At 32.5% G+C, this 144,179-nt stretch overlaps 8 protein-coding genes and 2 pseudogenes across 10 annotated transcripts; 6 read left to right on the top strand and 4 right to left on the bottom strand.

Moving 5' to 3' along the window:
* Positions 1–63,978: 63,978 nt before the first annotated feature.
* Positions 63,979–65,614, top strand: LOC146906904 (elongation factor 1-gamma 3-like). The gene is made up of 2 exons (XM_085727492.1): positions 63,979–65,048; positions 65,207–65,614. Exons 1-2 carry the CDS (start codon positions 64,535–64,537, stop codon positions 65,584–65,586), a joined length of 894 nt encoding a protein of 297 aa, XP_085583618.1. The 5' UTR covers positions 63,979–64,534; the 3' UTR covers positions 65,587–65,614.
* A 3,213-nt stretch (positions 65,615–68,827) lies between these two features.
* On the bottom strand, positions 68,828–69,550 carry LOC146906903 (UV-B-induced protein At3g17800, chloroplastic-like). The gene has a single exon (XM_085722431.1). It carries the CDS (start codon positions 69,488–69,490, stop codon positions 68,906–68,908), a length of 585 nt encoding a protein of 194 aa, XP_085578557.1. The 5' UTR covers positions 69,491–69,550; the 3' UTR covers positions 68,828–68,905.
* Positions 69,551–75,162: 5,612 nt separating this feature from the next.
* On the bottom strand, positions 75,163–75,504 carry LOC146906902 (uncharacterized). Its single transcript, XM_085728995.1, has one exon. The coding sequence runs from the start codon at positions 75,502–75,504 to the stop codon at positions 75,163–75,165; it is 342 nt and encodes a 113-aa protein (XP_085585121.1).
* Positions 75,505–76,482: 978 nt separating this feature from the next.
* Positions 76,483–77,478, bottom strand: LOC146906901 (uncharacterized; annotated as a pseudogene).
* A 12,705-nt stretch (positions 77,479–90,183) lies between these two features.
* Positions 90,184–92,606, top strand: LOC146906900 (ribosomal protein L7/L12 domain-containing protein). Of its 2 annotated transcripts, none has more exons than XM_085726119.1 (2): positions 90,184–90,402; positions 91,601–92,606. In XM_085726119.1, the coding sequence occupies exon 2, from the start codon at positions 91,703–91,705 to the stop codon at positions 92,351–92,353; it is 651 nt and encodes a 216-aa protein (XP_085582245.1). In that variant the 5' UTR covers positions 90,184–90,402; positions 91,601–91,702; the 3' UTR covers positions 92,354–92,606. The 2 variants fall into 2 exon arrangements, with proteins under 2 accessions (XP_085582245.1, XP_085582246.1); XM_085726120.1 differs by lacking the exon at positions 90,184–90,402 and adding an exon at positions 90,434–90,550.
* Positions 92,607–96,402: 3,796 nt separating this feature from the next.
* LOC146906899 (putative glucan endo-1,3-beta-glucosidase A6) lies at positions 96,403–98,916 on the bottom strand. Its single transcript, XM_085723953.1, has 3 exons — positions 98,633–98,916; positions 97,198–98,499; positions 96,403–96,717 (listed from the first exon to the last, which is right to left on the bottom strand). Exons 1-3 carry the CDS (start codon positions 98,682–98,684, stop codon positions 96,680–96,682), a joined length of 1,392 nt encoding a protein of 463 aa, XP_085580079.1. The 5' UTR covers positions 98,685–98,916; the 3' UTR covers positions 96,403–96,679.
* A 7,431-nt stretch (positions 98,917–106,347) lies between these two features.
* On the top strand, positions 106,348–112,753 carry LOC146906898 (peptidyl-prolyl cis-trans isomerase FKBP62-like). Its single transcript, XM_085723949.1, has 13 exons — positions 106,348–106,575; positions 106,657–106,743; positions 108,322–108,582; positions 108,676–108,750; positions 108,873–108,953; positions 109,108–109,302; positions 109,403–109,495; positions 109,598–109,773; positions 111,521–111,643; positions 111,728–111,874; positions 111,957–112,084; positions 112,213–112,351; positions 112,458–112,753. Exons 1-12 carry the CDS (start codon positions 106,407–106,409, stop codon positions 112,313–112,315), a joined length of 1,638 nt encoding a protein of 545 aa, XP_085580075.1. The 5' UTR covers positions 106,348–106,406; the 3' UTR covers positions 112,316–112,351; positions 112,458–112,753.
* Positions 112,754–113,710: 957 nt separating this feature from the next.
* LOC146906897 (metallothionein-like protein 4A) lies at positions 113,711–114,167 on the top strand. Its single transcript, XM_085723952.1, has 2 exons — positions 113,711–113,871; positions 113,980–114,167. The coding sequence occupies exons 1-2, from the start codon at positions 113,777–113,779 to the stop codon at positions 114,134–114,136; spliced, it is 252 nt and encodes an 83-aa protein (XP_085580078.1). The 5' UTR covers positions 113,711–113,776; the 3' UTR covers positions 114,137–114,167.
* A 1,629-nt stretch (positions 114,168–115,796) lies between these two features.
* On the top strand, positions 115,797–116,951 carry LOC146906896 (uncharacterized; annotated as a pseudogene). Its single transcript, XR_015017882.1, has 3 exons — positions 115,797–115,952; positions 116,093–116,214; positions 116,662–116,951. The product of XR_015017882.1 is annotated as an uncharacterized LOC146906896 (transcript).
* A 3,349-nt stretch (positions 116,952–120,300) lies between these two features.
* On the top strand, positions 120,301–123,232 carry LOC146906895 (small ribosomal subunit protein eS8). The gene is made up of 5 exons (XM_085723950.1): positions 120,301–120,376; positions 120,478–120,550; positions 121,682–122,012; positions 122,644–122,813; positions 122,908–123,232. The coding sequence occupies exons 1-5, from the start codon at positions 120,373–120,375 to the stop codon at positions 122,981–122,983; spliced, it is 654 nt and encodes a 217-aa protein (XP_085580076.1). The 5' UTR covers positions 120,301–120,372; the 3' UTR covers positions 122,984–123,232.
* Positions 123,233–144,179: the final 20,947 nt, after the last annotated feature.

Raw genomic sequence — 144,179 nt, 5'->3', positions numbered from 1 at the left:
GTACCCTTAACTTTGTTATTGTTCCATGCTCAAAGTTGTATGTCATAATATATGCCCTGAAATAAAGATTATCTTTTCTCAAGTAAGGAAAACAATTTGAGATGAGATGAACAAATTCGTTATGAAACGCTGACATGTTAAAATATATACCACGAAAAAAATTCATAACTTTTTTCATCAAGTCACCTTCATTTGGTACATAAACTTTACATCCAAATATGAAGACTTAAACACATGAGTTATCCTAAAAGAAAACACACTTTTATTATTGTTGTCATCCCAAGAACAACTTTAAGATCTACATCAAGTCATCAACATTCATATGTAGTCACTCTAGGATTGGAACTAACAACCATGTTTGTGTTGTTGATATGCTAACAAACATTTATTTAATTTATTGTAATTTAGTTGTGGAATGATAAAGAATCAAACTATAGGCTGGTGACAAATAAAATCTTAGTTGATTTAATCAAGAAAAAAACTAGTATTTTGGGGGAAAATCTCGTTAAAGAAAAAAACAAGAATCACCCTTTAACAATGTATTTTGAGCCTATTTTAATGAAAAATATTTCTCACTTGAACTTACCAAGATGATATCTCAAATAATATATTATGGGGGGTGGAAGCCATTACGTTGTCTTTGGAACACACAGAGAAAATATGGAGTAGATAAAAAAATCAAATAGAGTAAAGAAGGAGAATGAATTATGAATATGGTAATAAGCGCGTGTAAAGTATAATAAGATGTTTGAATTAGCAAATTTTATGTTGCTTTCACAAGGAGGTTAGCAAATTATGTGTGTTTAATTGTATGTCGTTTGAGAACTCTAAGCTTTAATATTTTTCATTGTTCCCAGTTGTGAATAAACTTTAACTTCCTTTCAATATCAGGCCATTACTCAAGCCTTCCATTGTATAGGCATTTTGAAATACTTGGAACCAAAGAGACACCAGATACATACAGTTAACTTCAATATAATCAGCAGATACATTACATCTGATATAGTTATTCTACATTCCTCCATTTTATTTCAATTCTGAAATCGTCCTAATATTAAGAAAAATTAAGTCAATGAACATATTCAAAGCATATGCAGTATGATGCACTTTTAGACATGATTATCTATGCATGTGCAAAGTGTTAAACAATGACATAAAGTTCAATCGTGAGTCATGTTAGGACGGTTGTATCACATAAACTGTCCTAAGGCCAAAAATGGGAGGTCATGTTGGGTAATCATTAATCAATGTAAAACGTTGTCGAATGTTGTTGACTAGTGGCGTGCCAAATCATCACTTTCATCCAAAAAATATTAGTATAAAAAAGGAATCCAATTTTTTCATGTTTTTATAGTTTAGGCACTACTGACTATTAAGGATCAAGTCAAAGATTTGTTTTTCTTTTGTTATATTCACTATCATTGTCATATAACAGTTTAGAAGAAAATTTAACACAAATATGTGTAGCTTCAAATATGTGCAGCTTCAACACAAAATGAAATTTGTTCATTTTCAATCATATTGGACTTGCATAATCACATATCCAATGAAATTCAAATTGCCACCCCTACTCCTAAGTGACAGGGCCAGGCTGGAGAAATTCTGATTCGATGATGGGTTACCTCGTCGAAACGACTTGATCAACATGATAAATTATTATAGGGTTTTTCTATCATGTGCAATTTGTGTGTGCAAATGGCCGGAAAATGATTAACCTGCAAAACAATAAAATGTGAAGTAAAATCTGAGGCGTGACTATGTCACTGGACTAAGGATTTATCCCGAGATTGCGCATCTCCCCCAGAATACAACACGTTCTTCTCGGCGATAATCATACCGAGGCTATCAGGACACGAGAATTAAACAGACACTAGGTAACTCAGGCACTTCGTAAACGTTGAAAGAAAAAATGTAAACAAGATTTTTCTTGTGAATATGAGTTGTTACTAGCTTTGTAGAAGGTTTTCAAGGTAAATATCTCAAAACTTAAACTGCTATTATATAAGCTGAGTAAGGTGTCACATAACCGTTTTTCCAAAATTATGCAACCTATATTTTATATTAATACTAATATTAATGTGGGAGAATTATAATGAATAAAGATGCTCTTAAAAAGGAACACGTTCAAATAGTATAAAACAATATTTGCTAGAATCATGAGCATATGAAAAATGAGTTAGCAACCTGTATACCAAGTCAAATTTCATTTAGCAACTTTTCATTAAGGCATTAAAATAAAAGATTTTACCAAAATTAAATAAAATCTTCCAATTAAAAGGGCCAATGAAAAGATACTTTATTTTACAATAACAAGTACTTTTGAAATATCCAAAAAATACAATTTACACATGTTAAGAAATTTAAAATGATAATTTTGTCTTGAAACTTGTGTATTTTACATTAAATATACAACTTTTTAATGAATGATTGATGTTTTTTAATAAAAAGTTACTACTTTTAGTTACATTGTATTAACATGTGCAATATTGCACATGTTAGACAAACTCATTGTTATAAGGGGTGAACTTATAACTAATACTCCCTCCATTTTAAAATGAGTGTCGTTTTAGCCAATTGCACACAGATTAAGGAATTGAATGAGATAATCATTATACATAACATTTTTACTAAACTGCCCTTACTTTATAAGAAAAAGACAAACTTAAAGTTGCATTGAAAATTGTGCGAGAGAAAAGTTGGAGAGGGTAAAGTTGGAAGAAAAAAATAAAATTGTATTGGAAATGTAAAGTGACATTCATTTTGAAACAAATAATTTTGGCTAAAGTGACACTCATTTTAAAACGGATGGAGTATAAGTTAGTTTATAACAGGTGAACTGACTGCACGCTACTACAAAGAATGCAATGGCGAACCTGAATTTTTTGGTTAAACTGAAAAATATCTCTTATCATCTCATCGTATTCTCTTTTGACTTCTTAAAAAAATTATCATTCTGCAAAAAAAAAAAAAAAATCTCATCCAACTATTATTGGATTTTTTTTTATCTTAAAAAATTGAGATTTGCTTTTTGAAAAACATAAATTAAGGGTAAACTACTATAACACTATACCTCGTTTATAGCTCTTCAAATCACTTTTAAAATATTATTTTAATTCACATATTTTTATGGAGCTCATGAAATTCAACTAATAAAAGGTAACTTCCCTTAAACAACAAAATCTAATAAAAGATAACTCTAGTTCTAATGTTTTTTTAATGTTAAATGTTAGTGTATACAATTTTTTGGCAAAAAATGTTAGTATATAAATTGTTATGTTACTTTTTTTTATATCGTCAATACTTGAATCATGACCTCCAACTTCTCAACTTTTAACTCAAATCAGTTGTGTTACCCAATCTCCATTGGTGTTTTAGTATTCTAACGAGTAAACTTGGTTCGTTATAGTTCTAGTCTAGCTATTCTTTCTTTTTTTTACAAATAGTCTAGCTATTCTTAGTTGTAGCTACTCATGAATTTTAAAAATTGCTCAACTTGAAAAACCATTCTCCGTACTTTTTTATATAAATTATTTTTGAAAAATCTCATTTTAAAAATTTATGTGATTTTTTTCCTAATAAAATGTTTAGGTTAATTGGGTCTTAGGGACTCATGAGAATCACGACCGTCTTCAAAGCTCAAAATGCAAAATGTGAATTCACGCCATTAAGATATGAACCAAATTCCTTACTAAGTGAACCAACATTATTTATTGGAAAAATATGTGTTTTGTATATGTTAAAATATATCTAACAATTTGCTCAAAAAAAAAAATCTAACAATGAATATCTAAGTTATTAAATTTTCAACAATATATATTTAAGTTATTAAATATCAAAGTTACTCTATTTAATTTATGACAAATGATTTTGAAACAACATACTATTTTTTAGTAAATTATCATAAAATTTATTTCAAAAAATATAAGGTTAAAATCACTTATTTTTAATAAATCATGAACAGTCTCATAAATGTTTACTAAGAGCGGCCAATTGCTAACTTTAATTTGTTAATTGTTTTTCAATGACAAATGTTAATATGTTAATTATTATATTGGTATTTTCTCATTTGTTAGAATTTGAACTATGAATCCAGCTTTACTATTTAACTCTTTTAATCCTTTAACAATCAAGTGAGTCACCCATTCTCAAAGTTGTTAAAATGAATTGTAGTTCACAAAGTATACACACATAAAAAACACATTTCACTGCGATGGAATGATATGATCCACCTCATCAGGGAAACTTTATGACTTATATAATTCATTGTTAATTTTTTTTTAAGGATTGTCATGTGTTTTGTTTCGTTGAAAAACGTGTTCCTTTTAATCAAGACCTGTATGAGATGGAAAATCTAATTAAGAGAATCTAGTGACGTTGTGATAGAAAGTAGATAATACAATTGCAAAACGATAAATGAGCAAGAATTGTATAATCGTATGATTTTGAGATCACACAATGTACAATTATATAGCACCACTGGTGCTACAATTTGGGAGCTGATTAAGACTATTGAAAAACAATGAACACAAGATGGTGCAAGGAAAGAAACAATATTTTGTATTAATGAGAAATTTTTTGTTTTGAAAGATGACTGATTTGGGTTTGGTTTATTTGACCAAACTTAGATTTGATTTCGGATTTGACCAAACTTAGATTTGATTTCGGTTAATGTGTGCGTTTTTTTTAGCAACTGCATTTAATTTATTTGACCTATACTTTGGTTTGAAATTAAATGGTATGTTACATGTATCAAAAAACATGGTATGTTACACAAACAATTGTTTTTTGGGTCTTGCTGACTTGTACCCGAAGGGTACAAGATAAGAAACTAAATGTACAAATTTAATCTTAAAAATTATGCAATCATAATCTTAAAAGTTTAAAAATTTATCTTTTCAATGCAACATTTATTTTTTAATTCCATTTCTAGATTGTTATCTTGTGCCCTTCTTTTTTCCTTGTTAGCATTGAAAAGATAATTTTTTAAAATGCTAACATTTCTAGATCTAGAAATGCTAACAAGGAAAATGCTAAAAATTTATCTTTTCAATGCAACAATTATTTTTTAAGGCATAAGTTAGCATTTTTCTTATTTTTTTACGTTGTGAAAGTCAAGACTTGAACCATACCCATAACAAAGTCAAAATAATCAGTGAAGTGCCATGCGTAATAATTAATTGTATAAAACGCATTATCATGCCATGTGTACTTTTCAACAGGGGGGTAGATTTGTTTATATTGTAAATGGCCAAATTTTTTGCTATTTGTATTTCTTATAAAAAAGGACTGTATGAAGTGTATAACTAGAATTGTTTCATGTCAGCACAGTGGCAAAACTTGAAGGTCTAAAGTGAAGATGAAAAATTTAAGATGAAAATTTAATAAAAAAAAAAAAAGGTAAATTCATTAACAATTAATGTATAATAGCACTAGTGGGACTACACATACAATCATTCAAAATAAAGAAATACCTATACCTTCAATACATAGCACACAAATAAATATAAGAAATATCAAGACAAACCCCAAAATAACACCACCAACTTTTTTTTTCTCAAAACTAAACAAATAACTGTCTTGATAAAAATCTAAATCCATTCTTCTTTTTTTGTATGAAATGACCTAAAAAGTAATCAACTTAAATTCTAATAAGAAACTAGACAATAGTCTTTACAACATTTAATGTTGTTTTGAATTAATTCATAACTTGCTTGAATTAATTAATAAAGAGAAACATTTTAAAAACTTACCAAACTCCCGTGATGCATGTTTTGTTAATTATAGAAAAGATAAAAACAAAATTAATACAACATTTAAACTAAAAAAAAAATTAATTTTGAATATTAGACATATCACACACATTTGATTTTCTCTCATTTTCATGAGTTGAATATTGCACACATTAGAGTCATGCATTTCAATCATAAAAAACACCACCAACTACATAAACGAACCATAAATATATCTTTCAAAGAGTACGCATCTATATCATCCTTCATGTATTAAATATGACTCTTTGAGTCATGCATGCAATGTGAGAATGAATATTATATATATTACAAATACAAAGTGATTGTAATTTTTAACCGTTATTATATTTATGTAATGTAAATCTATATTCGATCAAAATATGTATATAGTTTGTAACATTATATTTTTTATGACAAATTATAAATTGAATCAGTTATCACTTTAAAATTAGAAGAGAAACACCAGTAATGTTACATATTTATTTGTTCACTCATTTTTATTCATCTATTCTTTACATTTTTCCTTCTTCTTTTTAAACTCGTATGTAAAATAAAAGCCAATTTTGTAAATAAACAGGTACACAAATTGTTACTCTCTAACTATTAGTGTATATTATATTATTATAAACAAAATTAGTATTCCTTTAAATATTTATATATTTTTCATCTACGTTCCTTATCCTTAATAAAATATTTATTATTTTTAGATTATTCCATTTTCTTCTTAATATGTCTTATTAAGTTTTTTTTGATTATGAACCCACTTAAGTTGGCTTGGTGGTATTGACTTCGGACCTTGAAGTTTGCTTCTCCTTAAGGTCTCGAGTTCGATTCGCCCTGGACCTTTGTAAAATGGTTTTTTTGTAAGAAGCTAAATTTATACCTTTGTAAAATGACCAATTGTGCTACCTTAATTGTTATTTTTAAGAAGCTAAAAGTTGTCACACAAATGGTTGTTCAAATAACAAACCTCTTTTTTAAAATCATTTTAAAAACACAAATTCTTCATTTATTTATATGTACTAAACCTTTCGGTTGTATACATCCCACAATCTAAATCACATCACCACAACATAGATGATACAAAACAAGTTGCATACACACCACCAAACACCACAATATAGAAGCAAAAAACTGCTTAGATGTTGTCATACACTAGTATCGACAATCATATTATATCTTTCTATTGCATAACGCAACATAGAAGCTAAAGAACACATTCACATTCACATACATTGGTATCAACAATCATATTATACATTTTTGTTGCATATAGTTGTCAAACAACAAGTTGCATAACACCACAACTTAAAAGATAAAGAACACGATTCAATGTTTCATGTTGCATAGACACCACAACATAGAAGCTTGTAGAACAGACATAAATGCATATGGACATACACTTGTATCAACAATCATATTATACTTTCTACTGTCCTGGAGCAAGTTTTAGAATGTTATTATTTACTATATACCTTTCTATTGTCACCATGTCTAATTTTTTTTGTCAAATGTCAAAGTGGAAAATCTGTGCACATTTTTATCTATTTGATACAATTCTTCTTAGCAGCAATTTCGTTCTCTTTGAGTATTTTATGCTTCTTTAAAGAAGCTTATGCATTATCACAACTTTTGTGACAACTTTATATCTTATACACACACTGTGACAACTTTCGTAACTTTACCAAGATTGTTCTCGATAGGAAATAGTTGTTGGAAACATAACTCTCTATTTTGAAAAAGTTCATTACTAAGGAAAATAGAAGAAAGTGGAGCTATCTTTTTTTCTTTGGGGCTACTCTTCAACTCCACAACAATTATATGATTCTAGATCAGAAGAAGCGCATCAACGATCGCCTTAACCTTCTTTTTTATGTTTTTCTTCTTAGAAAAACCCTCCATGATGTCAAGAAACTCCTTAGTTAATTCCTCTTGCATTTCCTCATTCCCCAGAAACTCCTCCAAAACCCACAATATTCAAAATCGGTGTTTAAATTCAGAACACATGTATCAACAATCAACCACAATGTCGGATTTTTTTATTCTCTTCAATAACTATGAATGGATATGTTCCTCCTACTATCCATTCATATCGCAAATGCTCAGCCTTAGTGCCTACAGTGTATTGTTTAAAGAAATTGTGGAGAAACATGGTTATTTCTTTTAAGCCGTTTACAAATACACATGTATCAACTAAGCTAGAGTATTTTCCAATCTCCTCAAGGAGGAGGAGCCACTCCACTGTGGATGACTTGGTGGAGTACATATAATCCCCTTGTTTCCATGCAGCAGCCAACAAAGGAACTATATCAATAAGATACATAACACAACAAGGTGTCAGGTAATTGTTAGTGAATTTCGAATGTGAACTCCAGCTAGTCTACAAAGTTTGAAACGAATCATTGTTCCTAGGTCTAGAATCATTGTTTTGATAGATGAATATTCTAAACCTAGATTCAAAAGTATTTCTCAATAACAATTAAATCAAACATTAGAATGAAATGCAAGAATAAACTCAATATCATGTAAATTGCTAGAATCATATATTTGAAAGATCAAAAGATTACCTCTAAGCTTGATCAAGTACCTCTAATCCCAACAAAGGAGATTTAGTTAATCATTGTCATGATAATCATACAAAAGTGATATACAAGATGAAGATCCATGTTAAGAACTTGATTTCTCAAAGAATCTTGATGAATCCACACTCAATCACTCTTATCCTATGAAGAACAATATTTTTTTTCCCTATTCTCTCTCTAAAAGTATGATAAGATGTGTCTGAAATGAAGGAAAATGGCTTTTATACATCTGCCTGTTCTGCTAAACTCGCCTCGTGAGATATGCTCGCCATGGCGAGTTGATGTTTCTTCATCAGTGGGTTTCTGCCACGTCAGCTCTAAGAGGATTAAGCCGCCTTAACTCGCCTCGCGAGATTTTCCTTTGCCATGGCAAAATTTGATCTTTGCTCCAGCTCGCCATTTACTCGCCTTTCACTGGACATGGCGAGATTTCTCGCCTTTCGCTCGTCGTTGTGTGTTGGGGGTGAGTTGTTCTGATGTTCTCGACTTTGGCTCGCCGTGGCGAGTTGACCTTTGCACAATTTATTTGTTTTTCTTTCTTGATTAGTGTCTTGACATTCAATTCCTGCAAAAATGGGTAGAGTAAGGTATAAAAAGCGTAATAGGGCAATTATTCACTTTTTCTCAACCTTTCCCTAAATAACTTGTAAAACAAGTAACAATTGTGCCTCAAATATATTATGTATTTAACTACTTCCTAACACTTATCAGATACTTAGATAGAATAACAACAATCTTGAGGGTATGAAGAAACAAATAAAGATTTTCTTAATATTTGGCATATCATAAGAAAATTTAAATAGAATAATTCACTATTTTAAGTCAAACATACTTGTGAGCAAGATTGAGGAAGTGCGTCATTATTATATGAATTTGTCCAACTATAGATAAAACATATGGAAAATGTTATAAAAGCAAAGGGTGAAACCTTTTCCACAAATCTAATCTATAGTTGGTAAAAATTCATACAATATTGATGTTCTAACTCGATGTCACACCCAAACAAATACTTTGAGTTGAATTAGTGAAATTTTCTTTTTAAAATTTTTCATGTTGCAATTGATATTATGAATATCCCTTCTTGTTTCTTTAGTCAATCTCAACATTGTTGTTTTTTCATCCTCACAGTTGTATGTCATGATGGACGTTATAAAATAAAGATTATCTTTTCTCAAGTAAGGAAAACGATTTGAGATGAGATGAACAAATTCATTATGAAACACATACATGTCAAATTTTAAACTCTTATTACCAAGCAAAAGTTAATTCATTTTTCATCAAATCATCTTCTTTTGGTACAAAAACTTTACATCCAAATTTGAAAATCAAAATTTATTTGAGTAATCCTAAAAAGTTAAACACAATGCTATTATTATTTTCATCGCATTCAAGAAGAACTGTGAGAGCTACATAATCACGCATATGTAGTTGCTCTAGGATTGGAATGGCAACTAAGTATGTGTTGTTGAGTTGCTATTAAACATTGTAATTTAGTTAGAATAATAAAGAATCAAACTATTGATTGATTACAAAGTAAAATCTTAGTTGATTTAGTCAAGAATTTGAGAACACCTATGTAAACGTCCAAATGGTCGTAATGTGTAACTCATAAATGTTACTATTGAATCTTTGGGGGGAAATCTAGTTGAAGGAAAAAACAAGAATCTCCCTTTAATAATGTATTTTGAGCTTATTTCAATGCAAAATATTTCTCACTTGAATTAGAGATGATATCTCAAAATGAAGTGATTGTGTTTGTATAAATTTGACACTAATTGAAATCTCTCTTAACTAACCAACTAAGCATAAAAACGGTACACTAATTAAGAGTAAACTCATTTTGTTTGAATCTATTTTGCAACATATTCCTTCACTTTGCTTCAAGATCTTCAAGCTTATATGTCAACGAAATCTTCGGCCATCCACGGGAAAGTTCCAAAAGCAAGACCTTCTCAGAGTAGTCTCTTTATTCTAGTAAATGAAGCTTCAATAAACTTATCATCAACATGCAGCTCAATCAAGTGCATGTTTGGTATTAGGTTGGATTTGTCAAAATCACGATGAGTTACCGTGATTTTGCAAAATCTAAAAATGGTAACTTTTATGAAATCTGTTGGCACACCGTGATTTAGGTAACTCACTCTGGTACCAAACATGCACCAAACCTTATTCACAACCAACCATCCAACCGGAACACTAACTTTGGTCGTAAATCCCTTTACATAATCTTTCAAATCTCCAATTTAATTTTCTTGCTTACAAAGAACACGCCTTTCGTTCCGCGAAGTGCCAAAAGGCTAATTCCATAGCCAATATGAAGATCATGGTGAATCAAAGATTGGCATTTTTCTAGTTAATATCTCAAATGAAACTGATTTTAAGAAGTATATATCCATATAATATGCAGGCAACATACATTTTTGCAAACCAAACTTTTGTAATGTCTATCGATTGTGAACCCTCAGCTTCAATAATTTCCATTGTCCTCTTCAAAAATAAAATGAAAAATTTCCATTGTCACACAAGTTAGCATTGTTAGAGGTTTCATTATGGCATCCCAAGTTCCCAGCTGTCAATGTATACTTTAGCTTCGTTTCAATATCAGGCAATAACTCAAGAGCTCAAGCCTTCCATTGCGTATGCATTTTGAAATTCTTGGAACCAAAGAGACACTAGACACATCAAGAAACAGACCATAGTAATAAAATTATTCACTACTATTGGCCTATAACAGTTTTGAAGAAAATTCAGCACAATCTTTGTCTCACTCAAATATGTGTAGTTTCAAATGGTTTTAAATACAGGAACGATACCGCGATATCGGCCGTTACAAAACGGTATAGGCAGCCACCGATTTCGTTATTTGCCGTTTTAACGTTGAGAGGAAAATTCACACTGAAACACCATTACGTATCGCCGTTACAGCCGCAAAACACCGTTACGGCTGCGAAACCCACCGTTACGGCCGTGAAACCCTCCGTTACGGCCGCGAAACATTGTTAATTACGCAAGAACTTCATATATGTTTCTTCTTTTCAGCTTCATTGATCAATCTACATTGATTCCTCTTCAATCTTCATTGCCTCCTCTAAGTAATTTCACTCTCACTCTTAATTTGGGTGTTGTTTTGTACATTTGTAACAGGGAAGAGATGAGATGATATTTTAGAGGGGAAAGATTGAGACTTTAAATTTAGTTGATTGTGTCTTTGTGTAAATCTGTGTCTCAGTTTGGAATTTAGGGATAAGATTTTCGGTTTGTGAATCCATGGTTGCTTGCTTCTGTTTTGTTAGAAAGAACAGAGAAGAAGAACTTAGAAAGAACAAGGTGAGGTGAGTGAGAGGAAGTGGGTGTAGTTGGGTTAGGTGGTGGAATCCATTAATACTAGTATGCATATTTTTTAATAAGATTTGTGCCTTTGTGTAACGTCGTGATTAATTCACACCGCGACGACCGCGTCAGTAACGCAACATTCGTAACAGTCCGAAACCGTGTAAACCTTAACGCGACCGCGATCGCGACCGTTACCGTTTTTTAAAACCTTTCAATATAAAGTGAAATTGGTTCGGTTTTCAGTGATATTGGACTAGCATAGTCTCTAGTGAAATTCGAATTAATCCAACATAAAATTTTGCTGAGTATTTATTGGCTTAGTTCATATTATAATTAACGTATTTCATTATTAGGTTTTGTTCATATGTGATTGCTTCTGTTATTACTGGATTGGACTATGACCAATTTGAATTGTATTGGTTTCTAGATCTTTTCACTAATAGATGAACTCATATTGTGATCACAAAGAGAAATCCCTGTTGTGGTTACTCATTGGAAAAAAAAGGTTTTGTTATTACATAAATGGTATCAAAGGAGTCAAAGCCCCGACACTGACAATGCACTCAATTGAAGTGTGGGCGCTACATAAATCACAAACAACTCAACCTTAAAAAATAAACATATCACAATAAGTACTCTAGCAGACTAAACATAAAATCAACTAAGTGTATAATGGTTCCCTTGAAAGTAACAAAAGATTACTTAGACAACTTAGTTTCCACATGGTTAGGTGATATTAGAAAGAGAGCTAAATAAGTCAGAATAATCTATAAATTTGAGATCAAATAAAGTTTGTTTTGAACTTTCCGTCTGGGGTATGGCGTATGTAACCAAGCATTAGTTCCAACCTTTTCTTTTTTCCATTTTTGTGCAAATAATAAAGTTGGGCATCGATCACTAAAAACAAAAAATCTTCCTCCTCTAAAACTCTTTCCCATTTCCTTTAATCTTCACTCACAATGCAAAGTAGTCACTGTTTGCCACACCAATATAAATAGCCATTACCCACACCTATCTATTTTGCAACTATCGTTCAACCCACAAACCAAAAAAATTTAACACTCGGTTTTTGGGAGTTCTTCATCCATCATCCTTAAATCCCACACCACACTCTTGTTCACTTTCAAGCACCGTTTAAACTTATGGTCTTTATCACCATTTGAAACCACCTCCTCACCAAAGTATTCAACCCTTTTTGAATCAAGTTTGAGGATATAATAACAATAATGTTGAGGGAATAAATTAAGGAGTAAAGAAGGGTTTTCATGATATTGGGAATATAGTAAGAAAATTTCAATAGAAAATTCACCGGTTCAACTCAATGTATTTCTTTGGTGAAATTGAAGAAATGCATGTTTGCCATATGAATTTTACTCTCAACTATAAATCAAATTTGTGGAAAAAGCTACGAAAATAAGAGCAAAACCTTCTCCACAAACTTATGAATAGTTATTCAAAATTCATATAGTAAAAATTGCACTTACTTAACTTCACCGGAACAAATACATTAAGTTAACGGTTTTTTTTTTCTATTTTAAAATGTTCATGTTGCAATTGATATCATGAGAACCCCTTTTACTTTCTTTAGGCACCCTCACCCTTAACTTTGTTATTATTCCATCCTCAAAGTTGTATGTCGTAATATATGCCCTAAAGTAAAGATCATTTTTTCTCAAATAAGGAAAACAATTTGAGATGAGATGAACAAATTCATATGAAATGCTATGTTAAAATTTAATCTCTTATTAGCAAGAAAAAAATTCATTCCTTTTTTCACCAAGTCATCTTCATTTGGTACATAAACTTTACATCCAAATATGAAGACTTAAACACATGAGTTATCTTAACAAACCACATTTTTATTATTGTTGTCATCACAAGAACAACTCTAAGATCTACGTCAAGTCATCAACATTCATATGTAGTCAGTCTAGGATTAGAACTAACAACCAGGTTTGTGTTGTTGGTATGCTAATAAACATTTATTTAATTTATTGTAATTTAGTTGTGGAATGATAAAGAATCAAACTATAGGCTAGTGACAAATAAAATTTTAGTTGATTTAATCAAGAATTTGAGATTACCTATGTAAACATCCAATGAATGGTCCTTTCCAGGTGAATGGTGTGTAGCTCATAAATGTTGCTTGCTAATCAATCTTTGGGGAAAATCTAGTTAAAGAAAAAAACAAGAATCGCCCTTTAACGATGTATTTTGAGCTTATTTTAATGAAAAATATTTCTCACTTAAACTAACCAAGATGATATCTCAAACAATATATTGTGGGGGGGTTGACGCCAATACGTTGTCTTTGGATGCAAAGAAATATTCACCCAAAAAAAAGGAGTAGATAAAAAAATCTAATAGAGCAAAGAAGGAGAATGAATATGGTAATAAGCGTGTAAAGTATAATAAGATGTTTGAATTAGCAAATTTTATGTTGCTTTCACTAGGAGGTTAACAAATTATGTGTTTAATTGTACGACGTTTGCTAACTCTAAGCTTTATTCCATTGTTCCCAGTTGTGAATAAACTTAAACTTCATTTCAATATCATGCAATTACTCAAGTCTTCCATTGTATAGGCATAGTCACATTATATTTGTTGGATTTTCAATCCTATTGAACTTGCATAGTCACATGATATCCAATGAAATTTGATTTAATCAAACAAAATATTTGTTGCTACATAAAAGTAGTCAAAGCACCGACCTTAACAACATGTTGGTGTGTGACACAAACAGCTACTGAACACCAAAAACGTGTTCAATCTGAAGTGTTGGTGTTACATATAACACAAACAACTCCAAACAACTCACCCTTGAGAACTAAACATATCACAATAATCCAATCTATGAAAAACAGATTTTATAAATATAATAAAGAAAAGGGCATTTGAAATTGGTGACAAACTAGTTCAACATTTGGAACATTGGTTTTAAGGCATGGCTTCAAGTTCAACATCATCAAAGGAGTCGGTTTTAACAACTATTGGAACATTGGTGTGAAGATGGAAGGAAATCGGAAGATTAAAGACCAAGTAATAAGATTTTGAGCTAGTGTGATGTGAATTGAAAAAATAAAGAGGGGGTCCCACCTAAAAAAGAACACACACATTGTGGTATTTAATTTTAAATACTTGATAATGATAAAAATAATAGTAATTTTTTTTATTGAGAATCCAACTGAATTTCCTATATTTCCTTCATTAGTTTGTTGTATCTAATTTTGTGGTTTTTTTTTTCTTTTTGAACTTATCCGATTAGTTTGTTACTTTAGCTGATATGTGAGTTGCTTAATTTTTGAGTTTACTTAATTTTTAAGTTTCTCTAAATTAATTGCAAACTCTCCCTATAAAAGGAGAGCTCACCTAGTTCAAAAATTACACCAAACATTTTTATTGAGTTGTCGAGAACTCTTTCCCTCTTCTCCCTTCAGTTTGTGTTAACGAACTATTCTTCTCCTCATCCCATCTTTATGCCCTTCGGATTTGAGAGTGTTGTTAAGATCATAGTTCCTTTAGGTAAAAAGTCTCTTCGAAATTAAGAATGATTTTAAGAGCATAGTCTCTTCGATAATTTATGTCCCTTATATATAATATTTTAAGATCATAGTTCCTTTTTCGATATAATAAGAATAATCTTAAATAATATATTCTTCTTCATTTTTTAAGAAGTTAAATGTTAGAATGGTGGTAGCACCATATTTGAGTTGAAATATCATATTTACATTTGGAGATACTAAAAGTTAGAATGGTGAAAACACCATATTTGAATGGTCACAATACCATAGTAGAGTGATCATAGTACCATAATTGATTGGTTTCAGTATTAAAGAGTGGACTTAGTACAATATTGAAAGTCTAAATCTCGAACAGTTTTCTGCAGTGCAGTAGTTAACCACACAGTTGTAGTTGTACTTGTTTTATCCTAGAGGCGGCGTGGTTGATTGTCTGTCTTGCACAATTTTAGGCAATGCCATGAAACGTCTTAAAGAGAACGATCTGATCGTGACTCAACCTAATATCAACTTCGATAGATATTCTTTTACAAAATAGAATTTGAAAATCCAAATAAACAGTTTGAAAATCCAAAAACAACAACTAACAGAATCTCTATGATACAATGAGAAAGAAGATAAAACTTATTGCTTAAAATATGTACAACTTAGTAAGAAAAAAATAGTATCCAGTTATGAAGTACTCTTGCATACTAAACATAAAGCGAAGTCTCCCTAGTTATTGTGTCAAGGAACCCTATCAACTTAAGTACTCGTTCCTTTTCACAGTAAAAATGTTCCAAATGCACGAATACTCAAAATGTTCCCTTGAAAGTAACAAAAGATTACTTAGACAGTTTAGTTTCCAGATGGTTAGGTGATAGAGCATTCACAAAATGATTATAAGCCAACTTTTTCAATATTGGAAAGATAGCTAAATAGGTCAGAGTAATCTAAATCTGAGATCAAACAAGCAGCACCTATCTGAGAGATTTGGATATGAAAAAAAATGTTTCTGCAACCTTGACTCCATGAGATCTGCCTAAAGTACTAATCGACCCATATATGACATTGTTAGAGTGAGATCAAATTTCTTTCAATAGCCAACGAACCTTCCCAGAGACATCACTTCTTAAATTCCTATTCTCCAGCATAAAAGTTGTAAATAAAAACAAGAAGTCTAGCTAACATGCATGCTTTGAAAACTAATATTAGATTCTATAAAATATTGCCATGGCAGTGCTCCTAAGACTTTGTTTGGGAGTTTAGAGGGGAGGGGGGGAAGGGAAGACTTTGGAGAGTTGGAAATATAGAGGAAAATGGTAAAATCTTTCACATGTTTTTAGAAGAGTAATTTTTTAAAGAATGATAAATTAATGTTTATGATTAATGTATTTTGAATTTTAAGAATATTATAACTAGTTAGATTAAATTTGAAGAATTTATGTAAACCCTCCAAAATCCAGAAAAACCCTCCTCCAATACAATTTTTTATTTTCCCAAATAAGGAGGGTGTTATATTACGAAGAAAAATGAAACCCGAAAGTCTTATCCTCTCAGTGTCATCTATTTCTTCCATTTACTCCTTCCATTTTTTTCAAACCCTACCCTCCCTTCCCTTCCAAACTTGTAAACAAAGCCTAAGTGACAGGGCCATGACAGAGATATTCTAGTTCGAGGATGGGTTACCTCGTCGAAACGTCATAATCAACATCATAAATTATTATAAGGATGAGCTTAAAACTAATATAAACCAGTAGTTTATAGCATATAGGTTCATTTATAACAGGTTAACTGACTGTACGCAACTAAAGATTCATTTTTAAGAACGCAATGGCGAACCTAAAATTTCTGGTTAAATTGAAAAAATATATATTATCATCTCATTATATTCTTTTTTGGATTCTTAAAAAAATTTCATCCAAGTATTCTTGAATATATATATATATATATATATATATATATATATATATATATATATATATATATATATATATATATATATATATATATATATATATATATATTATCTTAAAACAATAGAAATTTGCTTTTTGAAAAACCTATATACCTCGTTTATAGCTTTTCAGATCACTTTTAAAAATGTTATTTTCATTCACATATTTTTGTGGAACTCATGAACTTCAACTAATAAAAGATAACTTTCTTAAACAAAAAAATCTAATAATTAAAAGATGACTCTAGTTTTATTTTATTTTTTTAATAGCAAATGTTAATATATTAATCGTTATGTTAGTTTTTTTATTGTCTTCACTTGAATCCTGACCTCCAACTACTCGACTCTTAACTCAAATCAATTGTGTTACCCAACTCCATGTTTTAGTATTATAATGTGAAAGTTGAACTCGCGTCATTAAAGGAAATGGACCCAATTCCTTACTAACTGAACCAATAATATTTATTTGCAAAATATATGTGTTTTGAAACTGTTAAAAAATCTAACGATAAAAGTTCTTGTCAAAAAAAATATATATATCTAACAATGAATAACTAATTTAAAATATATATTTAAAAATGAATAACTAATTTTTTTTTTTGACAAAATCTAAGTTATTAAATATCAAAAAAATTTCTATTTAATTTATGACAAATTAGTTTAAAATAACGTACTATTTTTGAGTAAATTATCAAAAAATTGATTTTTTAAAAATATAAGGTTAAAATCACATTTTTTAATAAATTAGGAATGAGTTCATAAATGTTTACTAACAACGAATGCAATTATTAACATTTAATTTGCTAATTGTTTTTTAATAACAAATGTTAGTATTTTAATTTTTATGTTAGTATCTTTTTCATTTGTCAGAACTTTCACATTGTTATTTTTTTGACATTTTTTTAAATATGTTAGTTTTTTCATATATATGTTAGTATTTTTTTTTAAAGATCAATAATTTCCACCTAGAAGTAGTTAAAATATATAAAATAACCCAATTGGGTCGTAAGATCTCCCATTCAAGGGTGGCCCTGAGGGTGGACGGGAGGGGCGGCAGCTCAGAGCACCATTATTTTAGGGTCACTAAAATGATTATTTTTACTTAGTAGTTAGTACTAAATAAATATATATCTTTTTTATTCGGTTTGATTAATTATATTGAGAATATATTTTTAGAAAACTTTGATTATAAATGAATCTTTTGCAACAAAAATGTAAGAATAAAACTATTGGAATAATTAAAAGGATACAATTTTATTATTTCGTTCAGGGTACAAAAAGTCTTAGGACTGGCCCTGCTCCGATTAAGATAACAACAACCAAATCTTTTTTTACTAAATGGGATAGGCTACATGCATCAATCTCACAAAGATAAAATAAATTAAAATATTAATACTTAATAGAAAAAAGTAATTTTAATTTAAAACTTTAGATGAATTAATTTTAAATTTTCAAACAAATTTATATCTTTATAAGTTTTTTTATAGTGGTATAGCGGTTAGAATTTCACCTTTTTTCATATGACCGGGATTCGAACCTAATATCTCTATCAATTGAGCTATGTTCACAGAAACCAAATCTTTGTAAGTTATTATCGAACAAAATATGAATCAGAGAAGAAATGACGCAACAATAGAGATTGGAAGAAGTAGGTATTGGAGAATGAACATGGTTGAAGTTGTGTTGGCTCTAGGAACGGTTTTGGTGACATTGATCCATTTTTGGTATGTTTTAGTTTTAAGACGAAGATCAAAACTTCATAGGCAGGGTACTATAATGGCCCTTCTCCCCACTTCTTCTTTGGTAATATTCCAGACATGAAGACCATTTTACACCAACAAAAATGAACACAAGCCAAACAAAACAAAAAAGAAGATGTTTGTGTTTCTATATCTCATAGATAGACTTCAAGTTTGTTCCCTTATTATATTCATAAGTGGAGAAACCAATATGGTCAATTAGTCTCTCCTTTCTCCCCATCACTATTTTTTATGTAAATGATTTCTTGGTATTCCTTCCTTGATAGAATAGAGAAAGGAAGAAGTAAGTGTTGGAGAATGAGCATGGTTGTTGAAGTTGTGGTGTTCCTTCCAACCCATATTTTCGTCAAACATCAAATTTTATTTTAGGGTTAAATAAATTTTTCGTCCATATAAATATATCAAATTTTGATTTTAGTCTTTAAAAAATAAAATGAGATGTTTTCATTCTCACAATTTTTTGTTTTACTTTTGGTCCCTAATGAATATAATTTTGACATGTTTTTAACATTTTTTTTAACATAATATGAATATATAAAGGTTGAACATAATAAACAAACATAAAATGGATACAATTTGAACATAAAAGAGTTCTAATCGTATGGATTTTGAGATCGTACAATTTACAATTATATAGCACCATTGATGCTACAATTTGGAAGTTGATTAAGACTATTAAACGATAACACATGATGGTGCAATAAAAGAAACAATATTTTGTATAAATGAGCAATTTTTTGTTTAAAAATACGATTGATTTGGGTTTGGTTTATTTGACCAAACTTTGATTTGATTTTGGTTTAATGCGTGTATTTTTTAACTGTATTTAATTTATTTGACCATACTTTATTCTCTACAAGGTAAAACACATATACTTTTGTTTGAAATTAAATGGTCTCTTACACACTCAATTGTATAATACGCAATATCATGTCACGTGTACTTTTGAATAAAGGGGAATTCATTTGTTTGTATTGCAGATGACAAATTTTTTTGATGTTTTTGTTTCTTATAAAAAGGATTGTATGAAGTGTTAACTAGAATTACAGTGGCAAAACTTGACGGAAAAAAAAACTTGTGTCTAAAGTGAAGATGAAAAATTTAAGTTGAAAATTTAATATAAAAAAGATAAATTCATTAATGATTAATATATAATAGCACTAGTTCGACTACACATACAACCATTCGGTGGGCCGGTTCATTTGGCTTCGAGATCGGGAATCGGGGTCTAGCTGCAATTTTTGTTTGACTTGATATGGTTTTCTCTGGTGCACCGAGGGCGAGGGGTGCCCTGCTAATTTGGTACTATAGTCTGGTGGGCCGATCACTTTTGATTCGAGATCGGGAGTCATGACTCAAGTTGGTTTTTGGGCTTTGTGTTGTGCTCTTTTGGTGGGTCGGAGGTCGCGAGGTTTGTGATAGCTGCATGATCCTTCGGTTAGGTGCTCTTCGAAATGTGGCTCAACTCGGGTGTTGGAGTTATTTAAAAGGGTGTTCTTTGTGGGTGAGTAGTGACGACGGACGGTGGTGGATACCGTGTTTACGGTGCTTGTTTTTTTTAGGAGGTTTTTTAGGTGGTGACGTGTTTTGGTGGGTTTACTTTCAGTGATGTTTTTTAGGTGGTTATGGTGTACCGTATATATGTGGCACCACTTGTATCTTGTTTTGTCCATACCTTGCGTCTTGCGAGGATGACGTTTAATAATATTTGGCGATTCAAAAAAAATAAAGAATTACCCTTCAATACATAACACACAAATAAATATAAGAAATATCATGACAAACACCACAAAATAACACCACCAACTTTTTTTTCTCAAAACTAAACAAAGAAAAGTCTCGATAAAAATCTAAATTCATTCTTTTTTAGTATAGAATGATCTAAAAAGTAAACAACTTAAATCCTAATAAGAAACTGGACAATAGTCACTACAACATATAATATAATGTTGTTTTGAATTAATTCATAACTTGCTTGAATTAATTAATAAAGTGATACATTTTAGAAACCTACCAAACTCTCGTGAATGCATGTTTTGCTAATTATAGAAAAGATAAAAAAAAAAAATCAATATAGCATTTAATTTAAACTAAAAAAATTAGTTCTGAATATTAGTTCTGAATACACCAAATGGTGGGACCCCTTCCCGGACCCTGCATATGCGGGAGCTCTAGTGCACCGGGTTGCCCTTTTTTTGTTTTCATGCAGCATCCATCTAAGAAACCATATCAATAAGATACATAACACAATAAGACGTCTTGTAATTGTTAGTGAATTTCCAATGTGAACTTCAGCTAGTCTTCAAAGCTTAAAACAAAGGTTTAAATGTGTAATTGGTCCCTGCACTTTCAACAGATTTTGGCATTGGTCCCTGCACTTTTTTTTGTTTGGCATTGGTCCCTGCACTTTGTAAAAATATTGGCATTGATCCCTGTACTTTTTTTTGTTTGGCATTGGTCCCTGCACTTTGTAAAAATATTGGTATTGGTCCCTGCACTTTGGAAAAATATTGGTATTGGTCCCAATCATTTCATGCCACGTGGCACCAATACCAATATTTTTTCAAAGTGCAGGGACCAATACCAATATTTTTACAAAGTGCAGGGACCAATGCCAAACAAAAAAAAGTGCAGGGACCAATGCCAATATTTTTACAAAGTGCAGGGACCAATGCCAAACAAAAAAAAGTGCAGGGACCAATGTCAAAATCTGTTAAAAGTGCAGGGACCAATTACACATTTAAACCTAAAACAAATTACATAAACAGCTCACCTCATTAGTTATATATCCAATTGAATATGTTCCCATCATACTTCCAACAAATCTCACCCACTTTGATTGTTTGTCCAACTTGGCTAAGATGGACTTAAAAGTAAAAATATGAAAATCATTTACATTTTTTCAAAGCACTTGAGCGATAGCTCTTTCAAGTTATTGATTTGAGAGATCTCTCGTCTTTCTTAACATCCATTGATATGATATTCAATAGATCTATGTCAACCACATTATTTATATGAAATAATAGGTAAATAAACCACCAACACAAAAACAAATGACATGACTATGAATATTTGTAGAATGTTTTATGGTATGATGATTGATTTTGACATTGGTGATGTAATGCATTGATGCACGATATAACAAATTCATTCAATAAGTAATGGTAAAATTAAAATCTATCAACATCCATTAATGTGAGAATATTCTATTGAAAAAGAAGAACTTTTGTACTTTTTAATAGCATTGTTTTTTTTAAACAACAAATAATTCAACAAGCATTTCTATAATTATCATGACTATGATTCATAACAAATGACATAACTAGGAATCTCTGTAGAAAGGTTCTATGGTATGATGACTAATTTTGACAATGTTGATGCAATGTATTGAAGCATTATATAACAAAATCATTTAAGACACTGCCTATAAATCACACTACCAATGATGTTCATTTCCTCCGAATTTCTTAATCATTAATCAAATGTTTCAAAGTCCAATTATGTCCTACATTATTACTATTTTTTTCTAAATCATTTTAACAACATAAATTCTTCTTTTATATATATATAGACACACATACACACACACACACACACACACATTTTGGTTACATACACATCACAACATTGATTCTAAAGAACAAATAAACATTTATGTTGTATACATACCACAACATAGAATCTAAAGAACACATAAACATTCACAAACACTAAGTACCAACAATTATATTATACCTTTTTGGTTTATGTTGCTAAAGAACAAGTTGTATACACACCACAACATATTCTATGCACAACAACATAAATGCTAAAGATCAAATTTCATACACTTAACAACTTAGAATCAAAGAATACACTTTAACGTTTTCTACACACCACAACATAGAAGTTAAAGAACACACTTAAATGCATACAGACATATACTTGTATCAACAATCATACTATACCCTTCTACTGTCATTGAGCATGTTTTAAAATATTATTGTTTACTAGATACATTTACATTACCACCATGTCTAATCTTCTCTTAAACGTTCAAATCACAAATCTGAATTTAATCACCGAAAAAAAAATACTTCAAAGTCGAATTATGTCTCACTTTTCATTCCATTATTTATGTTTCTTTTACATTACTACTATTTCTTTATAAATCATTTTACAACACATATTCTTATATATATATTTGTGTGTGTACTATACCTTTCGATTATATACACACCACAACATTGATGCCAAAGAACGACAAACATTTATGTTGCATACATACCATAACATAGAAGTTAAAGAACACATAGACATTCACAAACATTAAGTATTAACAATCGTATTATACATTTTTCTTTAATATTGCTAAAAACAAGTTGCATACACACCACAAAATATTATACACACAATAACATATACACACCACATTTTTCTCCTAGTACTATTTTTTTACGTTTGTCGTCGTCGTCAAATTTCAATGCAAAAATGTTGCCTTTCTTAAGTTCGTGTGGTTTCAGAGCGATGTCGACCTATGTCAAGAAGAAAGATGGTGATACTAATTATGAGGATAGGTATCCCGGTGTTGCTGATGTGGAACCTAAAAGATGCTTGAGTATACCCTTCTCCTTTGAGCTAACTTTTGGGATGAGATCAAAGCTTATTTAACAAACTCCACAACAATTAGAAGATTCTGGATCAGAAAAAGTGCATCAACGATCACCTTAACCTTCATTTTGATATTTTCCTTTTAATAAAAACCCTCCACGATGTCAATAAACTCTTCAGGTAATTCCTCTTGTATTTCCTCATTCTTCAGCAACTCCTTCAGAAACCCAAAATATTCAAAAATCAGTGTTTAAAATCATAACACATGTAGCTACAATCAACTACAATGTCTGATTTTTGTATTCTTTTCAACAACTATGAATGGATATACTCCTCCTACTATCCATTCATGTCGCAAATACTTAACCTTAGTTCCCACGATGTTTTGTTCAAAGAAATTGTAAAGAAAAATGTATATTTCTTTTAAGCCATTTGTCAATACACTTGTGTCAACTAAGTTGAAGTATATTTCAATCTCCTCCTAATGGAGGAATCACTCCATTGTGGATGACTTGGTAGAGTACATATAAACCACTTGTTATCATGCAGGAACCATCTAATCGACCGCAACCGACCGATGTCCTCCCCGACAAACAACCATCAAATCTTGTTCCTTCTTTTACTTGTTTATAAGTTAATAATTTAATTATTGTAAGAAAATACTTCAAAGTTCAATTGTGTGTCACTTTTCATTCCATTATTCATGTTTCTTCTACATTACTTTTATTTTTTTTTCTAAATCATTTTAATAAATATATATATTTGTGTGTGTGGGTGCACACCATACTTTTCGATTATATACACACCACAACACTGATGCTAAAAAACAAATATACATTTATGTTGCAAACATACAACAACATAGAAGTCAAAGAACACATAGATATTCACAAACACAGACTATCAATAATCATATTATACATTTTTATTTTATGTTGCTAAGTAAAAGTTGCATACACACCACAACATATTATACGCACAATAACATATATGCTAAAGAGCAAATTGCATACACATAACAACTTAGTAGTAAAGAACACACTTCAATGTTTTCTACACACCACAACATAGAAGTTAAAGAACACACTTAAATGTATACAAACATATACTTGTGTCAACAATCATACTATTCCTTTCTACTGCAATTGAGGAAGTTTTAGAATATTATTGTTTATTATATACCTTTCCATTACCACCATGTTTAATCTTCCCATAAATGTTGAAGTCACAAATCTGAATTTCATCATTGAAAGGAAATACTTTAAATCGAATTATGTGTCACTTTTCATTCCATTATTTGTTTCTTTTACATTACAACATTTTTTTTCTAAATCATTTTACAACACATATTCTTATATATATTTGTGTGTATGTACTATACCTTTCGGTTATATACACACCACAACATCGATGCTAAAAAACAGCAATACCTCCTTTATGTTGCATACATACCACAACATAGATGTTAAAGAACACATAGACATTCACAAAAACTAAGTATCAACAAGCATAATATATCTTTTTGTTTTATGTTGCTAAATAACAAGTTGCATACACACCACAACATATTCTACGCACAACAACATATATGCTAAAGAGCAAATCTCATACACATAACAACTTAGCAGCTAAAGAACAAATTTCAATATTTTCTACACACCATTATATAGAAACTAAAGAAAACACTGAAATGAATATAGACATATAATTGTATCAACAATCATATTTTACCTTTCTGCTTCCATTAAATAAGTTTTACAATATTATTATTTACTATATACCTTTCAATTACCACCATGTCTAATCTTCTCTTAAACATTCAAGTCAAAAATCTGAATTTAATCATCGAAACAAAATACTTCAAAGTTGAATTATATCCCACTTTTCATGCCATTATTTATATTTCTTCTACATTACTATTAATTTTTTCTAAATCATTTTAACAACACAAATTCTTATATATATTTGTGTCTGTACTATACATTTCGGTTACATACACACCACAACATTGATGTTAAAAAACAACTACACTTTTATGTTGCATACATACCATAACATAGAAGTTACAAAACAGATAGACATTCACAAACACTAAGTATAAACAAGAGGAATGCTAGCTGCACTTGCTTTTACACTCTCTCTCAAGCACTCCCTCAACTATTGGTCTACATCATCAATTTTTTAAAACAAATTACCTGCTGACCGGCTATGCTGGTATACTCACATTTACCATTTTTTTTATTCAACTTCAAAAACAACAAAAAAAACGCATAACTCCATGTCTGTTCCCTTCCCCTCAAAAAAAAATTCTCCATGATTGTTATGAACTACATCTAACTTCTGAGTTCCGAGGCCAAACCAACATCAAGCTCAAACACAACAATCGTATTCAACAAAACAAACACATACTATATGTTTAAAAAAAGGGTTCTTTGTTTACTGGGTTCTTTGATTTTTTAATTCTTTCTTTCTCTCCATCTCATCTGCAAATTAAAACCCACACCCATATAAAATTTGCTTTTAATTTTCAGCAAGTTTCAAAGTCCAGTTTGATGCATGTGTAAAAAATGGGTTCTTTGTTTACCGGGTAATCTTTGTGCTCTATTTATTTGATTTGGTCAATTCCGCATGAATCCAAATTGATGCAGGTTTTTCAAAGGTGAACCACCCTTTTGACAAGCTTGTGATGTCTATTCCCACTATAGATGCTTTATTTCTTGCTCTGTTAATAGTAGAAAGATCAATTGTAACATTGTTTTTTAATTGAGACTCAAAATGGATTTAATGGGAGTTTTGAAGAAAGAGTGAGTTGGGACTGAAAATGGGTTGGTAGTTATTGTATAGGACTGTGGTGGTTGCAACATCTTCATCTTCTTCTTGCTCTCTATCCTTTCTCGTTGGTTGTTTATGTTCTGTTATTGATTTTTGGTCTCTACTAAATGGCAAATGAGAAAGGTGTTAAATTATGTAACATGTTTTTGGAGGAATACGCATCTGGAATCGATTGATTGAGATATGAAACACAATAATTAGAAAAGTTGTTGTTAGATAATTTAATGGCTGTGGGTTGCTGGATGAAAGCAGAAAAATGAAATTAACAGTAAAAGAAAAAGAAAATAAAATAAAAAATATATTAATGGACAGGTTTAGAACCGGTAGCCAAAAAAACATTTATGACATGGCCCAATCATAGAGAGGGTGGCAAAGGGAGAGTGTTGGAACGCCTGACCATAGCATTGCTCGTATAAACAATCATATTATACCTATTTGTTTTAGATTGCTAAAAACAAGCTGCGTACACACCACAACATATTCTACGCACAGTAACATATATGCTAAAGAACAAACCGCGTACACATAATAACAACTTAGAAGCTAAAGAACATGCTTCAATATTTTCTACACACCACAATATATAAGCTAAAGAACACACTTATATGCATATAGACATATACTTGTATCAATAGGTCTTTCTATTATTATCATGTCTAAAATTTATTTATAACAGTTTCTGTAGAATGTTTTATGGTATGTTGACTCATTTGGACATTACTGATGCAATGGATTTATGTACTATATAACAAATTCATTCAAGATACTGTCTACAAATCACATAATAAAATGTTTCTATTATCTAATGTTGATTATGTTTTTTTATTAAAACTTTATTTTCAAAGATTATCCATCATATCAAATGTTGATTTCCTCCGAATTTCCTAATTATTAATTAATCTCAGCATTATATCAACAATCTAGGCAACAAAATAAATACTTAATTTCAACAATTTAGCCAAAAGAATCAGCATATAAAGTTTTGATTATATTATCAAATAAAACATAATCTTAATGTAATCAATTTTGAAGGTATTGCAATTAGATTTTACAAAAAGATATTAGTTATGTAACTTCTGATTATATATATAGGGCCGTTTCTATAGAATTGGAGGTCCGACTCTAACATTAAAAATAGGTCCCTAATAAAATAACAACATAATTTTTTAAAAGAGAAATCCTTTATTCAAAATGAAAATAAGATCCTTAAATATAAAATGTGGCCATCATTGTAAATAACACAGAAACGAACAATATTGTAATCAATAAAATTAACAAACAATTTCAAACAAATATTTTTATCAACTTTCTACATTTTTATTTTCTTTAGTTTCTACTTGCGAGAAAAAAATAAAGCTAATAATGTTATTTCTAAAGAATGATTGTAATGTTCGTTTTTAAAACATTGTTATTTTATACGACAAATATGACCAAAAAACTATAAGAAGTGTTGTAACAAAACTAAGAAGAACAAAAGTTATATTGTGTTTTTATTTGTAAATATATAATCCAATATGTTAATGAGTTAGGCTAAATTGGAGGAAAAAGAGAGAGTATTATAATGTTCTTTATTATAAGTTCATGGAAAATTATGCTTAAATCAATGTTCTCTTTACTAAAAAAATTAAATTAATTTAAGAAGCAAAAAGGAGATTTTAAGTGTTGAGCCATTGCGCTATATCTGCGGAATTGTTATTATTGACGCATTAGTTGCATATATTTAGAAGTTTCATAACCTAACTTCCTTTAGTAAAACCTAATCTCAATACCGAATTTCCATTTGGAAAATTTAATCTATGTGTAATCAATTCAGAATTTGAAAAACTTAATTTTAAAAAGATTTATATAAGTGTTGATTATTTCATATATCATAGCCTAATTTGTTTTTGTAAAATTTAATCTATCTATCTATCTATTATTTATAATGCCCCTTAAGTTTTGCATAACCCTAATCCCCTCTTAATTAAAGAATTTTTGCCTATAATCTCATCATTATTTGCACCACATCGTCAAATCCCCAAAATATTGCATTTAACACGTTAGTTAATCAGTTGTTGGAAGTTTTAAATCTTTTTTGTGAACCTTTTAATTTACAATATACATTCAACCGTTGGTTAACCAATTGTTGGAAATTTTAAATATTTTTTAGCAACCTTTTAATTTACAATAAACATTCAATTCTCTATTTATGCTCCTACATTCCTTATATTTTGTTGCAACACTTTTTATTCTCACTTTACAACAAGAATCAGTCTCTACCACCTTTTCATCATCTCATGTATTTATTTTGTTTTCCTTCATTGTCATTTCACCGTTTCGGTTAATGATGAATGATTATGTCTTGTATCTCATATTCTTTTTCTTCACACCAATTTAGGTTTCCTTCATCCCGCATATTTTTCATTTGTTTTCCTTTATCGCTATTTCGCTGTTAGTGTCTTTGTTCATGTCTACCATTGTAATTATTTGCAATTGAGTTAAATGACCATAAAATTGTTTTTCTTTGCATTAAAAACATATTTTTTTTCAGTTTGACTCATTTATCATCATTTTGGCATAAGTGGGGAAGTGATGTCTCAATTGTAAATGGATGATTGAATTGTTCAAACAACTATTTCTACCAAAATCAATTACGCGGTTTCACGTTGAATGTAATGTTAACCAAATTTTTGTGTAGTATTTGTGTTGCTGTTGAACTTATTTGTTCTAAAAATTTTACTTTGTTGCTTTCTTTGTAGGTCCTGGATGATAATTTACTTTTATGCTGGATTTATGTGACTACCAGCAAACATCATGGAAATGTAGTCTTTTATCTTAAGTTAAGCTTTCATTTGTATCTCTAATTGATTAAGTTTCTTTCTATGCCTTTATTCTTAATGGATTGTATTATTTTGTGCAGGTATAATATTGAATTTTATGGTGTTGATGTTACTATCAAATTATGTTTTGTGGAAACACTTATTACAAGCAATATCAATTTTTATCTTAATATCACTTTATAAATTTATATCATTACACTTTTGCATGTTTTTTTGTTGATAGCTATGTAACATTTAAAAATAGGGAAACATGTTGTTTTTACATAAATCTTTGATTGATTGCATGACTTATTATGCTACATTGTTTGCAGCAGTAGCAAAAATGACACCCTCAGCACCTCAATGAGGGATTAACCTGTGTGGAGGATTAAGTCAACGAATTCAACACATGTCTTAATATTTATTAGAAAAAATAATTTTAGTTAAAAGACTTCCACCGTAAAAAGTGATTTATTTTAGATTATAATGTAAAAGATATCATCAATTAAAATATTTGGGTGTGATTGTTTATAATTCAATATAAATTATGATAGATATCTACGCTTAATTTATATGTTTGTATTATTATAAGTAACAATTCTCATAAAAAGATATATTTTAATACAACATTTTTTTATCTCAATCTATTTTGAATATATTTAAATATCACCATACTTTTTGAAAATCATTACTCCAAAAACATAATTTCCCTATGTGTCCCACGAGGTAAATCTATTCAATATAATCCGTTGGTGATGAACTGCTAACTGATCCTTCTCAAGTCTCAAACCATATTGTCAATCATTTTAAAAATCTATTCAATAGTACTGATACTACTTAGGATAATGGGATGGTGGAAGATGTTATTCCTAATTTAACCACAGAAAGAATAAATAATCTTCTTACAATGCTTCCAACTGATGAAGAAATTCATCAAGTTGTTTTTTCTCTAAACAAGGAAAGTGCCCCATGCCCTGATTGCTTTGGAGCACTTTTCTATCAAACATTTTGGGACATCATCAAACACGATGTATCAAAAACTGTTTTAGAATTTTTTTTAACAAAACTGGTTATATTCTTCCAAATTTTAATTCAAACAATATTGTGCTTATTCCAAAGACTAATCATGCAGGTACAATTTCTGATTATAGGCCCATTGCCATTGCAAACTTCAAGTTCAAAATTCTCTCAAAAATTTTAGTTGATAGATTATCCACTTTCATGCCTGCTATTATTTCAACACAACGGAGAGGCTTCATCAAAGGCAGAAACAAAAAGGATTGCATTTGTCTCACTTCAGAGGCAATTAATGTGCTTCACAAAAAGGTTTATGGTGGCAACCTTGCTTTTGTAACACCCATACTAGACGTATCTAGAAAGTCTAGCACATGCGTTAAGTTTAGTACAGGATACATTAAAATATACAACAATAAAACTTCGAATGAATATTATTTACAACAACATGCGTTCGTACAAAGATAATACTACTCATCTTTTCTAAAGTATAATAAATACATCCTTGAAATCCATAACATCCTACTGCGAGTACGAACGATCACTTGTTGAAACATCCATTCGGCTACTAGCTTTCCATCCAACCTATTTATCTGAAACAAATAAGGATTGGGATGAGACATAATGTCTCAGTGAGTTCCCCTAAATCCTAGGCTATAGGTAACCTCAGGGGAAACCTACGGTCATCACGTGTCTACATTACAACTTGACGGTTGATTATACGTGTGTGGTCATGTTTTCCTAGACGGTAGTGCATGCTAGACCCGTCATAGGTTCATCTTACTTGTTATAGGCTTCACTTCCTATACGTGTCATGGCGGCCAAGGGGAATCTAGGACGTCATTGCCAAGAATACGCTCTTCGTATCGAGGCCTAAACATAACATATCATGACACGAGTCTAAATCGGACGATTAGGAGAAACCTAATATCGTCATCGATATCATAATCTTTACTTGCTCTATTCCATGTCTTATACTTGTCTTATAGCATCTAGTGCTCTTGTTCTTGAACATAATCGTGCATGGAATCATTCTTACATAATCATGAACATAATCATAAACATAACATGCATGATCGTATATAAGTTCATTCATTAGGTTAGCGTTGAACAAACAGTTATGATCTTGATTCATTTTACGGATAGTCCCGGGTGGAGTAACCCTGAGAACAATCCCTTACATGACCGATGTATGTACATCGGACTCCCTCGGTGTTGTGCGGGTCCCTTACGGCTTGAACCATTCCCCTTGAGTCGAGAACCTCCCGTATCCCCCTGACATGGATAACAAGAGACACGAACACCTACGTCTTGCTTACTCGGTGACATGCGGGTCCCTTACGGCTTGAATCGTTCTCATAATGAGAACCCCTTGTATCCCCTTGGCATGGATAGCAAGAGACATGCCACCTACATCATATTAATCATGGTTTTGTCGTTCATGTAGGTTAAACCTAATCATGCTTACATGTTTACCTCGGAACCTTGATCGATCCGATTAGCGGTAAACTCATACTTGTTCATACTTGTACATTCTTAAACATGGTGGAGAGATTAACTAATCAAACCAAAACTTAACATGCTTACTATCTTATTCTAGTTCATGTGCGAAGAGGATATACTTCACGTCTTAACATTCTAGGAATTCTTAATAACATGCTAGTTCTCGACAACTATGTCGAGACTCTAGTTTTCCCTTGCTTAATGAGTAACTTGCTACCCGATTCATGACATGATTCTCTCGTATGCCATGCCTTACTAACATGCCTAATACTTGCCTCATTATCATAAGAGTCTTGCTTTCTTTGATTATCATTTAGGACCTTAGTTTGAGGGGTTTACTTTTATGAAAGATTGCACAAGAAAATCCGGTACGAAAAACACCGAATCTGCCCAAAACGAGCAAGCAGCACCTGAAGGCAATACTTGCTCGCCTAGGCGAGTAAAAATCATGTGGGAGGCGAGCAGGACCCTCTATTCTGCCTTCTAGCTCGCCTAGCGAGCTATTTACTCGCCGTGGCGAGTTGTGACAGTCCAGCACCTACAAAATTGGTATTTTTGACCCAAAAACCTCAAACCAAGTGTCTCTAAATATATTAGAACATGTGGGATCATAAAATACTTGTAAAACACTCATATGGCAAGTATCAACACATTTAGTAAGCATGGCAAGAAAAGGGCAACTATTATCTTACATAAACCCTAGAATTTCCATGTTATTCTACATGACATAAACACAATCCCAAAGGAAAGGAATTCTATCTATGGAACTCACCTAAACAAGTTCTTGAAGCATCACTAAGTTCCAAGCCCAATCAAGCCAAAACCCTAGCTTTGTTTCACTTGCTTCCTTTGCTCAAACCATTCAAACTTGTCATTCTTTCTTGCAAACTAAGACACCTTGACCATGAAGAAACCATACTTGAATCATCTTCCAACTTACCATGAATCAAACCCTAACTCTTGACTTCAAGATGAACTCAACCTCAAAGCTTCACTTTAAATCCATAGTAGTTCCTTGCTTACAAAATTGCTAGCATCCAAGCTTGATTCATCACTTAAACAACTTGGAAGAATTGTTCTTATAGAGAGGAAAAGATGAAAGGAGTTTCTAGAGAGGAGAAGGAGAGATTCAAACAAAATCCAAGCTTGCATACTTCTCTATGATCTTGGAGAAACATAGGTTTAAGCCTTACCACTTGAGGAAGAAGATTTGCAAAGGATTGATGGAGAGAAAGAGAGGAAGAGGGCGATGGGTTAGAGAGAAGGGAGAGCAAACTCTTTCTCTCAACCTTAGAGAGAGAAAACAAATAGAAAATGAATAATTTTGGGACCCAATCCAAATAAATATCCTTTCCATGTGAATTTACCATTTTGCCCTTGCCTTGAACGTGTTTAAAACGACTCTGATAATTTTCCCGTAAAAAGCTGACATCTCATGAAATATTAACCATTAACTTACTTTCCATGAATTATTTCCTCTGGCACGATTAGCGGGTAATATACCGATACCGACAGGCGGGATATTACATCCTACCCCCTTAAAGAAATTTCGTCCTCGAAATTTAGAGATCACCTACCAATCATCATGACATAGATTCTCAAGAAGTTCATCATTGCTTGTGTTTCGTCTTGTTTCTTGATTCACATACATAAGCATATAGCTTTCTTGATCTTAATATAACTTAAACTTTGAAGTTATCTTAGTACATCATGATTTGGAACTTTCCTTGCTACCATAGACTTATTGCCTCGGACTTGTATCTTCCCCACTTAACATAAACCATTCATAAAGGTATCTTATCATAAACATGAACACTCAGGATTTTCCTTTTAACTGGGATCCTACGGAAACCAAGTTTGCCCTGCAGTGCTTACTTGTAACTTTAAAACATCTTTTCATGCATACACAATCTTTCTTACCGCACTTTGCGACTTATGCCTCTTACATACCTTACTCATATAGATGATTCCACGAATCACTTATCTCTTTTCAGAGCCTTAAGAAATCTTTCGACTTCATGCGATCTCTTTGCACCTGAATTAATGGATACTCCCATAGCTTGACATGAAAATGTGAAATCAACTTGCCACTTCATCTGACAATCTAATAACCAACGTTGTGGTTCACATGCTCTTGAAACTTTCCACTATGTCCATTTGCACTTGCATCGAACACTCTTAATATAAATCCATGTATCCCGTATAATATTGGTGTCATATGGACATTATTGTTTCCACAACGTGTACATACTTTCAGGTGCCACTTCTTGTTAAATGATAACGATACATGTTCCATTATCTTGTTTTAAAGAAATTTCTTAAACTTTGGTATACGGGTTCTTGGAACGAATATATACATGACTAACAAGATTTTATCATTTCCAAAACTGAATTTTGTAATGGTACCACAGAACCACCGGACGAGTTTCTATATTTTGAAAAAGATTTTACAACTCGCCCCAAACTTGTCCACGACAAGTTGGTCCTAAAGTTTGTACGTCTTAAGTGAGTTTACTTACGACGTATCTCATCAGTTTCCAAAATGTATAATTCCGAGAGTTTTTTTTTTTTTAAAAAAAACATCGTTCCCAAGTTCCATAATACCAATCTTAGCTTTAAAAGTTATAAAATCATGGCTTGACATGTCTTAACAAGTATCGTTTTCACTCAACAAGTATCGCATACAAGGGTGTGAATTTCATTACTCATCACTCAAAAGTTGCTTCTCTCTCATGATAACATGCTTAACTTCGAAGATGGGTCCTTCCCTTTTTAACCGATATACATACTCGCAATACCGCTTACATACCCGTAGGAAATCCTTGGACCTCTTGACATTAACTTGTTCCTCTTTTTCGGAACACAAAACTTGATTCTCCACATTATCTCATTCGGTTATCGTTTTAGCGTTAATACCTTTTTCGATTACCGGTCATTATACTCGATGCTTCATTCCTTACTTGAATCACTAGAGGAGACCTTCTAAATCTTACATGATTTCCAATAATCATCATCCATGCATCCTGACCAATTCATATATGGCGACTCTTGTCTTTCTCATCTTACTTAAGTGAAGATTCATCCTTTATACTTTTACCTTAGCCTACACTGATTGTATAAGCATCCATACTTGCTTACCACATCGAGAACTCCTCGCTTGTCTTATAATACTTCTTACTAAACTTGTGTTACCAACCGGACATTCTTCACGAAAATTCATACATACTAAAATTTTCTTGTTTCGTGATTAACAATTAACTTCCATGGCGCTACTGTGATTCCCACCGGTTGGCTTAAACCGATACTCTAATCCATTAAAGCAATTGAGACTTCGCATTCCTGCTTACCACTTGAATACTAACTTCTTGAAATGTTCTCAAAATCTTCCATGTTGCAACCAACATCACAACCTTACACTTGACTTTACCACTGCCTCGTAAGATCAAAACTCACGATAACTTATCGTATGCTCATATTACTTTACTTGGGGATAAACCTTACGTTCTTGCTGAATAGGTTTACCTGCTGAGGTATACTTATCATACTTGAACTTGTTTCCAAGCAAATCCTGAATTCCTTGACAAACTCATCTAGCACTTGGACATATCTTTCTTGAACATCTAACCTTATACCTTCGTATTCTCGCTTACTATATTTTGCTTAATCATACCAATGCTTGCTCGTTGATTTTTCTTTTAAAGAAAACTTCATAAACTAGCGCACGGGTCGTTGACGTTGATGATTTTCTACTATATTCATAAATACTGAGTTTAGGCTCCGGTCGTTACCCTAGAATCATAGAACGAGTTGACAACACATACGTGTCATCAAATCTAGATTCTAATGAGTCTAGCCCGCTCTACGCGTGTCGTAGCTAACCGGTTCCTAGAAAAATCTCGTGAATTTCAAAATGTCAACTTCAATCACCCATACGCGTAAATCTTTCTAAAATTATTTAACTTTATGATTCCACTTCATAACGAGCCTTAGCAAGTCTATTAAGCAAAACATAGGTTCGAGAGATACGTAATAATTCCACAAAATTCGAGAACCTTGTGATTTCCCATAACTTTGCACCGCCTTAACTTCTTACTTCATACCTTCACATCTACGACTTCCATATCAATACCAGAACTTCCAAACTCTTGATCTGAGCTCTTTCTTGACACTTGACACATTAATTAACTTCCAAAGTTACCTTAAACCGTATCGATTTCGTTGATTGTTGCCCATGCCTTTTCCCTTGGAATTCTTAGGATATGATATGCATTCATTATTTGATGTCATAAAAGATTTTCGTTACATAAAAGATTATTGTGAAGACATCTCCCCAATAGTCATTGCAGACCATAGGAACGAACTGGTAGGTTTCCTAAAAAAACGGAAATTTTCGTCCCAGGCTTACTATTGGTGAGCTTCTCCAGCTCTATTTTTTTTTCAAAAAAAACATTCTTTGCATGAAATTTTTATTCTCAAGTATACTATGCACATCATTCATTCCTATGTTCGTGAAATATTTTATAACATATGCATGACAACATCTACCTTTTTCGATACAATTCTTGGCACGTCGGAAATCAATGCCTTAATCCTGATAACATAAAACTTTCTCTTGAATCCTTAACTTCCTCCACTATGAATAGCTTACCTCATTACGTTGCCACTTATGCAACTTTCCGAACATACATGTCCTTAACTTCATTCACATATTGCTATTCCCGAGAGCCTGCTGACTCCGTCAACATATGTCGACTTCTCACTATCTTGTACCCTTGTTCTGACATTCCAGAATATCATAAACCCGTTCCAACAACAACTCTTACCGAAACTTTCGGTCATTCTTGGATATATATATCCAACTTCTTCACTTACGGGTACACGAAGTATCACTAACATCTTACCCAGCATTGTCAGAACGTCCCTTCTTAACATGCCTTACTTTCCCGGAGGATTCACTTCTACTTGCTTAGTTCACCGGCCACTTTTTGGCATGATCAAACTCCTTACTTATACTCATTCCGAGTTTACACCTTACAGTGTATCTTCATCACATACTTCGTTCCTCCTGGGTCCTATTCAGCTCTCAAGCATCCATTCTAATCGTCGAATGCTAGATTGAGTTGACCAGGCTCAACTAACAATGACAACTAGAACATTTACCCAGAACTCAATGGCCCCACTACCTCAGTTGTAACTTAATGATCCAAGGCACGGTCTGAATCGACCTGCTCTGATACCGAATGTAACACCCATACTAGACGTATCTAGAAAGTCTAGCACATGCGTTAAGTTTAGTACTGGATACATTAAAATATACAACAATAAAACTTCGAATGAATATTATTTACAACAACATGCATTCGTACAAAGATAATACTACTCATCTTTTCTAAAGTATAATTGTTGGGTATTTGTGTTGGCTGCATTGTTGCTAAAACAAATATCCTTGTTCTGTAAGTTGGAACCAATGTTCAAGCATGTGGTTAGGAAGCTCTGTGAGATGTTGGATACAATGTTCCAACATCCTGGCACTGTTCAGTGTGCCTGGGTTTCTGCCATATCTGTACGCGCGTATTTTATCATTTAAGGAAACCATATTTCCTTTACTTACTGACCAAGTAACGTGCATATCTTATAAGAATCAGCTGTGGAATATTACTAAAATAGATATTTTATTTTAGGAAATATTTGTTAAGATCTGGAATGTTTCTAAATAGGTTCCGACATATTAGGATTTTCCAGAATTGTTTCTGATTCTGTTTTGCAGGTTTGCTGAACCGATCTGCAAGTTTACTGAAGCCCAATGATTATTTAGTCCAAGCTGCTTCAGTATAAAAGGAAGACTTCAAGACCTAATTGCTCATTCAAGCCGTCATACTAAAATGTTTAGATCTTTAGGGTTTGAGTCTTCATGTATTCTGTTCTTGTGTCGTTTGTGATGCAAGTCTAGAATCTATTGTGTGTTCTTTCTAGTGTCGTGTTAGATACTTGTTTAGGACTGGTTTTGTGAGTATTGATACTCTTGTGCATCAAACCGAAGTTCTGAAACAAGGTTTGGTTGTTTGTGTTGGAAGGTAACTTCTAATCTTTTGTGTTTGAGGTCTGATAGGTCACTGGGGCAGTGGCTGACCATTAGGATAGTGAGATGGGATCTCAGATCTAGGAGTTCCTAGGTTGAAGTCTATACGGGTAGGTCCTAGGTCATATAGTGTAAACGAGGAGTTTGCTGAGAGCTATTGAATAAGGACTACACTAGTGGATTTCCTTCCTGGCTTGGTAGCCCCCAGATGTAAGCGTGTTGTGCTGAACTGGGTCAACAAACTTCCCGTTTTCTTTACTTTTCTGCACTTTATTTTCTTGTTTTATTTCTGTTTATCGCATGATGTTGAAACATTAATCGGAACATCGCAAACATTAAAACATCTGACAGAACATATTAAAACAAGTGCGCTAGAATTTCAATTGGCATCAGAGCAGGCACCCTTCCTGTTTTAGGGTGAGCTCCAAGGAGTTCTATTCTAGCACTATGGACAAGGAAGGTGGATTTGTTAACAAGCCCCCTCTGTTGGATGGCCCAAACTCTACTGGAAATCACGCATGAGTGCCTTCCTCAAATCTATTGACAACAAAACATGGACGGCAGTTATGAGAGGTTGGGAACATCCTGTACAACTTGATGCTGATGGCAACAGGACTGATGTGTTGAAACCTGAAGAAGAATGGAGTGCTGATGAAGATGAATTGGCTCTTGGAAACTCAAAAGCTTTGAATGCTCTGTTCAATGGTGTGGACAAAAATATGTTCAGACTGATCAAGCAATGCACTGTGGCTAAGGATGCTTGGGAGATTCTCAAAACTGCTCATGAAGGCACAACTAAGGTAAAAAGTGCTAAAATCCAACTTCTTACCACTGAATTTGAGAATCTGAAAATGTTAGAAGATGAGAGCATTCAGGATTATCACTTGAATATTCTAGACATTGCAAATTCCTTTGAGTCTCTTGGAGAAAAAATCTCTGATGAAAAACTTGTGAGAGAGATTCTTAGATCTCTACCCAGGAGATTTGACATGAAAGTCATTGCCATAGAAGAGGCTCAGGATGTCTCTAGCATGAGGATTGATGAATTAATTGGATCTCTTCAGAATTTTGAAATTATGATAAATAACAAAGAAAGGAAGAAAGAGAAAAACATAGCCTTTTCATCAAACTGTGACACTAAAGATTCTCAGGAAGAGTATGTATAAGATGAAGGACTCACTGAAGCAATTGTACTTTTCGGAAAACAATTCAACAAGGTTCTGGAACAAGCTAGTTTGAGACCTAGAGTAAATGGTCAGAACATCAGATACAACATCAGAGAACAACAAGATGATATGAACAAAGCAGGAACGACTGACAAGATAAATCTCTCCAGAAGGGATCAGTGTCATGAATGTAAAGGATATGGACACACTATGACAGAATGTGCTACTTTTCTCAAGAAACAAAGGAAAAGCTTTAACGGCACCTGGTTGAATGAAGGTGTACCTGACAGAAATACTGATAACATTTTTACTAAGCAGGTGACAGCCATGACTGGTAGAATCTCTTCTGATACAGAAATGCGTAAGCAAGAGTCAACTTATGATGAGCTTGTTGTCCTCTACAATAGTTTGTCTGTCAGAAGTACAGACACATGTGAGAAGCTGGAAGAGCAGAAAATGGTAAATGGTCAACTTCTAGCTGAAAGAGGTAACCATCTGGCAAATATTTCTGAACTCAATAATGAAGTAAGGCTCTTGAAATCTCAACTTCAAAATCTTAAGAAACAGGTGAAAATGATGACAACTGGCATCAATATCCTGGATGATATTCTAGAAGGACAAGTCAAAGAAAATTCAAAAGGTTTAAGGTTCAATTACAGTTCTTTAAATCAAAGACAACAAAACCGTAATGTTGCTTATGCACCAGAAGATCATGGGATGATAAGAAAAGAAAAGCAGGACATCATTACTAATGATCTAAATACTGCATCTGTTAGAAAGAAAATGTTGCAGCATTTAGGAAAACATCTCAACTCAAAGAACATAAAGGCAAAGCATTGGACTTGTCATCACTGCAAGAAGAGAGGTCACATAAGACCATTTTGTTTCAAGTTGTATGGTTATCCTGATACCTCAAGTTACAAATGGATACCAAAATGCAACAATGTTGGACTAATGGTTCTCACATCTCTAGGAACTTCTTCTAGTGACACTTGGTACTTTGACAGTGGATGCTCTCAACATATGACTGGGGAAAAACATCTGGTTAAGGATATAAGATCGTGCAAAAAGGGAAATGTAGTCTTTGGTGATGGCAGCAATGGAAGAGTACAGGTCGCTGGAGATATGTGCAACAAAAAGTCACCCAAACTTGAAAATGTTCTATTAGTCAAAGGACTAGTTACCAACTTAATTAGTATCAGTCAACTTTGTGACCAAGGATTAGAGGTAAACTTTACCAAAACTGAATGTCACGTTACTGATCAAGCAGGAAAGGAACTGATGAGAGGGATTAGATCTAACAATGATTGCTATATATGGGTTCCTTGTGAAGAGCATCAGATTTCAGAACAAGACACAATGTTGAGTAGAAAGTTGAAACATCATATGAGTTGCAAAGGTCATAACCTCTCGTACCTTGAAAATTCGAATAAATTGAAAAGGATTTTTTGGGAAGATAATCACTTCTATAAAAGAGACCATCTCATTAGAAATCCTATTAAGCAGAAATATACCTCAACTAAAGACCCCTTGTTTCTTTTTGCATATACAAAAATATTAAATAAAAGGGACAAGATTGACTTTTTGTTACAAGAGAAGTTATGGCAGTTGATTTACGAAGAGCGTGCAAGTTTCCTTATCATCTCTCTCTCTTTAGTGGTGCACGCTATTTCAGGCGGTTTTCTTTTTCAACTCCCAACTAAGTGCAATCATTCTCCCCATAACCCTAGTATGTCTTCTATTTTCTCAAAACCACCTGAAACCATCTACATTCTCACAACATTACACCGGAATCATTCCTCTCTCACAAAACCTTCTCATTCGTCTCATAACATCATGAAGTTCAAATCCGACCTAACCCCTCAAAAGGGATTACTCCTGATCAACACAGTTCAGATGCTTCTGTACCAAAGAGGGTTGAACCACTCACTACTGTCGCCCCCATCTCTGCTAAGAAGAAAACCAATTCTAAATCTGCTGGTAAGAAAACTTCTACCAAGAAAAACACCTCAAAGGATGCTCGGCCTAAGATCTCTGTTCACGAGACAACAAAAACAAAGGGCAAGGAAGAACTCAAAACTTCTTCTGCTGTCTCAGTTCATTCTGAGAAGAAATCATCATCTGGCACTGGTAAAGGTAATCTTGATAAAAACCCTTATTTCTGATGTTCCTGATGCCTGTAAAAAACTAGGGTTAGAAGATTTAAATGACGCAATAGATAGTGCTGAGAAAATGGATGTAGATGCTGGTAATAAAACAAACATCAATGACTATGTTGATCAAGAGCCTGATGAAACAGCTGCTCGTAAGAATGTTGGACCGGATGTTGAAACATCCTTGGGCCAACCCAGTAACTCTGTGGACATCACTATAACTGATGGTGATGACAAGCAGGTTAGTATGGAAACTGCTCCACATGGAGATGAGAAGTGTGACAAGTCTGTTGATAACATTACTTCAGAGAAGGAGGGTGAATCTGGGGAAGTCTCTAAAGAGACAGATGAGGATAACAGTTCTGAAAACAAAAATGCGGACAAAGATGAGGTCAGTGTTGAGGAAGAGGACCAGATGACATTCCTCTCGCAGACAAGCTTGGTGGTGAAGGTATGGCCAAGAGACTGAGAAGCAACAAAGGGGTGGCTGTGACTCCCTCTAGTACTATTCCTAAAACTGCAACCATCTCAGAAACTGAGACTCCCAAAAGCTGAACAAAAAGCATTGAAGTGGGTCCTAAGAAAAATTGGAGTAAGGTAAAGGTGAAGTCTACTGGTGGAACCTCGAGGAAGAGGAAAGTGACCTCCTCTAGCGAGTCTGATTATGGTGTTGAGGAAGATGTCCCAAACATCACCACTACTAGTACAAGGAAGTCTGCTGGGAAGAAGGCTGTCCAGACTGTAGAGAATGTGCCTATTGACAAGGTATCATTCCATCTTCCAGAATTTGCACAAAGATGGAAGTTTATCTATCACAGAAGGGTTGCTGTTGAGAGAGAATTGAGTGAAGAAACGGTTAGAATCAAGGAAATTATGGAACTTATCAAAAGGGCTGGACTCATAAAAATTGTGTGTAATCTTGGTGATTGTTATGAAAAGATGGTCAGGGAGTTCATAGTAAACATTCCTGAAGACTGTGACATCCCTCTGAGTAAGGAATTTCAGAAGGTATATGTTAGAGGAGAATGTGTCAACTTCTCGCCCTACATCATCAACAAATTTCTGGGGATAGCTGAAGAACGATCTGCTGAGATAGAAGCAACTGACAATCAGGTTTGCAGGGAAATTACAGGTAACAAGGTAAGGACATGGCCTAAGAAGGGAAAGATGTCTTCCGGGAAATTGAGTGTGAAATATGCCATTCTCAACAGAATTGGAGCTGCAAATTAGGTTCCCACAACCCACACTTCAGATATTGCAATTGGCTTGGGTAAATTCATTTATTCTGTTGGAAACAAAGTCAAAATGGATTATGGCAGGTATATATTTGATCAAACTGTAAGGCATGCAAAGACTGATGCAGTTAGGCTTCCAATAGCCTTTCCATCTCTGCTGTGTAGTATTATGCTAGATCAATATCCTAGTCTTATCACTGCCACTGATCTGCCCAAAAAGAGGGAATCTCAACTCACTATCCATCAGAAACTCTTTGGAGATCATCATGCTCTAGATCTTGTTGGAACATCTGCCTCCAATCCTGCTGCAGGGATCATGACAAAGAAAGAAATCATTACTGCTCTGAAGGATACATGTGTTATGCTTGATGAAAGGAAAACCAAGCTTGAGTTAATGATTCATGCCTTGGAGAAGGAAGATGGTGACAATAATGATGATTCTGCTAAGGGTAATAATGCTGAGGATGCTAATGAGGATGAGGACGAAGCTGGAACTGAAGATAAGGACCTGGATGATGCGGAAGCTTCTAGAAGCAGCTCTGAGGCAGCTGAATGATTGTTTTGTTTGGTTTTTGATGTAATTTAAGAACATATGTTGTGGGCATAGCCCTGTTTCTTTTGTTTAATGCACCTATGTGTGCCTGATTGGTCTGTAACCGTATTCTCTTCAGCACACTATTTTTGTTTGCCAGCTATTATGTGACACATTTTGGTTTTTCTGGTTAATGCATGCAAACCTCGGATTATTACAGTGTGTTGTTTATCTTATTTCTTCTGTTTGGCATATTTTGTGGCTAAAAATGGGGAGAAAAATTGATGTTTCTCTGACTATACTCCCTTCTGTATATGTGCTCTGCATGTATCTACGATATGCCTGTATATGTGTATGCCTGATTGCTTATCAGTTATTCATATTATATGTTGTTGCATTTTGCAACTATTTCAGGCTTGTGTGTAGATGTTGGCTCTCATGTTGCAACATCTTGATGGTTTGCTAGGTCTTCATGTTAATATGAGAATCTGTCTCAGTAATTTTGGTTTGTACATGTTCCTTGCTGACATTCTCTGATATGTTGGGACATGTCTATGAAGACTGGTGTAGATGTTAGCACTTGTGCTAGAACATCTATGTGCTTCTGAGATTCTGGTTCTCTCAGATGCTGTACATGTTTCCTGCAAATGCTCTATCCAAGGTTGGAACATGTCTGTGAGACTCTGTGCAGATGTTGGCACTTTCGCTGCAACATCTTGGTGTAATTGTGAGAATTTATTTTTCTTAGGATTCTTAGTGTACAGGTTCCCTACTACTGTCTTATATTATGGAATCTGTTTGAATGACTTCTTAAAGTCAAAGTTGTTGTGTGTGACCTTTGATAGGTCTGCTAGCATGTATTTGCCGATAATTTGCTAGCTTGAGAATATTCCTAGAATGTCTTATGTCCAGATCCTGAATCTTTTATGTCTATGCATTAGGAGTTTATCTGTTCAGATTTTCTGTATGCATATATTCAGGGGGGGTAATGGAATATTCCTGTAAGTAGTCACTCATGAGATATTATATTCAGGGGGAGTGATACTTCTATGTGTACTTACAGATCTGTAAGTACATAAGTACATAAGTACATAAGTACATAAGTATCACTCCCCCTGAATATAATATCTCATGAGTGATCTTTGTATGCATAGAGGAATATTTGTATCCCTCTGTTACATAAGTATTGGCCTTGATTTTTTTTAGCCAAAAATTTGCCAAAGGGGGAGATTGTTGGGTATTTGTGTTGGCTGCATTGTTGCTAAAACAAATATCCTTGTTCTGTAAGTTGGAACCAACGTTCCAGCATGTGGTTAGGCAGCTCTGTGAGATGTTGGATACAATGTTCCAACATCCTGGCATGGTTCAGTGTGCCTGGGTTTCTGCCTTATCTATACGCGCGTATTTTATCGTTTAAGGAAACCATATTTCATTTACTTACTGACCAAGTAACGCGCATATCTTATAAGAATCAGCTGTGGAATATTACTAAAATAGATATTTTATTTTAGGATATATTTGTTAAGATCTGGAATGTTTCTAAATAGGTTCTGACATATTAGGATTTTCCAGAATTGTTTCTGATTCTATTTTGCAGGTTTGCTGAACCGATCTGCAAGTTTACTAAAGCCCAATGATTATTTAGCCCAATCTGCTTCAGTATAAAAGGAAGACTTCAAGACCTAATTGCTCATACAAGCCGTCATACTAAAAAGTTTAGATCTTTAGGGTTTGAGTCTTCATGTATTCTGTTCTTGTGTCGTTTGTGATGCAAGTCTAGAATCTATTGTGTGTTCGTTCTAGTGTCGTGTTAGATACTTGTTTAGGACTGGTTTTGTGAGTATTGATACTCTTGTGCATCAAACTGAAGTTGTGAAACAAGGTTTGGTTCTTTGTGTTGGAAGGTAACTTCTAATCTTTTGTGTTTGTGGTCTGATAGGTCACTGGGGCAGTGACTGACCATTAGGATAGTGAGATGGGATCTCAGATCTAGGAGTTCCTAGGTTGAAGTCTATACGGGTAGGTCCTAGGTCATATAGTGTAAACGAGGAGTTTGCTGAGAGCTATTGAATAAGGACTACACTAGTGGATTTCCTTCCTGGCTTGGTAGCCCCCAGATGTAAGCGTGTTGTGCTGAACTGGGTCAACAAACTTCCTGTGTTCTTTACTTTTCTGCACTTTATTTTCTTTTTTTATTTCTATTTATCGCATGATGTTGAAAAATTAATCGGAACATCGCAAACGTTAAAACATCTGACAGAACATATTAAAACAAGTGCGCTAGAATTTCAATAATAAATACGTCCTTGAAATCCATAACATCATGCTGCGAGTACGAACGATCACTTGTTGAAACATCCATTTGGCTACTAGCTTTCCATCCAACCTGTTTATCTGAAACAAATAAGGATTGGGATGAGACATAATGTCTCAGTGAGTTCCCCTAAATCCTAGGCTATAGGTAACCTCAGGGGAAACCTACGGTCACCACGTGTTTACATTTCAACCTGACGGTTGATTATACGTGTGTGGTCATGTTTTCCTAGACGGTAGTGCATGCTAGACCCGTCATAGGTTCATCTTACTTGTTATAGGCTTCACTTCCTATACGTGTCATGGCGGCCAAGGGGAATCTAGGACCGCATTGCCAAGAATACGCTCTTCGTATCGAGGCCTAAACATAACATATCATGACACGAGTCTAAACCGGACGATTAGGGGAAACCTAATATCGTTACCGATATCATAATCTTTACTTGCTCTATTCCATGTCTTATACTTGTCTTGTAGCATCTAGTGCTCTTGTTCTTGAACATAATCGTGCATGGAATCATTCTTACATAATCATGAACATAATCATAAACATAACATGCATGATCGTACATAAGTTCATTCATTAGGTTAGCGTTGAACAAACAGTTATTATCTTGATTCATTTTACGGATAGTCCCAGGTGGAGTAACCCCGAGAACAATCCCTTACATGACCGATGTACGTACATCAGACTCCCTCGGTGTTGTACGGGTCCCTTACGGCTTGAACCGTTCCCCTTGAGTCGAGAACCTCCCGTATCCCCCTGACGTGGATAACAAGAGACATGAACACCTACGTCTTGCTTACTCGGTGACATGCGGGTCCCTTACGGCTTGAATCATTCTCATAATGAGAACCCCTTGTATCCCCTTGGCGTGGATAGCAAGAGACATGCCACCTACATCATATTAATCATGGTCTTGTCGTTCATGTAGGTTAAACCTAATCATGCTTACATGTTTACATCGGAACCTTGATCGATCCGATTAGCGGTAAATTCATACTTGTTCATACTTGTACATTCTTAAACATGGTGGACAGATTAACTAATCAAACCACAACTTAACATGCTTACTATCTTATTCTAGTTCATGTGCGAAGAGGATATACTTCGCGTCTTAACATTCTAGGAATTCTTAATAACATGCTAGTTCTCGACAACTATGTCGAGGCTCTAGTTTTCCCTTGCTTAATGAGTAACTTGCTACCCGATTCATGACATGATTCTCTCGTATGCCATGCCTTACTAACATGCCTAATACTTGCCTCATTATCATAAGAGTCTTGCTTTCTTTGATTATCATTTAGGACCTTAGTTTGAGGGGTTTACTTTTATGAAACACTACACAAGAAAATCCGGTACGAAAAACACCAAATCTGCCCGAAACGAGCAAGCAGCACCTGAAGGCACTACTTGCTCGCCTAGGCGAGTAAAAATCATGTGGGAGGCAAGCAGCTGCTTGCCATGGCGAGTAGGAGGCGAGTAGGACCCCCTGTTCTGCCTTCTAGCGAGCTATTTACTCGCTGTGGCGAGTTGTGACAGTCCATCACCTGCAAAATTGGTATTTTTGACCCAAAAACCTCAAACCAAGTGTCTCTAAACATATTAGAACATGTGGGATCATAAAATACTTGTAAAACATTCATATGGCAAGTATCAACACATTTAGTAAGCATGGCAAGAAAATGGCAACTATTATCTTACATAAACCCTAGAATTTCCATGTTATTCTACATGACATAAACACAATCCCAAAGGAAAGGAATTCTATCTATGGAACTCACCTAAATAAGTTCTTGAAGCATCACTAAGTTCCAAGCCCAATCAAGCCAAAACCCTAGCTTTGTTCCACTTGCTTCCTTTGCTCGAACCATTCAAACTTGTCATTCTTTCTTGCAAACTAAGACACCTTGACCATGAAGAAACCATACTTGAATCATCTTCCAACTTACCACGAATCAAACCCTAACTCTTGACTTCAAGATGAACTCAACCTCAAAGCTTCACTTTAAATCCATAGTAGTTCCTTGCTTACAAATTGCTAGCATCCAAGCTTGATTAATCACTTAAACAACTTGGAAGAATTGTTCTTATGGAGAGGAAAAGATGAAAGGAGTTTCTAGAGAGGAGAAGGAGAGATTCAAACAAAATCCAAGCTTGCATACTTCTCTATGATCTTGGAGAAACATAGGTTTAAGCCTTACCACTTGAGGAAGAAGATTTGCAAAGGATTGATGGAGAGAAAGAGAGGAAGATGGCGATGGGTTAGAGAGAAGGGAGAGCAAACTCTTTCTCTCAACCCTAGAGAGAGAAAACAAATAGAAAATGAATAATTTTGGGACCCAATCCAAATAAATATCCTTTCCACGTGAATTTACCATTTTGCCCTTGCCTTGAACGTGTTTAAAACGACTCTGATACTTTTCCCGTAAAAAACTGACATCTCATGAAATATTAACCATTAACTTACTTTCCATGAATTATTTCCTCTGGCACGATTAACGGGTAATATACCGATACCGACAGGCGGGATATTACATCCTAGCTCAATTGGTTGTGGGAATGGATTGAAGTAGTACTTATCCCTAGGTACTAGGTTCGATTCCCACATAAGGCAAAAACACTACAAGGGGGGTAGTGATTAAGCTTGTGAGTAACAGTGTCGGGCAGCCCATAGTGGAAGTCGGCCAAGGCCGGGTAGCCCGAGGAAGTCGGGCTGTTACAGCTTTAAAGATTAATATTGCGAAGGCTTTTGACACCCTAGATTGGAGTTTTCTTATCAAGTGTTTTTAAGTGCTTTGGTTTTTGCTCTAGATTTTGTAACTGGATTCAAAATATCTTACACTGTGCTAAGCTTTCACTTTCAATAAATGGTAAGATGCATGGTTTTTTTGGTTGCAGTAGAGGAGTGAGGCAGGGAGATCCCCTATCTCCTCTGCTTTTCTATCTTGCAGAATAAGTTATCAGTAGAAGTTTAACCAAGATGGTCAGGGAATGAAAATTGAAGTTGATGCGAGGTACTAGAGACATTCACATACCCTCTCATATTCTTTATGCGGATGACATGATGATTTTCTGCAAAGGGACAACCTCCAATTTGAATGCTTTAAAGGATGTCTTTTTTAGATATGTCAAGGTATCAGGACAACTAATCAATCCACATACATCCTCAATTTATGCAGGTTCCATTACTACTCAGAGACTGAATCAAATAGCCAATATGCTAAATTTTAAAATTGGCTCCCTCCCCTTTTCTTATCTTGGAGTTCCTATTTTTAGAGGCAAACCAACAAGTGTTTATTTTCAATGCATAGCTGACAAAGTCAAAAACAAGCTTTCAGCCTGGAAAGCTTCCCTCCTCTTTATTGCTGGAAGAGTGCAGTTAATTAAGAGTGTCATACAAGGTATGCTTCTTCATTGCCTTACAATCTATTCTTGGCCAGTTGTTTTATTAAAAATTTGGAAGGATGGAAGAGAAATTTTATATGGGGTGGAGATATTCATCGAAGGAAGTTGGTGACTGTAACTTGGCATAAAGTTTGTAAACCTTTTAAGGAAGAAGGGCTTGGCATAAAAACTTATCTCATATAAATGAGGCATGGAACTTGAAGATTTGCTGGGATTTATTGCAATTTGATCAGCATTGGGCTCAACTGTTGAGGAGTAGAGTTTTAAGAGACAACAAGCCAATTAATTATCATGTATTTTCTTCAATATGGAGCAGTGTGAAGCACAATTTTGAGACTGCTTTGTCTAATGTTACTTGGATGATAGGAAATGGAGAAAATATTAAGTTTTGGACAGATCCCTGGTGAACCTATTGTGAAAACGTTGAATAACCCTTTGCACATTCATGCTCACTTGCAGTCAAAGGTAGCTTCCTTCATTCACAATTTTAGATGGTGTGTTCCTCATGATTTTGCATCTGCTTTTCCCATTGTGACACAAAAGATGCTCTTGATTACTATTCCAAAGACCTATAAAGAAGATGTTCTGATCTAGAAAAATTCTCATGATGGTAAACTTATCTTCAAAGATGCTTATTTGTTTCAATCTTCCACTCATTTTCAAAATATCAATTGGGCAAAAATCATCTGGAATGCTGCAATTCCCCCTCCAAATCGCTTCTTGTGTGGAGAATTTTGATGGATAGGATGCCTACAGATGATAGTTTAACTAAGAGCGGTTGTCATTTACCTTCAATCTGCAATCTATGTGGTGCAGCTGCAGAAACTACCATCCATTTGTTCATTCACTGCTCTTTTGCGAATCAGCTTTGGACATGGTTAGTCTCCACACTGAACATTAACTGCAATGTTATTATTTTTCAAGATGTTCTTAATATATGTGAGAGAAGATGGTCCCCCCCCCCCCAATGTAGACTGGTCATTTTGGCTGCAATTGTTCATTGCTTCAACACAATTTTGTATTGCAGAAATCAAAGTAGATTTAATGATAAAAAAGTGAATGTCAGATCAGCATGGAATTTGATAATTTCATGAGCATCTATGTCTGGTAACTCTACTTTGCTCACTGCAAACTCCTCAATCTCTGATTTTGTGATTTTAAAGAAATTTGATGTCACCATTAAACCTGCCAAGTCTCCTGTAATTAAAGAAGTTCTTTGGAGCCTTCCTATCTTCATTTGTGTTAAGTGCAACACTGATGGGGCCTCAGTATGGTAATCCTGTCATTGCAGCTTGTGGAGGAATTTTCAGGAATGCTAACTCTTGAGTTTTTGGGAGCTTTTTCTGTTAAACTTGGTGTTTTATCAGCTCTCAATTCAGAACTGATCGGTGCTATGTTGGCTATTGAAATTTCTTTCTATAAAAATTGGCATAACCTTTGGTTGGAAACTGATTCTATGTTGGTCTTCTTGGCTTTCAAGTCTCCTAATTTGAGGGTTTTTGGTTATATGTCCCCCCTCTTTCCTTGCCTTTGTTTGTTCTCTTTCTCAATATTGGAATATACATGGGGTTGTAAGTTCTCTTACAACTTCCTTTGTTTTAGAAAAAAAAATTCAAAAGTTGCAAAACCTAATTTTCATTTGTAAAACCTAATCTCAATTTATTCAATTCAGAATTTGTTAATTTCTAAAACCTAAATTCAAAAGAAATTAGAGAACAAAACCTGATTCGCGTATCTTTGAATAAGATTTGGCCATCATCTTCATCTTCATGTGAAGCCATTCCTTGCAAGCGAAGAGAGAGAAAGAGTGGAGGGGAGAGAGAGAGAGAGAGAGAGAGAGAGAGAGAGAGAGAGAGAGAATTTTGGTGGGAAACTAAATGAAAATGATTTGAAATGGAAAAAGTTAATATAAAATTGGGCAATACATATATCTATGCACAGTAGAAATTGGGCTTTTGTTACAAATTAGGCATGTAAGTGAGTTTCGATGTTTTATTTGCAGTGCACTTGTAAAAGATTAAGGGTTCGTCTGTTACGGATTAAAATAAAAGTTATTTTGACATTCAATAATTTCGAGATTATTTTAAAGATTTTGTTTAAAAATTCAAAATCTATTTTGTGTTTGAATTAATTTAGTTTGTTTGGATTAAACAATATAAAATGAATTTTTTTACTACAAAATAATTCAAAATACTTTTTTACTTAAAAAACAAAGAGACTTTTTTTTACAAAATTACCTTAATATTTTGTCAATTAATTTATATTTACTCTTAAAAAAACTCTATTTTATGATAATATAGTCTTGATAACTTTCTCATTTGAATCTGTTTTTAGATTATTATTTTTTTAGATTCTCGCTTTTTTAAAAACTATATATAAAACAGATACAATATTCTTAAAAGTGTTTTTTTTAAAATGTGTTTTTTTTCCTTAAAAAACCTATAAATGAGAATAATTTGATTTCCTTTATTTATTACATAAGAGAGGAGGATAAACTGTTTTTCGTATATTTATGTCATAATTCATTATTACTCCCTCCATTGTGAATTATAAGCAAATTTAACTTTTTAGGTTCATTCAATTAAGGATGTATGTGGTTCATATTATGAACCACATACATCATTAATTGAATGAACTTAAAAAGTTAAATTTGCTTATAATTCGCAACGAATGGAGTATGTCTTATTATTTAATGAGTTTAATGCTAGTGGGTTGATGGTCTAAAATAATTTTACACACAACCAATCAAAACATTCTAAATTGTTACAGAAATTAAAAAAATTAATTAATGTGACGATTCTAAATATTTTGATTGGTTGTGCAAAGTTGTTTTAGATTGTCAATCTATCACCATTAAACTCATATTTAATGGTAAATTGACCTTGTATTCCACCAAATTAGAGAGTTTAAAAGTCTTTGGATGACATTTAGAAAATTTGGTATACATAGTTTTTATAAGATTTGTTAAATAGAATTTGCGCTCCTTTTTGAGTTTTTTTTTTTGTTATCGTTTTTTGTTATCATATACAATTTGTACAATTTTTTATTAAAAAAATTGTTCAACTTTTTGTGAAGAAGAAAACTGTATTATGTTCATTTGTCTACTATAAGTGTTTTTAAAATAAGTTTATTGTCAATTTTTTAAGACTGTGTATTCCATTAAATTAGGGTCAGTAAAAAAATTGATCGAGGAGACATTAGTAAATTTGTTGGACATTAACTTTAATGTAGTATATAGTGGATAGTAGTAGTAGAAGTGGTGTCTCTGTGAACTTTTTTGTTGTTGTTGTTGTTGTTGTTGTTCTATCTGTTCGCTTTCGGGGCACCGCCATTGTTGTTTTGTGGGTTGTTTCGATGAGGTGGTGGCGGGTTTGTGTTGCTCCGTTGCTGCTTTAACTTTTGTTCTTTTTACAGGAAGTGGAAGATGGTGGTGGTTGGTTCATGATCTGATTGTTGATAATCTTAAATCTGGTTTTCTAGAGTTAAGAGCTAGTTCAAAACAGTTATATTCATTTGTGTGTGCTTTGTTGGATGCTCTGGATTCAACTTTCGCCAGATTTCGCTCGAAAGGGTTAGGTGCATCGACGCTCCATGTTGGTGGCAGTTGTCTTTTGTCATGTCTTTCAAACCGCCTTCATTTTCACCTCACCCAACTGATCCAAACTTTTACTTTAAGATGTAGCCGCCTTGTTTGGTGGTGCGACGAGTGACTTCCGTCCTCCGCATCACCATTTCTCCATCCTTTTTGACGACCGGTCCTTTCTTCGCTCTCTGTTCCTTCTTCCGTTGTCTTGTGAGTTTTTCTCTGTTCGCCGATGTTTATGGATGTTCCAACTTTTGTCGGCGGTTTGAAGGTTTTAGGTTGTTGTGGTTTGCTGTGGTTCCAGTTCTCTGGGTTGGTGGGGTGTGTGGTCTCCACGTCGTTAGGCTTCATTTTTTGTTATGTTTTCAACGGTTGTTTCTATTTGTCAGTTTCCGTCGTCGAATCTGTTGCGGTGCTTTTATTTTTGTTTTGTGTTCGTGACTATTTGTTGTTCGTATGGGTTCCTCTACTTTGCTGCAGGTTGCAGTGGGTTTTGTTCTTTGTCAACTTTTTGTTGTTGTTATTCTATTTGTTCATTTTAGGGGCGCCGCCATTGTAGTTTTATGGGTTGTTTCGTTGAGGTGGTGGCGGGTTTGTGTTGCTCTGTTGCTGCTGTTTCTTTTGTTCTTTTTACAGGAAGTGGAAGATGGTGGTGGTTGGTCCATGATCTGATTGTTGATAATCTTAAATATGGTTTTCCTGAGTTAAGAGCTGGTTTAAAACAGTTCTATTCATTTGTGTGTGCTTTGTTGGATGCTCTGGATTCAACTTTCGCCAGATGTTGCTCGAAAGGGTTAGGTGTGTCGACGCTCCGTGTTGGCGGTAGTTGTCTTTTGTTGTATCTTTAGAACTGTATCCTCCGTTGCAGTTATTTTGCGCGCCGTCGGTGGCTTGTGTCCCAACGTATATTCACTCGTTTTGGACTACGATTGGATGTTTGACCTAAAAGGGAATGGCTTGTTATTTCTTTAATGAGCTGCCGGACCTTGGATCATTTCAGTGTTGGCAAACGATTCATACACCTACTTGATACTCTTAACACTCACTCTGCATTTTTTTGCAATTTGGTTTCGCATCCATACGTGGGTGCACTGGATTGTCCGTGGAAATGTTGTTTAGAGTTGCTTTTTATTTACCACTTGTGTACCGATTTGATTTATCACCCGTTATGGTTTGAGCTTGTGATTTTTTGGGTCAGGTTCATGCCCCCAGTCTTGTACTTCCCTCTTATTTTTTTTGATTTTTTCTTTAGCTTAAAAAAAACAGTAGAATCCCTCTTTTTATTTTTATTTTTATTTATCTTAAAAAAAAAAAAGCAGTAGAAGTGGTGGGTATGTTTTTTTTTTTTTTTTTTTTTTTTTTCGTTCAAAAAAAAAAAATGTTTTTTTTTTTTGTTGAAGGGTGCTTTCATATGTTATTATTTACACAAAATGTCCACATTTTTTTTCTTCAAATAGTATATTTGTTAGTTTCACATACGACTAATGCTTCTTGGTGCAAACAAATATTATTCGAATTTTGATGAATAACCACCACCCCTCATGTATTCCACTCATTGTGAGTGTTGTATTATTATTATTATTATTATTATTATTATTATTATTATTATTATTATTATTATTATTTATTAAAAAACAACTTTAATTCCACCCTCGTGTATTCCACTCATCCATGTATTTTGGGAAAAGGGAAGTTGTATTATTATGCTTCTATTAAAATAAAACAAACGAGTGAATTGCTTGAATTTGCAGTTTCATTGAATTTCATTGAATTGCTCCGAATATCTAATTAGTTAATTTAATAAAATTAAATAGGTAGAGTCTTAATTATGATTATGATGATGATGCACTGTTCTTTAGTATTATATTACTTTCGAAGAAATAGAGTTTTGATAAGTAATGATGTGATATGGGGATTAATATGATGAGGAGAAGAATTAAATAAAATAATAGAAGTAGGCGGTGCGAAAAGATAAGTAATAAATAAGTGAGGGAGGGGAAGTAAATTTATGATAAGAAGACGAGAGAAAGATAGTCTTAAGTGAATGGCCCAATTTCCCTTATATAAATAGAAAGCTAGAAATCAGAAGAGCAATTTTGCTGAAACGTAGAAACAAGAGAAGAGGAGAAGGAGAAAACCCTAGCCACCAAGAAGAGAGCCAAAAATCTTTAACTTCCGAAGAATTCTTGGTAAAGGAGAGAATCTTTGCACTTTAGGGTATTTTAATCTATGATGGGAGGGTTGTCTTAAATTTTAATATGTTGTTGCTGTTATGGTGTGAATTTGGATGAGAGAATGACGATGGATGAATTAAAAGATGAAGTTGAAAGATGAGAATTGATGAAAACTAGTTTAGGTTTTGAATTGAGTATTTAGTCTTAAAAAGAGTGGATAATCTAGTAGGTTAATGAAGAATTAGTGTTCTAATGATAGGGTAATTATAGGGTGATGATTAGGGACGTTTTGCTGAGTTTAGGGTCAAAAAACGGAGCCAAAGAGGCTCCCCTGGTGGAAAATCACAGAAAAATATGTGATTTCCGCATGGTCTGATGCTGTCAAAATCATGAGGCAATTTTACAAATCATGCCACGATTTTGACAGCAAGTGTGTTGTCAAAATCATGAGGCGATTTTACAAATCATGTCACGATTTTGACAGCAAGTGTCAAAACAACATTCTGAGCATAAAATCATGCCACGATTTGTAGAATCAAGGCACGATGCTACGAGATCATTTCCATCACACTTTGCTATTTTTAACACCCCTTGGTCGTCTAAAATTGTTGTAGGCTCAATATAAACATCGAATTAAGTTGTGCAAGTATAGTTATTAGGTGAAATGAGTATGATTGGGTGTTGCTTAGAAATGATACCTTTAGAGCAATGGTGAGTATAAGATAGTTCTTGGTAGTTAACGATGACAAAGGTGGGTCTAAGATAATTGTGAGATAGAATAGTATAAGATTAAAATAAAGGAAGAATAGGGGTACAATCAATTAAGATAATAAAGGATGTAAAGAGAACTAATGATGAGAGATAAACATCTTAAGTTCAAATAAAAGAAGTGATCCCTAGGTGGTGGGGAGGGGGGGGTATGTCTAGGTGTTCAGGGCAGTTCCCTTAGAGTGAAGGTGAGTTAAGATGGGGACTAACTAGAAAGATGTAGTAATGGAGAGAACAAATGACAAGAGTAGATTCTAAAATGTATATTGATTAAAGAAGGAAGAGAATATGTATATATGCTCATATAAGATCTTAATTAATGGTGAGAAGTTACTGTCGTATGATGATGATTATGACGAGATAATAATTGTTGAATGACGGTGATGAATGATGTAATAAATGATGCATGTGAATGACGATGACGTACCTTGTTTAGGGTGACGAGTAAATGATGTATTGGGTTATGTTGTGAGTAGGAGTTAAAGTATTGGGTAAGGTCGGGGATGGTAATACCAGCGAGAAAAGATATCAAGTTAATTGAGGTTAATAAGATGAGGCATTAATAGAGCAAATAATGTGGGTATGTGGTGAGTCTAAAAACACACGACTTAGTAAGAGGGATATAAGACGATGATAATAGGGGATAAAAGTAGGTGCTTTTTCCAAGTAACTGATGAAGATAAACATAATCTCCTTAAACCAATAATAAGTTTAGGAATATTGTTAAGTGAAAGAGTAAAAGAGCCAAGGTAGTTAAACAACTTAAGATGAATGTTAGATAGTAACATATAAGGTGTAAAAAAGGAATAAAAAATATAGAAGTCTAATTTAGATGATCGTAAATGATGAGAGGGTCGTTAAGATGAAATGTAAGGGAAGATAAGGAGTTGTATATTAAGTAATTAAAGATGATATGAATGATGATAATGATGAATAAGATAGGGATCGATTAGAAGAGAGCAAGAAGAATAAGAAAAAGGATAAGAGGTAATAGTTATAATGGTTGACGATAATAATAATAATGACAGGTATCGAGAGAATGAAACCTTGAATTATAATGAAGTCTTGGTGAGGAAAGTTGTTGGAGTCGAAATTAATGATAAGGTGGGATAATAACTTTAAATTAGAATGAAGTTAAGATTAGGAGAATGGACGATGTATAAATGACGACGAACGTGAGAACAAAGTGATAAGATATAAAGTCGTTTTAATGAGAGGAACAAATATGAAGGAGTTAATGACGATGGTGAGTTAGGACCTAGTTGTAAAGAAAGGAGACGTTATATGTAATAATAATGAACAAGTAAATATCTTAAGACTAAGAATGAGGAATAGGGTATGATATCAGAATAAAGTATATAGTGGGTCTAGAATAGATGAGAGAATATAGTACGTATGTGAGATGAATAATAAAATAAAATAGAGGGATGTTGACGTAGAATGAATCATGTGTAAAGTGTGGATTAATGAAGAGATAAGATGGTGATATAAATGGATGATAGAGAGTAATGATGAGGAGTCCTATAATTGTGACAGAGAGTGATGATGATTGATATTATATATATATATATATATATATGTAAAGAAATAACTACGATGATAAATGATGATCTTATATTATAATAATGATGAAAATGACGATGGCTATGTTGTTGTGATGATGAGAGTGTTGATGGTTAATTTATGATGATGATGACAGTGATGACGTTATATTATAATGATGATAAGAATGATGGTGTTTATGTTGTTGTGATGATGAGAGTGTTCATGGTTAATTTACAACGATGATGAGAGTGATGGTGTTATCTATGATGAGGATGAGAGTGGTGATGATTTGTGTGCTTGCATTAGAGTTATGCATTTTAGGGGGAGTCTTACATTAATATATGGATTATGTGATTAAGTGTATACGTGTAATACTTGTCGAATTTAATTATATGCGTCCATGTAGAGTCTAGAGCATGATGTCTTGCATTGTTATGCAGTAAAAGTTCAGTAACATACTTCCGGAAAATTATGTAGAGAAAAGTCTAGTAACATAACTCTGGCAAAATGGAAGAGTAGGTGTAGTACCAAATTCATATAGGTCGTTAGGAGAGTCCATATTCATGTATATGTTGATGTTTATGCTAAGTGTTTATGTGTGAAAATGATGTGTTGCTGTGATATGTAAAATGAAGAGATTATATATAATGATTGTTAAGACGATGAGATAATGGAGATTATATTCTTCTGATATTTATTTAATGTGCGTGCTTTTTCCAATGATCATGTTATGGCAAGATTTCTCACCCTTCCTTGTTGTTGTATTTATGATGTATCTACCTGTAGGGTATGGATACTTAGGACGAAGAGATCTAGCTGCGGGAAGCCTATAAGGTTGCGAAGAAAATTTTCTTCCATCAATTTTATTTTAGTAAGGATTAGAGTTTATTTAGACATATAGTCGAATGCGAGCTCTGATATGTAACACCAGGGTTGGGTTTGACGTTGAATCTATTTATCTTTAAAAATCTTGAGAATTATTGTTATTTCTATTTCGATGTTGAATAGCAAGATAAATTTTATTAATGAGATCAGGGAATTGTTTTCCACTGTTGGAATTATTATTTTAAAGGAAAACTTATGCTAAAATGTGATATCATGTGAAGTTTTGTAACATCCTTATTATTAAATTTATTCTTATTATTTAATAATTATCGTTGGAAAATAGGGTGTTGCATATAGCAATGCTCTTCACATACTCTTTAAATATAGAGAAGTGGGAAATCTATTGTGTAATTAAAAACCAAAGATTTATCAGTCGATTCATAAGAAATATGTGGTATCACATGGACGGATCCAGGATCATATTCTCAGTTTGGCTAAATAAGTATCAACTAAAGTAGCAACTAATTTTAAAATTTTATACTTTAACGACCGAAATTTTGATCACAATTTCAGTCGTTAAACATACCAACGATCGGTTTTTAATATCGAATACTTTAGTGATCGACTTTTTGATCACTAGTTCAATGACTAAACGTATTAACCGACGATTTTTGTAACCACACCATACCATATGATGGATCCACCCTTGTTTTATCATGCACGCTCCCTCGAGAAAACAAAATCACTGAGGATCGCGTTTGTAAGGGTCGTTTGACAGTTTAGCATTTTGCATGAAAAGTAGTTATGTGGTTGTAGTCTTGGCTTAAGAATTGCACTCTTAGATCCATCCAGTTTGCAAAGGTTAAATATTTAGGCTTTATTTTGGAGTTTGGAGGGAGGGGAATGAAGAGTTTTGAAGGGTGAGAAATATATAGAGAAATTGAGAAATCTTTTACATTTTTTAAAAGAGCAATTTTTTTGTGGTGTCCGGGGTTGGAACCCCGGAGCTTGCATATATTATACATTATCCTTACGAACTGAGCTAAGTTCACAGGGACAAAAAGAGAAATTTTTTAGATAATGATTAACTAATGCTTATGATTAATATATTTTTAATTTTACAAATATTATAACAACATAGATTGAATTTAAAAAATTCATATAAACCCTTAAAAACTCTCCTCTAATACAATATTTTAGTTCCTAGCTATCTCCCTCACCCTTCCTAGCTATCCTCCTCTCAACTATTTCAAATATGTCATACCAAGCCACATCTCAAACAATCGAAATTCATCAAATGAAACATTATTCAAAGCTTCATTTATTGGGTCTTGTTAACGATTGTCCCCATGACACTTTTTAAGGATTGCAAAAAACGAAATTATTTTATAAAAAACGTCAAATATTTCGATTTCTGATGCATTGATTACATATATTTTCATAATAAGTTACCATTTAAAGGCCTTAACTAGTGCCCCAGGGGCACTAGTTAACATTTCTCTTATTTTAATTTATCCACATCACAATTATTAAAATACCTTAGAAAACCATACCATTCACCCTTCGCATTGCGATTCCGTGATACAAAAACATAAGATAAAATTGGTTTATCATGAAGATGATGAAGATTGATGAATGTTGTATGAAGATGAAGATGAGGGAAGAAGATGAAGAAAATTAGAATAAATTAGGTGTTGGTGATACACCGTTAAATCGATAGACCTCCTTTATCCAACGGTCTCCTTTTTGAGGGAGTTAAAATTAGTAAAATAGGACCAAATTGATCGACTGAAACACATATAAAGGACCAAATTAAAAAATTTAAGAATTATGGGACCAATTTTAAAAAGAAAAAAAAGAATTAAGTTAATGGACGGATGTTCAATTAAGACATTAATGAATTAGTTAAATCTCATTCGAATAGGAACAATTTAAAATAATATATACTGTATCTAAAGAAAATACATGATTTTGGGCTGACTTTTTTGTTACCTCTTTTACCCTTCATTTAAACTATTTAATTTACTATTATGGAACAATGTTATATATACTATATCCGAAGGGGATAGAGATTTAGGGTTGAATTTTTTATAATTCTAATGATACCCCTAAACAAATTTTCCTATATAAATGTTATCTGGTTGGTGCTATTAAAAAAATTATATAAGAATTTATATTATATTTGTTAAATTCTTGTTGTCATTGAAAAAGATAAACATGGTTTTTTTGGGTTTGTTATAATTTGAAAGTCACAAATATTTATATTTATAATTTTAATCAAAATTTCATATAAAATATCGTTCATAGTGTACATGCATTTGCACAATAAAAAAAATTGAAAGACAGATGATGTGAATGTCAGTCTTTTCGCTAATATAAATAATATTCTTTTCTCTTCTTTGTAACATTCATTCTTTCAATTTTACGATTCACTAATTACTTTTTACTATTTAATCGTTTCAAACTAGACAGACAACTAGTATATATCCCTCAAAAAAAAAAAAAAAAAAGACAACTAGTATATAATTCAAACTAGACCCCTCTTAAAAAAATGAAACTAGAATTACACCAAAAAAAAAAAACGAAACTAGAAAAAAGAAACTAATAAACAAACAGTAATGCTATAGATAGCGAAATGTATTGTCCCGAACAGACCACGATTGAAAATAGACCAATGAAAAAACTGGAATGGCCGGAAATCATGTCAGCTTTGGAGAATAAATGGAAGTCAACAAACAAAAGGTGAGTGAAATACAAGGTCGGGATAAATTCTTGAATTTTTTTGTCGCGTTAAATAGTATTTTCCATAAACAAAAGAGCACGAAGTTAGCCAAACCGTTACTCTTTAAAAGGAGTATACCCTACCAGCTTAGAAGCTTTCCCAACAAGAAGAGAAAACAAACAGGTTAGGGTTTTCGATTTTTTTTCTTCTTTCTCTGTTTTGTTTCATAATGAAAAGTTTTCATAATTAGAATAATACTAGTAGATAGATCATGGTTTTTTTGCATGTTCAATTCTCATAATCATCGTTCCTTTTTCCTACGGTGTAGAGAGAAATTACCACCGCACAATATGTTGACTCTTTTTAGCAAGATCGCAAGTTCCTGTTCTAACAACAATCGATTCAACATCTCCACCTGGTAATGACCTTTTAAATGTATATTTGACTTTTTTGAACAAGAAAACTGAATGTGTTATTATTACTTCATATTGAAAAGTGATTATTTGTCTATAAATATTATATTTCAGCAAGAGGTTGCTGGAAAAGTTGATTGAAGATAAACGATTACTGGTTGAAACAAAGATTAATTGCATTGATGCTATGAGCAAGGAAATTTCTAAGCTACTCGCGAATCATCAACTAAACGATGCTCATATTTTGGTATACCAATCCACTCTTCCATCTTTTTCTGTTAAAGAATTTTAAACATTAATTGGATTAGGGCATAGAAATACAAAAGTCAAAAGGAATTTTGATAGTTGTTCTTGATATGGTTATTTATGCAGGTAGAATATTTTATGGATCAAGCAAACTTGATTGGGGTTCTAGGGTTGATTGAATACTTTTGTCATCGAGTTGAGGATTTTCTTTATTTGATTGAATCAGAAAGGTATATTTTAAATATAAATATGGTTCACTAGCTTATAATTTTATCGGATTTGTACCATCATAAGGAAAATATGTTAAAGAATAAACTTTATATTTCGAGTTAGGGTAAGAGTGATTTTATGCGGAAGAAAGGGAATTATAGTTTATTGGTGGAGCAGATGCCCCAAAAAATATTTTGTCTAGTGAAAAGGGTTAGTGCTTTGGGTACGTAGTTGTTGGTTGGCAAGTACGGAGTTTGAGGGGGGATCAGTAGAGGTCACGACCCCCCCCCCCCCCCCCCCCCCCCCCCCCCCAAGCATACTTTTGGCTCTCTATATTTAATTTTTGTGAACTTTCAAACACTTGAATTTTTAGGTTTAATTACACTAATTCTTAACTAGAATCCTCAAAAGCGAAAAAGAAAGTGATGTTTTGTCAGCAATTTATAGATGAACCCTAGTCTTTAACTAGAATATCAATTTATAATTCCCTCATTGTTATTTTGCTCAATGATCAATACTCATTATTCTAGAATTTTGTATCTAAAATCTCAATGTTTTTCAGCGAAATTCCCCCAGAAGTGAACGAAGATATCGCTAGCTTATGTTACATTGGTTTATGGTATAATGAACTTCCAGAATTGAATATGGTTCTGTCACAATTTTCTTTAAAATACGGTGAAGAGTATATAGATGAAGTCAACAAGTTCAAGGAAGATTGTGCTGTTAGGAAGGAGGTTATGTGAATATTAAGCTTCCCTTATGTTTTTTTTTTCTTTATAGATAAAACATCTTATACGGTTTCAATTGCAGGTAATAGAGCTGTTGTCAGTTCCAAAGCCATCACTTGAGGAACGAAACAAACTTTTAAAGCAAATAGCCAAACGATTTGGGGTTAACTGGGATCCAGTTTCTGCCTATGAAGACTCAATGTCAAATGTAAGTATAATAACTAATTCAAATGTTGAAGTGCATTTGCAGATGTCTTTACGATTTTTAATTACTAGAGTGTGTTTAGATTAGGGAAGGTTTAAAGGTAGTATAACATTTTGAATAACTTATCTTGATGTCATTCTAAATATTTTATCATATTGTTATAATTATTTTTTTTTTTGGATAATAAAACTTGGAAGCTATTTCAAATAACTTTTTATAAAAACCGTTTTTAAAAGTTTTTCTTTTTTGAAGAAAAAAATATGTGATTTTTACAATGTAAAATCTCTAACCGTGAACATTTAAGTTAGTGAATGTCAGAATATCTTTTTTAACTTATAACAAATGAGTTCGAAATAACTTCTACTAATTTTGAGTAAATTTTCAAAAAACAAATCATTTTTAGAAAGAAAAAAAAATCCATTTTTTAAAAATCTATAACAAACAGACCTTAGAGATTTGTTTTCCTTAGAATAATGGTGTCTTTTTTAATTTTTAAATCTCATCATTATTGTTGTTTTAACATGATCATTTCCTATGATGTAGATAGAAACCCACACAATGTTGATGTTTCTTAACAAGATCCCATGTTCTAACAACAAGCAATTCGAGGTCTCCACCTGGTAATGTATATACACTTGACCTTTTTTTCTTTCTAATTTCCAATGTTTGTGTACTTTCTATCCTCTATTGTTTTTCCCCAAACAATAAAGTGGAAAGTGTTACTCCATATTTGAAAATTTATTTATCTATCTATATATCTTACATTTCAGCAAGTCTTTGCTGGAAAAGACAATTGTAGATGCACAATCTCTAATTAACAAAAAGGAGACTCAGATAGATAATGTGCGAGAGGTTATTTTTCATCTACTCGTGCATCGGGAAAAAATTGAAGTTTACACTTTGGTATACCCATCTACTCTTGCATCTTTTTTTTTTTATTTAAGAATTTTAAACCAATGTCTTCAGAGATAGAATAGAAGTCTTTGGACATTTCTTATTTTGAAATGTTGATCTCGATGACATGGTTATTTATGCAGGTAGAATATCTTATTGATAAAAAAAATTTGTGTATGATTCTACGATATGTTACATATTTTTGTCAACAAGTTGTTCGTCATCTTCCTTACATTGAATCACGAAGGTATGTTTTAAACATAAATATGGTTGACTAGCTTGGCATTTCATTGGATTTGTATGATAACACGTATTGGAAATCAAGTGTGAGTAATTATGTACCACGTCTGTTAGAAATGAAGGAAAAGTTGGATATATAAGAGAGAAGACACATATATCTAATGTCATGAGGTTTTTGATGAAAATATGGTGTCTAAGTCTCTTAAGGTCCTAGACGTTTAGCCCATTGACAAAGAATATGAGGAAAATAGGTAAAAGAATAAACTTTATCCTTCGAGTTAGGACCGGAGTGATGTTGTATGGAAGAAAAGGATTCAGATTTTGGTTGTACAAGGTGCCGAGATGAACCAAGAAATGTTTGGGCTAGTGAAAATATTGCGGATTTGATAGTTGACTAGAAGAATTCATTTTCACGGAACAAAATTTAATTTAAATATCTTTGCCCCGATAAGTCAAACCTATGTTCAATTAAATTTTGTACACTTGTTTTGGTAGTTGTAATTTTTTTTTATAGTTTTAAGTGAATACTATATTCATTTCAAGACTCCACCATAGTTGTAAAAAAAGTACAAAAGGCAAGCTATTATTCTAGAATCATGTATCTAAAGTCTTAATATTGTTCAGGAAAATTCTCCCAGAAGTGAAGGAACCTATTGCTAGTTTATGTTATGTTGGATCAAGGTACAGTGAACTTCCAATTTTGAAGACTCTTATGTCGCAATTTTCTTTAAAATACGGAGAAGATTATATATCCAAGGTCAACATGTTAATGGAAGACGGTGTCAAAGAGCAGGTTCTATGAATATTTTAAGCTTCTTTTGTGTTTCGGTTTTTTTATTTTTTATAAAACGTCTTATACGGTTTCAATTGCAGATAATATCGTTGTTTCTTTCGAAGCCACTAGTTGAAGAACGAAACAAAGTTATAAAGGAAATTGCTAATCAATTTGGGTTGAAGGAAAAATTAGTTGAAGAACGAAAGAAACTTATAAAAGAAATTGATAATCAGTTCAAGTTGGATTGGATTCCATGTTCTCTTGATAAAGACACGACAACATCGTGTGTTAATGAAACCTCTCACTCAGCTACCGTCTCGTTATTCCTTTCCGATCAGATCTCAAACGAGAGCTGCGCGTCGGAAGCCATGGCCTTGATCCTTCACGCTCCCAACAACGGAAACAAAAATGTTTACAAAACTCTGATTGCTGCTGAATATGTTGGTGTCAAAGTTCAATTGACTCCGGATTTTCAAATGGGTGTTTCCAACAAAACCCCTCAATTTATCAACATGAACCCTATTGGAAAGGTTCCTGTCTTGGAAACTCCTGATGGTCCTGTCTTTGAGAGTAATGCCATTGCTCGCTATGTGCCTATGTTGCCCGATTGGGTCAAAACAATTTGTTTGGATCATCTCTCATTGATCAGGCCCACATTGACCAGTGGATTGATTTTTCTTCTCTGGAGATTGATGCCAATATTATGAAGTTGTACATGCCAAGGCTTGGATATGCCACCTACTTTCCTCCGGTAGAGGAGAATGCAATTTCTTCGCTCAAGAGAGCACTCGAGGCATTAAACACTCATCTTGCTCACAATACCTACTTGGTTGGGCATTCTATTACCCTTGCTGACATTATAACAACATCCAACTTGTATATTGGTTTTGCTAAACTCTTGGTTAAGAGCTTCACCTCCGAGTTTCCTCATGTTGAGAGATACTTTTGGACCTTGGTCAACCAACCCAATTTCCGAAAGATATTAGGCCAGGTTAAGCAGGCTGAAGCTATGCTACATTTTCCGAATCCTCTTGACCTTCTTCCTCCAAGCAAGATATTAGGTCATGTTAAGCAGACTGAAGTAGAAGAAATTCAAGACGAGGCACCCGAGCCCAAGAATCCTCTTGACCTTCTTCCTCCAAGCAAGATGATTTTGGATGACTGGAAAAGACTCTACTCTAAAACTACGACGAACTTCCGTGAGGTTGCAATCAAAGGTATTGTGGTTACATTCCTTTGTTTATTATTTTATTTTCTTTCAAGTTTTTGTAGCTTATATCCTTCGGAAATATACTATTCTTTCTCACAATGTTTTTGGAAATGTGAATTCTTTTTATCATGACTTGTCAATTGAATTCCTCCATTTGACTTGCAGGATTCTGGGACATGTATGATCCGGAGGGATATTCTCTCTGGTTCTGTGATTACAAACACAATGACGAGAACACTCTTTCTTTTCTGCCACTCAACAAGGTCGCTGGATTTCTTCGCAGGATGGCTCTGGCTCGCAAGTATGCTTTCGGAAAGATGCTTATAATTGGATCAGAGCCTCCATTTAAGGTGAAGGGGTTGTGGCTTTTCCGTGGACAAGAGATTCCAAAATTTGTCATGGATGAATGCTATGACATGAAGCTCTATGAGTGGACCAAGGTTGACATCTCTGATGAAGTTCAGAAAGAGCGTGTCAATCAGATGATTGAAGATGCTGAACCATTTGAGGGAGAGCCTCTTTTGGATGCCAAGTGCTTTAAGTGAAAACTAGTTCCAGGAATATGGTTTTGTCATAACTTTTTGGTGAAGTTCTATTTTTTTTCTCCCCATTTTCTGCTATAGTGATGAAGGTCTGATACTTCGTGATTTTATTAACGTTGAAACTTAAATGTTTGATTGTGGTAGCTTAATTTTGATGGTAACAAGACCAGAGTTACAAATTCTAAAAAGAAAAAATGATGATAATTTGGTAGCTACCAACTGAGCTACACTTACGGGACCATAGTAGATTATTCTTTTACTATAGGCTAACATCTATGTTGTAAATAAAAAGGGTTGTGTTAACCGGTGCCCCCAGGGCACTGGTTAAGGTATCTAAAAAAGGAAAAATTAAATAAAAAAATACACTTTTTTGACTTTTGAAGTCTTGATTACACAATTTTCAATGCAAAAGCTTCTACATTTAACATTTTCCATAAAAATAATATGCAATATGTAACTTATCCTTTGTAATACCCATCTTAATGATAAATAAATCATCTTTTGCTTAGTAAACCATTTTGCCATAAATTACACAATTTAGATAAATCAATATAAAAAAAGTTAATAAAATGGGGTTATACATTTTCCGTTCTTCAAATAGAGTATTATTAAAAACTAATTAAAAAACAGTTAGAAAATTACCTTAGAAGATTGATTTCAGAGGATCATATAGGAAACTATTACTAGAAATGTCTAGAATACTTCATTAGAAGATACATTAGAGAATATCATATCATATGAAACTAGTCCTCAGAAGGTCTCATGATCTATAGAAAAAAGTTGAGTCATGCAAAAAAAAAAAAAAAAATGCCTACTCATTGATTTTAACTCTTGTGTAATAGTGTATCATAAGCAGAAATCTCTTATATTCTCCTCTCTACAATGATACCAACTCATTGATTTTAAGTCTATTGATGTTTAAAGAGTGTTGTTGCACACAAACCCTTCTCTTCAAATGAGAATGTGTAAACGTATTCCTTAATTTTCGAAATGTTAGAAAGATTAATTGGTCCACTAGTTCATTATTTGTTTTTGTTACTCATGCTATTGTTTCAAGAATGATCTGGTTTTACCAATCACCCTTTTTGTTCTTGGATACATGTAGAAGATCACAATGTGATTGTGATGGACTTTTCTTGTATCATATTGTTTTTGTATTGCAGGGCTATACCAAGAACATTATGTTTTAAAGTTATTCTTAGTTCCGAAAGGACATTATAACTTGAAGGGACTATGCTGTTAAAGAACACTCTTTAAACCCGAAAGGACATAAATTAGAAGAAGAAAAGAATAACTCGTCAACACAAGCCGAATGAGAGAAAATAGAGAAAAGTTATTTGTCAAGAGAACTTTTGGTGTGAGTAGAAGTGGGGAGAATGATCTTCTTATATAGTAGAGGAGCCAATGGTCGATTACAAATCCAATGGTTGAAATCGTTTGACTGTTGAAAAATCAATGGTGTGATCTCTCCTCATTAAAGAGCGAATGATGGAGAGTTGACTAGGGAGGGCACGTGCAAGCATGTGTTCAGCATGCGTTGTCACGTGTCATGCGTGTGTTGACGCGTGCAAATTGCTTACATGACGATGACGTGTAACGAAACTAAAAATTCAAAAAAATAATTAATTACGTTTAATGTTTTGGGTCTTAAATATAATACCTCAACTTTATAAACACAAATATTATGTATAATCTGCCAAATGTGGGACATAGAAATTTTTTAATTCGCACATCAACATTCACAGTGTTCCAACAATATCCCACTTGAATTTCAAAATGATTTAGAGGTTTCTATTAAGAATGAATAAGAAAAAGTGTCTTACGATTTGAATCTTTAGGTTATAAGATTGTACATAAACAAAGGTGTTATAAGACTTGAACATTTGTGTAGTGAATAAGATTCAAATATACTGACTAATAGTCTTGAACTTTATGTCTAACATCAAAACACACACAACTTTTTTGCAGGTGTATTCTCAAAAAACTCGTGCATTAAATGTCGTACACATCAATCCCGATTTAGTGAATATGCTCTAAGAATTCTGCCTAAAATTTCGTATGTAACTTCACTTTCACATTTACAAAGATGAGTTAATTAAAAGTACTACATTGAATATAGATCTCATTAAGAGTTTATATTATTTCAACATCTTATTGCTTCCAGAATCATGATTCTTATGATTTATTAACAAACACAACCATCCTTCTAAGGACCCTTCTATTTGAAGAGCCAAAGTCAACAAATAATAGATCCAAATTCATGGACAAAGCCAGTTAGTCTCAGCTGCTCATCGAATGCAACTAGCACTGAGTGAAATTTACCATAAGATGGGTGATATTTATCAGAATATGCAAAAACATGAATTTCCTAGTTTATTTCATTCCAGATAGACCTAGAACGTCTCTTCTCCACACCTAAATCCTTCATCTTAGTCCGGATGTTCAACGAAATAAAATTGAATTTATTCTGATTTTATTTTAGGGAATTTATTTCTGATTTTTTATTACTCATAATAATGAATATCGAATATTTTTATGATGAATTGTAGAATATTAATATGATACTTCTAAACAATAAAATAATATTTTTCTTGTACCAAAAAAATTTATATATTTTTCTTAAGAAATTCTTTCTTAAAATATGAAGTCTCAAATAGCTATTTGATCTATAAAAATGACGATTAATTGATTTTAATCAAATGTGCCATATAAGCTTCCATAAAACAAATGTAAACCTACAATTTCAGATCTTATTATCATTTGTATTGCAATTTTGGTTCTTTTTTTGTTGTTATTAGTTATATGGTATAAGGGATCCTCTCAAAAAATAAAAGTTATATGGTAAGGGATCTTTTTCAGGTTAACCAGAGGCATTGAGTTTGAATTTAGCACTACATCTCTTGAAGTTCTGGGTTTGAAATCAAGCCCTAGTTCGAATCCAAAAAAAGTTATATGAATTACTTTTTCTTTTAACATAAATAAAATATACTTTTTGTGAACCGGATATCATATACGCGCAACTGCAAAAATTAATCACTTGAGTCGGTTAGGACCGCAACAGGGGGCAAAACTCTCCCTCAAGAGATTTAAAATGGTTGCATTCGCAAGCTGGAGTTCGAACTCAAGACCTCTTGTTAAGAAGAAATATAGTTTTTATCATCTCATCCAAATATCCGTTGATACATAATAAATAAATACATAAAAGATGGAATGACTCCTCTAAAAAAAATCCTCAGATCAAAAAAATAAAAGATGGAATGATATGACTCATAGGAATATACTATGCAGGAATTGTTTGAGTCTATTTTCCAACATGTTTCCTTCACTCGGCTTCACGTTCTTCAAGCTTATATATTCCATCAATGAAATCTTCTGCCATCCACAGAAAAGATCCAAAAGCAAGACCTTCCCAAAGTAGTCTCTTTATACTAGAAAATGAAGCATCAATAAACCTATCATCTTCTTCTTCATCATCATCAAACTCATTCAAACCAGCTTCCTTCTTATGCTCAAAAAGGGCTTGAGTATGACTCTCTACCAATTGCAAAGCTTCTTTATATCTCAATTTACAACCATCCAACACTAATCTAGGTCGTTTAAAGCCCTTTACATAATCTTTCAAACTTCCATTTTCATTTTCTTGCTTACCAAAGAACACGTCTTTCGATCCATGTCCAGGATGATGATCATGGTCAGACAAAGATTGGCGTTTTTCTAATTCATATCTCGACGAAACTGATTTTAAAAAGTAGCCATATAATATGCTGGCAACATACATTTTAGCAAACAAATCTTTGGTAATGAGCTTCATTCCAAAACTATCTGCTGCAAAAGTTATCAACTTTAGAATTTCCTTTATGGTATCCCAAAGTTCCCAGCTTTGAATATACTTTAGCTTTCTTTCCATGTCAGGCAACTCAAGCTTTCCGTTGCGTATGCATTTTGAAATCTTTGGAACCAAAGAGACATCAAATGCATAAAACTTGAATATAATGAGAAGATACATTATATCTTGTGTAGCAATTTTACATTTTTCCTCTGCTAATTCTGCAATCCTCCTGAATAATGAGTGAATGTATCCCAGAAATTTTTTAAGCAGTGTAGGCCATATATACATACATACACACCATTATATAAAAATAATTCTACAGTTAATTAACACTTAACTATTTTTTTGGTCGGATCTTTCTCTTATTAAATTTACCTTTAATAAGTTATTTTTTTCAAACATAAATTTTAATTCAAATTCCATAGAAAAATTAAAAGGCTTAATAGCATTTTTAGCCCCCTAACTTTCCCAAAGTTGCAATTTTGGCCCCCTAAGTTTTGCACCTGTGGCAGTTTTGGCCCCCAAGGCCAATTTTGACTTGGTCTACGCTGACGTGGCACCCTAAGTGAGGTGCCACGTGTTATTTTTTTTATTTTTATTTTTTTGCCTTGGGGGTCAAAACTGCTACAGTTGCAAAACTTAGGGGTGGTTTTGTAGTTTTTTTTCTTAGGGGGCCAAAATCGCAACTTTGTGAAAGTTAGGGGGCGAAAACTGCTATTAAGCCAAATTAAAAACTACTTGTCTATTTTAGTTAAACTTCTCTTGTTAAAATTCTTTTCAAATCTAGATAATATAGATACAATAAAACACAAACAAACTAATTAAAGTTAACACCAAATGTCAAATTAAAATTTAACACCAAATTTCTACCTTTTGTTTTTTAAAATTCAAAGGCTAATAATACTATTCTGAATTAAGTCTCATGAACTTCTATTTCATGAGTGCCTCTCCTCAATATTCTTTCTTAAGTTCAATTGACATTGTTTTATGTTAGACAAAAGAGATACAATTATGTTATGGTGTAGGCCTTTCTAGTATATTAGGCAGTATTTAAAAAAAAAACTCTACATACATGTACTAGTATTTTTTTTTTTTTTTTAAAAAAAAAAAGTCTTATTTAAGTGAGGGCCAAGGCCCACATATAGCTACAAGTGGGTCCGTCCCTAAGTATATATAGTATGATGCATTTGTATGCATGATTATCTATTCATATGTAAAGGTTTAAAAACCTTTCTTTGAAGTGGATTCCTACATGAATTAAACGATGACATAAAGTTCTATCGCAACTCACAAGTCATGTTAGGACGGTTTTATCATGTAAAACAACCCAAGGCCGAAATCGAAGGGTCATGTTGGATAATCATTAATCAATATAAAATCTTGCGAATTCTTGTAACTGGTGTGCCCTGTAGCTTATGATTCAAAAATTAACACCTTAAAATCATCCAAACTTTATTAGTATATAAAAAGGAATCCAATTTTTTTTTCAAGCTTTCTATTATTTGGCATTCAAGGTTTGACCAAAATATTACTTCTCCCTTTCCCCTATAATAAAATTTCCTTGCTATAAAAATGAAAATACCAAAGGCCTAGTAAAGTGTGACAATGAAACAGAACATTTCAAGCCTTTCAGGATCAAATTCACTATCATTGGCCTATAACAGTTTAGAAGAAAATTCAGCACAATCTTTGCTTACTCAAATATGATGTCAGAAAATATGAGCAATACAAAGTGAAATTTGTTGGATTTTCAATCTTATTGTACTTGGTTCATATTATAAAATATTGTTGAGTATTTATTGGCTTAGCTTCAAGTTCAATACAAAATAAAATTCGAATTGATCAAACAAAAAGTTTTTTTTTGAAGGATAATTAAACATAGAGTATTGTTGAGTATTCATTGGCTTAATTCATATTATAACTAACTTATTTCATTATTAGGTCTTGTTCATATGTGATTGCTTTTGTTATTATTGGATTGGACTGACCTATGAAGCACGAACACTCCTCAGATTAGTCGTGTTACGGCGTCAGACACCGGAGTGACGTCAGAGTCCAACACCGACACATATAATTATGCTGAGTTATGTGATTTTGTCAAATTATTATCGGTGTCCGACGTCCGTGCCCATGCTTCGTAGACTATGACCAATGTGAATTGTGTTTGTAGATTTTTTTCACTATAGATGAACTCTTTATTGCAAGGTCCCTTTTGTAACCGACACGACATGTGTTAGCGTGTTGTTACACATAACTCATTGAACACATCAAAAAATGCGTTCAATTAAATTTCAATTAAAATGTCGGTGCTACATAGATCACAAACAGTTCACGCTTGACAAATAATTAAACACATCACAAGAATCCAATCTATGAAAAACATATTATTTTAATAAAATAAACATAACAAAGAAAAGGGTATTTGAAATCAGTGACAAGCTAACCTCTGAAACATGTCTTCAACACAGGAATCGATCTTAAGCATTTGTTTAAGAGCAGAATCTCTACGATCCTTCAAGAGCTTCAACTCGTCCATGACAGCGCGGTGGAACTTTTGAGGCTTGTCCTGCTCCTGCATCACGTCCTGCATCACACCGCTCAGAAACTTTCCAACCCTAGACTTTAGCGTAAGAGGCACGTTAAGTCTTCTGAACTTGCTGCCGCTGTTATAATCACTCTCTGAATTTGCTATCACCTTGATTATTTTTGGTCTATGCTGCAAAAGGACACTAGTACTCACATTCATATTATGCTTTGTGGTGAAGATTCTCAAATGGGGTTTTGGTGAAGAAGAGAGAGATGATGATGGGAGCATGACTAGGGTTTTAACGTGGTTTTGCTGGTGCAAGACAAGGTTTTCCATTGAATAAGGTCGTGTTTAATTGTGGAGAATCATAATAAAAAAGAAAAACTTTGAGATCTTTCTTTATTTGGTATGAGAGGTTTGTTACATAAAGTGAGATTTGCTTGGAAAACAAGGTAGAGGTTGTTTTATAAAGTTTCAAATTTTAAGGAATTGGTTGTTTGTTATGTGATCGACAAAATCTTTTTTAATGAAGTTCTTTCAAAAAAAAAAAAACTTTTTAATGAAGTTCTTTTTTTTTTTTTTTGACAAATTTAATGAAGTTCTTTTGATAAGTTCGTGCTCCAGTATAAATTTCTGAATGTATAGTATGATTTTAATTCTTTTTTTTTTTTTGAAGAAATAAAAGAAGTGTAACAGAGGGACTTTCTAACATCTTAGTACTACCCTCGCCTAAGCATATTTAACTGTCAAGTTCTGATAGGATCCTCCGGTTCATTGGTGCAGGTATGATTGCACCTGATAATTCTTTTGTTATTTTCTTTAGACTTGACTACATATTAGTGAAAATATTATTACGATTCGAGATTCTCTTAACATAAAATAAAATATTTTCACTTCAAAAAAATATATTATTGCGATTTGAGATTGATGTTCACGTTCTAAACACATATCTTTGTTTTTCATATTAGCCAGCGTCAACACGGTATTAAACTGCCTGTCTTTCTACTTTTGTTGAAAGAAACGATAAAATGGTAAAACAAATAACTAAATGAAGGATAAAATTAAAAGAAAAAATGTTACAACAAAACACAATATTTGTTTATATTTTTTTGGTTACATGAGCTAAAGGCAAAGAAAAATGAAAAAAATAGAAGAAGCTAGACTAGTTCCTTATAAAGGATACTCCTAGGACATATTGAGAACGAGGAATGATATATTAACATCCAAAATTTGACAACTTTCTTTACATCGTATCCTTAAAGCAATAAAAAATTGTTATTTTCTTTTTTTATCTGTTTTGTTTCTTTACAGTTCCATTTACTTTCTATACCAAAAATTCAAATGAAAAAAAATTGTAGATCGATTTTCTTCTAATGCAACCTTATTTCCTTTCTCACCATCTTCATCGAGTCTTAAACAGTACCACCACCGCTTCTTCACCCCTCAGTTCAATCCAAACCCACCGCTATTAACGACAACGGTGATGGTGACGACAACATTAAGGAAATCTGTTCGACGACGCTGGTGATTAGTTTGACGACGACGCGGGTGATTAGGAAGAACGACGCCGCCTATTAGGAAAATTTGTTCAAAATCGTACAACTTCAGCAATAGGTTGAGGGTGGTGAAGGAAGAACGACGTCATTGATTGAGAATTGTGCAAAACTTGTTTGGGCATTTAGCTTGATAGAAAATTCAATTGTGAAGAAGAGGAGAGATTGCAACATGGTCATATAAGAGGAGAGGTCTATATCTAATTCTTGTGATTGGTTGTTGACAGGCTTCAAAAAGGAGTTAAAATAGATGATGCAAGGACCCGTATATGATGTTTTGCTGGAAAAATTAGGAAAACTTATGATGCTTGGATGATTTTGTATTTTAGAGCTTACTGTGTTATGTTGTTGCTGCTGATATGGCTATAGTTTTGTAAACATTGTTGTACTGCTACACTTTTTGTGCTATGATTCTTGATAATATTCATAGTAAAAAGATGTTTTTCAACTGTTGCAGTTGTCGCAGTTAATATCAAAAACTACTGTAAAGCAAATATACGAACAAAAAAATAAACACTACCAAAACTAATAGTATAAATTCGCTCAAATAATCAGAACTCATACTCAAATAAGCACTACGTACCAAAATAATTATATATATTCTGTGTTATTAAATTATTAAAATAAATAATATATCTACCCTTTTTTGTGGTAGCTGGGGTTTGAACCCGACCTTGCATATATCATGCATTGTCCATACAAACTGAGTTAAACTCACGAGGAAAATATATATAACAATATAATAATAATCTATATTGTATAGACTACACACTTCTATTTCTATTTTCGATGAAGTCATTACTTTAAGGTAAAAAAAACTTATAGTCTAGAACTAGAACTACACATGGCCAAGAAAATATTATCTTAGACCATTTACAGTGGTTTTTCCATTCAACAAAACTCAACATCTACTTTTTTAATTCTCAACACTCCACATCATTTTATCTCTCTTATTCTACACTCATTCAACTTTTACCCTCTCCAATGGTTTTTCATTCAACACTCTACCCCATCACCTTTTATTTCTTATTCTTATTTAATTTTATATTTTTGTTTTTATAATTTCATAAAATTACAATTATCGATTATAATTAAATTAAAATAAAAAACACTTAACAATTTATTTTATTTTTTTTGTAAAAAAAATTATTTAAATAATTTATTTTTATTTTCTTAACTTAATGCAATACAACAAACTAAGCACGCGGCACACAAATAACTTAAAATGCAAGACAACAAACTAAGCACACAAATCATCTTCAATCACGAAACATTCCAAACTTTGTCCATATGTGCTTCACTAGATCTCCTTGCAATTCGTGATGAACATTTGGATCACGCAACTCGGATATAGCACGCACATGATTTGCAAAAGCAGGTAACACCTCGGTCGAGTATGGTTGCGGTGTACTAGATCCACTTCCCTCAGATTTCTCAAAATCGGTCCAACGTTGAGCATATGTATCTCATTCATCCTCAACAATCATATTATGTAATATGATGCATGACCTCATGATGATACCCGAATCGACTATGTCCCACAAGCGAGCTGGTTCACAGATGATTTTAAATCGAGCTTGAAGAACTCCAAATGCATATTCGATGTCCTTCCGACATCCCTCCTGATGTTTTGCAAATAACTTATCGGGTTCAATTTGAGGAAGTCTAATCTATTTGACGAAAGTTGGATAAGAAGAGTAGATATCATCATCTAGATAGTATGCCATAGTATAGGGACGTTGATTCACAAAGAAATTCACCCTTGGAGCCTTTCCCTGTTCCACATCATCAAACACTGATGACCGGTCTAGAACGTTTATATCGTTCAACTTTCCCAGACATCCAAAAAAGGCATGCCAGATCCATAGATCATGAGATGCAACTGCTTCAAGAATAACTATGGTGGTTCCCTTATCCCCCCTAGTAAATTGATATTCCCATGCTTTAGGACAATTTTTCCACTCCCAGTGCATGCAGTCAATACTTGCGATCATCCCTGGGAACCCCCGCATTTCACTAACATGTAGTGTTCTTTGCAGGTCATCTTGGGTTGGTGCTCTCAGGTACTTGCTCATACAATCATATGATTCCTTTACAGAATCTACGTAAGCACTCCAATGATGTAGTACCTCCTATTTTGATGTATTCATCGACCGCATCTGCTGCCACACCATATGCTAACATTCGCATTGTTGTGGTACATTTTGCTAAGGGTGATATACCTTCTTTATTGGCTGCATCAACTCGTTGGATGAAGTAGTTATCACTACTTGAAAGTTCCCCAACGATTCCAATGAAAACATGTTTTTACATCCGATACCGACGACGAAACCTTGCATCGTCGTATGTAGGCTCATTGGCAAAGTAGTCGTCAATTAGTTTTTCGTTTGCCGCTGCATGATCTCTTTTGAGATATTTTCTACTACAAGCACTATCTTCCAATATTTTTTTCGACGCTGAATAAATCGGTTGACGATATAAGTGTCTTCAATATCACATTTTTGTTTGTAGGCTGCAATATCAAAAGGATATTTTTGTGGATCCATTAAATGTTTTTTGTGATATTGGAAGTAGATTGAATAGTTTTTTGTGATATTAGAAGTAGATTGAATGATATTTGTGATATTGGAAGTAGATATGAGTCCCTATATATAAGTACATTGACTGGTGGACACTGACGGATTCGAAATAAGTTATTGTATAGAGTTAATTATCAGATAAGGACTAGATTCAAATTGGGTGGTACATATTCAAACACAATAGACTTGACACCACTGACAATTATTAAAGCAAACACTGGGGACTTGACAACACTGACAATTTTGACCGGATACAGACAAATATTTGATTGAAATTAATTTCCAAACAGCTCACGCTCCAACTTTTCCAACAGCACTTTCTTCCGGTCATCGAGATGCTCTTCGGAACTTAGCTTTAGATACAATTTCATTTTCTTAGCTTCAGTCTTTTCCTTCATCAATTGGTTAGTCTCAGGCCTGTTGCACCAAGGCTAACTTGTTCAATTGTTCAAGCTTTTTCTCCTTGAATTGTTTATATTCAACCCACTCCTTTTCCACCACCTCCAAGCCAGCTTCCTTGATTTTCTTTTTACCCTTTTTTTAGCTGCCTCCCTACTCATTGGACGAGCACTAGATCCTACAGAGTTTGAGCCACATGCATCACTGTCGTGAGATCTCTTAGATCCACTACTTCATGAGTCAATATTTCCTCCTGCTTGACTACCATAACGTGGTTGATCACGGAGAGCGTGTCATTCTGCCATTAAAGTAAATTGAACATTCTTCCCACATGGGTATAATTCCTACGATTTTGCCAAAATATCATTCTCCGACCAACCGCTTCCTTGCAAACGCATAGCGCCTTTATAAGCGCCAATCCATTTATTCAGTATTTTGCTCATATAATTAAAACGGTTTCGGCATGCAACTCCATCGCGCGGAGAATCGAATGAGCAATACTCATTACAATACTCAACAATCTTACCCCAATATGCTTCACCTGTCTGGTTTCTCCCGACAACACTGTGTGTTCCATATTTAATCCACCCACAGCACCAAATTTTGTTCAGTGTTCCATGTTGGTTGCTAGTTTTTCTTGCTCTTAGGAGTTGAATCCTCTGGATTTAGAGTGACTTCATTAGCTCTTGTCATTCAACCACGAGTTATTTGTGTTGAAAATTTAGGAAATTCAGGTGCACCAACACTCTGAAAATTTTCATTCACCATTGGCATATAACCATTAAATGGGGGTGTTTGAGATGGATATCCCATTATAGATCTATAATATGGATTAAAGTTTGGAACAGAGGATGGGTGGTTGAAATTTGATGCAAAACCAAAATTAGGCATGTTTTGAGGACGTTGGTTGGAAAATTGATTTGGATGTTGATAATTGTTGGGATTTTGGTAGTTAAATGGGTAATCAAAGGAATTTTAGGTGTTGAAATGATTATTATTGGGATTCATTTCACTAAAAAAAAAGACTAAAACTTCAAAAGAAAAGCTAATAGAAAGCAAATAATAAGATTAAGATAGTGAAAAACTTGGTTTTTTTTCTGTGTCCAAATCAAATGAACCAAGTCTCTATTTATACACAAAAAAATCATGAATTTTGGTAAAAATAAAATAAAATAAAAAATTATTTGCAATGAAATAATTGAGTTCAAATTATTAAGATGAGAAAAATCCAAGCAGCCAATCAAAATCTGCCAAGTGTCCCCTCATTATCCAATCAGCTTTCTCTCTCCGCGTCCTCTGTCCCCTCACTCGCGCCTGTCGGCGCGTGCATCTCACGCGCTGGATTTGGCAAATGGAAACGCAACGCGTGGCGCTAACGTGTCAGAGTTCAACATGTTTATTTGTTTCATCTCCTCTCACCTCCACATCATTTTTCTATCATTTTCAACACACCCTTACAATGGTTCAACATGTTGAGAGTGCCTTTCAATAGACCCATTGCACTTGGTCTTACAACCAACACAATAGAAGGGTATTAGTTTTTTATTTCATTTTTCAAAACTAGTGAGGACCCAGGCCCACAACATGCTCTGCATGGGTCCGTCCCTGAGTTGTGTCATTAATGTTATGATTTAGAAGACAATTGATAACAAATATCAAATGGAAGAATGACTTAGTTAATTTGATTGAACATAAAAAAAAAACATATTCTAAGCCATGACAATTGAACAAATTCAAAGCCATATGATTGCTAAAGGTGAAGGATTAAGGGCTTTATATTCTAAAACATATTTGACACAGATTCAATTGAACAAATTTGTTTAAATTCTAATCGACACAGTGAAGAATGACTTGGTTAATTTGTCTATATATCATCCTTACATATTGAATTAGAACATAAAAAACATATTCTAAGCCATGACAATTGAACTTTGTTGACCCATATTTCATTCTCCACTGTGTACAATGAAACTATGAAACTTTGCTGTTGTAAAATAAGAAGTGAATTGAATTTTACAAATATTCTCAACATTCAAAAGAGCATAAAAACACATTCGACAAAAATACATGAAAATCATCATCCAAATCTATATCATAGAAGAAATTTGTATTTTGCTCCCTCATTCGACAAAAATAACTTATCAATGCTTTGCTGTCTCCTCCTCTTCCAATGATACGCCTTTCTTTGTTAACATAATTCCTAACATCTCTTTCATAAAATGCTACATTTTCATAACCTCCAGCATCTCTAACAATAGTATGAAAAGTCTTGTTGATCCTCACGCCCGCTTCATCATTGATTTGGATTGTTCTCTTTGCATGCATGTTCATATTTTTGTCTGCCTTGAATAACCTTGACTTAGTGAAGCTAATTGTGTGAGAGTGGTTAGGTTCAAACTTGTTTGTTCACCACTAAAGCTATCAATTCCATTAGCTTCACCATCATAAACATCCAAATTATTTGGACTATCCATAAACTTTCAATAATGGGTACTAACCAAATCTGCACAAATTACCCTAATTAGATCCCTCATAAATTGTGTCTAAAAAAAATCATTTTCATCTCAATAACAACAAATTATGTCTCAAAAAATCATTTTAATCTCAATAGCAACAAATTATGTCTCAAAAAATCTTTTTCATGTCAATAACAACAATTAACTCTTAAAAGGGAAGTGGGACTATGATTTTTTTCCCCAACCAATGTCATCATCAAAAGAAACTTCTAAATCCTATCTCTTTTTTCTTTTTACCGAAAAAAATACCATCTCTAAATATATATATATATAGAAAAAATCATAAAATTAAAATAAAGACATTGATCTGTACATAATACTAACCTCTTGTAACAAAGTTAGACTTGAACATCTTCAACAAGTTAACATCAACCAAATATTTTTCACTACATGAGCATGGTTCTTCACTGGGAGCTATTGCTGAAGAGAGTGGAAGATTGGTGAAGAGAGTGGAAGATTGGTTACAAAAGCTCTCTTAAGGAAAAAGATTTTATAAAAAGCAAATAGAAAGTGGAATAAAAATACAAACAAATCTATGCATGTATTTTATTTTATTTGATGTTTTTCATGTATGAGACAAGATGAAATTTTGATAGATGAAAGATGAAGGTTTTGATTATGAAGATTGAAATGAGTATAAAAGTTATGTATATAAATGAAACATTATAATATTTTATTCGAGTATTTCAACAAAATCATTTATTTGGTATCTATATACCTATATAAAGAAGATACAAAATTTTGGTGCAGTACTTTTTCTTTCAATTATATAATTCATTTAAACTTTTGTGTTAACCACTTCATTTTTTTTTATTTTGGTGCAGTACATTTTCTTTCAACTATGTCATTCATTTAAACTATTGTATTAACCACTTTATCTTTTTTATAATATTATTTAAAAATTTAATAAAAAAATTAGTTAAATCATTAAAATATGAACAATCCTACAACAAAATGAATAAGATCTCATTAAAAATAAAATAATCTTCATTTTATAGAGAGCATATTTTAAATAACTTACCAAAATAACTTGAGTGTGATACGAGTTAAAAATATTATAACAAGGTTTTTGATATAAATATGTGATTAAATGCAGTAGAAAATCGAACACGCGAACAAGTAAGTGTCCATCTTCCACTAGTAAGCAAGCAATCATCAAATCTAGTTCCCTATTTGTACATTTTTATAAGTTAATAATTTAATCATCGAAAGAAAATACTTCAAAATCCAACTTTGTCCCACTTTTCATTTCATTATTTATTTTTCTTCTATATTATTACTACTTTTTTTTAAAGAGAAATGATATTTGTACAACTATTTTGTGAGAACTTTATCTTTTATACTCACATTATGTTTTTACTTTTTCTCTTTATTGTTTTGCTTTATGTGTCAATACATAATTTTCTTTGTAAATTTAAGGTTGTCTCAAAAATTTTGATTACATACACCCACAAACCAAACCACACCACCACGACATAGATGAATATATAAGAAGTTGCATACACACCACAACATAAAATTATAAAAAAAATAAAAATAAACTCTTAGACATTCACAATCATTAGTATCAACAATCATATTATTACCTTCATATTGCATAATGCAACATAGAACCTAAAGAACATGTATGCATTCATATACATTAGTATCAACAATCATATTATACGTAATGCACCACAAAATAATTGCATAACAGCACAACTTAGAAGCTAAAGAAAACAATTCAATGTTTTATGTTGCATACACACCACAACATAGAAGCTTATAAAACACACATAAATGCATATGGACATACACTTGTATCAATAATCATATTATACCTTTCTACTGTCTTTGAGCAAGTTTTCATTCCATTATTTATGTCTTTCTACATTATTACTATTTTTTCTAAATCATTTTAACAACACAAATTGGAATATATATATATATATATATATATATATATATATATGTGTGTGTGTGTGTGTGTGTGTGTGTGTGTGTGTGTGTGTGTGTCTTTAAGTGACAAACACACTACAACATAGATGTTAAAGAACAACTATACATTTATGATGCATACATAGTACAACATAGAAGCTAAAGAACACATAGACATTCACATTCACGAAGTATCAACAATCATACCATTCATTTTTGTTTTCTCTTTTTAAAGAACAAGTTGCATACACATCACAACATATTCTACGCACCACATCATAGTTGTTAAAGAACAAGTTGCATACACAACACAACTTGGAAGTTAAAAAACAGACTTTAATGTTTTATGTTGCAAACACACCACAATATAGAAGGTAAAGAACACACTTAAATGCATGTTTGTATCAACAATCATACTCTATCATTATAGCAAGTTTTAGAATATTTTTATTTATTATATACCTTTCATTTTCTGCCATGTCTAATTTTTCCTTAAACGTTCACGTTGAAAATACATGCACATAATCTTCCAGGCGATAGATTTCTTCTTAGGTTCCTATGTTTTCATGTCTCTCCAATTGATAGCTTTCTTCTTATGTTCCTTTATAACACCTTCAGTAACAATTTCTTTCTCTTTGAGTATATTCTACTTCTTTAACGAAGTTTTTGCAATGTCTCCCTCTGCTCTTTTTATAACTTTTCCAATATTCTTCTTGGTAGGAAATAGTTGTTGGAAACATAACTCACTATTTTTAAAATCATTTTAACAACAGAAATTCTTCATTTATATATATGTTCTAAACCTTTTGTTTGCATACACCCCACAATTTAAACCACACCACCACAACATAGATGATATAGAAGAAGTCGTATACGCCCCACAACATTGAAGCAAAAAAAAAAAAAAACTTTTAAACATTCACATACACTAGTATAAACAATCATATTATACATTTTTATTGCATAACGCAACATATAAGTTAAAGAACACATATGCATTCACATATATTAGTATCAACAATCATATAATACATTTATGTAGCATAACGCACCACAACATAGTTGCTAAAGATCAAATTGCATAACGACACAACCTAGAAGGTAAAGAACACATTTCAATATTTTATGTTGCATACACACCACAACATAGAAGCTTATAAAACACACAGAAATACATATCGACATACACTTGTATCAATAATCATATTATACCTTTCTACTGTCATGGAACAAGTTTTCATTCCATTATTTATGTTTCTTCTATAATATTACTAATTTTTTCTAAATTATTTTAACAAAACAAATTCTTATTTTATATATACATATATACATATATATAGATAGATAGATAGATAGATAGATAGAGAGAGAGAGAGAGAGAGAGAGAGAGAGAGAGAGACACACATATAAACTATACCTTTCAATGGCAAACACACCACAACATAGATGTTAAAGAACAATTAGAAGAAGTGCATCAGTAATTGCCTTAACCTTCTTTGCCTTAACCTTCTTTTTGATGTTTTTCTTCTCAGAAAATCCTCCATGATGTCAAGAAACTCCTTAGGTAACTCCTGTTGTATTTCCTCATTTCTCTACAACTCCTTCAAAAACCCATAATATTCAAAATCAGTGTTTAAATTCATAACACATGCAGCAACAATCAACTAAAGTGTGAGATTTGTTTTACTCTCTTTAGCAACTATGAATGGACATAAAAAACCCTAATCCTATCCCCTCCCCCCCCCCCTCTCTCTCTCTCTCTCTATATATATATATATATATATATATATATATATATATATATATATATATATATATATATATATATATATATGGCTACTAATCAGGAACTTGCCCAAAGAGACTTGAAGGATGAAGAGGATCTTCATGTTTCAAAAGAAGACATCGAAAACCAACTAGAACTTCTAAATAAAAAGAAAAGAACTGGAGGGAAACGGATTTTCAAGGCGATTGTGAAAGGGGGTACCATGCATTTCGCTATTAGTGTCATAACTATGACATATATTCGTATCGTCGGCATGTGATGAAGTTGGAATTTTTCGTGGCAACTCAACAAGCTTATGAAGTGTTATTTAGGAATTAGTTGTTAGTTAGTAGTATTTAGGGTGTTAGCCTGTAGTAGTATTTAGGGTGTTTGTATATACTTCACCCTTAGCATATATATATATATATATATATATATATATATATATATATATATATATATATATATATATAGTACTAGTAGATAGTATTTAGGTGAAATTGTAATAGCTTCACCTTTTAATTAAATATTAAATTCTTTGTTAAAAAAAAAAACTATGAATGGACATGTTCCTCGTACTATACGTTCATGTCCCAAATGCTCAGCCTTAGAGCCCACAGTGTATGGTTCAAAGAAATTGTGGACAAACATTGTTATTTCTTTTATGCCATTAGCCAATATATAAGTATCGGCTAAGTTTGAATATTTTTCAATCTCCTCATGGAGGAGCCACTCTATTGTGGACGACTTGGTGGAGTACAAATAACATCTTTGTTTCCATGTAGCAGCTAGCAATGAAACTATATCAACATAAATTCTTATTTTATATATATATATATATAGTACTAGTAGATAGTATTTAGGTGAAATTGTAATAGCTTCACCTTTTAATTAAATATTAAATTCTTTGTTAAAAAAAAAAAACTATGAATGGACATGTTCCTCGTACTATACGTTCATGTCCCAAATGCTCAGCCTTAGAGCCCACAGTGTATGGTTCAAAGAAATTGTAGACAAACATTGTTATTTCTTTTATGCCATTAGCCAATATATAAGTATCGGCTAAGTTTGAGTATTTTTCAATCTCTTCATGGAGGAGCCACTCTATTGTGGACGAATTGGTGGAGTACAAATAACATCTTTGTTTCCATGTAGCAGATAGCAAAGAAACTATATCAACATAAATTCTTATTATATATATATATATATATATATATATATAAACACACACATATATAGGCAATATACCTTTCGATGACAAACACATAGATGTTAAAGAACAACTATACATTTATGTTGCATAGATGATATCATCAATTATGTAGGACAACTATACACTTCGATGACAAACACACTACAACATAGATGTTAAAGAACAACTAGTGAATTAAAAATTCTTTATCCAAAAGCAACATGATATCATCAATTATAATAGAGTATTAACGCAAAGCAATTGGTCGTTAATATATTAAGGGAAAATAATATGTTAACACGTGATTACCCTCCTAAAGCACCCAATTAACCCGCCTAAATCACTTTTCATAGCATTTTCATAAATATCTTCACACATTAATAAGCTCATTCAATGTTTCTGCTACTTTGGTATTCCAAGTTTAACAAACAATTAATATTCCCCTGTTATCAAAAAAGAAAAACATTTCATAGTCCCCTTCTTCTCTCATTAACTCTTCTTTCATTGACTCTTTTCTTTCCCGACAAAAATTATTGATTTACGTTTGTTTTTCTCTTCATCTCCACATATTGGTTATTCCATTCTTCTTTTTTACTATGTTTCACACAATAACCCTTTTACATCTCTTTCATAATTCTTTCTCCATCATCTCCTTCATAAAGGATTTTTCATTCACTTTCAATTTCTTCTGGATTTAACATATTTTAAAATTGGAGATCTTGCGTAATGATTTGGTACTGAGGCGTTGGAGTGTAACAAAATAAATCATGTAAGGGAAAATAATGTTATTTTTAATTTAAAGAATTTGTAACCACATTATTACATAATTTTCCCTTACATGATTTTTTTTAATGGCAAATTTTACTTGCTCCCTCCTTAATTATAAGATCGATCATTTAGAAAGAAAAAATTGTCGTTAAATATAAGATCATCTATAAATTTTTAGATGCATTTATTATATATTTTTTCAAATATACTTCTTATTAATATTATCAATACATCTTAAAATATGAAAAAATAACGTTAAATATATCTATACACAAAGGATAATTGGTCAAATATACACATTTGTGACAAATTTATTACTTTAACAACTTTGTAAAATAGTCCTATAAAAAGATACAATGAGAGTCATTGTCAACTATCTTAATCCCTTAAAAGGGAACATGACAAGTAATTGTCATTGTCAATTAAGCTAAAAACAAATCAAACAATTTTTTTTTACAATATAAATGAATCAATTTTACTTTTAAAGTTTATTAGTATCTATATATCTTTGTAATCTAAGCTTGCATGGTTCTTATGTAAGTATTGTGTTGATGTGACACTCTACAAAGAGATCCCTTTCTCTCTTAAAACCTTGCAACTCTTCACTATATCAATTAAATGTCTAACCTCTCTTAAAATCTTGCAACTCTTTACTATACCAATTATATTATACAATTTCTTCCACAAAAAACTAATGCATTCAATGTCTAATTATATTAATACAAATTATCACAAAAATAATACTAACATAAATTGGTTATTTGGTCTGGCATGATATAATATGACATGTTTTTTTTTTTTGAAGGAGATATAATATGACATGTTGTCTTCTTTATGTCAAAAAATAAAACACATTGCCTTTGCAAGTTAAACAAGTTAAAAGAGTTGTAGTTACATAGATTAATTGTCTTTAGTTACAATTAGTATTTTATAAAAAGATGCAAAGAAGTGTTAATAAAGTATCAATAATAAAATGTCGCTTATAAAAATGATTTTTAAATGAAAGGAATTTCTCGATTATTATGTATATGGAAAATTTTTAGTGGTTTAAATAAATGATTTTCTAAGTCTCTATGTTGTTGATGTGTCATAAATCTTTGCTTTTTTTTGTTCATCTACTTACTATATTTCCTTCTTAATGCTACATTGAATTATTTTTTGTAACTCTTTTTACAATTTAACATGTTTTAATGTTAAATCATTCTTATAACTTCTCAAGCTTGTGCTAAAAAGCAATCCAATGGTTTCACATTTATATATATGAAAAAACTTTATAAAGCTTCTCATTAACAGTTTTGTTATGAAAATTTTGAAGATTACTTTTTATTCTTATTCATGACCTTTCATTTGCATATCAATAATGATAAATAAAAACGGTTATGTTAATTAATTATATCATATATAGGCCTTATATATGTACAATCTTTGGTAGGCATGTGAGTGTGAGATTTCAATTTGAGTGGACTCTATATATTGCACAAGAGGAATGATTTTGTCAAACTTCTTATCTATCGTGTAATTTTTTCTTCTTCTTCAAATTCAACAGGTGAGAGTATTGTAATTCATAGTTTGTGCTTTCAATTGTACCACCTATCAATTCATTTTTATGCAAAAATAATAAAGTAGAATTTGATATCGTTATGGTAATTAATTTCAAACTTATATGGAGCCCACTTGGGTTGGCCTGATGGTATTGGCTTGGGTCTTGAGAGTGTGCTCCTCCGCAAGGTCTCGGGTTCGATTCTCTCCGGTGTCAATTTAGGTGGGCTGAAAAGGTGGGCTGAAAAAATTCAAACTTATATGATATGATGGATTGTTTTGATATGATGGATTGTTTTGATACGTGTGAAATCCTGGAGGGTTTATGGATTTTTGCATAAATGATTTTGAGATGGTATATTGGTTTTTATGATGTATCTAAGATTGCACATACTTTCAAGAAAATCTCTACTAAACAAAGAAGATTGCACATACTTTAAAGAAAACCTTGCAAGAAGACAATTTCATAGTATATTTTTCTTAATTTTTGCAGGCTAAGAAGGAATTTTTTACTAGGAATATGATGGTAACGGATGAAAAGGTATTCTTAATAACTCTAATGCCATTATTCATTAAAAAATACTCTTTGATAACCTCATACTTTATGTTTTGTAAAGCAATCAACAAGTGCTACTAAATAAAGAAGATTGCACATACATTCAAGATAATGTTACAAAAAAATATAAATATTTAATATGTTTTCGTAGTGTGTACTATATAAAACAGAAAATTATTAGTAGATAAAATATGATCTCATTTTTATTATTATACGTGTTTTTTACTTCAATAATTTGAGTAAAAAATTAATTTCACAATATATTCAAAGGTTGGTGTGACATATAGTTTCATTGTGAATTGAAAGAAAATTTGATATTGGAGGCAGTCGGGACAAGAAACAAAGCAAGAGATGAATTATTATACGTGTAATTCATGCATGTGATGTGGTGGTTGTAAATGTAATGTTAGTAGGATATTGGCGAAACTTGGATTTGAGGTTATTCAAAAAGCTTATTTTCATACTTTTATCGTATATCATGTACCTAACGTGATAATTGTGTAACACTTTTATTTTATTGATAAATAATATTTATTCTTTTAAATTTGATATATAATATAAAATACTGCTTACGCATGACAACATAGTTTTTTTTGTTATTATATAAACTTGAATATGAATGTAATATATTTGTTAAATTCTTTATTGTTGAAGTCAAATCTATATAGTTGTTCAAGTATGATGTGTCATTGTACAAGTTCCTTTTAAAAAATTCTCATATTTTATAAATAAATAATATTCATGATTTTAAATAATCCTCAAATTTGATAAAATCAAATAATTACAAAAATAATATTATATATAACCACATTCTAATAAAACCCGTGCAAAAGCACGGGTTAAATACCTAGTTTGGAATCAAAAGAAACAAGAGTGACCGAACAACAATTTGAATGAAAAAGAATAACGGAAATAGGAACAAGGAATGGATTTCGATGGATGGTAACAACAATTGAAATTAATTTGAGTAGGTACTACTTAATTCGCAATTTGACTTAGGAATTAGGTTTTCTTTAGACAATATAATCAAATATCAATTACAAATTCAATATCAAACATCGACAATTAAACATATAATAACAACAGAACAAATTAAAACACGAATTTAACATGAATTTAGTAAATGATCATGAATAACAATGGAAAACAAAAGTCCTTCAATATCCATATGTTCATACAACCCTTATGGTGAATAGACACTCCCCCCTTACCTCTAGTTTGCGGAATTTGATGAATTCCTACAGTGAAATCTCTCTGCAGGTTCTTCACACTATGCATCCTTGCCTCTTCTCTCCACAACCCTAGTTTTCCTTTGATCTAATTTTTCTCTGTTTGTTGTAACTATCTCTCTCTAATTCTCTTCTATTTATAGGCTATAAGTGAGTTTGTTACTAATCTTTTCAGATTACTATATGTACCTTTAAGTTTGTTACTAATCTTTCTGTAATTACACAACCTTACTGTTTACTCCTCCCTTTGTCAATTTAATTAAAATGCTACTCAGCTTACTTTTCACACCTCCTTTTTTACCCAGTTTTACGAATGCACTGCTAATTGCACCCTATTTTCTTCCTAATTCTTATTTTCTCTCGTCTTTTAACAAGTCAACCAACTCATCTATTTTCCAATAAATACAAACAATTAAATAAATAAAATCACACAAACCAAAACTAATAATAATAATAATAATAATACTAATAAATTAATATTAAAAATCGGGGTGTTACAAACATCACACATTTACCTAAAACCTTAGGGTATTAAGTTTATAAATCATCATACTTATATGTTGTTCAATTCACTTTTTATGAGACTTCCAACCTCACAATTGGTACAACAATCTCTCCATCAAGTGTCAGTCATTCTATCCATTGCATAGGTTATATATGCTCCCTTTAAGTAAAATTTTGTTCATCCACATATATTTATACTTGCATCCCTGTTGTCGTTGCACTCAAAGGGACACACCACCTACCTGACCACCATTATTAGAAAGACTTTTGACACTTAGAATCGATTGAACCTTCTGTTGAACCATCTATTATGGTATCATTGTTAGGTCATATGGTTCTCAATGGATCATCCACATTGTTTGTCGCAAATATTTTTTTTCTTCAGATTTTCAATGCGTATGAATTCAATTTCTATCGCTATTTAGGATATATCATACATATGATGAATAAATTATCTAGGTTCTCATTTGTATTATTTTCTTCATATTAAAGAAGCTCGTGATGTGGCAACATGATGTTGGGCGAGTTGATATGATTATTTATACATATCAAATAATTGTACTCTAATATACCCTCCCAAAAAGAATATTTTGAAGAAAATATCGGATATATACACTATTAATGTACAAAAGTTTTACACATATATACAGGACCGTTCGAATAAAATTGAAGGCTCGGCTCTAATATTAAAAATGGCCCCTAATAAAAATAATTAATGATAATTTAAACAATTGCAAATTAACAATAAGCATTATTTTGATTTTAATTTGTTTTGTTTAATTTTTGTTGTTGTGTTTAATTTTTGTTGTTGATAGATGTGTGAATTTGACTTAACTTATCCATTTACTCTTTATTTTTGTCAAATAATAAGTGTTTGATTTAGACCTACATAACAAAAGAAAATGTTATCCTACATCCCAACAATTATACTCATACCCCTACACATAATTGAGGCCCCCATAAATTGGAGGCTCGATTCCGTAGAGCTCCTTGCACATGCCAAGGAACGGCTATGCATATATATTTAATAGAGTAACCTACTTGGACCCAAGCTTAAATAAAAATAATTTTGACACACACATCAAATTATATATTGTTTATTTATTTAAAAATTACACTTTGTTCAATTCTTTTTTCTTTTACATGTATATTGACTCATTCAATAGTGTATTGTTACATCGTATAGTTCAAAACACATAACTTAGTCATTCCTTAGTAATTGATGTGATAATACATAGTAGTATGTACGAATACAACTTTTAGTGCATATATCCATATTATATGTATGTGTAAAAAATCCCTAAAAGAAAAAAAAAATAATGTATACAAAATACCACCACAAAATAAACTGTATAAAAATACCAAAATTAATTAGTTTTTTTTTTTTTGACAAAACCAAAAATAATTAGTTAATTTATTTTTAAAAATGCCAAAATCAATTAATCGAATCTGTTCAAACAAAATTATAAACAAGTACTCCCTCCGTTTCAAAATACATGTTCAATTTTTGCAATGTGCACTATTCACTTGACTTACTTTGACCATACTTTTTAACTAATGTAGAAATACAAATATTAACATGTAAGATGTTGTTTGATTCGTCTCGACAAATATTTTTAAAATATTAAATTTTTATAATTTTTTACTTTAGATAATTAAAGATATTAACGGTCAAAATTATATATTGACATATGTGAAGTGGTTGATTTGGACATGTATTTGCAAAGGAAGATGTAGCATCTCATCTCATTTTATTATCGTAAATAAACTTTAGGTTTTCAGTTGCACTCCTTTTCGATCTCCATTGTCTGATGTAGCATCACATTTTCGAAATCTCCCCCACCGCCCGCCGCCACATCTCACCGTCTCAGCTCGCCGCCACATCTCACCGTCTCAGCTCGCCGCCGAACTGCTTCTTCCTCACCAACTCACTTATTTTTCTTCAGGTTTTCTCTTGTTCCATAATCTCTTTCTCTCTGCACGCTCTCATTCACGCAATTTTCAGTGTCTTGTGCCTCATTTCGACAATTTTTCAATGTCCTTGCTGTAATTTGATGAATCATTTATACCTAGCTTAATGAATTTATTCAACTGGTACTTTAAATATTCTGTTTTTACTTAATGATCTAAATGTATATGTTTTTCAATGTCCATTGTTATGTATTGATTAAGTTACTATTTGGCTTGTCTTTTTCAAAATATGAACTGAACAAAAAATGGTGTGGAGTAGGGCAGAGGATCGGGCAGTTTTTCCCCGACCCCTCAATTCTGCAGTCTCACTTCTAGCGGGGAATGGTGATTTGGGTAGGATTGGTGTTAGTTTCAGGAGTTAGGGACTTCGGGTTGGGAAGGAGGAAGACGAAATACACCGCCCACCTGCCCCGTTGCGATGCCTATTTGGAAGGTGTTAAGGATTTGTTTGTCATGTGATTTCCTGTCAGCTCGTCATTTTTTATATTTCCATATTATGTTACGCCGTTGACTCTGAGGAAAAAGCCTTTCTGCCTGTGGGAGTAAAGACTCTGTAGTGCATACATCTACCCTCCCCAGACTCCACGGTCTCCACCTAGTGGGAGCATTTTGCAGTAGGCCTTTTTTTAGGCGCTGTTTGGATAAATAATTTAATTTAGTGCTTAGCATATACACTTATCATGTAATTGTTTATGTATAAGCTATTTCTATAACACAAGATAAAGTAAAATCGAATTGTTTTCAAATAAGCTATGAACTGTTTTTTCTTACTAAAACTATAAACTGTTTTGATAGGCTATATTGGGTAACTTATGGAAATAAGCTGAAAACAATATCAGTTCTCTCAAACAGTCTAACAAGTTCTTATGTCAGTAAATAAGTCCAAATAAGTCAATTGAAACAAGCCCATATTGTCATTGAGTGGTTTCTAAATCGTTTAGGCTTCAAGCATTGTAGTATTGTACACTATAATGAAATCATTCTTAACCTGAGAGTATGTGTGGCATTGGGTCTATCTTACTTTAAGCTATAGTAATTTACTCCAAGCAACATGCAATGTAAATTTTTAGGGCAATTGCACAATTTGATCTGTATAAGATTAACATTATTTCAATAAGCTTTGGATAAGAATAATGTTTAATCAAAATGTTTTTTCTTTCATTCTGCTTTCAGGATATTTATGTATCGGAGTAGGAGTTTGGAAATCGCAATGTGTGTCATACAGAGCTGATTTGTCATCCTGAGAGTCAGAGGTAGAAACCATACAAGCCAATAATGAGTTTGCTTTTAAGAATAAGGCATTGTTTACCCAATAGTTTGTTGTATAGACAACCTCTTACTGCTAGCACTGTAGGGCTTAATGCTAGAACAATAAATACAAGAAACCTAGGTCAAGCTGCAAGGAAAGAGGAGGAGGAGGAAGATGTAGAAGAAGTTGAAATTGATCAACGAAGTCTCCCAACTGATTTTGATCCTGCAACATTTGATCCTACTGATCATCGTGGGCCTCCATCGGAAAGAGTTTTCAGGCTTGTTGATGAAGTGGCATCTCTAACTCTAGCTGAAGGTGCAGAATTGGGTCTCGCTCTGATGAAAAAAATGGGGATAAAGGAGATGCCCAATGTGGGATTTATGAAACCAGGATCTGTAAATTTGGCTGGAATGGCAGCAAAAACATCAGCAGAAGCCAAGGAGGAGCAAAAGCCAGAAAAAACTGTATTTGAATTGAAACTGACGTCCTATGAAGCAGCTTCCAAAATTAAGGTCATCAAGGAGGTTCGAGGTTTTACTGATTTAGGTTTGAAGGAGGCAAAGGATTTAGTGGAAAAAACACCTTCTATTATAAAGAAAGGTGTTTCGAAGGAAGAAGGAGAGCAGATAATAGAGAAATTGAAAGCTCTAGGCGCAATTGTCGTTATGGAATGAAGTGATGTATTGTGTTACTTAGAGAAATTTTTCATCTAAAATCAACAAGTTTAGAGGTTAGCTGAAATTTAAGAAAATCTTATTATTGTTAGCCAAAGATACCGCAAATTTTGCTAGTGTTGTGTTCCAGGTTGTGCTCATTTTCCCAATGGAATAAAAGTAGTATTCATGATTCTGAGATTGTTTAGAAGTTGCTATGAAACATTATCCTTTATTTTTCCCAATGGAATAAAAGTAGTATTCATGCTTCTGATATTGGTGTACATGCATATTTTGTACTTCATAGAAGAAAATTAGTGTTTTTTGAACTTTTTTTCCATCATAATTTTGGTGCAACCATGCTTGCTTATAATATTTGAACCAGCAACGAACCTTCATAGTAGGTAGGTGTAGAACCTCGCTTGAAAAGCACTAACCGGGGGAACAAGCACCATTTTCTGTAATTCATTGATAACTGTTCTATACTCTGGGTGCATTAGTGCATGTATTGTATATTTACTGTTTAGTTTTGGATATTGACAATAGCATGGAACTCAGCTACTGCCAGTAGGAAATAACTATTATCTTTCTCATTAACCAGTGAGCTACTTAGTAAAAGGGTTATTCTACTGACCTGTACGCTCATGCACTCCCAAATCGACCATGTTCAGTTGTAGTTGTGGTGTGTTCTCCTGGGACTGGGACTGTGACAGCATTGTAGGTGGATCACCATTGTTCCTTGTTGTAGCAAAGAAGATACATTGGTGAAAGCTATGTCCCAACTATTCCATATCTACACACAGCAACAATCACAACAGCCATTTGAGGGTATGACGTGTGATCTTGCTTTTCATCGCCATGTGAAATATTATGTGTAAGTTCTTCATTCGTAACCAATGATTAGTTGTTAATGTTAAAGTAGAAACATCAGGATTTTGGGTCCGTTTGTTTTGGATTTTTTTGAAAAAAAATCTATTTTTTTAATTAAAAAATCACTTTTTTTGTTTTTGTAGTGTTTGTTTTAGATTTTGAAAAAATCCATTTTGTTAAAAAAATCATTTTTAGGCTCAAAATGAAAATCTATTCCAAGTAGCTTTTCCAAAATCTATTTTTTTCTAAATACAAGGAGCTCAAGTGTAAGGGTTTCAAATCTTCAAAAAATGATTTTTAGGATAGTAAACAAACACAAATAGAATAGATTTTTTTAAAAATCTCTACAAAAAAAATCTCTAGATTCTTTTACCTCAAAATCTATTTTTTTTAAAGCTGAAACAAACGCACCCTTTGAATGCTTTGATGGAATGTGCTCATTTAGTCACCAGGAACGTGTTACTCATGGGTTTTGGTTATTAACGATACCAAAACCTTATGGGGACACATGCAAGGGTCTTAACTTGATTAATTGGATCTTCTCAATCGTAAAAATCATTTAGAAATTTATGTGAATTATCTCACCATTAAAATACATTAGACGCTAAAATTATAGAAATGTGACCCAAATGAAGGAAGAATAATAACCTTCCCCGAAAGCCTAAAAAAAATGCATATTTATTTTTTTCTGGAATAGGTGAATCCATGCTCATAACTCTCTCTTCCATTCGAACAAAAATCTATATAACTCTAAAAAAATTACAATTAAGATATTCGAAACTCGTGGACCACCAATAAGTAGTGGTTTGTCATGTAGCAGTCAAACATATCCCAATTCTCAAGCAAACATTACAACATGGTATACGAGCCTGACCAAAAACTTGTCTCATGCATGGTCCTTAATAGTCTACCTCTACACAAGAAAAGTCATTTTCTAGTGTGATATCTGAATCCTACACAACTTTTCACATTTGATATCTCAGCCATTTTTTATTGTTCATAGACCAATATGTGATTTTAGTCGATATATTTTGATATTTTCTAACCAGTGTAAGCAAATATTTTTAGTTCTTGTGAATATACCACGTCCAATATGTTTTTGGTCATGTATTTTATTTTAATCCCTACAAAATTGGTTCACATTGAAATCGAAATTAATCTCTGTAATATTTCATTTAGTTCTTATTTTAGGACTGTAATCAAATATCCTACATATATTATAAGGATCAGTTCCATTATAAATAAATTTGCATGACTAAATACAACAAGACCAAAAGCAAACTTTTAATTTTCACTAATTTATCAAGCTGCAAATATTTAATTATTCAGATTTGATTATCACTTATTAAATGGTCAAACTCAACTCAGAGACCTTTATTTTAGTGATGATTGGCACTTAGCGATTTATAAACTCATTTATCTGAATCTCTCAATAGCTCTTCGGTTTTCTCTCAATGGGAAGTGAACATCTATCAGGCTCTTCGAAATGACAGTTTACAGCTTTCAAAGTGTGCATAAATTGGAGCTTGTGCTGACACTTAAAAAAATTTCTCACATCCTTTTCAAGAAAAACGATAACATTAAACAAATTTAGCACATATGAAGGTTTTGAGACTTCAATTTTGCATACATACAGAAAACACTGTCATGTTGGCTAACTAGGATAAACAATTTTCCCTAAAAAAAAAAGGATAAACAATTAAAACTTTACATAAAAATTACCGTTTATTGTGCTAGCCAATCCAAAGGAATCCAAGTGTTGCAATAAATAAATAGAAATTGTATAGAAATAGTACTCCCTCCGTCCCGGAATATCTGACCCATTTACTAAAAAAAAGTGTCCCAAAATAACTGAGTCATTTCATTTTTCAATACAACTTTCATCATTCTCAATACAATATAACTCTAATTAATACTACTTTCATCATTCCCAATTCAATATATTTCATTTTTCCCTTTATTTATACATTTTTCTTAATCTGTGTGAAAAACCAAACTGGCTCAGATATACCGGGACGGAGGGAGTAATAAATAAAAGGCTTAAGTGCAATTTTGCCCCCCCTATTTTGACTGAATCGGAATTTTACCCTCCCTATTTTAAAACTCGGAATTTTACCCCCCCAATTTAATGTTTTTCGGAATTTTACCCCCTCTATTTTAAAACTCAGAATTTTACCCCCCCAATTTAATGTTTTTCGGAATTTTACCCCCTCTACCACATTATCTTATTATCCACCTAATTAATTATTTAAATTAAATAATTTTTAATTACAAAAAATAAACAACTTTTTTAAAAAATCGAAAAACACTTTAAAAAATACCTTAAAATGCAGAAAAAAATTCTAAAAAATACTAGAAAATAAAGATCAAATGTAGGAATTACAAAAAATAAATAAATTTTTTAAAAAATCGAAAAAACTTTAAAAAATACCTTAAAATGCAGAAAAAATACTAGAAAATAAAGATAAAATGTAGGAAATAAACCAGAATAAACGAAAAAATCCAAAAAAAAATACATGGAAAATTCCATTAAAAATACATAGCTAATATTTGGATGATCAGTTATTAGGTGTATTATTGCACTCGTATATTTGGCTAATGATCATCCAAATATTTACAGGTGCATTATGTTTTTTTTTCATGTATTTTTAATGGGATCTTTTTTCCATTTATACTGTTTTTCCATGTATTTTTAATGGAATTTTTTTTGTTTATTCTGGTTTATTTCCTACATTTTATCTTTATTTTCTAGTATTTTTTTCTGCATTTTAAGGTATTTTTTAAAAAAAATTTCGATTTTTATAAAAAATTATTTATTTTTTGTAATTCCTACATTTTATCTTTATTTTCTAATTTTTTCTGCATTTTAAGGTTTTTTTCCATTTTTTTAAAAAGTTATTTATTTTTTGTAATTAAAAATTATTTAATTTAAATAATTAATTAGGTGGATAATAAGATAATGTGGTGGAGGGGGTAAAATTCCGAAAAACATTAAATTGGGGGGGTAAAATTCTGAGTTTTAAAATAGGGGGGGTAAAATTCCGAAAAACATTAAATTGGGGGGGTAAAATTCCGAGTTTTAAAATAGGGGGGGTAAAATTCCGATTCAGTCAAAATAGGGGGGGCAAAATTGCACTTAAGCCTAAATAAAAACATTGTACTACATGACTTTATTCTAGCATCATGATGTGAAATAATGGTAAATAAAACATTGTACTTCATAACTTTATTCCAGTATCATGATGTCAAATAATGGCTACCGTTGCTATGCAAGTATCCAAAATCATTCATCAATGTAAGTTCCTCCTTTATGGGTCGAATGTTACTAGAGGGGGAACCTCACATTGATTAAATGAAAGCAACGTCGAACTACAATAAAAGTATTCCAAATTTAAATTTCCTGTTATAGAAATGTCAATTAATGAATGATTCAATGGAGGATGAAGAGAGCTCCATTTTCATGATTAGTCTCCTCCTTCAAAGTGTCACACTTGGAAACTTGCAAGATCCATAACCTACACATGTTCAAAAAAAGATAAAATAAAAATGTTAAGTAATGGAAAAGTATAATAAGGAAAACAAAAATAAGAAAATAATTTCGTACTCAACAAAGATTACATTTTCATTTATTAAATTAAAGTAGTTAAGTTTAATTTAACTGGATCATGTGCTTGTTAACAAATTAAGTACTTCAATTTAATTTAATGGTTATACATTTAGTGTAAAAAACATTTGATAACAAACATTTAGTCAACATGACATTTAACATCCATTATGTGGAACAATACTAAGAAAATCAACCAACAATTTTTTGTTGAAAAACTGACATTTCTTATATAAAAATGAAAATACCCAATTACTGTACTATTGTATTGTACTATTTAAGAATGAAATGCAACTCTATAGTTAAGTATAATCATAACTCACAATTAGAGGGTTAAACTAGACTAATTGTTTAGTATTAAAATTAAAATTAAAATTAAAAATGTACTTACTTGGATCCTTTGCAGTTTGAGTAGCAAGCCCATTAAAGTAACAAGTTCCTCCAATCTTCTTAAACTGAGCCCAGTAAGAACTAAACGCATAGCTAGCATGCCAAAAAACTGAATCGGGTTTAAAACACTTTTTCCCGGGTTGAACCGGATCACAAGTCCGGTTCCCCAGCGAGCAAGCATACGTCAACGCCTCCCCTAACGCTGTCACATTGCTCCCACGCACCGCCACACACCAAATCTTCCCTTTATATGGCTCATTATTCTCCGGTGGAGGAAGTGCTGGAAACTCCGACTCCGGTGTCTTCCCCGAAAGATCAATCTCATAAACCCTAGACCCGTTCGGATACAACAACCCAAAATGCCGCTCCGTACCTGGACCCGGTTTAATATTCTCATTAAACAAAGCAAATAAAAAACTCGGAAGAATTGAACCCGGTCTAGCCGGTGTCCCAACAACCGGTTTTTTCATAACTTTTTTAACAAAATTACGATTATAAGTAGCAGCATTAAAAACATTAGCACCAATTTGATCAACGTCACCACCATTAGGCCAACCCGTTTCCGCGATAAATATCCGAACATCCGGAAACCCAAGTTTCTCCATCGCAAAATAAACCGCATCCACCATCTGATCAAATAAATTCGTGTAAACCAAACCCGAACCCGGATCCTTAACCGTAACATTACTCTCTCTAAACAAAGCATAATCCAAATTAACATTAACCGGGTCGGAGCTCCAAGGAAAAAACGGATAAACATCTAAAAAGAAAAAAGATTTAGTCCGGTTTAAAAACCTAAGCATCGGTTTAATAACTTGAACCGCTATATCTTTACGAAACGCAGCGTTTGAAGGCGGAAAAGAAGTTTCTAGAACATCCATAGCAGAAGAAGTACCAACTTTGATTCTTTTGATTCTGAATTTTTTCAAAGAGTGTTTGATTCTACGCATCGCAGGGACGAGATGAAGCCACGTGGAGTTTGGTGTGGATGAGATGATTTCGTTTCCTACAAGGAGGTAACGGATTAGGGTTTGTGGGTAATAAGGTAGAATGTTGGATTTGATCCATTGGTCGGAGAGGGTTTGGTTTGATGAGATGTTTGTGATGAGTTCGTTTGGGAGCATGATTGAGATTTGGATGTTTGTGTTTTTTAAGGTTGTTAGGATTTGTGGGTTTGTGTCATAGATTTTGATGCGCTTTGCGTTTAAGGATTTGATTAAGGATAGTGATTTTGAAGGATTTGGTAGGTTGTTTCCTAGTTGACCGTAGCAGATACCTGGTTGTGATGAAAAAGCTGAGCTACCTGTGAAGTATATTAATAAGAAAAGTTAAGTTAATCAATGAAATCAATACAATAGAGATTAGTCTCTGCAGTTGCGAGCAGAGATACCCAGAGAGATGAGATTGAAGAAACTAAGAAGTGTTTTGTTACTTACTTGAAATGTTGTTGAGTAGAATGGAGAAGAGAAAGAGGAGAAACAAAGCCATTTTTGTTTTTGCTGTTTTTCTTTACACTCTTTCAGAAGTTGTGCTATGTGGTCATGTGTGTTTGATACTCTGTTTCTACTTTCTATTTTCAATGTTGGTGATGAGAGAAAAGAAAAGAGTAAAATGAAAAGGTTGTTTATTTTTTTGGGAAGATAAAAGAAAAAGTAGGAGATGTATGGATCCTGGAAATGGGTGGGATGTGTTGTGTGTATGAGAAGATTAAGATGAGACTATGGTGGTTTGATAAAGTGGGAAAATTTATCATTAATGAGTTGAACAATATGCAATGCAACGACTATATTTTGAACTAATAATTGGCTCTTTTTTTAATTGGTATCATAGAAAAAATTTGTAAATAAAGAGGAAAAGAAAGAGAACAGAGAGAAAAAATTGTGGGGTTCTAGTATTAATGATACCAATTTGTCTCATTATTTATTTATCTAACCAAATGCATTTATTTTTAAAAGAATTAATTTAATATGTAAATTTATATAAATGTATAATTTGTTAATGAATGTTAATTATTCTTTTTATCAATTACTATGAATTATGAAAGTACCAGTCAAGCAGTAGACATACTTCCTGCTATATATGCTGGCAAAGTACAAGGAGCATTGGGTGAGTTTCCAAGAAGGAGTGGAAAAGTAGGTGTGATAGATTAAATTGGACTAGTAGCCTGAAAAGGTTACATACACACCGTACGTATGGGGCAGAGCACAGAAGAAAGAAAAAAAAAACTAGCCGTTGAGTGCAAAAAAAGATCATGTGCGTGTAAATAATTTACGTACCTTTCAACATAGGGCATAGATTCCGAGGAACTTTTATATGAGGAAAAAAAGTACAAATTTATTTATGGATCTAGGTATTCTCATTTCGTCGGTCACGGTTAAGACCGACACAGCTGTCTAGCATCGGACAGGGACGGACACTTGTTTACATATCGATGAATAAGCTTTGCGAAACTAGATCAGCATTCCTTTAAGTGCATATACAGTTAAAACTCTATAAATTAATAATGTTAGGACTGAAGAAATTTATTAATTTAGAGAGTTATTAATTTATCGATAATAATTTATCGATAAATTAATAATTATTAATTTAAAGAGTTTTTAAGTAATTATACTGTACATACCAAACAAAAAGGCAAATTAGTCTATGCCTCTTAGAATTACGTTGCAGCGAATCTTGGAACTCAATGTAAATTAGTAACTATTGTGTTCATATGCATTGGAAATCAATAATGACTTTTGAAGTACAGTAAATGTAAACAAGAGGAACAAATGTGTTCAATGTATTCTTAATATATTTTTTTCAGTTTCTATGAATTATTAATTTATGATTTTCTTGGGACCGAAAATTATAAAGGGATCTCCCGAAAAATTATTATCTTATTATTTTATCAAGTTTTTCAATTTTTTACATTGGCCCAAGTCGGGACCGGACAAATTTATTATTTTAGAGAGTTTATTAATTTACCGAGTATTAAATTAAAAAGTTTCTACTGTACAAGGATTTGGGAATTAGATCTAACTCAGTTACACCATACACCCTCCGGTCACTAATATAAACAAAAATTTACTTTTTAGATACATTCAATTAATGATGTATGTATTCTTTATTATATCTCACATACATCATTAATTGAATGTATCTAAAAAGTTGATTTTTGCTTATATTAGTGATCGGAGGGTGTACATAGGCATAGATGGGGTAATCGTTTTATATGGTCCGATACAAAGTGAATAGTCAAGATCTCACACTGTGTTTGGTTGGCAAGAAATAGAGGCGAGAGAAGTATGAAAGAGATAAAGAGGAAGGAGATCCCACACTTCTCCTATTTGGGAGACCAAAGAAATAGGGGTAGCACTTTGGTGCCATTAATGGCACTGTGCCATTAAATCTGGGTCATACAAACACATTGTCATTGCATCTGGGCCACACAACACATCTATCTTGGTGCCATTAATGGCCCAGATTTAATGGCACGGTGCCATTAATGGCACCAAAGTGCTGCCCAAGAAATAAGGGAGAGAGACCAATTTGGTGTGGGTCCCACACTTTATCTCATTTCCTCAAAACTGCGAAGAAAGACACGAGAAATTCTGCTTTTCATTGTTTTCCCTTTTTTGCCCTTACTTTCTTGATAACAAATATGAGTGGCAAAAACATCATTACAACTGCAAATGAAGAAGATAACTTAACCTGAACACAATAATTAAGTATTAAAGAGTAAGTTGAGGAAGTGGAGGCCTATGTGGAGAAGTGTATCATTCATTTTATTTATTTTTTTACGCTTTTTTATTAATTGTATATCTTGGAGGTGGAGAAGGGGAATGAATAACTAGGAGTTGAATTTTATCAGAATTTTAATTAAGAGAATACAAAACACATAAATTCAACAAAAAAATGGATGTGGGGGAATGAAAGAGATGATTAGTGACTCGGCGAAAGCGATGATAAATGATAGTTATGGTTTTTTATTTTTTTGAAGTAGAAATGATAAGCGGTGAATACATGAATTGCTTAGAAATAAATAAAAAATTAGGGGTTGCATTGGTCGTAAGTCTGATAGTGGAGCTGCATCAATGGATTTATTTTAAAAAAGCAAGGGTATTTTGGTACTATCAAAAATAATTGACACTTCTTTCTTCTCTATTTCTTTCATCTTTCTCTTATACCAAACAATACTTTAAATCTACTCTATTTCTCATCTTTTTCTCTCTTATCATACTCTCTCTTATCAACTTATCTCTTCACAATCTCTCTTCTAAACCAAACACACCCTTACGGTGTGTTTGGTACAAGTGAAATAGGGAAGAGAGAGGTTGGGGAGAGAGAGATAGAAGAGAAAAAGGCTATTTCTTCACTTTGGCAGCAAAGAGAAACAGGGGAGAGAGAGATTTTTTAAGCATGGACCCCACATGTTTTAGCATCTCTCCTCATGTGCGAAGAAATAGCAAGGAAATCTCTTTTTCCAATTGTGTCCTTGCTGTGACATAAAGGAGAAATATATTTTTTCAAAATTTCAAAAATAAAAGATCAAAGATTAATAATTATGATTTTTCATACTCTTCTCCCGTTACCAACGGCTTCTATTCTACTATGGTACAGTAAGAAAATTCCTTATACTACTTTTACAAAAAAAAAACAAGATGAAGGTCAATCAAACTATCCAAAATTTTACGTGAGGATTATTCCATTCATTATACTTATAAACCAATATGCATGTAGCTTAATGGGTGTTGCGATTTGTTCAAGCTAATACTCAAATCGGTTGGAAATAAAAATAACACTACGAACGTAAAACTTCAACTTGTTCGGACTCTGGGAAAAAACATTGTGGGGGGATTTTTGGGGTTGAGTTTTATTATCTTAACATAAAAAATTAATTATCTAAGTTAAATTATATATTTAACTAATCAATTAAATTAATTTAGGTCAATTAAGTTAAATAAAGTATACTATTTCTCTTAGCTATCTAATTATAGTATATTATACACAAATATATAGGACTTAAGAGTGGTTCTTTAATTTTCTAATTTAAGGGTATTTTTGACATTTCAAAAATAAATGTATTTCTCTCTCTTCTATTTCTTTCATCTTTCTCTCATTCCAAACAATACATCAAATCTACCATATTTCTCACTTATTTCTCTCTCTCTCTCTCTCTTCTCTCAATCTCTCTCACGTATTTCTCTCTTCGCAACTTCTCTTCCCAACCAAACACACCCTTAGAGTCGTTGGATAGTAGATTCATGTCCGAGATTTGTTATTGTGGTAAACCGTGTGAATTTGCCACAACAACAAATTTTCGGTCCGTAACTACAAAACAAAAACTCTGAAGTCGATAGGTAAAAATCTAAATAGTAAAATATTTTTGATTTTTGGTCTGTTTCGATAAGACTTATTTTGAGTTTATTCAAAACAATTTATGCAAATAAATGAGATTTTTTGCAATATGCATAAGCTTGTCAATGTAGTTTATGGACAAACAGATTATGAAGATATAATTTTTCTTAGTGAAAACTTATAAATTAATTAGACTGATATTGTAACAAAAAAACAAAAAAAAAATGGACTAGTATAGATATACTATTTGGGTTTTAATATCTTGACCTAATTAGCTAACGAGATTCAACTCAACACTGGTTTGATTGTCGAAGTCATGTCAGCTCAGCTCCTCCTCACTCAACATTGATTTGACTCTTCAAGTCATGTCAGCTGAGCTCGCCCTCACTCAACGCTAGTTTGACTGTTCAAGTGACACCGACCAAGCTAAGCTCGCTCCAAATTAGGATGTGCAGATAAACTTGTTGTGGTTTTATTCTTATGTATCACAACATATCGCATAATGCAGTGACGTAAGCTACATATGTCATAATTCCACGTGTCTTGTGGGATAATAAATGTCTCTAAAAGAGTATCTCAACTTCACGTGCCTTGTATGAACGAGTTGAAAACAAGTTCACATGTTGTCGTACTCGAACCGAACAACCTATGAAAGGCTCTGGATCGCAACTTAATGGGCTGAGTGACCAATGAGAAGCCCATTAGGTTAACAAATTGAGGACTATAAAAAGGGATACTTATGAGGCATTTACATATTCGAATTGATATTTTAAACAATCTATTTACAATTAAGTTTTAAGTGTTATTGGAGCTCCACATATGTAGCTCCTCTAAACAGCTCACCGGTTGTAACTTGTGTTTACATACATGAACGTCTGCACCCACCGTAGGGACAATAAGTTCATACCTAGAATGCAAAACCGCCAAAGAAATTTGGGATACCTTAAAAACTCATCATGAAGGTACTAGTCATGTGAAAGAAACAAGAATCGACATCGAAGTACACAAATTTGAATTATTTAAAATGAAAGAAACTGAAACAATAGATGAAATGTAATGGTAGGTTCATTATTATTATGAATGAATTGCTCTCTCTTGAGAATAATTTCATCACTCATGAACGAGTGAGGAAAATGATAAGATGTCTTTCAAAATCTTGAAGACATATTGTAACTGCAATAACATAAACAAAGGATCTCACTAACCTTGTATTAGAAGATCTAATTGATTCTCTAAAAAGCACATGAAGTTCTACTAAAAGAGGATAAATACTTAAACAAAAACAAAACGATTGCTTTTTAAACAAATCAAGAGTCACTAAAACAAATGACGACAACATGGTCGAACTCCTAAAGGTCATCATGAACGAAACTTCTTCAATGCTAAAATCACGTCTTGCTTCAGCTGTTGTGGCGAACCCTTGCTATTTGTAATGACAAAGGGAGGATAACTTAAATGACTTTTGAAAAATGGCTTATTTGTTTTTATGTTCCTTTTATAATTCTTGTCTGTTTTTGTGTTTTTATGTTCCTTTTTAATTCTCTACTACTCTTATACTCGCGTGACATCAAAGAATGAATACTTGGTGAGCTGTTTTATCAAGAACGATCTTAGAAAATTATGAGAATTGAGAAAACATTTGTAAAGGCTTCAAATGAGGTAGCAAGCTTTTTGGTCTCATTTTACCCTTGCAAAATCAACTTAATAACACCATCAAAGCTACTCCTCTCTATAAATAGGAAGCATATGTGAAGAATCTAGGCATTGAGTCATTAAGAAAAATTCCCTACACTTGATTTTGATCTATCAAGCAATCTCAAAGGCTCTTTCAATACTCTCTTCTGTGTTCAAAGAAAACAAATCAAGCCAGTAACTCTTTTTGTTTGAATTCTTTTTAGGTGACATTTACCATGGGAAAAGGGCTAATCCCTTCCCACCATGGGAAAGTTCCTTTTCTATGTACACTTGACAGTCTAACAAGTTGGAAGAACTTATTGTTGGTCACTTCCCTTGAACAAACAAAAAATAATACAATATTATATTAAACTTGGTTGCATTAAAAAAAAAGAATAGTTTTTTTAATAAAAAAATAAAAGAATAGTTGCATTAAAAAAAATTGTTACGTTATGCTTTTTTTGTTTTGTAGACGTTACGTTATGTTTTTTTAAAAGATTTACATTCAATTTTTTTTTTGGTACATTACATTCAATTTTTTTATAGATAAGTTTTATTTTTTGTTACATAGATAGAAGAGTTACGTCCAGATTTTTTTTATGTTTAACTTTAATAAGTTTAAAAAACTGAAATAAAATAATATTAAAATAAGATTTTAGAAAATAAAAGTTATTTAAACAATAATAACTAAAAGACATATTGAATTCCTTAAAAAAAGACATATTAAATTAATAAAATTTATTATAAATTAAAAAAAAGTTCTTTTATATCATTTTATAATAATTAATAATTATACTAAAATAAAATGAAAATAAATACTGAAATCTAAAATAAAATATATACTAAATAATATATAAAAAGATATATTGAATTAATAAAGGCCCAAAGTTGTGTAGAAAACTCAATAAATAAAATAACATTTCCCCTATACTATGTGGGGTCCGAATTTTTGGTAATTGTCAAAAAACAAAAAGTTAAGAAAAGGTTGAAGGTAAACAATCTCAACCATTCAATTCTTTTAATAATATATCAATGGTCAAAATATGCCTTTCCCATGGTGGGAAAGGATTAGACCTTCCCATGGTAAATGCCACCTTCTTTTTAAGGCTTGTAATTACTTCATTCAAATCAAAAGAAAGTAAAGAAAGGTTCGAAAATCACTAAGTGTCATAGTGATTGAAAAAATTGTAAAAGCTAGTTGAGCTACAACTAGTGTGTTACTGTGTTGTGGTAAAAAGAAAAGAAACAGTAAAAATCTGGATTCAAAGGAAAAGCATAATTAAGTTACCATTAAATTTTAACTACATATCAGAAAATATCACAGTATTGTGGGGACTGAAATAACCTACATTGAATAAACCGGTACAACTTTTTTGTGTGATTTTTCTCTCTTCTCTTATCTGTCTATTTTTAATACACACCCTTCACTTGTAATATTGATTTATCATTTGATTTTCTGAAACTTAATCCAAGTTAAATACTTAAGAATTTTTTATTGGTAAAATTTTATTAGATCATAATTCAAAACTTCCATTTCTTGTGATATTATTTAACTTCAATTGGCACCAGAGCTCTACCTTCAAAATTAATACACTCAAATATTATTATAAGATTTGGTGTAGGAAACTTAAAATCATCCTTATTTTAAGACAAAATTAGTAGATCTAATATATATAAAAAAGTAATAATCATTTTAATCTTTGAATGTGTAACGAATAATCACAATAAAATTTTAATGTATCAAAATTTTAAAATAGTTGTTGATTGTACACTTTATTAGTTTTTTTTGATTGTACACTTTATTAGTTCATCAATACATTAGAATGTTTCGTTAATACTGTCATATTAGTTCATCAATACATTTAGTTATTGTCGTATCAATTTCTATAAATACTTATAAGCAGCATTGAAAAACTACTTTAACGACTATTTTGAAATTGCTATCCATTGAAATTGTTATATATTCAACGATCAAATTGACTTTTATCAACAAAAAATCACAAACAAAAATAATAAAAAAAAATTAATTAAAAAAAAAAACCAATTAAATTAAACTAACTAAAGAAAGGAAAAAATGTTGACTATTGACACCAATCTCAAGCAAAGTCTTTCACTTTAAAACTCCTTCATCTCATTCACGCAGACAAAGTAAGATCAAAACCCATCTTCCTTCTGTACAACTTCAAGATTCTGAACACGATGAACGACGACTTCGAAATTCCCCAAGCCGAAGAAATGAACGAAGATTTCGATCTTCCAGAAGAAAAGGTTGGCGATGAGAGAGAAGTCGGCGATCGTGGTCTCAAGAAGAAGCTTCTCAAATTAGGTGAAGGTTGGGATACTCCTGAATTCGGTGATGAAGTTCAAGGTACTACAATACTACGTCGTTTTCATCTCTCCAGCTTCGCGTTTTTCAATTTCAGCTTTAATTAATTATTAATTTTGATAGTTCACTACACTGGAACTTTGCTTGATGGAACTAAATTTGATTCAAGTCGTGATAGAGATTCTCCTTTCAGCTTCACGCTTGGACAAGGTCAGTTATGTCTTTTCACGTCTATTTCCAGCTTCAATTTATGTTAATTGTGTGAAAATCTATGAGGATAATGTGTTTGTGAGAAGCTCCTTGTGTTTACTGCTTAGGGTCTGTTTGGATTGATTTTTTTCACCTTATTCTGAAACTATTTGGGAGAACTTATGAGAACAACTTACTATATGCTCATAAGCTCTCCAAGTTGCATTGGGAAAACAGCTTATACGAAAACAATTTAACTTTATTTTTTTCTTGTTATAGAAATAACTTATACATAATCACTTATATGATAAGCATATATGTTATAAGCTAAAGTTGCAAATTAAGTTGTTTATCCAAACAGAGCTTTAGTGTGGTTTCGTTGAAGCTTTTTGAGAAGCAGCTATAATTTATAGTGTATTTTTTATGACAAATGTGAGGATTAAGAAAGAGAGAGATTAAATGATGTGTAAGGCCCAACACAACTAGCAATATTGACATTGTTAGGCTGGATATCTTCCGTGGTTTCACGCGTTCGAACTCGGGGATCTTCCACTTTGTATGTGTGAGTTTATACTAGTGTTTCCCACTTCATCTACAGACCACAAAAAGAAAGAGAGAGATTATATGATGAGTGAAATTATGCTGTTAATCTTGGATAGTGGTGCAGAGCGTTTGGCCCCAAGATAGCGGGATAGTTGTTATTATGAAGACTAAAAAACAGTATACGAACCAAACATTAATACTCAAAAATAGAAATATAATGATAATTAACCTTTGTTATTTCTCACTAACATTAAAAATTACAATGCTATATAACTTAACTATTAATTGAAGTTCTAAAAGCAATCAAAATGGCAAAGTACAGAGAGGTGAAGCCGAAAACAAGGATTTAGGAGAAGAGAGACCACAAGAAAACCAAGTGCGAAGTGGGCAGAGAACATTTCAGTTGAAGCCCTCAGTCTATGTCTCTGTCACTGTAGCCTTAGCTGGAAATAACGGTATTCGTCATCAGAAACGTAAAGATGAGCGACTGGTAGTCTGTTACACAGAAGAGTGCAAAATGTGGCTCGCCTGCAAAACGCATCGCAGTGGACAGCAAGTCCGCTCCATGATTGTGCGCGATTGCCACACGTTGGATGTGGCTCGCCTGCAAAACATAGACGGCAAGCCCGCTCAGCGATGCCACGATTGTGTGCGATTTCCCAGCATTGGACAACATAGGAGTGGATCAATAAAAGATCAGGGTATATTTTGATCATTGACCAAAGCTATTACTTGGGTTTTGATGATATTACTCTATTAAATGTTTCCTATTGTAATTGTTATTTTCTTAAGAAGTGTCGAGTAATTTGTGTTTTTAATATAATGAATTTTTTCATTTCATTATATACTTTTTTCGTACATGCTTAGCTCAGTTCAGCATGAAGAATCCTTGATTAAAATCAGTGTTCTTCAGAAAATCTTGATAATTATAAAATATTTAACGAGTATAAGTAATGGCATACAAATTTTTAGTGAATTTTATATGTATTTTGATTCGATGATTTGATAGGCTAAATATTTGAAAATTGCAATGGAATTCGTGTAACTGCTTTGCAGGGCAAGTAATTCAAGGATGGGATGAAGGTATTAAAACCATGAAGAAAGGTGAAAATGCACTCTTCACCATCCCTCCCGAGCTAGCTTATGGTGAATCTGGTTCGCCTCCGACAATTCCTCCTAATGCGACGCTCCAATTTGATGTTGAGCTGTTGTCTTGGACCAGTGTGAAGGACATATGTAGAGATGGTGGTATATTTAAGAGGATACTTAAAGAGGGGGAGAAATGGGAGAACCCCAAGGACCCTGATGAAGTATTAGGTATATATACTCATATAACCCAGTTTCTATGATGCACTGTATTATTAGTTAGTTTCTTAACTATTTAATTCGTTTTACCCATTATCAATGCAGTTAATTATGAAGTTCGTCTGGAGGATGGAAAGGTTGTAGCAAAGTCTGATGGAGTGGAATTCACTGTCAGTGAGGGTGAGTCAATGCCTGTAATTATTATTTTTTTTTTTGACAAGAATCAATGCCTGTAAATTTTGACAATAGACATTTTTGTATTTTTATGTTGGTATTTGAAATTTACGTTTAATCTATAACAGGTCATTATTGCCCTGCATTCTCAAAGGCTGTTAAAGCCATGAAGAAGGGAGAGAAAGTGATTTTGTTAGTAAAGCCTCAATGTAAGTTGTGTACAGAATATCAAATGCTTTAGTGATATTTTATACGTATGACGGCATACTTCATAATATTTCCTTGTTTTTTTTATTATTATTAATATTGTTATCATTATTTATGTATTCAAAAAGTATTATCCATTTCTTTGTTGTATCATAGATGGATTTGGTGAGAAGGGGAAGCCAGCGCATGGTGATGAAGGTGCAGTTCCACCAAATGCATCACTGCAGATTACACTTGAGTTGGTTTCTTGGAAGACTGTTTCAGATGTGACTAGTGACAAGAAGGTCATAAAGAAGATCCTCAAGGAAGGGGAAGGATATGAGCGTCCAAATGAAGGAGCCATCGTAAAATGTAATCGCTAATCAATGTGAAGGATGACTTTTGTTTTTACTATGTATTTAGTACATTTTACTAATAATATTTTTTTTTCCGTCATTTTGCACCTTCCCAGTGAAACTAATTGGTAAACTGCAAGATGGTACTGTCTTTTTTGAAAAGGGCCATGATGAAGAAGAGAAGCTGTTTGAATTCAAAGCAGATGAGGGTAACTTGAGATCTGCATATATTTTTACCCAATACCTATTCTTCTGAGTCCAGTATTTTCTTTTGGTTATTTTAATGTTTGATGTGTTGAAATTTGAAACAGAACAAGTCATTGACGGGCTTGATAAAGCTGTATTGACTATGAAGAAGGGTGAGGTCGCATTATTGATTATTGCTCCTGAGTATGCATTTGGTTCATCACAGTCCCAGCAGGAGTTGGCTGTAGTTCCTCCTAATTCAACCGTGTATTATGAAGTTGAGCTAGTGTCATATGAGAAGGTAAGTTAATAATAGAGTGGTACATTTAAGCTATGCTTTAATATTGCTTGTATTATAGAATTTGTTATTTAGAAAAGCCACAACCTTGCCACCTTAACTAGACTGTAAAATGCTAGAGACTGACGACAGTGGACAATAAGATAATTACAAAGTTTAAACCACTCGGGTTGGCCTGGGGGTGTTGGCTTGGGATCTTGGAGTGTGCTCCTCTCAAGGTCTCAAGTTCGTTTCTCTCTGGTGCCAATTTCGGTGGGCTAATTTGGCTTCTTCAAACAAAAAAGATAATTACAAAGTTATATCTTAGCTGTACCTTCATTTATTTTTGTTCAATTGCTCATTATTCATTTTTTTTACTGCCGTTATGGTCAATGGAAAATTTTCAAGTCTTTGTAATCAATGTCATCAAACTCTAGATCCAAAGCACTGTCAAATATAGGCCATGGCGGCGCCATGGTGGGTTTTTGTGACAACCACATGGGAGTGTAGCTATGAAAGATAAAAAGTTGAATTAATTTCTAAGCAAACTCTAAATTGTAATACCAATCAAATGTAAGATAACTACCTCCATTTAGCACCATCTGGGATTCCTCATATCCTCCTCTCTTTTGCTTGATCTATTTCACGATAAATGAACTTCATCACTATTATCTCATCTGGATCCACCATGCACAACCCTGTAATAAGGGATAACTACCCCTCAAGCCATTCAAAATACTTTTCTTTAACCCTATTCTTAGTGTTTGCAAGTGTATTAGTTTTCCATTCGTTGGATGTGAGCATACCCACTAGTGAACCCATTAGTGAACCCTTATTATAAATCAGGCATCCCAAGGTCAAGTAAGAGGTAGTAAAAATGCATCGTGCCAAACCCGTTGCTTTAATAAATCTATGCAAATAAGAAATAAGACCCATTCTTGAATATATGTAAGTCGTGATCTTGCATTTGTTTCTTAAGGTGTGGTATCTTTTCTAAATCTTCAAACATCACATCCTGCCATCAATCTTGTTGTTGACGACTAAATCCCTTTCGTCGCATCCCTGCACAAATCAAAATATTTGAAGTGCTGCACCTAAGCTCGAAGCCTCATAACAGATATGGCAGTAGCCTGTAGACTACTAGATCTGGTTCCAAAGAGAGATCCTTGTTGTACTGGTTAGAACCGACATGCCCGTTGTAAAAGGTCACCCTGCTCCGTAAGAAGATAGAGGTTCAGCAGAAAATAAGAGAGCAATTTACCCTTATTGTGGTTAGATCTGATCTGTCATCGTTAAAATGTTATGTAGTCAATTGCTAAAAACTAGTTTTGTACCAACCCATATTTTTTAGATTGTGTACCTTAAGCATGATGCTATGTATTGGAAACTTATTTATGCTTTGTTGATTCCTTTATGTTCACACTTGTTTTATTAAAATTCACATACTTGGTTTAGTGGCTGGGGCGGGGGAGTTAAGGACTGGACTGATAAGTAGGTCAAGGGTTCAATCCCCACTATAACTCTCTCAATTACTAACAATATTAACATTGGCCTTTTAAAAAAGAATAATTCATATTCTTGGTTTTATATTGGGGTGGGGGAGTTAAGGAGTGGATTGATAAGTAGGTCAAGGGTTCAATCCCCACTCCCAATATATTCTATCAATTACCAACAAGATTAACATTGGCTGTTTAAAAAAGATTAATTCATATTCTTGGTTTTATACTTTGGCAATCTATTTCTTGTATTCGTAATCTTTTTCTTCTTTCAGGAGAAGGAGTCTTGGGATATGAACACTCAGGAGAAAATTGAAGCTGCTGGTAAGAAGAAAGAAGAAGGGAATGTTTTGTTTAAAGCTGGTAAATATGAAAGAGCTTCCAAAAGATATGACAAGGTATTTTGAGAAACAATACATTTGTTTACTTTTCAATACACGCATCTTCTGTGACATAATTTTGTTGTTGAAACTTGACTACAGGCTGCGAAGTACATAGAGTACGATTCCTCCTTCAGCGAGGAGGAGAAAAAGCTGTCGAAGACCTTGAAGATTGCCTCTTATCTCAACAACGCTGCTTGCAAGTTGAAATTGAAAGAGTACAAAGATGCAGAGAAATTGTGTACCAAGGTACTTAACTGTTTCTTAATTCGTCAGAAATCATTAATCTTTCTCTGCATAAAAAATGATAATTTTTGGTGTGGATTGATAGGTGTTGGACATTGAGAGCACAAATGTTAAAGCCCTCTACAGAAGGGCCCAAGCAAGTATGCAGTTAACTGACTTGGATTTGGCCGAAATTGACATCAAAAAAGCTCTTGAGGTTGACCCTGACAACAGGTATATGCGCTGGATAAATCTCTTGTGATTCTTAGCTATTTACTGAGATTAGTTTTGATTTCTGGAAATATTTCATTCTGCTCACCCGCTGTATGGTCTGCAATGTAACTGTTCTTAATATGAATCAGGGAAGTAAAGCTGGAGTACAGGAATTTGAAGGAAATGGTAAAGGAGTACAATAATAAGCAGGCAAAATTCTATGGAAATATGTTCGGCTTGAGAAAGGCTTGATCCTGATAGAAATTTTAGCATGCCATTATGTTTCAAGTATGTTCCTTTTATAGTATTAATTAATTAATTGCCAGTTTATTATTCTTTTGCTGCTCGTTTTATTAAGCAAGTTTGAAAAATGTGTTTACTTTTTGGGATGCAGAAACCTACTATAGACGCTACTGAGTAGTGATTATTGACAACAAAATCCGATCAAGTTGAGTATCTGTCTTCTATGGGTTTGATCGTCTTATATCATTTATGGATTATGGGAAAAAATGGCGTTGGAAAAAAATGGTGTTGGACGTTCATTTCGTATTTCATATTTGAGTTAACATAATTGACTTGATTTGATTTATCCCCATCTACTGTAGTGATTTGTATAAGAATTATTAGTGATGAAAACAGGCTAAGCTAAGGATTGTTTGAAGTTTAATGTTAAACGTTTTATTTCATTCATATTTGGCTGCAATTTTTCGTTTTCCATTGTTTTCTTAGTAAACATATGATATTATGGTGTGAAATCGCCAACATGGTGTTTGGAGAGCTGCTAACATGACTATTTCATCAGAAAACAATGAGTTCCATTCATGTAGTTGTTTAGTTCATTTTTCAAACGTCTCATTGCCGACTTGATCATTAGTGGGACTAAGCTATGACAATGTCCTAGGGTGTTCGATGAACTTCCCTAACGAATTCATGAAGTTTGCTTTATAGGCCCCCTACATTGCTCAATTCTATCAGATACGACTCAATTGTTGTTTTCTGGATGGCAGTGTAACTCTCGATCGGCTTATTTAAGTAGTTGAGTAATACGAGAGGCGTCTCACCAGTCACCACTGACTTGATCATTGGGATGCCCGAAGTTACATTTCAATAAATCGATAAGATGGCTAAATCTAGAGCTTTTTCTGCCCGGTTAGGTAAATTTGTAGCAGTTTTTTTGAATTATTAGCAGTTAATAAGAACCATGAGGTGGAAAATGAAACTCTAAATCGATAGTAGACAGTTTAGCGATAAATATATACTTCAGAAGTAATAGGTGAAAATAACATGATCTACTACCGTTGATGAAGTAAATCCAAGTGTTGAATAGAACTCTTGGGCCAAAAACAAGAATATGATCAACGTGTTGAAATCAAGTGTATGAAGAAACTTTAGAAGACACGAGGCTTTACCTCTTCATATGACTTGAATACATCAAACAATATCTTCTTCTGCAACATTCAAGGTGGTCCTTATCCAAAGTTTGTACGTGGAAATCATATGAAGAATTTAACTTGAAATGGTTGCCACTTACTACCTTAACGTGACATTTGGCACATTGTATATTCTTATCATTGTTATCTGTATGTGCTAGTCTTTAAGTCCATCATCAAGACCTATATATACATAAGGTATTCAAGAAATATTGAACACCATCAAAGTAGTATTATAACACTATAACTAAGAAGCATTTGAGTGAGGAGAAATAAGAAAATAATGGCAGATACAAGAGAAACAGTAGTGAGAAGCGTGGCAGTCTGTGATAACAACTGTGGCTGCACAGTTCCTTGCGCTGGTGATTCCACTTGCAGGTTCTTTTGAACTATAATTTCTTGAGAAATTAATTAACATTGCTTGCATCTTATTCATCATCTAATATTAATTAAAATTAACCATCTTAGTCTCTATAATCAATACAGGTGTACAAATAGTGAGGGTGGTGCAAATATTAATCACTCAACATGTCCATGTGGAGAACACTGTGAGTGTAACCCATGTAGCTGTCCCAACACTGTTGTTGCTGGAACTGGTTGCAGATGTGGCACAACTTGTACTTGCGCCTCTTGCCGCAGTTGAAATGAGTCACTCATGTTTGTGTCGTTTTGTACTTTCTCTATTAGCCATATATGAAATGGTTTTTGTAGTTTTCTATAATAAGCTACGTACGAACGTGTTATGTTTTTTGGTTTTATACGTATCTAGAGAACTCTTATACCATGGCATTATGAAATGGTTTTTGTAGTTTCTATAATAAGCTAAGTATCCATGGCATTACTCAATGTTATGCCTATGGTTTGTTGTTGTACTTGAATAATTGAATAAGAATACGCGGATTTTGTTTTTAATTTTGGAAAGTATTTATATTGAGTGACCATTGTTTGGTATAACCAAAATTAATTAATTGACGAGGCCTATACCACAAAACACAAGATGCATGGGTGGAGGGAGCTAAAAAGAAATTAAAACAATTAGCAATTCATTCACACAATAGTTAGAGTTTGGAGACTCTATTTAAAGATAGAAAACCTAATGTGGGATTGGTTCCCTCGAATTAGTCGGTCCATCGGATATTGAGTTTTAAAAAAAAAATAGAAAACCTAATCTTTATCCTACGAGATCGTTGCTGTAGGAAATCCAGTCCAAAAAGTTAATTAAAAATGAATCGAGATTGATGTTATGACAAACATCTAAAAATGACACTTATTTTCAATTGTATATTAAAAATAATGTGATCCCTTGATTAGGTTGAAGGGGTTGATGAACTTCATCAAATAACGAATTGTACCGGAGAATTAAGTTGATTTCTAGTGAAATAGTTATTTGTTAGACTTTACTTATCTCGCGATCGAACTCTGGATTACTAGGATCTTTTGAATCTGAATTTGATTTACGGTGAAATAATTATTGGTCAGACTTTACGTATCGATTTGATTTCTGATGAAATAATTATTGGTCAGACTTTACTTATTTCGCCCTTCATCTATGAACTAAAGCATTAACATAAAAATAAAATATATCAAAGGTCCCAAATTTTTGGATCGTAAAAAAATTATATAGTAAAAAAATGTTTAAGTTTAAGAGGATCAAAATATTCCTTAAAAAAAAGGATCAAAATATATTTGTCTTTCCCAATTCTCGTATTCTTATTACTCGTTGATTTCTCGTTGTTTTTGTAATTCTAACTATGTGAAGAAGAATCAATCAAATCAGTAGAGATGAAAAGGAAACATAATGAAAGTTAATAAACTGGTCAAGAAACTATTATGAAGATCAAATTTCAAGTAGTTTATTCTTGTTAGTAATTAATTTTCATCTTTGTTCGGTTTTATGCAGTATTGTGATGGGGTCACAATCTTAAACAAATAATTCAAGTTATGAAGTTATGTTGTTGTTCACTTGAAAATTGGGTATTGGTTGTGATCTTTGTGCCTAAAACTAGTTGGTTAAACTAATTGTTTGCAAATGAGTTAATATTGTGTCTACGATGAGATACAAGTCAATCAATGGGACCCGAGGATAGTGTTTGTTGTTCCCAGTAAGATGCTAGAGGAATCTAAATTAAGGTTTTTGTGTGTGTTGAAGTATAGTCCTAATAAATACTCCCTTTGTCCCAAATTATAAGCTTGTTTCATTTGGGATACATACCTACAATCAATCAATATATTACTTAATTTAATCAACTTCCATAGGTTGTGTTTGTTGGTTATCATTGCATGGTACTACCCTGGCAGTCATCCGATCATAACCTTTATGTATATAGTCGAATAAGTATTTGATGGAAGTACGCAGGTTACAGCACTCCATGTTGATGTGAGCTTAGTATTTCATTAGCAACATTGGGTTGTAAGGAATTACATGTCTATTGTTCAAAACAATTCTATTTTTCATTATGGTGTGTCCATTTGATCTTCTTCTCCTATACATATGATATCCATTGTGGTCAACAATCGTATCTTCTTGCATTGCATTGCTTCTTTACTTTTCATGCACTCAAATTTCAACTACTTAATTTATGTTGATCTTGTCGTCCAGGACCTTATGCTTGGGTTGAACACACAACTGGCGAGACCATACTTCCCAATAATCCTAATGAAGGGAGCATCAAGAAGAGGAATGAGAAGAAACGCATGAGGCAACGCCGTGCCTTTATACTGGTATATATTATCCACTTAAATTCATCTTATTTATTACTGTTCAACAACACCTTTTGATTTGCAAAATCATTTACATGTGTGAGTCGTAATAGTGCTATAAGATAATGTATTACAACTTTGTCAATATTGTTTACTAGGAAATGTATCGTCTTTTGAGGAGTATAAACTAAAAGGTGTTGTCTGGAATGGTTATGACCGTTTATCTGTCAGCTGCTGCTGTTAATTTAGCTATGTATTAGGGAGGCTAGAGTAATTTTCTTTTACAACCTAACTAAATATATGTCCTATTTTTTTTTTTAAAAACTAAAAGTTTCTCTATGGCATTGGTATAGAAGAATTTGAACTTTGGTTGTATATCAACCAAATGGTTTTCGGATAAACATAACAGTGATCATGGTTTTTCACCTAAGATAATTTTGTGTTCATTGCGAACTTTTTTGCATGTAGGCGGAAAAGAAGAAAAGGAAAGCTCAAATGCAAGAGGCTGAGAGGAAGAAGAACATTTAAAAGGTAGAGCGCAAAATGGCTGCAGTAGCAAGAGAAAGAGAGTGGGCAGAAAGACTGGTTGAACTGCAGCGCCTTGAGGAAGAGAAGAAAAAGTGTATGGCTTAAATTTGCTTAAGACCTCATTTGCAATTAGTAATACCGGTCAAGTTTTTGGGCCTATTAATAATTTGAACCCTCTACACATAATAATTTTTCCAATGCTCTACATGAATTGCTTTTTCATCTGGTGACCATGTTATCCTCACATGTCTTGAACAACATGTGCTTTAGGGGAAGGTTCCTACATCAACATTTATTACTTGTTTGTTTGTACAAATGATCCTCCTTGAACTGTACTGAAAAATTCGTATTGTGGGGATTGCGCGAAAGGTTTACGATGAAAGTGCTAACATAACTTTAGGTGCTTCAAACTCTAAATTCATACATGTGTGTTTGTTTTCACCCCATCAGTATGGTATACATATGTGGGATTCCTATTTGCATCGGTGTGAATGAACACAATTAGAGTACATCATATTCTCAATTGGACCCAGCATTTACCCGAAGTTTTTTTTTAATCACTTTATGTTCAAATTCTTGAAAAAGACTAGTAGCTGGATGTCTTGGGGGTGTAATATTATTCTGCATAACATGCTCCGCAGTTCTATTTCTCGATTTTGGCCATTTCCCATATATAGTCATTCAAATTCAAATTGCATCCACCTTTTTAGTCTACTCTACATTTGTTTTTGGCATATTTTGGTCAAGCTGCTTTCTGGTCACAACATCCTAATTCTGGGCTTGAAAATGAATTCCTAGGAATTGGTTTTGAGAGTAAATAGTGTGATACTTTAGGTGCTACTATTGTCGGGGTATTAAAGATAATGCATCTGGTATGGGATATTCTTCAGGCTTTTCCTAAGAATGTGCATCTGACGTTCAATACGTGGTTTTATGATGACCGCCTTCGGCAAGCAAAGGTCTTGGGTTCTTCTGACACTGGTGGACAGGTTGTTTATATATTTGATCAGATGTCTACCTTAACTGATGCCCATTGTGTATTGCGAAACTTGCAATTTTTCACTTATATCAGTGGCTTTCTTATCTCAAATTTTAGACTCTTTCTTTTGGAGGACAACTTAATTATTGTTAACAAAGGTGAATGGCTTCATTATGTTTGCTTCTTTAAAAACTGTCATGTTTGCCTTGCACTGCTCAGATCATGTTCCAATTAAAAACCTCCAAACATCTTTAGAGGGGAAACATTAGCATTGTATTTTATTTCAGTTTTAGTTGTTTTGTTATCTTGCCCTATTTACCCTTGGTGATATAAAAGGGGAAGCATTAGAATTGTATCTTATCAATTGAAAAATTCAATATAATGAAGAATATACAATAATCTCTCGGGTTAATTGCATTTTCTGAGTTCATTCCACTATGCATGCACTTGAGTCAATGGTTTGATCTCCTTGTGTTGGCCTTCACACTTTTTTGTTATTTCATTCTTGTGTATATTTAATTTTGCGGTGACAAAAATTAACTTTAAATAAATTAATTTTATATAATTGATTTTAGTTGAAAGTAAGTTGAATTTAAAGTGAATTATGTTTGAATACAGTTCTACAAGTGTAAAGATAATGTTTAGAGTCGAAAACTACAAATTTAAACTAATTCTATAGACAAAAATCAATCATGGTCGACATCAACCAATTTCAATTACAACAAAATGAATTCACACACTTTTTTTTTTTCTTTTTGAAAAAGCCAACAATGCAATTCTGGTAATTCAACATGACTTGACCGTATATCTAAATTTTAAACTAAATACATTAACTTTTGTTTACATAAATGTCTCTATTAAGAAGACCAAAGATAGTACTAATTTACCAATTCACCAGTAATCCAAGTTGTTTAAGCACTGATATTGACAAATAATCTTACATCACTTTAGGGGATTTTACAAATTGCTACTCATAATTTCCAAAAACAAGCTTTTATTTAGGTACTTTCATTCCAACTAACAGAAATAGACCTTATTTCAATATATCGATTGCATTCTTACATCATTAATGCACCCATTTCTGTGTTAATTAAGTTCACCAATTGTATGGTGTAGAATTTATATTTAAAATACGAGGAGAAACAAATTTCAGCTGAACATAACATTTCTGTTTTTAGGTTGATATTTGAGACTAAAAATATGATATTAGAATCCATGTTTAAACACTTCTCTACATGCAATTGTTTGAATATTGTACTATGTTGGCTATATATACTGTAAAATTGTAATGCCTATATAAATCAGAATATGAAACTAGTTCCAACTCATCAAATCAAATTTAGAAAGATGCTATAAAGTAAAAACCAAAATAAGATTGTTGAGAGGAACTGAAAAACTGGGAAAAATGTAACAGATCAGGCTGAGATTTTTTCTACAATTTCAATCGAAATAGAAATAACATATCAAATAGAATAAAATGTACAAAAGGATTTGAGTGACAATCAAGTAATTTCAAAAGAACAAAACAAACAGTACGATAAACTACACATTCCAAATAAAAAAAAAGGAGTTCTTAAGGATTTAATCATTGGAACAAAAAAGGGTTTCTTTTCACACACCCCTCATTTCCAAAAAATTATGCATCATATCAAAAATGCATTTTCGAATGACATTTTTTGTACAAAGTATAAATGTGCTTTCAAACGTAATCAAATTGTAAGGCTTGTAAGCTTTATTTGGATCAAAACTACATTACACATTTTGATTTGTCAGGTATGAGTACATTTCCCAAACTCATTTGAATTACACGTTTGCCTTGTTATTAAGTCATGTAATCTAAAAAAAATGATAATTGCTTTTTATTTTTTGAATAAAAAATAAAAATTGATTATCAAACAAGGTAAATGGGTATGTGTTCGAAATCCAACCACCGTAAAAGCAACATTGTTAAATACGAGGGAGTGGTTTTCCGCCCATTGTAGTCCTATCGGAATCGAGGAATTATTCACTAACTACAAACAAAGGATATTTGGTTCAAAAAAAAGGATAAGCACGTAAAAATTATGGACATGTTTGTCGTGGATTAAAAAACATGATTTTTACTTTATATTTCAAAAAACATTTTTTGGAAAATTTACTGCAAAATAGTAGAAGTTATTTTGAATTCAATTGTTATAATTTAAATGAGTAATTTAAACATTCACTAACTTTATATGTTCATTGTTAGAGATTTAATATAATAAAAATCACCGGTACCAATTTAGGTGAGCTAATTTAGCTTCTTCAAAAAAATATAATAAAAATCACATTTAAAAAAAAAAAAAAGATATATCTTGAAATTGGTTTTTATGAAAAGCTATTAATTTCTTATCTTTTAGGCCTTTTTTGATGTTTTGTTATCTAGAAATTAGAATGATTTAAACCAATTTATTATTTGATGATTTTATTTACAAAAAATTCTTTGTTAAAACACTAGTAATAAAAACTGTGGGCTTATAATATGACCCATGATTGTGGGCTTTGTCTGCATACCCATTGTGCAGGCCCAATTGGTTGCATCTAGGGTTTGATATAAGTGATAAGGGTTTTTATCGCAAAACACAGTCGTCGACACACAGAAGCAGAGAGAGGGAGAGGAAGAGGGTGAGGCAGAGAGAGCAAGCTTCGTCAAGATGGGTAAGATTCATCTTCATCTTCATCTCTTTTCTTGGATCTGTCATTGTTCAATTTTCTCAGTAAATTATTTGATGGAACTCATGTGATTGTTTTTTGACCAGGTATTTCTAGGGATTCCATGCACAAGAGGCGTGCCACTGGTGGCAAGAAGAAGAGCTGGAGAAAGAAGCGAAAGTAATTCTTTTTTCCTCTCTCTAATAAAATTATTAATTTGATTTTGAATTATTAGATCCAGCTTGTTTTTTGTTTTTCGAATTTTGTACTTCATTATTCAAATGGCTGAATTTATTGTTAAATATTATAGATTTTTGATGGGTTATGAATTTGAATTAATGTCTTTCAGTATTAAGGCCCTATTTGGATAAAAAGCTTATTTGCAGCTTATAAAGCACTTATTTTTAAGCTTACATAAATAAAATAAAAATGTATTTGTATATGCTATAAGTTGTTTTCAAATGGTATCTCGGAGAACTTATGAAATTAAGCTAAAAAAAAGCTTATAAAAAGTGTCATAAGTTAGTTTGCATAAGTTCACATATGCCCGTATGGATTGTCTTAATTTTTGAGTTTATGAAAAATAGCTTATGCAATTAAATAAGCTTTTTTTTGTTGATTCATAAGTTCTCACTAACCAAAATTGTATCTTCATAAGCTTTTTTTTTATAAAGTACCTTTACAAACTTATGAATAATACACACAAGCTTATTTATTTGCATATGTTGTTTTGCCTAAGCGCCAATCCGAAAGGCCCTCAAACAGTCTCACATAACGTATGACTGCAGATAAGCCCAAATAAGCCAATCCAAACAGGCCCCTAATCTGTTTGTTAAAACTCAGGTTTTAATGTTTTTAATATTCTTGTTCTCATTGTGCTCCCTTGGTTGGACGAGCTTGTCTTTCTTTATTGCCACCCTGAATTAGTTTTCTGGTGTATGTCATTATTCATTCCTGGAATTATGTATGGCATAGTTTTCAATCATCATATTTAAATGATATATGAAGTTTGTCTACTTTTTAATGTAATGAAGATGAATATTGATCAAAATACATAGAGGATGTATACCTATTGAGATGATTATATATCGTCTATATTTAATTTAAGAAAGAAAATGTATGCCGTTTTCAAGTTGTCATTCTTTCCTGTTAAATATGATTAGGATTTTTGCCATCGTACCTTTGATTAGATTATAATTTGAATGGTGTTTTTTTTTTTTGATGTGCTGATCTCGTCTAGTGATGATATACTGATCCCCATTAATTTTAATTGTTCTCTAAGTTTAAGTTGTTTTCGTTGGTTTTGTATAGGTACGAGCTTGGTCGCCAGCCAGCCAACACTAAGCTGTCTAGCAACAAGACAGTCAGGAGGATCCGTGTTAGAGGTGGCAATGTGAAATGGAGAGCTCTTAGATTGGACACTGGAAATTTCTCGTGGGGTAGTGAGGCAGTGACTCGCAAGACTCGTCTTCTGGATGTGGTTTACAATGCCTCAAACAATGAGCTTGTTCGTACTCAGACTCTGGTTAAGAGTGCCATTGTCCAAGTTGATGCTGCACCATTCAAGCAGTGGTATCTTCAGCACTACGGTGTTGAAGTTGGTAGGAAAAAGAAAACAGCAGCCAAGAAGGATTCCACAGAGGTGATAGTTTTGGAAATTTTCCTGTTATATATGTTTGTGTTGTATGATATATGCTTTCAGTTATGGTGGCCTGTGGATGGTTTTTTTATTTTGCATATCTTCAATTTTTAAATAACTGTGCCTTTTCAAATATTTATCTTTGAAATCTGTATATATTGAGTTGAAATTGTAAGTCTGTGCTAGGCTTATTGTTTTTTTATTGGATATATTTTGTGTTTCTTAATGGCATGTTCTTGAAAGTTTATAATTTGTTCCACTCTTTATAGGATAACCTATGTTTAGTTTACCATTAAGGGGTACTTTAAGTTATCACTTTAATTGGATGTATTCTGTGTTCCTTAATGGTATGTTTTGAAAAGTTCGTAATTTGTTCCAATCTTTATATGAATAACCTATGGTTACCATTAAGGGGAAATTATCATTTTTATTGGATATATATTGTGTTTCTTAATGACATGTTTTCAAAAGTTCATAATTTGTTCAACTTTTTATATGTATAACTTATTATACCATTAAGGGTAATTTAAGTTTTCATTTTGTGGATTAAATTGGCCTGCATTCTACTATGTAGTAGTTGTCTCTAATCTCAAATCTGATGTCAATTTTCTGATCTTTTGAATTGAACATCCAGGAGGCTGAAGTTGTTGCTGAAGAAGTTAAGAAGAGTAGCCACGTGCAGAGAAAACTTGAGCAGCGTCAGAAAGATAGGCAACTTGATTCCCACATCGAAGAGCAGTTTGGTGGTGGACGTTTGCTTGCCTGCATTTCATCTCGCCCTGGTCAATGTGGCAGGGCTGATGGGTATGTATAACTCACCTTGTCTCCGCTTATATTTTAGTAAACTCCATCTTTGTTTTTAGTGTTCACTGTTCTTTTTTCTTTTGATTTCCAACAGGTACATTCTTGAAGGTAAGGAGTTGGAGTTTTACATGAAGAAATTACAGAAAAAGAAGGGAAAGAGTGCTGCTTAATTGAAGTGTTTTCCAACTTATGTACGACTTCGTTTGTATCCCATAGATATTGGTATTTGGAACCATTCAAGTTTATGTTTTCTTTGGTTGAATGTTAATTGGACACCTCTACTAGTTTTATGCGAACTTGCTAGTTTTATGCAAACTTCATCCAAATTTTGTTCTTTAGTGGTTCATGTTCTTGATATTCAACCTACTGGAGTTTAATGTTTCGGAATTTATAGTTCGACACCTTAACTTATTTGCTAATTTTGCTCTTAAATTATTCATATTACTGATTTTCTACTGTTGCAAAATGGTATGTAACTGTTAGCTGGATCACTTTAGGTTATGCTAGATTTAAATGTGATTAGCATTTGGGATGGTAAACTCTGAACTTTGTCCACCATCCATGATATCGAGCATTCAAAGTAATGATTGATTATTCTATTTGAGAAATTTGCTTGCAAATACTTTTTGGAATTGTATCTTGTACTCATACCTTTTGTTTATCTGCTGAGGGAGTTCTTAGTTTTCCTACCTAAGAATCACATTACATGTTATTGAACAACATAATTCTTATCATTCTTTTATTACCTTTGCTGGCTTGTGATATATTAATTTAGTTGTGTAATGTGAGAAATTTGTTGCCTCTTGCAAATTTGAAATCCTTTTGTACTTCCTTAGTCGACCTCAACTTTCAGCTCGTTAGGTTGTAATGACATCTCTGTCTTATGAGAGAAATATTACACTGGAAACTTTTTCCCATGGTTACAATATTTTTGGTGTAATGTTTTTAGGTGGCATTAGGTGAATCATTTCCCTCCATGGAGAAGTTTTATTTTTAGCATTAGATTAAATAAGGAGTATAATATCATCATAGACACTCAACTATTTCCACCACTTTTCTTTCTCCTCATTATCCCTCACTCACCCTCCACCAGCAACACCATCTAACCCACCGGTCCTAAATATCCTTCTTCCCTTGTTTATTCATTGACATCAATTATCTTTTGTTAATCCACTCATTATTATTCATTGTTAAATGGAATCCTTGAACTACATTCCATAGTAATTGTCAATTCCACCAGAAAATATTGTGTTCATAAATCCAAAACAAAGAACAAATATCATTTCAATTTCTATCTCATGATCAAGCTAAACACAACAACAATACTGTTTCAAAACATTCAAACTTGAACACAACAATATTCATCACAAAAAACCTATTCCTCAATTATTTCAAACACATCTCAGTCAATTTCTCACTCATTCAATATCTTCAGTTCCATAACAACATCGCTAACTCTTTCATTCTTCATAGATTTCGGTTTGAATACAGATTGAGGGACCAAGAAATTTGGCGAATTTGAAAGGAGAAGTGTGAGATTAGAGTGAAATAGTGATGCAGTTGATGATTTGTTCTGCAGATTTACCTTCTTTTATTGTGAGGTTCCAATGAGAAGAATCAAATCAAATTAAATGTGTAAGATAGAATACATAATGGCAAACAAATAATTGGTATAAACTATAAAGTATGGATGAATTTTTAAATCTGATGCTTATAGTGTGGAGAAACAAGGATAGTGTGGATGGAGAGAGAAGGGTGTGTTTGATGTTGTTTTTGGGGATGGAGGAGAGAGAAGAGTGGTAGGAGATAGTGTGTTGAATGTCTATGATAATATTATACTCCTTACTTAATCTAATGGTAAAAATAAACTTTCCCATGGTGGGGAAGGATTCACCTTTCCCATGTGAAATGTCACCCTTTCTTTAATTGGTAAATTTTTGGCTATGATTGGGTTGTAGCATGCTTCATCAATCGTTTGTTGAAAATGCATTATATTCCGATGGACCACTTATGTACTCTCCTCATTCTTGGACATGGGAATCATCTGTTATAATCTCTAATCACTTTTGTAAACTCTCTCTCAACTACACATGGGTGGTGACTTGGAAAAATGTAGTCCTCCTTTTATCGTCATCACTAATCACATTATCTTTGATTTGTAGGCGAATTTCAATTTTCACTGATTTCGTACACCTTGATACCGTTTAAGTTAAAGGAAATTTTTTATCATGTGAGACCAATTGTTGTATAGAAAAGAGACCATCATGAGAGTAAAGTAAGGGTAGTGAAGATGAGGATGTTGTGATGTATGTGTAGCAGATTAGACATGATAAAATTAGAAATGAAAATATGAGAGTTGAGATAACACGTATCGTAGAAAAGATGGTAAAAAGTCAATTTTAGGTGGTTTGGTTATGTAGAGGGAAAATCTAAAGACTTTGTAGCAAGGAAAATAGATCGGATGAAGAGTAGTCAAATTATAGAGGCAAAAGAATACCGAAAAAAAATATTAGAAAAATTATTAAGAAAGATCTAAAAATTAATGTGTTGGATATAAATATGATATCGATGTTTGATTCATGTAGCCGACCTCATTTAGCGAAATATGACTTGATAGCTGTTAGTTGAATTGGTCAAAGATTAAAATAACCTTTGGATTATGTGTGAGTAAAGCGTAGAAATTTATAATGGGTATAGAGATTTTTTTGTGCAAAATGTGGGTTGGTTAATCGAGTCTTCAATGTGTTGTTTTTCAAATGCATTGTATAGACATAATGGATAGCATCTGAAATAATATTGAGGGACTCCCAAAGTATGGAGCTATTATTCAACATTGCAAATACAATTATTCCATGTTATGTGTAAGTGTCTCACAGATTACTCGACGAAGATTAATCATCAATAAACGACGGCTGACATTTTGTACTGATAACACGGTAACCAAAAAAAAGTAAGTTGATGCGTCTCCTCCACACACACAAGAGGTTAAAATTTCTCTATCATTTGAAAAAGTGGTGGTCCTTTTGTGGAGCATATTCTCCAATACTTAAAAAGTTGTCCTTGAATCTAAGTGCAGACGCACATAAGCTCTAACGTAAGTACATCATGCGCGCATCAGAAAACTAGCATTTGTTTGTCTTTCTAAGTTGAAGTTGATTCTATAAAAGATAGGGATGGATCCAAAAGTGAGTTTGTCGTGGTGCTCATGTTCTAATATTTCAAAAAGTTGCACTTAACAACGTAAATCATATTTGAATATAGAAAAATTGAGACAGCATATAGTGTCCTTGTTTTTTTGGGGGTTGTATTTTCAAAATCATTTCAAGTGTTTAAGATCAAAAAGTGAGAAACCTAAAATTGATGTTTAAATAAAACAGCTTCTTTAACAAACTTGTTTATCTTCACGTTATGTAAGGTATTTGGTTAATCTGTTCTTTTGAGATGAATGACAGGGGAAGGGAAGGTATTTGCCACAGATAAATCTCAACTATACTGTGTTGTCCTACTCTAGCACAACGATTAATTTAGGTATGAATGTGACGCTATATCTATGTTAGCACAATAGTTTATAGGTTTGTTTATGTATATGAGAGAATTGTACTAGATTTTACCTTGAGAAGTAAAAATAGCCAATGAACCATGAACATAATTTGGACCAAAAGGTTCGAATTGAAAACACCATTAATGTAGATTATCACTAGAAACGATGGAGGAATTACAATCATTGATAAGTAATAACTTAGAATAGTAAGGTTAGGTTATAAGAGGTGGATTTTACTATCATAATAATATAAGATAAAATTTTAGACCATTATGAAGAAATGTAGCATTTTTTTTTTAAGAAGAATATTTAGCGTTACTTTCAAAAAGTACGGACGGCAAGTTTAGGCTGTAAAAGTTGCAAAGTCAGCACCTGAATTCTTGTTCTTTGACACCATAAATCTTTCCTCTACCCACCCTAAATGTCACCTAAAGAAAGAATGTACTCCTACAACAAAAAACACGTGCATTAAGGCGTGTAATTTTTAAAGCTCACCATCTATATATAAAAACTAGGACTCAAAAAAGTTGATGAAATGCCGTCATACAGAATTATGGAGGTGTGAATGTTGAATTCTGCTCTTCCCCAGCACAAAACACTCGCACCCTGCAGCCATGCCCAAAATGCCCCTGCGCTAGTTAACTAGCGCAAGTGTAAACTAATGCGCAATTTAAGTTACGCGGCGCAAGTTAAGTGGCGCAAGGTGGCTACTTTTTTTTTTTTAATTTATTTACTATTTTCAAATTATGTTATTTACTTTATTTGTAAAATATTTTATTTATTTTATTCTAAATTATTTGTTCACTTTATTCTAAATTATTTATTTATTTGCTATATTCTAATTTAGTTATGCACTTAAAATAAATTCGATTTTATTTTAATTCAATATTTATTCTAATTTATTTATTCATTTAATACAAAATTAGAAAATAAATTCAATTTTATTTATTCAATATTTATTTATTCAATACATAATTATAAACATAAAATAAATGCAAATATAAATACAAATAAAAAACAAAATTAATAAATATAACTCTCATTTTATTAATATCATTCAAACATTACAATAATTAATACATATAATGCAAATATAAATACAAATAAAAAACAAAATTAATAAATATAACTCTCATTTTATTAATATCATTCAAACATTACAATAATTAATACATATATTTTATTTGAATTCCCTAATCTACTTATTATCTTTTTACCCTCTTGGGGTAAAAAGTTATTTTTACCCTCTTCGGTATATAACAATAGCTCTTGGGGAAAATAGTGATCAGTCCTGTTGGGGAAAACGATATCAAGATCCCTTGAGGTAAATTTAAATTTGGTTCCTTTTATACCCCCATGATGATTCATTTTACCCATGGTAAAAAGATTTTGGGAGTAAAAGGAAGCAAACCTAATTTTACCTCAAGGGATGATGTCTTTTTCCCCAACTCGACTGACCACTATTCCCCCCAAAAGCCACTGCTATATACCTAAAGGGGTATAAAGAGCCTAAAGACTAAAGAAGCAAAAAAGAAGAAGAGAAAGAGGGGGAGAGAGTGGAAGGAGATAATGTGAGGAAAATATGAAGTTTGTGAGGGTATTTATAGGTGGTTTAAGGTAACATAGCACTTAATGAGGTCAAAAAACGTGAAAAAACTTAAAAGAAACGTGTAAAAACCATTAAAATGCATTGACCACCGTCCAAAAAATGTGTGTTCTTGAGTTCTAACAACCGGCCAACTTGCGCGAGTAACTCGTGCAGAGGCTCAGTGGTGCGTGACTTAACTCACGCAAGGGTATATTTGGAAATCATGCTGGGCGCGGGTGGTTTGTGCTGGGGGAAGAGCAGAATTCGTGAATGTTTTATGGTCTAGGTGTCGAGGAGCTTAGTTGTTTGTCCAGAAGTGATTGGGCCAACCCATAGCATCAAGCCTTAAAGTAGATGTTGAGAGCAGAGTCGATCCAATAATTTTCAATAGTAAGTGTGACCTGAAATAAGTTTTAATTTCTAAGGTCATTTTTGTTTGCATATATAGCCTTTTTGTTTATAAAATTTAATAAAAAATATTTTTTTGTTGGTGGACCTAAAGTGAGAGCTTCGACTAAAGTTTGATCTTTAGTAGCGTTATCCTCTGAAGAGATGATTTATTGCTATAAATGCAAAAAATTTAGGTTGTCTTGTTACTAGCATGAAAGCCATGAATGCTATTTTTTCTTTAAATGAAGAAAAAAGGTTGTAAAAAAACTAAGTAAATACTTTTGAAAAACCACTTCATAGTCCCATACCTAGTCCTTATAACCCTACAAACCCTGTGAAATTCCAAAAGAGCCCTTCAAGTATTTTTAATAAAAACTCAAATTAATCTGGAAAAAAAATTCGGTGTTGCAAGTTTTTTGTGCTTCATTTTCCGTTATATTTATTGTACTTAATCTTTGAAATTTTCCAGTTTCTTTACATTTGCTAGTGCATTGTAAATTTGTAACTTTATGAAGGGCTTCTATGCTGGGACAACAGTTGAAGTGTAAAATTTTATTTTTGCTTCATAGCACTTAGCATAAGCTAATTTACCCCTTTCATCACCCCAATAGTTCCTACAATGGCTATGTTGACAAAGGTCTTCGACCTATATCAGATAGGAAGCTGTAGTGCGATGAAACTCAGATCAATATATAACGTCTTGAATGAAAAAGGAGATTGTGATATACATATATACATCATACATGCCTTACTTTGATAAAGATATACATATATACATCAATACATCATACATGCCTTACTTTGATAAACTTTGATTTTTGCTTCATAGCACTTAGCATAAGCTAATTTACCCCTTTCATCACCCCAATAGTTCCTACAATGGCTATGTTGACAAAGGTCTTCGACCTATATCAGATAGGAAGCTGTAGTGCGATGAAACTCAGATCAATATATAACGTCTTGAATGAAAAAGGAGATTGTGATATACATATATACATCATACATGCCTTACTTTGATAAAGATATACATAATATACATCAATACATCATACATGCCTTACTATGTTGTTGTATTATTTTTAAAATTAAAAATGTAGTAATCATATGCATTAATTTATCATTCTCTAAAAAACTACTCTTTTAATTTTTTTGAAAGATTTTTCCATTTTCCCTCATATTTTCCACCCCTCAAAGCCTTTCTTTCCCTCCCCTCCAAACTCGCAAACAAAGCCTAAAAAAAAAGAAAAATGTGGTTGTTAACTTACTTTTAGTGTACTCAATGACATATTTCACGTAATCTTTGAGTAATTTAGGGCTTCTTTACGTCTCATATATATATATATATATATATATATATATATATATATATATATATATATATATTTCATGTTTTCATTTTCACTTTAACTAAAAAAAAATGATTCAATAGTTTCATCGCAAGATTCTTTTAGCATTTTAAAATTTTTTAAAAAATGTCAAAACAATGTTATCATTGTTTTTGAAAATGCATCCTTCTTAGCTTGACTTTTATCTTCTCACTATCATAATTGTTCACTACGTAAGGCTTCAATTTCCTTATTAGCAATTTAAGAGAATATAAGTTTATACAAAATAAATGAAAAATGTATTTTGAAAATAAACAACTCTCTCTCTCTCTCTCTCTCTCTCTCTCTCTCTCTCTCTCTCTCTCTCTCTCTCTCTCTCTCTCTCTCTCTCTCTCTCTCTCTCTCTCTCTCTCTCTCTCTCTCTCTCTCTCTCTCTCTCTGTGTGTGTGTGTGTGTGTGATGGTATGATATAAGTAGGGGAACCAGAGTTCGAACCCCGGTCACAGCAGCAAGCTTGACAATTTCAACATTTTCATTAGTTGAGTTAGGATTTGTGAACTAAATTTCTATATTCTACTTTGGTATTTTAGTGGTTGAAAAATTCACCTTATAATATTATGGAACTGTTCCTTGAAGAAGGCAATCCTTACATGTAACATCTCAATCTACATATTTCAACTAATATATAAAATTTAATAAAGATCGATTTTTTAGGTTAGAATTTAATAAAACACTTTCAATATTTCCAAAGGTTACTACTATGGAACTCGTTTTAGGTTCCATACACCACTATCAAACGATTTCTACAATACCACATCATATATAAATAACTCATATACTACCTTTAAATATGATGTACCTTTTCCCTTAAAGGTTAAATATGTTTTTGGTCCCAATAAAATTGGGAACTTTAAGTTTAGTCCTTACTTAATTTTAATAGTTTTTTTAGTCCCTACAAAAAAAATTTACTTATAATTTTAGTCCCTCCTAAAACAAAGTTTGTTTAATTATCCTTAAACTCTTAAATTTTCGAACGATTTTTTTGAGACAAGTTTAGAACACTATGAAAGGTTCATTTACTAAAATTTAGAATTCTCTAACATGAAATGAATTAAACATGAATTTTTTAAAACTTCAAAAGTTAAAGATAAAAGCAACAAAATCTGGATGTAGAAATCAAATTTTACGAAAATTTTTTGTGGAGGAACTTTTAGTAATGTTTTAAACACGTATGTAAAAAATTGTTCAAAAACTTAAGAGTTTAATCAAAAATTAAACAAATTTGAATTGAGTAGGGGCTAATACTCGGTGTAGAAAAAAAAATTAGGGACCAAAAGAACTATTAAAATTAAGTAAGGACTAAATTGAAAAGGTCCCAATTTTATAGGGATTAACCCTTCCTTAAATGATAAAAACGTTAAACAACTCAATGATAGTACCTTAAATAAACATAATTAAACAACTCATATACCTTTTTCCTTAAAAGATAAACAACTCATATACCTTTTTCCTTAAAAGATAAAAACGTTAAACAACTCAATGATGGTACCTTAAATAAGCATAAAATTGATTTTGGGATAGTTGGTGATTAATTAAAGATATACGATTAATTTCAAATTTCTATGAGATGGTATCTCAAATAATGTGTGATTCTTTATTCTATTAAGGAAAATGCTACTTCTCAAGAAAAATAACTTCAAGAATTTTTCAAGACACAGTTGGCAAATTTTAATTGGATGATTTATTTGTCCACTTCCTATTTTTCAGTCACACCTCCTTGAATTGTGGCAAATAGTGCATTGTGATTGGCTACTCTTTATTCTTGAAGAATTCTTGATGTTATTTTTCTTGAGATATATCATTGCTCTTCTATTAAACTCAATCGGCCACATGGTATCATAGTCTATGATACTTGCTCAGATAAGTTGGAGATGCTCTTATGCAAAAATTCTGATCCGACCCTTCTTGGATTTTAATTTTAATTAATAGTTAAACATTATAAATTCAATAACAGTTGACAAAGTGATTACGGTACGTTATAAATGTGATTTGCTGAAAATATACAATGAGCTGACCTTATCTAGGTCAAGACGGAAATTGCACAATTTACTTTGTTAATTCAATTTTTGTGATGAGTTGTTTTAGCACCACTATTCACTAGTACTAGTACTCTTCTACTTTGTTCCATATAATAGTCCAATTTCAATTTGGACAACTAATTCTGATTCTGATTCTGGTTAAGTACATGATTACATGGGTCAAAGCTATACCTAGATAGGTTTATACTTTTTTCTTCATACTAGATTGAAGACCCGTGCGCCGCACGGGTCCTACCGACTAAAATAGTCACCAACGTTAGTTCTGGATATTACATTCTCCTCGAGCACATATCTTCTTGGTTATGTTTACTTATAATCTTAATTTGTGGTTATGAAGTCCTGAAGCAATAATTGTGTTTAAGAATTCGGGGGTGTGAACATCATCAGTTGCATCACCGGGAAATCTCCGTGTAACAGGTGAATCATAACTTAAATAAACCTTTGCTTCGCCTGAAATCATTGTCTAACATGTATTCGTTGATTTTCTCAACAATAGAGTTTTTGTTGTTAATATAACTCTATTTTGAAAGTATAGCTCCATGGTGTTATAAATAAGGACAGAGGGGGTATTGTTTTTCACCCTCCAATAATTCACGTCTTTGGGAAATATTAATTAATTAAAATAGTGTCATAGTTTTGGATGTATGCTAACAGACTCTTATGCACCATGATGTTGTGATCAGATCAGCATTGTATTACATTTGTGCTTAATTGGCCTTTGCTTGGCGACTCTTGTGTTAAGTAAAGAAAAATGAATATAGTCGTTCTTTAATTTACGTCAAGTTATTGGTCATTTTTTAAATGAAAATCTCTAGTCATTTTTAAATCATTTTTCGTCAATCTTTAATGCAAGTTTTGGTCAAAAATGTCTGTATTTCGGCATCTCAAACTCAATCCAATTACTCAGCTCTAACACATCTAAGAAAATAGTGTTGTCTGATATGGATACCATCTGCATCTGCAAGCAAAATTCAAGTTCTCACAGTGATGTTGGTATACATTTTTCTTTGGCTCAAGATTAATTTGTTTTCTTTATTTTTATTTATTCCATTAGGTCATTTTATAAGAAACAAATAGTATACTTTTTGTCCTATAGGTAAGAAATAGAGTCTGTTTGATTCGTGACAGAATGAATACACCTGCCATGTACAATATATATTTCCTTCAAAAAAATGTAACAATATATATTACAAACTTTTAAGTTATATGATGTTTGGCAAGACTACACAAATAAAATAATATAAAATAACAATATATCCCATGGAGAATAGTACACCTTCACTCTGAAATTTTTCTACCTTAAGAAAAATTAAGAATCATTGACACACCCATACAATAATATTCTTAAAAAATAGAGAGGAATGAAGAGAAGATGGGATCTAATCCTATACCCAACTAAAAAATACAAAAAATAAAAACATTATATTAACAATTAAATAAACCCATAATCCTTCAAATTATTATTTTTTAAATAAACCCATAATAAGACTTCATTTTCAATACCTCATAAAAATAAAAAAGGACTCCATCTTCATGAAACATCCAATAGTGGCGATTTTGGTTTTGAAGAAATACGTGAAAAAACGTCCTCTGAATGGTATAAAGAAAGAAGGAATGTTAAAAACCCGAAAAACTCTTGCCACCATATCAGTCAAGCAAGCATGGGACATCAAGGTTTCCACTTTACGGCCAGCCATTGTACAGTTTGAAGAGTTTGAAGAAAGTTTTAAAAAAGGAGAGTAAAGTACCAAAGGACCGAATCCTGCATGTGTATTTATATAGATTGAATAGGTTGGATGAATGAGTTAATATGCTTGGGAAATAGAGGAGTAATAAGAGTGGATGGTTGTTTTGGTTTTCTAAATGGAAGACCATTGACCCTTAGGCTTTGTTTGGGAGTTTGTAGGGGAAGGAAAGGAAAGGCTTTGAGGGTAGCAAAATATGAGAAAAAATAGAGAAATCTTTCAAAAAATTTAAAAGAGTAGTTTTTTAGAGAATGATAATTTAATTCATATGATTACTTTATTTTTAATTTTAAAAATATTATAACAACATAGATTAAATTTGAAAAATTCTTATTAACCCTCCAAAACCCCCCAAAACCCTCCTCCAATACAATTTTTTAGTTCCTCCAAATGAGGAGGGTTTTGTATCATGAAGAAAAGTTAACCCCCCAAAGCCCTCCTCTCCCATTTTCCTCTATTTCTTCCACTTACTCATTCCTTTTTTCCTAAGCCTTCCCCTCCCTTCCCCTCCAAACTCGCAAACAAAGCCTTAATTAATGTTGCTCGTTGTTGAAGCAAGGGAAACTTTGAAAAACAAATGCATGGAAAACTAAAGGGTTACAAACATCACGGTAAACAAAAATGACCACCAAATTTGCCAACGAATTTCAAAAAAAGAACAAAAGGGAGGGAAACTTTTTAGGGTTAATTAGCTAGTAATTAATGCTGGATAATTAGAGGGAAAAATTAGGTTTAGTGATAAGCTAGACCTAATAAGCTTTAAGAGTAAGTGATATACTCCCTCCGTCCTGTTTTATCTGAGCCGGTTTGGTTTTTCACACAGATTAAGAAAAATGTATAAATAAAGGGGAAAGTGGAATATATTGTATTGAGAATGATGAAAGTAGTATTAATTAGAGTTATATTGTATTGGGAATGATGAAAGTTGTATTGAAAATTGAAATGACTCAGTTATTTTGGGACACTTTTTTTTAGAAAATTGGTCAGATATTCCGGGACGGAGGGAGTAATACTAACATATAAGAAGCATGATTAAAATATATACGAACCATGATTAAGCCAAGCCAGTCAACGATTTGAAGAGGCAAGTAAAATCTTGTCCAAATTTACAACTTGAGACATACATCCCCCCTGCTGTAGACATATATGCACCGATTTGCCTTTCTACAATGAGCTATATAATTGTCAAAAACAGCTAGAGTTTTACTATAATATGTTCATTGCTGTAAGTCACATTTGACAAAGCTATACACGGCTTTCAATCTTTACAACATCCACACGTTTTCTCTTAAACTAAAATTCATTTTATGATTGATAAAAAATACAAGGGTCTTGTTAACTAGTGCCCCCGGGACACTAGTTATGAAAATAAAAGGAAATATTTGCATTGAAGACATCATTTTTTACACTTTTTAAACTTTGACTACATAAGTTTCAAGGTGCTTATACTATATTTGGTTTCCTTAACTAGTGCCTTGGGGCCCTAGTTAACATTTTCCAAAATACAAATATAAGAAAGATCAAATTACGATGATTTATCATTTTCTATTTCTTGTTAGTTGGCCTTTCAATGGTTAACTATTTGTTAGTTTCATCGGTTAGTGTGATAGTACGTTTATGTTAGAAGTTAGTTTTGTTATTCCTTCCATCTTTCCCTCTATGTGAGGATGTTTATGTATAAAACCCTAATGTCCTTTCTATCCGGGAGGAAGTCATACGCTTTCAAGGTTTATCTTCAAATCTTAAACTTTTCATTTAGCATACATCTCAATGCCGGCTTTTGGATGTGTATCATAAGTACATTTAAAACTGCAACAAAACGATAAAGGTTTAGAGTTAATATTTGGTGTATTGTTATTGTTATGGGAAAATCTTTTAATATTGTTTCACCTTGTATCCTCACAGCTGTCGAGGTTTCTTCATACATATCATTGATAGCTCAAATATAGGCAACCTAAAACTCTTTCTTCTCTAAAGTTTTCCACAAAATATCTTTGAAGAGTTTATCATACACCTTCTCCAAATCAATGAAAAATAAGTGCACGTCTTTTTTATCCACCTGATAATGCTTCGTCACGGGTCAAGTAAGTAGATCGTTTCATGGTCGATTTCCCAAACTGTTGAAATTTGGGGCCTAACTCATCCTTACAAAATCGGCTTGTAAGATGAGGAGTGCCTCCTCTTTATAAACTGAAATTTTGATAGAAACGTACTCAAAACTGAAAATAATTCCAAATAGACTAACCTAACCCAAGCCATGCTCTGATACCATAGATAACACTCTTGAGAAGAGTTTATAAAGAGGAAGCACTCCTCATCTTACAAGCCGGTTTTGTATGAATGAGTTAGGCCCCAAATTTAAACATGGTATCAGAGCCTATCCTAGATCTATTGTTGGGCTCCCGCATAGTCCACGCTTAGCCCCCGTATAATATGTATATCTCCTCTGTTCTTATAAATCCGGATTAAAGTGTTTCTTCTTCACTCACCCAAAATTTGTATATACCCCTCTATCTCTAAGAGTTTTTCATACCTTAATAGGTATGTTGTTTGGCCCAACTGTGTTGCCATTTATGCGCTTCTTTTACCTCATGTTCTTAAACCAATGATAGAAGCAGGCTCGACCCTTAGCAAGCGCAAGGTGGGCTACGACGCCGGGCCTCGCAATTTTAAGACCCTCAAACTATTTTTTTTTTTAATATAGCATCCAAAAGTGTTTTTTTAATAAGCAAATGTCTTAAGTATGTATAATAAAATATAAAAAATTAATAGACACCTTGTAATAGTTTGGTGGTAAAATAGAATGCACTTGGGTCTTTGGTTTTGAGGTTCAATTCTGAGCATTCTGTGAATTTGAACCAAATATAAAAGCCTCAATTACATCCACAACTATTAGGTCTTTACAATTTTTTATATCAAATTTACAATTTAATATGTATTTTAGAGTTATCTATAAATGTAGAAAACTACTATATAATTTTTTTTTGTCATTTGTTTCATTAACAACACAAATTAAACCCGTTAAATAATTAGTATTTTTTTCTATTATTTTAAGTTTTAATCGTGCATGCTAGTACTAATTTGCTACTATTTTTTTTCCCCAATATTAGTACTAGTTTGTCACTATTTAGATAGTAAAGACACTTTTTTAAGCAACAACAACCAATATACTTAAGATTCATTTTACACTAAACAAAGCGATGATTCTTTTTACGTTTTTGGTGTTTTTATTTTTATTTTTATAATGAACCCAATTTTTAATATTAAAACAATTAGTGGTTAGTGAAGTTCAACACAAGTCAGTTAATTCCTCCCATACAAACTTACTTTTACTTAATTTATAAAGAATGACTATTTTTTATGTTATTTACAACTTAAATAGATGATTACTATTGCTTAAAAAAATATTGTTTTTCCATTGGGAGGGGGTTTAATATTTGAACATGGCCTCCAATTTTATCGAAACGGCCCTGTATAGAAGGGATAATTTTGGTATTCCATTTCTAATATCTAGTATTTTAGATCCCGGTAGGATCTCATATCCTTCATTAAATAAGTTGTGGAAATAAGTTTTCCATTTATCCTTTATATTATATCATTTTCGAGAACAAAAATTTTGCCTTCTTCATTATTTATACACTTCAATTGGTCCAAGTATCTTATCTTTCTTTTTCACCCCTCAGCGAACCTATACATATATTTTTCTCCATCCTTAATATATAAGGATTGGTATAACCCATCAATTCTTTTTTCTTGCTTCTCCACCGTTTTTCCGATCACTTTCTTGACATTCTTATATATTTTTAACCATCAAGATTCGATTTCATTTTGCACACTTTTGTTCAACCATCAATGACGCGAAACGGAAGCAAGGATTAGCAAGCGCTAAACCTAAAAGATAAACAGATAGGTTGCAAGCGACAAACCTATCAAATAAAGGTTTCCGGATTCCACCAGAATTGAGAAAAGTTCTCGATAATTTTATTGAATGAAAAAGTGTCTCTTATGCTACGTAAGTTCTATTTAAATACTATGAGAAATAACAAACTTGAATTGGCCGAAAAATAACAAACTGAAATAAAACAGAAAAGTAATAAATATGTTGAAATATTAAAATGCGGTTTTGGGCCTTCAGATAACTCCGAATGACTAAAATCACCCCTACATCATGGCAAAGCGATGTGTTATGATCGTGAGGTCTGGGACTTTCCGAAAAGGTATAATTCGAGTCAATCCAACACCGGATGTAAAATCTGCATTATTCCAAGTGAGTATTTCTTGCATGTCACTTCATCTTCGATATGCGCCGCTAGTTTGCCTACATCAATCAAAATTCAATTTTGTCTTTAATATTCATAGTCTCAAATGTATTACATTTTTTTTGAAGAATCCAAAATGGAATTTATTAAAATCGCAATGAATCTTAACCAACACAAGGAGTGTTAGACTAGGAATCGTAAAGTAGCAGCATACAAAGGTTAGATGGGGAGCACCCAATTGTAAACCCATACACCTGTGCATCGAAGAAAAAAATCTAAAAATCCTACCGGAAACACCACCTAACAAAGGGCTATCTCCGAAATCAATAAAAGAAAACATCAAAAAAAAATCAAAGACAACCCTCCACGCAACAACATAAACAAAAGTTGAACCAAAACCCTCAAACATCATCACAAGCTGCCACAAAAGCAACTTCCACCACCTACATTCCGGTGCTCGCACACAACCTCCAAACAACAACGTCAAAAACCAACACAACAAACAACAACCTATGAAAAACAGTCGGTAATAAAACCTCAAGCAACAACATTAGCTCTCCCAAGCACCTTCATCCAAAAACACACCTCCCAAAGAACCGCAAAAGTCTACCAAAAACCCCTATAACATCATACAACATGAAATTGCTCCTCAAAACGTCTTATGGCCGAAACGGCACACATGCCCAATATTCCCAAACACCTCCACCAAAGCATATCTTCATGTATATGAAAACCCTTATAACAACACATGTGTTACTCTTCCTATACCTGAATCCAACCAAACTACTACGAAACCAATAAAAAAACAACCGGACCAATTGAGATGTCACACACCTAAGACCAAACAATCAATAACCTAAAACTGAACATCAACCACCACAAACAATGAATAGAAGTCATTGAACGACAAACCAAACAAAATCATCATCACGCACGATATTGCCGTTGAAAAGCTGCAACATCGTTGTTTAAGAGAATCAGTGACAAACGAACCTAGATTGAAACAACAAGAACCACCTTCGCCACAACAACAACAACAACAATCGATGTCACCTTAACTGAATCTACCTTCGCAACAACAACAACAACAGCAGCAACAATCACAACAACAAAATCCACCTTCACAACAGCAACGCCATCGATCCACAACGACAACATTTACGGAGGCAAGAACTCAATCGCAAAAACAACCACCAGATAACAGAGGAGCCGAACCAGATTAGAATGTTCGAATCGAACCCAACCATTGAAGACGAGACAAACATTCATCGTGGGGTCGCAGATAGGATGATCCTTAACAAACTCAGTTCGTGTCACTACACCAGATCTCAAAGACGTAAACAAAAATAGAGTGGTCCACCGATGCGGAAAGAATAAAACACATCGACGACAACTTGAAACAACCCCGGTCGAGGTTGAGGGTGGTAGCGCTGTGAGTAGGTGAGTGCACCACCACAGCCGGATATCTACATGGCGGGGGAGTTTGAATTTGCAGAGAAGAAGTAAGGATGTGTTAGTGGCGGCAGGTGGAGTCTAGCGTTAGAGGATTGCTGCCTTTTTGCCGTATGACTTAGGGTTGAGATTTGAACTATTACGTCCAAATGTATTCCATTTTATTCACACTTTTGTTCAACTATCAAGATTTAATTTTCTCTTTGATTTTAAAGCATTCCATTTTATTTTGCATACTTTTGTTTAACCATCAAGATTCGATTTTCTCTTTGATATTCGTAGTCTCAAATATTTGCTATTATTACCGATAACCTCTTATTACATTATTTAATGTTTCAAATTTTAGTACTAACAAATTTTTAATCTTGAACATGTATTATTATGTCATTTTCATTGTATATTATAGCTTTGGAATGATTTGTAAATTCCTTTAAACCATTTTCATCTATTAATTTAAACTCATTAATAGTCTTTATTATTTTTTTATTCTATATGAAGTTTATTTTTTGAAAGAATTTTATATGAAGTTAAGTATTACCTTTATCACCAATGTCATGCTGCAACAAGCTAAATTCATCAAGGTCGACGTTTTAAAAGGTTTTTTAGTTAAATATTTTCGTTCAAATCAACATTTTGTCATCAATATCGGGATTGTGCTACTTAGCCCCTCTCTCGCTCTCTCTCTTTTTTTATTTATTATTAGGATTGTGTTAATCGGTGTCCCGGAGCATTGGTTAAGGTATCTAAAAAAAGAAAAATTAAATAAAAAATGACACTTTTTTGACTTTTGAAGCCTTAATTACACAATTTTCAATGCAAAAACTTCTATATTTGCTTCCTTAATCAGTGCCCCGGAGGCACCGGTTAACATTTTCCTTATTATTATTATTTTTTTAGCAATTTGAGCTCCAAACTTTCTTCTTTCATATATATGGTTGTCTCAGCCGTACAATTTTATCTCAAATTTAAGTTGCAATTAGGGGTGGGAATAGGCCAGGCCGTCCGACAGGGGCCTACGGCCTAGCCTATTTAAGGCCTAACTCGGCCCAGCTCGTTTATTAACAAGGCCAGGCTCAAGCTTTTTATAAGGCTTATTTAGTTAAACAGGCTAGGCTAAGGCTTGCGAAAAAGCCTATTAAGCCCATCGGGCCGGCCTATTAAGCTTTTCATATATAATATATCTTCCATTATTGATATTTTTGAAGTTTTTTTTTCATAAACACGAGCCTTCATATGATTGGTTATTTAGTAGTTGATATATTGGTGTGATTAGACCTTCGTAAGAATTCATTATTTAGTAGCAAACATATTTGTGTGCTTTATGCCTTAATAAGTTTTGCCCTATATAGGAGTAGGCTTACATGTGTTGTCAGGCCTTAGCATAAAATAGGCTTTCAGGCTTCATCAGGCCTTTAAAAAGGCCAGGCCAGGCCTCAAAAATGAGCCTATGACGGATAATAGGCCAGGCTCAGGCCTAGCATTTTTGAAGTAGGCCAGGCTTAGGCCTTACAAAGCCCGGCCCGGCCTAGCCCATTTCCACCCCTAGTTGCAATGTCATAATTAATTGACATTGAACTCAAACTCAACTAACATGCGAACGTGTTTTGTTCTTTTTATTAAAATAAAGATAGGGTGACATATGTTTTTAGTTTCAATAAATTTTTTAAATTTCAAGTTTTAGTTTCTATCAATTTTGTATTAATTTTTTGTCCCTCAAAATAATATCGTCACAATTTTTGGTCCCTGTATTTGAGTAAAATCATTTGTGTCTTTCAAAATTTTGTATTATTTTTTTATGGTCGTGTTTAGTATGTTATAGAAATCTCTCTTGCAAAATTTTAATTTTTTTAACAAGTGATGAATTAAATATGAATTTTTAAGTTTTTAGGGCTTAAACATTTATATTTAATTCATATCTTGTTAAAAAATTCAATTTTTTTAGAAGAGATTGTTATAATATTAGAAACATCTCTATAAAAATTCATTAAAAAAATGTAAAATACACACATGATTTGATTTTAAAAACAGAGACCATAAGTGACGATAGAAATTTTTTGAGAGAACAAACTCTTGGTTGGTCACAAACACAAACAAAAAACACTTAGACACAGACACACACACACACACACACACATATATAGATAAACAAAATTAAAAGATAAAAGTAAAAAATGATGTGACTAATTTATTTTTTTTTTATTTTTTCTAATTGTGTGTGTGCCCAAATGATTTTCATTTGGGTTTGTGTCAATGGAAGAGTTGCTCTTTTGAGATACCAAAAATTGACGAAAATTTGAATAGGGACTAAAACTTGAAATTTAAAAAATCTATACTCCCTCCGTTCCGGAATATCTGAGCCAGTTTGGAATATCGGAGTATAAATAAAGGGGAAGTGGAATATATTGAATTGGGAATGATAAAAGTAGTATTAATTAGAGTTATATTGTATTGGGAATGATAAAGTTGTATTGAAAATTGAAATGACTCAATTATTTTGGGACACTTTTTTTTAGTAAATGAGTCAGATATTCCGGGACAGAGGGAGTAATATTTAAACCATAATAATAAAATGTAAAATATGACCGTTGTATGTGAGCTTTTTCTTATATTATATACCAATTCCTTTTGAAATTATAAAACCCTAAAATCCCATTGTTTTTTTGTTTGTTGAGGGAATCCCATTGTTGTTGCCTTGGTTTCCACACGCATTATTCCTCTTCGCAGTTATGCAATTCAGTCTCTTCTATTTTTTTTAGCAATTTTGATCTCCAACAACAAAGCTTTTTCCTTTCTTAATATGGTGGTCTTAACCCCACAATATTCTCTCAAATTTACGTTGCAATGACATGGTTAATTGACATGGAACTCAACTAACATGCGAACATGTTTTGTTTTTTTTTTTATTAAAATAAAAATAAAATGTAAAATATGGCTGTTGTATTGTATGTGATCTTTTTCTTATATACCAATTCCCTTTGAAATTTGAAAACCCTAAAATCCCAATTCATCCAAAGGACTATTCATCTTCTTATTCTTCTTATAAACCTATCCCGTTATTGTTGCCTTGGTTCCATATGCCTTCGTCTTTCACTGAACAATTCACACCATATGATTTGAGGATGGAAAACATTCAATACTTTTACAAATTCGAAATCTTAGTTAGAGATTTCATCCCCTCTTTCATGCCTATTCTTTATTTGAAATTATTTATTTTTCATATAAAAAGTTTAGGGTGATGGATGATGTCTAGTCTAACGTAAGAAAGATCTTCAAATTTAATGAACACTCATATAACAAAGAGTTTTATTTAATAAAAAGTCATGTCACAACTAGGAGTTTAGTTCCATGTCGATTACTTGTGTCAAGTCAACACATTTTTGGAGAGTGGGCAACCAAATTAGAAATGAGGAAAAGTTAGGAGACCATGATTGATCCAAAAAAGAGAGGCTAAAATAAGATAATCACAATATTTAGTGGACTAAAAAGTGGATATTAGCCGTTTTTTACAAGGATTTTTTGTAAAGATAATTAACATAGCTTCTTTCTAAAAAAATGGATTGATTTAAATTTCTTATCAATGTCAGGATTTTAGAACTCACGTTTCTAATTTTGCATTTTAATCTCCTATTCTTTCAATTTTTGAATTGGACAAAATATTTAAAAAAGAGTGATAGACATGTTGTAATAATTTGACATTAACATATGTCATATCACCCGGTGTTGGGTCCTATTTCAAAAAATTTACTAAAAAGTAAGAGATCAAAATTACAAAAATCAGATATTACTTTTACTTTTACCATTTCTATACAAAATCATGATTTTGTACCTAGAGATTCATTCTCTACTATTACTCCTGTGATCAATTTTTTTTGCGGCCATAATTGATTTATAGAAGTTCTTCAGCTAAGTAAAGAGAAAGCAATGATGTTATTATTAATTTTTGATGCAAGCAATGATTATATTATTGAATAAAGCATAAAATGTAAAACTTTGTTTTCCTTGACGATTTTGACATCTGAATCATTGTAAAGTATTCATCGTTAGATTTTGCTAGATATTAACAAACTAACCTGTACTCATTCCAAACAATAATTGAATTTGTTTGACTTGTTTCTCGACTACAATTAAGTTATTTCCCAGCTAATTAACGGCCTCTTATCCATATATAATTAAGTTATTACTAGTTTCATTCAAACAAAAAAGTTATTACTAGTTAATCATACAAAAACTATGTATCGAAAAAAATGTGGTCCATTTACAATAATTGTGGTCCAGAGTAAAGGACAATAGAAAAAACAATTTTGAATTTTAACACTAGATGGCATCCTTACTTTTAATTAGTAGTAATAACTTCTTTTGCAACAAATGTGTGGTTGGTTGATTCATATGATAAAAAAGTGTTAAATGCAAAATTGGGCTAATAGTCTGAATGTAGGTCGTATTTGATTACAACATCCCCCATAATTCTTAAGCTTAATTAACATGTTTTATAATTACAACTTTTGGTCCAACATTTTTTTTAAGGGAACTTTTGGTCCAACATTGGTGTGCTAATCTTAGATGTGGTATGAAAGATTCAAATAAAAGTGTGATTAATTTAGGAGTGATTGATGGTTTTATTTGTTTACCATTCTGGGACAAAACATGATGTATATCATGTTGATGATGGGGATATTCAATTAGTCATTTTCTTGTCTTGTACTAAACAAAATGTTCATTTACCTATATAATGCTTTCATACGATATGATTTAATATTTTTTCAGACAAGCAGATGATACTTATGGTTTATCTCACATTAGAGATTCTGTCAAAAAAAAAATCTCACATTAGAGATGATGCTTTTTATTTTGGTTACACTCACATTAGAGATGGTTAACTCTAGATTTGTTTTCCCTCAAAAAAAAAAAAAACTCCAGATTTGTTTATAAATAAATTGTTAAAATTCTAAAAGTTATATAATTTATTT

This window comes from Medicago sativa, chromosome 7 (genome assembly GCF_051527215.1).
Source record: "Medicago sativa cultivar Bolivia chromosome 7, Bolivia_mono, whole genome shotgun sequence".
In the NCBI taxonomy this organism is placed as follows: Eukaryota; Viridiplantae; Streptophyta; class Magnoliopsida; order Fabales; family Fabaceae; genus Medicago; species Medicago sativa.
This window is presented reverse-complemented; position numbering and strand designations above follow the sequence as displayed.

Excerpts from the sequence above, each read along its gene's own strand:
- LOC146906902 (XM_085728995.1), bottom strand. The coding sequence starts at position 75,504 with ATGCGGGGGTTCCCAGGGATGATCGCAAGTATTGACTGCATGCACTGG.
- LOC146906895 (XM_085723950.1), top strand. Across the intron at positions 122,013-122,643 it reads CCAAGAAGGATTCCACAGAG|GAGGCTGAAGTTGTTGCTGA; the intron begins GTGATAGTTTTG and ends TTGAACATCCAG. Across the intron at positions 122,814-122,907 it reads CAATGTGGCAGGGCTGATGG|GTACATTCTTGAAGGTAAGG; the intron begins GTATGTATAACT and ends GATTTCCAACAG.
- LOC146906904 (XM_085727492.1), top strand. The coding sequence starts at position 64,535 with ATGAAGTTGTACATGCCAAGGCTTGGATATGCCACCTACTTTCCTCCG. Across the intron at positions 65,049-65,206 it reads CCGTGAGGTTGCAATCAAAG|GATTCTGGGACATGTATGAT; the intron begins GTATTGTGGTTA and ends TTTGACTTGCAG.
- LOC146906903 (XM_085722431.1), bottom strand. The coding sequence starts at position 69,490 with ATGGAAAGAAAGCTAAAGTATATTCAAAGCTGGGAACTTTGGGATACC.
- LOC146906900 (XM_085726119.1), top strand. The coding sequence starts at position 91,703 with ATGAGTTTGCTTTTAAGAATAAGGCATTGTTTACCCAATAGTTTGTTG.
- LOC146906899 (XM_085723953.1), bottom strand. The coding sequence starts at position 98,684 with ATGGCTTTGTTTCTCCTCTTTCTCTTCTCCATTCTACTCAACAACATT. Across the intron at positions 98,500-98,632 it reads TCTACTCAACAACATTTCAA|GTAGCTCAGCTTTTTCATCA; the intron begins GTAAGTAACAAA and ends TATACTTCACAG. Across the intron at positions 96,718-97,197 it reads TCAAACTGCAAAGGATCCAA|GTTATGGATCTTGCAAGTTT; the intron begins GTAAGTACATTT and ends GAACATGTGTAG.
- LOC146906897 (XM_085723952.1), top strand. The coding sequence starts at position 113,777 with ATGGCAGATACAAGAGAAACAGTAGTGAGAAGCGTGGCAGTCTGTGAT. Across the intron at positions 113,872-113,979 it reads GCTGGTGATTCCACTTGCAG|GTGTACAAATAGTGAGGGTG; the intron begins GTTCTTTTGAAC and ends TAATCAATACAG.
- LOC146906898 (XM_085723949.1), top strand. The coding sequence starts at position 106,407 with ATGAACGACGACTTCGAAATTCCCCAAGCCGAAGAAATGAACGAAGAT. Across the intron at positions 106,576-106,656 it reads ATTCGGTGATGAAGTTCAAG|TTCACTACACTGGAACTTTG; the intron begins GTACTACAATAC and ends TAATTTTGATAG. Across the intron at positions 112,085-112,212 it reads GAGGTTGACCCTGACAACAG|GGAAGTAAAGCTGGAGTACA; the intron begins GTATATGCGCTG and ends AATATGAATCAG.